Source organism: Sprattus sprattus (genome assembly GCF_963457725.1).
Source record: "Sprattus sprattus genome assembly, chromosome: 10".
Lineage (NCBI taxonomy): Eukaryota > Metazoa > Chordata > Actinopteri > Clupeiformes > Clupeidae > Sprattus > Sprattus sprattus.
The window spans coordinates 21,039,224-21,183,402 of record NC_137908.1 but is presented as its reverse complement, the minus strand read 5'-3'; the positions used below and the strand labels follow the sequence as shown (position 1 = coordinate 21,183,402).

The following is a 144,179-nucleotide window of genomic DNA, read 5'->3' as shown; positions in this document are numbered from 1 at the left end:
GGACGTGCTTGTAGCGATTTGAGCGACAACTACAACAACAACAGAACAGGAGACAGGTGGTACGTACATTTACTAGATTTTCCGCTAAATCAAGCGTTAGCGTATTCACAATAACTCTCAAAAGTGTGCTGCTAATGTAGCTAGCCTCGCTGCTAATAAGTACAACGTTATCGTGCCGATTATGCTCTCACACGCCACCCTCCTTGAGGCAAAAGTAATGTTTGACTCAAATGTCTTTCACTGCCGTTTTATGTAAAGTCAGTCATTCTAAATAGGTTCTACACATACATGAAATACATTTCCTATTTAATAGATGCAAAGTAATGCTGCCAGCATTACTCCGTAGCAAATTACGTTAGATGTCAGTTGAAGCTGGTTGGAGAAGGCACTTTCAACACCGAGCCACCAGCCAAGAGACCAATAGTGGTCGGGAGAAATGTACTTTTCGAGGGTTTATATAAAATACGGTAGCCTAATGCTGCATGCTGTGCAGCTTTGTAGTTTACCAAAGTCGTACTAAAACATTTTGACAGAAAACAGGAAATGTGAGGTCCTGACATGTGTGATTCCGGAAATGATGTTGTTTGGAAATGATGTCGTAAACTGGCCAATCACAGCCAAGGGGGTCTCCGATTCTCTCCGTCTCTTTAAGAAAAGTTAGAAAAAAGCGTTTGTCTCCGACCAGCTCTCCGACGGGTCGGATGGGCGGCAACACCTGGGTGAAGGTGTTACCAAGGCGTGCCAAGGCGTGCCAAAGTGTCCCTCTACGACCAAATCAGAGAGAATCGTAGAAGTGTAAAAATGCCTTAACTGACCTCTCCGTTTTTACCCTCTGGTTGCCGTGTATGCTTGTATTCCAGTAAACAAAGATATGTGTACTTTTATCACAATACTCATTTTAATGAAATTACAATGAAAATGTAACTGAGTAAAGAGTAGAATTCTAGTTCAAATATTTACTCGAGTAAGAGTAAAAGTGCAGACTTTATAAAGGAACGCAAAAAGTTCTCGTTACCCGAAAAATGCTAATGCTAAAATACTAATTTGCGTTTCTTGTAACGCGTTACTACCCACCACTGCAAACTAGTTACTCAACAACTGTCCTAACACAGTCAAACATCAAGCAAGTGCAACACAAGACAAAGCAAGACGGCAAATAAGACAGTAGAAAGCCGGACGGCGTCAGGCAATCCTACAGTTATATGCCTATGGACCCTGGTATGGCAATGGCACGGAGGCTATTCTCCATATTAAAAGTCATTGTAACGCACCAATTTTTTTCAAGCTGTTATTTTAAGGTAAAACTGCTTATCATAACCCTAATCCTGAAATATAATTGTTGCATATGTTACTTTAACAACACACACACACACACACACACACACACACACACACACCACCTCAGTTACTGAAGTCACACACAGCTGATACAAGTGCACTCTGAACTATCTGGGAGTCTGGTGTTTCAACCTACTTAGGCCTTCCCATGATAAAATAGAGGCTGTGCTTTGATCTGCCTCCAGTGGACACACATACAAGATAGGACAACCATATATACACTCTAAACAGTGGTTAAAGTGGGATTTGGTAGGTGGGGGTACTCTATTTTCCGGTGTGGTGGTGGCGGCGGGGGGTATTTGGTGGATCTGGCGGCGGCCGTGGCGGTGGGTATTTGGTGGATCTGGTGGCGGCGGCGTTGAAATCACCCATTCCTATTTTTTTTTAATCACAGTGATATAAGGAGGTCTAACGAAAGACGTAACAAGGGGTGGATCATGAGCCTTTGGGCCCCTATTTGGTTCCATGAGAAAATTTTGAATTTGGTAAATACGATTTCCTGTATTCTGGTGCATTTTGGGGATGGTCAGCTGGAAATGAACAATTAGTGCTGACATTTAGATTTGAAACTCATAGCATTTAAGCGATTCACACATTTTAGAATGTTGGCCTATAGTAGATAGATGTTTATGCTGTAAACCACTTAGTTCTTTAGTAGGCATATACATATACAGTATAGTGAGGTCTTCTCTCTGAATGGTGACAGGCCTACTGCAGACATGCCGGTCACACCCATCCACCACGCAAGGTTACAGAGCTCTTTATCATTAAAAAAATGATACAAAAAATACTGATTAGGCTACATGAAATGGAGCAGAAGAAATGAGCCTAGGCTACTGTAAATCTACTACTCTTACACTTGTGTTCCCATACGTGTTTTTTTTAACAGAAAATGGAAACTTCCAGCCCCTGAGCTTGTAATTGTTTATTATGGAACCATACAGAGAAAGAAAAAAAGGAAAGTAAAATAAACTGTATATTTTAGACCATGTTTTATGTCCTGTGTATTAAACAACAACAAAATAACAATGTATGATGGTCCAAATATTGTGGCTTTTCTCACCCACTTAAAACATCTCATCTGACTGTTTAGGCACCATTTCCAGACAAATTCTTACCCTTGGAAATAATCAGTTATTTTTCGTTTACACCCTCTCTTATTTCGATCCTCCTCCATCTTTAAGAAGGAAATTATGAAGACATAACATTACCAACGTGTTTTCCAATTAGGAAACAAGTACCGGTACTCACATTTTTTGTCTATCTGACAAGCTGACGTGCTAGCTAATAACCAGCTAGTTGCAGTTAACCATTGTTAATGTTCGTCATTCTCAGTCAGGGCCAGAGTGATAGAAAACGAATAACTAAAAGCCTGGTTCTTTCTTTAAGTTGTGTTTGTTGCCCTATTTAAAATATAGACGTTAGACTTTAGCTTACTACTTGACCTTGGACTCCAACATGCACTCGCTCTGACTGGAACAGTCTAAACACTTACCGCAAAGCGTCGCAATCTCAACTGAACTGACAGGTTAACTGTTTTTTTTTCGCGTGAAGCGTGTTTGTCAGAGGGATGAACAAGGCGGGGATAGGGGATGATATTGCGGCATGAGACGCTCTGCAACTGCCAGTTCACACCGCTGCGATTGTTCTCTGCGACGTTCTAAAACTGTCTCGTCTCGTCGCAAATCTTTGGTGTGGACTGGCCTTAACATAAAACATTTTTTTTTAAGAATCTATTTATTTATTAATTTATCTGAGGTGCCGGTACTGAGTACCGGAGCGTTCCGGCCCACTTTAACCCCTGACTCTAAATCCCTTTCATATGGACCTGTTAAATACATGAATACCCGCTCCTATACAGACACAAAACCCCAGTCCCACACATACACAGACATGGGTGGCTGAAAAATAGATGACTTTGTCCTATCAGATTTTATGGCTGGCTTGTAGACCCCAGACAGAGCTGCAGTGCTTACGTGCAGAGCTGATACGACTGGGTAAATATCACGCTGGAAAAGTCTGTTGACACAGTTTGTGCCACTACCGTTGTTATCTTCCAACCAAGACCAGTACAACAATAAGCCCAGCCTTTACTTACTGAGAGAGCTCTTGGCCGCCATCCATCACATACATTGACACTATATAAATACTTTTTCAGATTATTATTCACATATCATATCGTTAACCTGTCTTGAGCCAACTAAGGCATAAAAGAACAAACACATCTATGGTTGGTGAAAAACCCAGTGCTGACATTTTCTTATTTTTAAATCACCTTTTCAACTGATCATCATTTATATCCAGTATCAACTCATTGTGAATTCTATCATTGATCTTTAATCGAACAGGTTAATCATCGTTACTTGCAATGTAATTACAGTCATACCGAGGAAAACCCTTTTTAGTCATCGTGTCATAGATAGAAAAAAAAACGATAAGATGCACTTGCACAGCAGATGTATGATGTCATGGGTCTACTTCCGTAGGCCTTCATTGAATCAATTCATTTCCCCTGGCTGCTGTGCTGTAATCCTCATTTATGAGGCTATTTCCATAACGTGTGGATGGCACTGCATCCGGCCTGCTGCTCTAAGCTGGAGGGAGGAGGCCGATTACACCATGGGTCAAAGCAGGAGAGCAATAAGGCCACATACACACAGAGCCATTAACACGCATATGTACACATACACACCATATACAGTCACCAATGCACACAGGAAATACACTGCTTCAGAGGCAAACAGATCATCAGGGAGAAGGACACAGGAAGTGTCATCAGCAAACACTTACACCGCATCACCATCACCCAAAGAAATTAAACTCATCACATGTACCTGTGTTGTAAAGGAAATGAAAATGGTTATTTTATGTGTAAACCTATTGCATGGAAAAGGGACAGGTGTCAGGGGCTGTAGTCACCTATCAGTAAATGTATCAATAATCAAGCCCAACTCTCCCCTATTACGTTGAGGTTCCTCTTGGCACATTCTAAATGATTAAGGTGATGATGGTAATGAGGTATTCACCACAGATGTTACCTCGGTGCCCTCATTGTTCAGGGGGCTTACTTACATAAGGCAGGGCTACTTACATAAGACAGACACAGCACACAAGCCTATCTCACTGGTGTCACAACACCCTCAGACTTTGGAGAGTGAATATTACACTCTCTTCATTAGTACTGCTACTCTTTCAGGGAATATGTGTTCAGGAAGAGTTGCAGACAATACATAAGGACGAGACATTGACAGGTTAAAATGACATACAATATAATCGGGTGTATTCCCTTTGTTATGTTTTTATCTTTGTGTACCAGGCCATTTGACATTTTCTGGATACTCTCTCTTGACCTCTTGTCCAACAGTGCTGGTTTAGTAGAAGTCACTGTTTGTCAGCCCTAGTTTTCCTGCTATGCATGAATTCCTTCAGTTCTATGTGACAGGACATGACTCTGAGTGTGAATGAATAGTTTACCTCACTAAGTTAATAATTCCTTTTCATGTGACTGATGAAGTATTTGAAAGGAAAAGGCTAAGGTTCGCTAGAACAGCGCAGGACGATGTTCAAGGTTTCGTAGGTAAATCTACCACATCATTTCTGTTCAGTTTCCAAGGTCAGAAGTTGTTGAAGGCTGCCAGTGATCATGCCTGGGACATTCACAAAGTACTTGGGACATGTGCCTAACCCATATTACGGAATCCTACATGTCCTCTCATGATGCTCTGGACCTAAGCAATAACTGAATAATCTTTGTTTTTGCTTAGAGCCCCCATTTTTACAGCAATAGCCTAACCCGTAAGCCAAAAACACATCAGCAAGATGTCTGGGTGATGTGTGCAAAAGATCTGTGGGGACCTAGACCTTATTTTTGTTATTGTTTCAATGTAATAAAAACTCCCCACGTAGTGTTTGCCTTTTGCTTATTATTCGCCCACCAATTAAATAATAATAATAATGATACCTTTTATTTGTAATGCGCTTTTCAATGACCCAAAGTCGCACAGTCATATCAGTGGTGTTAAGCTACGAGAGTAGCCACAGCAGCCTGGGGCAGACTGATGGAAGCGTGGCAGTGCCTACGGCCCCTCCGATCACCACCAACATTCATTCCAACATTCATACGGTGTAGTGTGATGCATGTCTTTATGATGGTGGGGGAAACCAGAGTACCCGGAGTAAACCCACCTAGTCACGGGGAGAACATGCAAACTCCACACAGAAAGGACCTGGAAGGAACAGAATACAAACCCCAGAAACAACCAGGATTCGAACCCACACCCTCAGGGCCCTCTTGCTGTGAGGCGACAGTGCTAACCACTGAGCCACCGTGCTGATGATAGAACACACATAATTGATTGTGAAACAAAATGTTTTACCTGGATATCTGCAATAATATCTGAACCATGCGATCACAATGTTAAAATACACAAAAACACATTTTAGCTAATTAACCAACACCACTGATCGATAGCTGACTTTAATAATGTCATTAGTCACAAACCATGGCAACAATTACCAACAAGTGTGTCCAGACAAGTTCATCACTTTTAAGCGTTGTCTGGAATCACCTTTGTTGTCTGGTATAATTGCAGTGCGTTTCTGTAAAGCATTGTGTCTGAATTTGCAGCATGTTTTCTAAATGGTGCACATGAGTTGTCAAATTGATAAAGATGTTTTTTTTATTTGCTTGTGTTCTGTCTATTTGCATGTGTTTTTTTAAGCTGCAGTAAGCTTTACTCTAAGGACCACTGTACAGTTTCCTAGCTTCAACATTATCATGGCGCTATACTCATTATACTGCTTATATTGTATTGTGTTTGCTGTGGATTTACATCTAGTGGCAGGTTCCATTGAAATGCATCTGTGCTCACACATATGTGAGTGACATCACAGGAACAAGCTTTACAATGATTAGCTGAGGTACTTCACATCCCAGATGCAACAAAATGAATGTAGAGGAAATCTGAAATTCAGAGCAACTGCTTGCTGGGAAGATACCTGGAGAAGTAGTGCTGATGTTTTGCACTTCTCAACACTTCTTACGGATCTCAGTTTTCTAGGCCAGACACATCAAATAGCCTTACAGGAGTTGTCAATGATTGTGGTTAATTGAGGACGTGCCCTCTCAATGGTGTGGAGCAGGGTGAACACAACTGGCAGGACACCACTATGATGACCACTTTCTGAGGTGTCTTAGGCTTCATTCCATGAAACACTGATGATGGCAGGTACCCACTCTGACAACCTCTGAGAAGAGTTAAGTATTAGTGTGGTGATGGTGACGTGCCCTGTTGTGCCATAGTGTGTAATTTAGGTTGTTTAGGTATAATTACTTGCATATGATATTGCAAAGTGTGGTTGTTGCGTGAGGTCCCTAAACATTAGCACAAAGACTTAAACATCCCATCCTGTGTATAATTGAAATTAGATGTAACACCATGAAGCTTTTTCTTTACAAAAAAATACCAAGCAATAACATTTACATGCACTATAGCATGATTGTAGTATCATGAATTTTGTGACTAAGAATGCAATAGAGTTCTTTATCTAGTACTACTCCTTGTGAGGGAGACAAATGATAAACAAACCATTTCAGAAACAGTTTAATCAACTATATTGATACTAGATGCTGCAAAAGAAAAGTGAAGCAACTATGTGCACAACTAGAATAGACGTAACTGGTAGTGATCAAGCATGGAAATGTATGTGAACTTTCTTTGAGTCCTTTTTTTAGGTGAGAAACAAAGCGAAAGGAAAGTTGTCCAGCTTCTGAGCCATAGTCTGCATGTGTGTGTGTGTGTGTGTGTGTGTGTGTGTGTGTGTGTGTGTGTGTGTGTGTCTGCATGTGTGTGTATGTGGGTAATCAGAGGGAAGGAAGTGGAGGCAGTCTTCCTGTTGGCCTCAGCAGAAGAGCTGACCGCAGCGTTTGTCAGTGCGAGGCTCAGAGGGGGACGCAGCGCCTCTGACTGCCCCACCCACCGACTTCCCCTCTTGTGTGCTCATGTCACATGCTCTTGTCATGACTGCGGCTGTGACGGACTAATGTCTGGAGAAAAGGGTTTATTTTTCTCTTCCCTCAATAGAAACAAACTTTGTAACTTCGCCTGGTGAAACGAAAGAACGAAAGTGGACTTAATCAAATTCAAATTATTTTAAATGGTTGGCTATATACAGTATTTATCTTATGTCAAATTGGATGCTCTTGCTATAAAAGTCCCTAGAACATAACTGACATTACTGAATCTGAAATTCAGCTGTTTGTGTATGGCTGAGAATAATACAGAGAGCGTCACTCTGCGCATGGCTGATTAAATCTTCAGAGTTCTGCACAATAATCCTGATCTTTTTGTCAAAGTCCAACTGTGCCAGGACCCAACAAAATTCCTTTCCTTTTTTTCTATGGAGTTTTTTTTCCCAGTTGTGAAAACAAAGAGATGGGATTGTGTGGTAATGCCACACATGAAAAGAGCCATTTATTATGTCCCATTTGTGGCCTGAGAAACTGTTCAAAAAATACAACCCATTGATAAAGAGGCTTTTATTGTCAATGCATATGCATATACACATGTAACTGCACACACATGCTGTCTCTCTGTACACTCACGTATGTACATACATGCGCATGTACACATGCACATGCACATGCACATACACGTGCACGTACACGTACGCGTACGTGCACACGCACGGGCACACGCAGACTCACACGCACTCACACACACACACACACACACACACACACACACACACACACACACACACACTCACACATACGCTTACACACAAAGCCAAAGTTTAAGCATACAATGTTTCTGAATTATTGCTCTTCCACTTCATTTCCTGTGTGTGTGTGTGTGAGGCGGGATTATGGCCCAGCACTCTAGATCAGATCTGTAGCTATTAGTGCTTCCACCCATCTTAGTAATGGAGGGGCTGTGGATGATAATGCCGGATTAGCATTAATTCCCCTCCACAGCTGGGGGAGGAAGACTGTCAGGCTCCAGCAGGGGAGATAGATCAACAGCTCTGTCAGCGCATAGAGATGTATCAAATCTAAATCATGGATGGCTCAGTTCAACACAAAACTTGGAAGAAGGAGATTTAAATTTGTGAAAATCCTAAATGAATTACTATGATCTAATTTCAAAGAGAGAACAGCAACAATACACAGAACCCTGCTGTGTCTTGGCAATTATCTTCTCATTTTGAAAGGACCTATGACTGTCCCATGAGGATTTCAGTATTGCTCAAGGGAGTTGCCATCACTCTTAACAGTAAGAACATTTTGAAGCCTAGCTTTCATGACACAATTGATTTCAACCTCCTAATGAAATGGTTCCCAGGGGGCCACAGAGTTACAGCAAAGCGGTTATAGGTTGAGGGTGAAAAAACTAAATTAGACCCTAAACAACCAAATCCTGGTCAAATGAAGTATGCTCTTGCAGCATAGTAGCCTATAACGAACCTATTTGGAGATTAGTTTATAGCCTACTCTGTACTTATATAGTATGGTCAGGGCTACCATTCAGCCTATATGTAAAAAAAGATAGCTAACTTAATTAGTAGTACAATGGCAGGGTTGGGAAAGTCACTTTTCGAAGGTAAAAGGTTAAAGGTCACTAGTTACACTGGTAAAGTGTAATATGTAACATAACTATTTAAAAGTAAAAAGTAAGCTTGAAAGGGTGTTAGTGGAAAGAGTACATTCAGGGTGTAAGCCCTTTGTAATCACCAACATTTTGATTAGTAACTGTAATTTCATTATTATGAGATTGTTTTTCTCAGTAACTGTAACGGATTACAATTACCTTTATTTTGTCATTTAATTACGAAACTCTGTTACTCGTAAAGGCTGATTGATAGATGGTATTGATATAGTATTGATAGTGATACTATGCAAAACCTATGCTGTTACTTATGCAATGGCCTATGCTGTTATGAGCATTTTAGTTGTTCGCTGGTGTGTCTACACCACCAAAACAGTAGTTGGAAAAAAATAAACAAAGATGGCGGACCAAACTGTTTGATTTGAAAAGGTGATTTGCCAGCCAACTATCTCACGTTATCTTACCTTGCAAGCTAACTACCCACAAAGTAGACAGCTTACTAGCTAAGTTAAACCCAAACAGCAAGATATTGTAGCGCCCTGATTGGCTGTTGACCTGTCAATCTCACTATAACGTCTGCTGTGTAAGAGTAGATGGACATCTTTTTTAATTATAAGTTAAATTGCATAAAATGTGCATCTCTCTGGTGGTGGTGGGCAAATGTTTTTTTTTCTTTATTATCAAAGGGGTGCCTGCCATGATAGGTTTGTGAACCACTGTCCTAATGTAATGTATTGAGTTCTACAGCGTATAATGTCCATAAACACATGTTAGTGGAGTGCAACTCCTCATTGCAACACACTAGGCCCAAATACATGTGTCAATTTAACCCACCCAAATCGCGTTTAAGCCGGTAAAAGCTCGTTATTCGCTTAAAATTGCCTCATGTAGCTCACGCCTAAATTTAACCCGGTCATTTTTCCGCGATGTCTGAGCCTTTCGAGAGAGGTGGTCTACCCCGATCAGTCAGCTCAAAAAGGGCGGGTGAAATAAGGCCGATGTAACATGGGGATGGCGGTGACAGGGAATCCACTCATAGGGAGTGTTATACCCATGCGTGCCTGCGTTGAGATGACCCAGCCGGAGTGGAGTGCCAGGGCAGGACTGGCCAGGTCTCACACATGCAACACAAGGCTCGCAGCCTGCAAGGGTCTGCTGGTCGGTTGAATACGTCCTGTCTGGATGTCTATAACCAATCGTAATGAACCAAAACCACTTGTAATGAACCGAAGTTTGTTTGAATTGTTTACTTTGATGAATATGCTATTCGCTAGCGCGGCCTCTATGGAATTTTTTCCTATACGTGAGCATTATGCTAACGTAGTTGCTTGCTATCACAGTTTAAACATGCAATGCTATGTGAAACGAATGTTACGAGATGAGATGACTAAAATGTATTCTGCATGTCTACTCAGTTTTACAGTGCTTCCCAAGTAAAGGTTTGAAAGAACTTCAAGCTTTAGACTTCCTGAGCTTGCCAGGTCTCACATATGCAACAGCGGCAGCCTCACTCACAGCGAGTGATCTCAGGGGAGTCATGGCCTCATGTGCAGGACATATTCTATGTGAATAAAGTTATCTACAAGACTTCATATACCTCTAATCGACTCGGTTTGTTGTTTACATGCTACACGAATGCCTAGAGGTCAAACGGAATAGTGTCTTAACTGGAGCTCTCGACTAGTAGTTAGCTTGCCGCTAACACTTTAACCGAAAACCATGGGAACACATAGTAGCAATGATAGCACATAGTTAAAATGATACTAAACGAAGGGAAATCTACTGTATGGAGATATTTCTGCTTAGTAGACAATGCAGATTCTAATTAGGCTGTTGGATATGTACAATGTAAGAAGTGTGAAGTTTTAATGAAATATGATTGATGCAACTCTCGTTCTTCACAACAACATGGATAAACCTCGATGGTTGGATGTAGACAGTTTCAGAACGAATGTCGGCGTGCAAAAAGATCTTCAATGGTAAGACTTGTCTGTTGTGCCTCTGTTGGTGTCTCATAAAACGTGAGTTTTATAAAAGCATAGCGTGTGTAATGTGTAGCTATTTCATTCCGTTTGTTAACATTTCCTGCTGTCTGTCTCTGAACGTAGTTGGAGATTGCAGGGGAGTAAAATGCTCCGCTGGCGAAGTAGATTACATGTTTTTAACTTCGGGGTTAATTCCCTTTCCTTTACGTCTGCTGCTGGTTAGTAAATACAGACAGCCGGAAAGGTTAACAAACGGTATGAAATAGCTACACATTACACACGCTATGCTTTAATAAAACCCACGTTACTCACATACTGGTTAACACTGTTACAGCACATAAATGTTTGTCGCTACATCCAAACTATGCGTCACCGTTGTCCCTCCCTGTACGTGCTCCAGCCGCACCATTTTACTAAATGTTCTTGCAATGTGAATCATTTAATTTAAATATGCTTATTGGCCTTTGATGTATCAACTGTCACATTTGTTGCACCTTAATCATTTTCTACAAAAATGATATGCTATGTATGGTGTAGTAGACTGAGACTTTATTCACTACTGCACAAAAACTAGACACGTTTGCAAAACTAGACGTTTGCAATGAAGTAGGTAAAACAACTTTCGCCAATATCTCCGTAAGGGAGATGGGTTATGTGCTCAAATTTCCTGGGATCAAAGAAGACGTTAGTATTCATGTGCAAACTAAAAATCACGTCTCAGGATTGCTGCGCATGCAAGTTATTTCGGGTGTATCAACTGTACCCATGTCTCAACTGTACTAATACCACTGTCATATAATTATGAGTTCAGTTTTCTACCGTTGTTGAAACACATCCACGCGTAGACTCGTTTTCTTTCCGTCTGAGAGTGGTTATTCAAAGAAAATGTTAAGAACTATCTACTGATAGAAAGAAGGGAACTTTTGCCTGTGCACGATGCGGATCCACGTTGATGTTAGTAAACAAACCAGGTGGGAGCACATCTCCGTCGTCTTTGCGCATGCCCGTGGCTAGGTAACCGGTTCAAATTTCGGTCCATGTATACACGTACTGAGAAGAGCTGTTTCCCTTAAAAATGTTCACACCTACTCGCGAATACGTTGGGTTAAATTGGGTGGGTTAAATTGACACATGTACACGGGCCTACTGTGTTCCTATTCTTTTGTGTTCTAGTGGTATCATTTCCATTGGCCTTTCTTCTGTTTTTCATTGTTATTCTACAGTGTGCCCTGTGTTCCTAACAGTCTCTTCCTCACAATCAAACCGCTCACAACTGAATCCTCAAAGAGAAAATCCATTTTCATTGCTAACATGGAAGAGAAGGAAAGAGGAAAAGAGGGGAAAGTGTCACTGCCAGTCTAGTGGTAGTGCTGCTGATGTGGGTCTGTTAAGACTGCACACACATGATAGCAACGTTAGGCTAGCATCATCACTGCTCCCAGTATCCTGGCATTTTGCTGTGCCTTGCAAGTGAATGCCGATGCTGTCTCTGCTCTGCTCAAAGGCAAGGGATCTCAATAACAATATTATGTAATCTCTGCTTTCTGGTCTCTGGAGAGTTCATTAAATATGGAAATTAAAGCAACAAATGGACAGTACCACCTCATTAATTTTGCAGAGCTGATAAGGTTTGGATCTTCTTATTATGGCCTCTTGGCAGTAATGTTCAGTATGATACCTTTTAATTCATTATGTGATTCTGGTATATATTTATATCTGTCTACGTATCTAAAAATAAGACAGAGATGTATCTGCATAAAATACATGTTCTTCCCATCATGTAATCCTCTTTTAAGCACTTTTTATATGCTCCTTTCATCTATTTGCTTTTGATTCATTTCCTGTCCTCTCCACTCACTCTTTTCTTATGCCTTACTCACCCTCTCCTAAGTACGGTCTTTGTCTGTGTCTGTCTCCCTTAGTGTTTTCATCTCTCTCTCGCTTTTCCTGTGTCTGATTAATGCTTTCACAGCTCCAGCCTCCCCTAGTCTTTCTCCTGCTCTGTCTAGCTCTCCAGTCCTCTCCCTCCCGTTCTCTCAGGAATGGTGTCTGGGATGATTTGTGAATGTTGGCTGGGGCTCATTCATGGGCACTGGCCAGTTGAGGTGAATAATTGTTCAAATCTCATGAGCAGGTGAGGGTAGTCAGCTCACATGTACGTTCATCTCACGGCCTGGGGATTTCATGACTCAGGGTGGGCTACAGCATGAGACAAACACACACACACACACACACACACACACACACACACACACACACAATTTGAAAAAATAATTTGACACATGGGCACTTCTTTAATACAAAAATCCTTTCCTGAAAATAATCGTGGAGGACGAAGGATAGGATATCTTAATATAGTAATTTTCTGTCAAGGACGAGAATGGGCTGAAACAGACCACCCTGAGAATGAAGCCACCATGACCCCAAAGAGAGGGACCCGCACCCCAATAGCCCTCTATCTCCACTCAAAAGTGGTTGGACTATACGTACAGTCATGTTTTCTTTTCTTTATATATCACTTGCTTTGACTATAGTCATTTTCGCTTTCTGTAAATACTCTGCTGATCAGAATTTGAAGCTGACACTGACTAAATGTACCCTGTAATCACTTTTTACACAGCGAAGCTCAAGAAAATGGAAACCCATCTATTTAAATGTAAAATGGTAAAAAATTGCATAATGTCCATTTATCATTACTAACATTTTCTCCTTTTTGCAATCACTAGTGTGTACATTTCCTGTCTTTCCCAGCACAAAAGCTACCAGGCTAATGATGACTTCATATTTACCCCTCAACTTTGTAACTTTCATGTTTCCCAAGTAAGCTATCTTTTACCCGCCATCATTATGTCTCTCTCTCTGTGTCTTGTAAAGTATCATTTACTTGCTCAGTACCGAGTGTAGGATGGGAATGGGCATATAGCTATATCATTTAGAATCAAGATGTCAACAGGTTATTTTCTGCCAAACATCACTTCCCCTCGCCCATTTCCGACCTTCAGTTCTAGGGTTACGACAGGCAACATGACAAGTGCACAAGGTCCTGCCCCTGCTGTTTTAATGAGCTCACTTGCAGTGCTATTCTCGATTTCATCTGGTCTGATGGCCCAACCCATGGTGTTTGTGATGTGCTCATTGATACCTGTCAACCTGTGGTTCGGCTCCACCAGGCTCTAGTTCACCACATAGTGAAGCGATGAGGCGGGCTGTAGTTGTGGAGGTGACCCTGTGGCCTCAGGGTCCAGTGCTGTGCTTTTGTGCTCCAATAATTTGAGGCAGCAGAAGCAGAAAGGACGAGGTGGGTTTGATACTCTGCAGTCGGCCTTTCCACATCTCATCTTAGTCTCAGTCTCTAATTGAGGGTCACAAACTCTGGGGTGTTAAATTGGATACTAATGGCCACACTGCCCTTGACTGTACCCACAGTCCCGCTCTTCTCTGACTTCCTGTGCAAATGGTTATGTAAAGTCTTGCTCATCTATAGTATAGTAGGTTTATGTGTGGGTGTGTGTTTGTGTTCTATGAGTGCTTTATTTTTTTCAGAAACCTATTGCTGTCTATATATTTTTTTCACTGACTTGAGAGCCACAGCCACAAGGTTGAAGGGTTTTGTATTTCAATGGATTTTTTTCTGCGGCAGATATTTTTGGAAATGGGAGCTCACAGTTTTTGGACAGAGGTAGAGTTTGAGAGGTAGGCTCAACCTGCTGCAAACGCTACACCTATTGGTGGGAATAAAGCTGTAGATCAAGAAGAGCTGTCCTATACTCCATTTTAGAACATTTTGTTTCTTACCAACAGGTATAATGGGATATAATTCTATGTGTGCTATTGAAATTAGAATAATCAGAAGGACCTAGATAGGAATTGTATTACAATGCTGTATATACAACTCTTTGAAAGGGATACATTTAATCGTTTGAACATCAATGGGTATTATAAAATTGTTATGAGTTACGACAAATCCAACGACATCAAATATGGTATTGTACATTTTTATTTTTATTTTTTTACACAGCAACTTCCCAGAACCCTCCTCAGCTGGTGTTTTTAAATCAAATGCTTTGTTTATTTGACTGGTATTTTTGATGAAAGTTCAAAACAAAAATATGTGTGTCCTCGTCTGTTCATAAGTGCCAATTATTTGCCACTGCCCCTCATCCAGAGGCCTGCATTTCAACGACAGGCCCTTAAGCTGAGACAGAGCAAGGTCTCCTTAGTGAAGAGGACAGCAGTATTTTTAGAAGCTGTGCTGCTACAACCACCCCCCCCCCCCCCAACACACACACACACACACACACACACACACACACACACACACATACACACACACAACCACACACACACATACACACATTCACATAGACATTCTGACCCTGGTGCCAACGGTGGCATGATCAGGTGGGAAGTGTCTTTGGCCAGGCTTGGCGTGTGAGTGGTTGCGGCGACAGATTCCTCAGATATCGGAGGGATCGGATTAGCGCCCCTGCTTCCTGTGTGCAGAGCCGGAGAAGGGTCGTGTTGCAACGCCGTGGCCCAAAATAGCTATCCGCTTGCATTACAATTCAGCATGTCAATGAGCCACTTCCTGCCTGTGAAACTTTGAGGCTAGGGTTACTGACACAGAATGCAAGTTCAGGACAAGCCACATTAAGTCTCTGCCCATTTGGGCAGCTATTGTTGTCTAACCGTCTTTGGTAGAGTGAAACACTAAGAACAACAGCCCCCCTTAAAACGGCTGTCTATTCTGGAGGGATGGAAGGTATCCTTGCTCTAAAACATCATTGAGTTCTTGCTACACATAGTACTCATCAGCCTGAGACCACTAGACAGCTCCGTGGAGTACAGCATACTGGAGTTTCAATCAAAATGGTTGGGATTTACATTACACTTAAATATCTCTTTAAATGGATCGCAGATAAAACCTGCGTTATTTTCAAAGCCATTTGGTCAGAACAGCAGATGAGGTTTGAAAGATCCTTTCTGACAAAAAGTAGAAATTCTGTCATTGTTCCAGCTCAGTCCTATTGCCTGTTACTATTGCAGAGTGACTTTTCTCTTCACTTGACAGTCGCTTCTCATTCATATAAGATCCTGTGGAATCAGAACAAACACAGCACCAGATGCAATGCTTTAACAAACAACAAACACCCACGTACACCCACAGACACACACCCACGTACACACACCCACGTACACACACCCACGTACACACACACCCACATACACACACACCCACGTACACACACACACACACACACACACACACACTTGGAGTATGCATGATACCAACACCTTTACATTTACTTTTTTCATCCTATTTCTGCATTATGAAATCGGAGCATGGATCCATTACCTAACAGGCGAGTGTGTGTGGGTGATGCCATCTCCAAGAAAATATGGAAAAGAGGAAGTGGAGTAATAATGTCTCACCACTCCAGACGCTGAAATGCTTTCAGCTGCAAGATGTGTGGGTGGAGTTCCATGAGTCCTTATATCACATATACGCAACATAGAGTTGATGTTAAAACAATGGAGTTTGAGTTCAGTGCTGACATAAAAGTGTTTCCACAAGTAAAAGTGTTTGGCAAGGGATTATATATTATACATAATATCGTAGGCTAAATCATGTTAGGATTCATAGGACATTTTGTGAGAATATAAAGCTATACATTTTGCTGCCCCCCAAAAAAGTGTGTTTATATCCTGTTTTGTTACATTTTGTCATTCATCCTCTCTGCTTTCACACAAGCCTTTTTTCAAGGCCCACAACACAAAAGCAAGAATAGCTATTTTGAGCTTAAAAGGTAGGCCTGTTTTTCCATTAATGTACAAACGAGAGTATCAGTGTGATTAATAACTCAAATACCCTAATGGATATTTTAATAAGTGAAAGCGCCATTCAGGCTCAGATAGAACTGGCTTGCTTTTGTAATATATATGTTAATGTAGAGGTTAGCATGCTAACCGTCTGGGGGTATACTGTACATAGTGCTATTAGACAGTAAGGACTGTAAAACATGATATGGGAATACAGACTGCAAATAATCTATTGTCAAGGATATTCAGGAATGGCAAAATTGAAGGACAGAGAACTTTCATAGATAGATGACATTATTTCTTATTCACAATATTAGTCCCATTGAAAGACCAGAAGAATTGTAAGTGCACTGGCCATTATAATTAATTAGATTATGAGCTATAACTGTCGCAAAACTGGCGTATGGCACCTCAGTTGTTATTATTAGTTTTAATATACAACAATCTGAGAGGGCTCACTTGTGAAACTGTGATTTTTGTTCGTGTATGTGTGTGTGAGAGAGGAGCTGACCTTAATTATCAGTTTCAGGATGAGTGTGTGCTAAGTACAGGAGTGTGTGAGAACAGCACCTCGTAGCTCACAGAAGCTGTAAGGGATGACTCACCCTTGCAAGCAGCCTGCCTGCAAACCAGTGAAGCTCTGCTAGACCAGCCAGACTTATCAACACCAGTCTCACTCCGCCGTCACCTGATACTGGAAGAACCAGACACACATTCCCTTTATGAATATGGTCTGGCCATGCTCCATTGCTCATTTCTTCCATTTGTGATGTCCTCATGGGCGTTGAGCTTCACTTAATTTGAAGAGATTTTTTTTTGACAACAAGGGCTATGGCACTTTAACACTTTAACTGCAAATGATCTGAAACACACTTTGGCCTTGATTTTTTTGTTCTGTCATCGCTCAATATACTAGTCAGCCATCTTTTGAGATTTATTGCACACAAAATATTATACTCACTGAGTTTTGCACACAGATTATATCATACCCACACAGCCGAAATTCTAGGGCCATATGACTATTGCTACCAATCTTGCAAATGTACACTTCAACAAAAAGATTAGCTATCATATCTGAGATAACTGTGTATCACGGCATCATACAACTCAAACAAATCCATCTGAGACCTTGGGAAAATGTGTAGTTTCTTCATGTAAATTGCATCAATCATCAATAGATTAATGCCTGTATGAATAGTTAACTAGCAGTGTTGGGCAAGTTACTTCAAAACTGGAATGCATTATTTATTACTTGTTACTGTCATTTTAAAGTAATTCGTTACATTACAATATTACTGTTTTTAAAATGTAAGGCATTACACTACTATTGTATTACTTGTAAGTTACTCGCACCAAAATCACTGGAAGTATGGATTTGGCAATCTTACTGTAATGAAGCTCAAGACGCTCAATTAGTGAATCACACATCCAGTGGAAGGTGATGTGGTATCTATACTTATGGTGAACAGTAGAACATAATAGCCACAGTGATGGCTCATGGCACAATACAAAGAACAATCATCGCAAGAACAGACAAAAGGTCAAAGTCTGGCAAATTGTGATAGAAATACTGTAACTTTAGGCCTATTCATATTAACAATAATTGGACTGTATTGTAATGTCTTAAAATATGACAGTATACAAAATTTGCATTTCTATGCCTTTATTATTTCCAACTTCACAGCATTAAGCATAGTTTATGCGTCATGAAAAATAAAAAATTGTTTGCAACTGGATAAGTGTATGGGCTGTACACCTATGGTGGGGAGGCTGTACACATAGCACCTGGGCATCCAAGTCCTTTGTGAAGGGTTTTCGGTTTTGAAGTACATGCTGAAAATAAAAGAAAATAGCCAGATTTCAAATTCAAGAGTCTAAGATATAAACACTACATATAAAGGGGCCTTACAATGTACAACCCAAATGAAACCAACTATTTTTGTAAGGTATGGCTGTGCTGAACATGAAGATTGAAATATTTGGGTGCATTAGGCTACCTGCCCCATGAGAACATTTACATTGAAAAATGAATGTGTGTCAAAATATTTTTTTCTATGGGACAGGTAGCACAGGCTAGTGCACCCCAATGTTTCAATGTTCATGTTCAGCACGCCCTTACAAAAATGCTCCACATTATATTTCAAATTTATAAAACGCATACAGTATAGGCCCTAGGCTAGATCTAAAATATTAAATAAAAATCCATATGGGACAGAAACAGGCAGTGCATCACACATTTTCAATATTAACCTTCAAATTCAAGTTCATCTTATGGTTTATTGTATTAAACATACTTCTTGTAGACTACGTTTCATCTTAATACATTGACGTGGTTCACAATTACGTTATGTATCTGTTCTGATCTAGAACTAGCATGTAGGTTAAACCAGATACATAGAAGGATTCTAGAAAGATAGAAAGATTCTATGGCTCTGGGCTAAACTAGTGTTTAATGATTTGTAGGTAAAGTGCACTTTAACAGAAAGACGCTTTATCCTACATGTACACTGTTTGGTAAAAGAGCTAAGTTAGTAACGTTACCTAGTATTTTCAGCTAACAAGCTAGCGGGTTATTCAGTGAAGAGGTGGGCTTTTAGGCGTATTTTTGATATGAAACCAAATCCCTGTGTTCAGTTAAATATGTAGCGGAACTAGAGACTGTCAATACATTTGTTTGCTTTGATAAGAGTCTTAAGTCAAACGATACAGCCACAGTGGCGGGTGAAGTAACATCACTTATTACACGGCTCTTCTTAATGCTGTAGAATGCTCCATTCACTTGAATGGGGCTTCCCAACGTTCTGCGGTCAACTATTTTCCGATAACTGACCGTTGCTATGGACTTAATGACCGCTGTCAAGGAAAGTGGCCTTTTTGCCTCTAATTCACGTCTTCCGTAGCACTCCGCAAGAAGTACGGTAACTTATCAATGGAGTTTCAGCGGAGGGTTGAGCAGCTGTGTTCTAAAGAATGTTCAACTGTCTTTGAAGTTCAACGTCTTTGGCGAACTATTTCTCTCCTTTTAAACACTACGTATAGTAACAAATGCATTGTAAAAAGACACACGGTGTTAAGTAATTTGTTTGTTTTAGTTGTAACCGTATAATAAGCGGGATAATGTATAGAACGCCGGTCATTGTCGTTAGTAAACAATGCTCAGCGTTCTAGGTTGCGCACGCATTCTGGGGGCAAAAGAAATGGCTCAAATTCATACCTGCGTTCGCTTTATCCTAATGATCTCGGAAGTTACGTTAATAAATTGACATTAAGTTATGGAATCCAACTTCCCGATCCATATTCGATCACGGATTGGATAGTTGACCCATCAAAATGGACAGATATTTATACATACTTAATAGAAAAACCCAGTGTTTACACAAAAGATACATTACGATCATTCAAGTCACTCGATGCCTATAACGTTGTCTGCGGGCATGTCCACTCCAGGGCCTCGTTTCCCGAACGCGCACTTAGCCTAAAAAGCACTTGAAATCGCTCGTAAGAGGATTCCTACGTTGCAGACGGGTTTCCCAACGCCACACTTAGCTTAAGTGTATCTTTCATTGAGAGGAATTCTACGTGTGGTCAGGACCAGTAGTAACTTCACACTTAGCGATGTAATCCACCAGGGGCGTCGTTCGACCGTCGTTCGGAAGAAACGGGAATTAAAAAAAAAAAACATGGTTACTTGAAGCGAGGAATATTTTACATGAATAAAGCTATCTACACAACTTTTTATATGTTTATAATGACTCGGTTTGATCGGAAATGTGCTACGCGACCAATGCAGAGTATTTAGGTCTTGACTGAAGCTTTCAAACAGTAGTTTGATGGCACATTTAGCGCTTATGCCACCACTCCATTGGCTTATATGGTAGCTTCTAGCTAGATGGTTGTATATTATGTAGAAGAAATCCAAACGATGTTTCTGTGTATAGCACATCATGAGAATGTCATTGTTTCACCTGCCTATTCCCATCAAAATAGAAATAAAGAATATTGAGTATTTGAAAATAAAGATTAGGCTATACAAAACTAGTGCATTGCCGGTAGGAATTATGCATTCTGTAGTGTTAGCAGACGTAGGGCTGTTGGGTAGTGTAATGGCAAGACATATTTGCACTCCACATAGGTACAGGTTACACTGAAGTATTATTGTGATGCATGTTTCCTTTTCATTAAGAAATGTGTTAATGGTAGCCTTTTTGGAGAGTTACCAACAAATAAAGTTTGAGATTATGTAGTGGATGCAGTTGAATATACTGAAGAGGTCAACGTTGCTGTCTAAACTATAAACTAAATGTCATAAAGAAAGACATTATTTAAAATGAAGTTATGGTTCAAATAGGATCACTTCTTTATTGTAAGGGTAAGTGTAGGGCAAGAATGGTCATGCAGTTGGACTCAAATGTAGGTTAATTTTATTGAATGTATGTAGCCTACTGTACTGTATGACTTTGATGATGCTAGCTTTGACAGCCCACTCTCAGACAGATCGTAATAAATGTCCTTACAATTGGAACACAGTTTAAATAGGCTTCTCTGCTGGAGATGGCGTTACTATCCCCGCCCCGAATTTAGTGCACATTGCACGTTCGATGCACGCATAGGCTAGCTAATTTCACAGCAATTAACGTAAACAGGTTAACCTGACGTAAACAGCTCCTAAGAGCTACTTAAGAACTCGTGCACGTTGCGCTCGTGCACCTGACTTTAAGTTGATGGTTGGGAAACGCACGTAAATACAAAGTGCTACTTAGTGTACGATGTCGCGAAAATCAACGTAGGCCGTTAAGATACATCGTTATCGGGAAACGAGGCCCAGGATATTAAGTACTGCGACCTCAATGATGATTTCTGCGTCCTAAAATCTAAGGTGCTACCAAGCCAATGACAAGGAACAAAGACAATAATGTATAAACCATGTGTTTTTATCAACAAACCCACCAACGCTACCGCTTCACGTTAAATTGCACATGCATGGCAGAGTAAGTCGACCTTATCATAAACGTTTCATCGTCAAGGTTTACGTGTAGGAACTACATTACCATTGCAACCAGGAGACACAACTGTAATGTTAGCGAATGAGGGGTGAGAAGCCACTTTTGGGAATGTTCTTTAAAACAGCAGTCTGACTTGGCCACTTTATAAGTGGTTTCAACACTTTAGCCATAGAAGGTAACCAGGTTCTCAAAATGCATGATATTGTGCTGTTCGATACTTTAAACCTAAATGCTATGTCAGTGTTAGTGAGACCCAATCTAAGTTTCATAAGCACAATCAGTAGGTGATCTCCCAGGGTACGTATTTCAGTAAACTTTTCTACATTGCGATCATTGTATGCATTGTATCATTGTATGAAATTAATAGATGAATGTACTATGAACTAGCTAACATTAACGGTTAGCTAACGTTAATGGTTAGATATCGTTAACGTTAAGTTAACCTAAAATTGCAAGGCTAATATAAGTTAGATATGGATAACATTAGCTATCTAGGGAGCTGTTTTGGCCAACTAAGTTATCTCAGATTTAACTAACACAATTTCAAGTCAGCTAACATAAACAAAATTCACTTGCCGGATATAAATTGTGACCCACATATGCGTGCATTTTTAATGATGTCTTCAGTCCAGTCCACTCGTTTTATAGCTTGAAGCCACAATCTACGCCTGTTTGCATTAAACAGTCTTTTCCCCGAAGGAATGCGGTAGAAATTGAGACCTTTTTCTTTTTAGTTGACCTGTTTTGGCATCCCACAACACAACAAGATGGCATTTTTTTAACGAAGAAACCGAGACGAAGAAATCCTTAGCTTTATCTCTCCAAAATCCTCTTGCACTGTCACTAACTATGGCTAAAATTGCCGCTTTTTTGCCTCCAGAATGTGTGCGCTTAACGTTTATGACGTAGGTCATAAAAGGGTCTATACATTATCCCTTACATAGCCTAGCCTAGGAGGGAGAACCTTGGTGCTAAATTAGGCTAACGTTAATTCTCTGAACTTGTCTGATCATGTTGATGGCCACATATTTAATCGTTTGTGATTAATTTTTTTAAGCTATATTCTGAGAATGGAAAAGTACATTTTCATTCATGTCTGTTAGAACCAATGAATTTGTGGCTCCAAACCACATTTAATTTAATTGTGACATGGCTTCAGAAGGAAAGTTACCTTAGCCCAGTAAGAAAAAAACATGTTGACGCAATGGTAGTGTGGGTATCATATCTGCAAGGATACCATATCTGGGCCTCGTTTCCCGATAACGACGTATCTTAACGGCCTACGTGGATTTTCGCGACATCGTACACTAAGTAACACTTTCTATGTAAGTGCGTTTCCCAACCATCAACTTAAAGTCAGGTGCACGAGCGCAACGTGCACGAGTTCTTAAGTAGCTCTTAGGAGCTGTTTACGTCAGGTTAACCTGTTTACGTTAATTGCTGTGAAATTAGCTAGCCTATGCGTGCATCGAACGTGCAATGTGCACTGAATTCGGGGCGGGGATAGTAACGCCATCTCCAGCAGAGTAGCCTATTTAAACTGTGTTCCCATTGTAAGGACATTTATTACGATCTGTCTGAGAGTGGGCTGTCAAAGCTAGCATCATCGAAGTCATACAGTACAGTAGGCTACATACATTCAATAAAATTAACCTACATTTGAGTCCAACTGCATGACCATTCTTACCCTACACTTACCCTTACAATAAAGAAGTGATCCTATTTCAACCATAACTTCATTTTAAATAATGTCTTTCTTTATGACATTTAGTTAATAGTTTAGACAGCAACGTTGACATCTACAGTATTCAACTGCATCCACTACATAATCTCAAACTGTATTTGTTGGTAACTCTCCAAAAAGGCTACCATTAACACATTTCTTAATGAAAAGGAAACATGCATCACAATAATACTTCAGTGTAACCTGTACCTATGTGGAGTGCAAATATGTCTTGCCATTACACTACCCAACAGCCCTACGTCTGCTAACACTACAGAATGCATAATTCCTACGAGCACTGCACTAGTTTTGTATAGCCTAATCTTTATTTTCAAATACTCAATATTCTTTATTTCTATTTTGATGGGAATATGCAGGTGAAACAATGACATTCTCATGATGTGCTATACACAGAAACATCGTTTGGATTTCTTCTACAATATATACAACCATCTAGCTAGAAGCTACCATATAAGCCAATGGAGTGGTGGCATAAGCGCTAAATGTGCCATCAAACTACTGTTTGAAAGCTTCAGTCAAGACCTAAATACTCTGCATTGGTCGCGTAGCACATTTCCGATCAAACCGAGTCATTATTAACATATAAAAAGTTGTGTAGATAGCTTTATTCATGTAAAATATTCCTCGCTTCAAGTAGCCATGTTTTGTTTTTTTAATTCCCGTTTCTTCCGAACGACAGTCGAACGACGCCCCTGGTGGATTAAATCGCTAAGTGTGAAGTTACTACTGGTCCTGACCACACGTAGAATTCCTCTCAATGAAAGATACACTTAAGCTAAGTGTGGCGTTGGGAAACCCGTCTGCAACGTAGGAATCCTCTTACGAGCGATTTCAAGTGCTTTTTAGGCTAAGTGCGCGTTCGGGAAACGAGGCCCTGAACGTTTTAGCCTTACCTTGTCATCATTGCTGCTAAAGGCCACACAGGGATCTTGCTGCCAATTTTTCGTAAAGCTGGCGATGTCACCGTTGAAAGCGGCATCGACTAGCCTTAAGGAAAAGGAAGTTAAACATTTTGCACCGACGTTTCACCTCTGCTGATCTCGCGGTGATTTTGGCGAATTTGGATGAAGGAAAATAAAACACTTCATTCCAGGTTAAAAATGCATTGTAACGCGCGTTACTGACATTTGTACCGAGGTAAATATTACCAAATGTTTTTCTGTAATGCCTTAAAAAAAAGCAATGCATTACAGTAATTCGTTACTTTCAGTGGCGGCTGGTGATTTTTTTTTTTTGGTGGGGCTATTTGAGCGGGGGGTCTGGGGGTTCTCCCCCTGAAATTTTTGAATTTCGTAGATATGATTTCCTGCATTCTGGTGCATTTTCGGGTGGCCAGCCGGAGATCCCAAATCATTCACAATGATAAATTTGTTGTTCGCTATTTCATGTAGGCCAATAAATTAAAAACGAGACGTGAGCTGTTGATGCAGAGAAGTGCTGCTCAGTTTTAAAACAGCCCCTTGCCTATACCAATAAAATAACTCAAACCAGTCAATACCAATGGTCTAAAGACAATATTAATATATCTGCCATGTAGAAATCAACTGTTTCACAGGTAATGATAATGAACAAGTTACGTAAGGGATAATGTATTGTCCGGAGGTCATTCTACAAAAATAATTCCCGACGGGGCGAACAACACCCCGACGCGCAGCGGAGGGTGTTGTTTTGTACCGAAGGGAATTATTTTTGTAGAATGACCGACGGACAATACATTATCCCGCTTATTATACGGGTACTTGCCAAAAACGATAGAAGACATTCCTCCAACATATCTCTTTTTAATGATTTAGGTGCCGTTTCATGTGTCCCGTTTAGAAATAAATAGTTCTTCAAGCAAATAGAACTTTGAAGTTTCAGGTGTTGCATAGCAACCCATTACTTGCTGACTTCAAATTACTCTCTACTGTTGCGTTAAAATGACTGGACTTCTGGCGGAATGATATGAAAGATGTGAATTAGAAGTACAAAACCCGTTGCCAATGACAGCGGTGATTATCTTTGGCAGAGGTCTGCTAGCAGGAATTAATGTATGGGTATGACGTAGGGATGGCCCATTCAAATCAACGGTACTTTTTGGAACGTTCTGAAGAGCCGTATAATAAATGTTTATTATGGTCCATGTCCAGATAGAAAGTGCCAACACATAACGATAAATTATACTAGGGAACAACAGTTTTTTGTTACTACAACTACTACAACAATTTCGTTTTTTTAAAGACATGTATACTGCAGCTGTATGAGTATGAGAAGAAAGATTATTTTAACTGGTATGAAACAGTAACAGCTCACAACTTAGAAACAACAAATTGCACTCTTGACCGCACATGTTTTTAAACGCGTTCTGACCAATGCTTCAGTTCTGTCATTCCTGTCTGTGTCCACGAACTGTCTATCACACGCACTTGTTTTAAACAGCAGGCAAAGAAAACAAAAGATGGCATTGACATACCCACAGCTAGCCATGCCTTTCGATCGAACCAATCTCGGGAAAAGCTTCTGGTGTATGTTTTCCCCTTTTCTCGCGTCTGTTGGGTTATTTTCACTTCTGGCTTGTCTGGTCCGAGTTGTTTAACAATTAGCTTTTCCGCAAAAGTTCTTCTTCCAAAGGGATGCAGATGTAAGGATTTGACTGAATTTGGGGCTAGCTGAGCTCCCACAACTACATCCGACGTCGCCATGCTTAACACTTCTCTGCTAGAATGGAAAATACCTGTTAACAAGCAGTGGTGCATCTTGGTAGGGGCTCTAGCCTTCAGCGCCCGTAACCCATAAAATTCCTCGACGATGATTGGCGGATGTGTATTCTTTTTTGCCTAGCAACAGGGGAGCCATTGGCTTAAATACAGCACACACGGGCTGATCGACCAGGAGCCCCGGCAAGACATCCTATTGGCTACTACACGAAAAATGATAAACGTTCACGTTTTAAACGTGGAACTTGAAAGTGAATGTAATGTAAATATAATTTTGGAGAGTTCTAAACCCATTCTAAAGCAAAATCATCAATACCATTGTATTAACACAGGTTATTTTTTCAAAATGAGAGATTATTTAAAAAAGAAAAGAAAAGAAAAACAGGCAGTCAGGTCAGCGGGGGGGCGGAGCCCCAGCGCACCCTATGGGCGAGCCGCCACTGGTTACTTTTGTAACGCGTTACTCCCAACACTGTTAACTAGTTGTCTAAAACTTGCCAATGTATAACACTATAACAATATATGGCTAGCCAATGCATGTGTAGCCCAGCTAAATATTAGTCATGTGCACTCCGCTTTTCATCAGCAGATCCGTTGAACGCCAGCCGCGAAAGCAAGCATGCACTAACTTTAGAGAACAGTTGAACTAGAATTGAATTTGATAAGATACCGATATATTTTCCTTTTTGTTTGATAAGTATTCCGTTTTACCCTGCTTTTTATGAGAAGAGAGTGAAGTTTAATTTGTTTTTTTGATGAAGAAAGAGCTTCGGTGAGTTTAAATATTTCATACTGCAGCTATTTCATACTGTACAGACAAGTTCAAACTCATTGAGCATATAAAAAACCAGTCGAAGCATTTATTTTACACTACAACCTTTTATTTCTCAAATGTATATGGTATTTTTATGTTTGGTATTTGTATAGAGGTATAACTTGTTTGAAACCGTGCATTGAAATGGTATAGCTAACGTGGTTATGGTTAAATGTTAGCTATTCATGACATTTCGTTAGGTAAGATAAAACATTCAACAGATATTCGACAGATATTCAACAGTATTGTGTATTGTATGTGTTGTGATGCATTTAACATGATTGAAAATGGGTTTATTACCGAATTATATGTATATACTGTCCATAGGGGTAAGGTTGGCCATGCAGGCTAATTGCACGTTTTTGGTTTAATTTAACTGCTGCGCGGCAGCAGAAAAGATAACTTCCTTTTAGGGCAGTTCGGTTTTCTACCTGTAGATTTAGATGATATAAGAGTAAAGCTTTACGTAGATTTTGATATAGAATATTAACTTTGAATGTATTACACTGTTGTGTAGATTGGTTTTAAGTTTGGATTGAAGAAGACTCGGAAAAGATGGCGAGCTACCCAAGAGCTTCATATCACGCATATGCAGCATGTAACCTGTGGTAGCCTGGCCAGCTACCATATGGTTTCTTCAACGTCAGTTTGAACACGAACTTTGCAACATTGCGTGGACAGATAAGTTCAACCTTTCACACTGAAAAGGCGAATCCTTTTGCATACACACACACACGGACTGTTGATGTACTGACTTTCCATACTGTTTTTCCATACTGAATTCCCTGCCAACACACCCATGTGGGGCCCATATGGTAGGTATGTTGACATAGAATGTTCGCCGCGAGCGGTTGTTGTCTCAATAACATGATCCACTCTGCGTTAATACTGTCAATATGTGCAGGCTTTTAGCTAGGCATGCGTCCGTGCGTCTTTTGGACGCACTGTTCTAAAATAATAAGAAATTGGACGCAGTACTTTTAGGCAGACGCCCTACAGACGCCTTAAGTTTTTCGTCCCTTTTTTCACTCAGTCAAACTTTTTAAAACGTGTTCACAATAACTCTCAACATTGTTCAAACGTTAATGAGCGTAATCACGTTGTAACACGTAAAACAACAGTTTACCGCTATTAGGGGTGGCGAGCCGGATGCAGCTCTTTGCCGGCTGACATGTGGCTCGGCTCCAGCGCGAGTGCTGCTCACTGACTTTTCTCTTGGTGTACAGAATTTTCATATTGTAAAATAAACATCTAAAATGCATATTTTGCACGAAATACAGACAAAAGGCTGTCCGATTTGAATGGGGTATTTATTCATGTATATTGTGTCATCACGCGATCTTGAGAGATGTCTTCAAGTAACGTTAATGTTCCAAACATGAAACATTCTAATGTGTGCACCCAGTCGCAGACTTACTAGCCAGACTAGCAGTAGCTACTGAAAGAATGCCATGGATCCAGCAAAGCGTAAAGCTAAACGAAAATATGAAGATAAACACCGCACGTTCTTGCCTGAACTGTCGCATTTTAAAGCCTCAAACTTGGAGCGCCTGACAGCGCCTTCTCTCCACACACAATGCTAACATAGCCCAGGAGTTCCTAAAGGCACAGCTGTGCAAGCACAAGGTACATACTTTGAATTGAAACGTCAGTCAGAGAAACAGACTCGGCTTTTTTTTTTTTTAATGTACGAAGTACTCTGAAACGGTCACGTTGGCATCGTATCATTTGTCATGGAATATTGCTCGAGCAAAAAAAGTCATATAGTGAGGGAGTTTGAAAATTGAACAGAGGATATCTGACATTAACTATAATTAGCACCTATCTCAGCAGATGTCTTCAATATGTTTATTTTTGTGCCATATTTTAAATCTACATTTGTTAATTTCTCTTCCTAAAACCCACTAGAGGACACTATTTAAAAGGTTATTTAAAAAAAAAATCTTATGGGGGAGCATGCCCCCAGACCCCCCTAGTTTTGCTGGGTCACCGGGGCTTCGCCGCGTTAGGTTCAATTACAAAATGGACCCCTCCTCAAAAAATCCTAGCTAAAAGCCTGAATATGTGTCATACAAAATTCACTCCTCGCCGCCTGGTGAGAGTATGTTTGTCCTGAATACGTCAGTATTTACATCGAGTACAACCACTGTAATCGTTAGACATTTCGAGCTTTCAGCCCTGAGGTGTTTTCAGTTCACCGCAACTCTCTGAAAATTTGAGTGGCTTTCAACCGGTCAGCGGACTTCATCTAAAGCCTTGGACACTGATGAAAGATAGGTGGACTTGAATATATAGTTCTTGTCTTGGTACATACGAAATTTCATCGAAATCCATGGTCGAGAAAGTATTAAACTAAATCGCGGAAAATTGTTAGTCATTGTTAGTCAATTGTGATGAGTAGATTAGCGAACGTCCTGTCAGATGCACTGCAGCAGGCGTCGTTCGTGAATATGAATGGCCGCTTATTAATTATAGTTGTTTTCAGTGAGGTACCATGGGTCTGATGCCCATTCCAACTAAATGTTCATGGTTTCACTTGAAAGAACTAACAAAAGTCTACCTTCTGTTCAAATTTCATGCAAATATCTGATAAAATGAGGAAGTTACAAGCAAAAACATGTGAATAATAAGCGTTTTCGGTCACATGACTTCCATTGTAAGTAATGTATAATATTTTGATATAATCGGTGATATTACAAATACCATAACTCTCTCAATCCTCAACTGATTTTCACAATCCAGGTGTCATTGTAAAGGGAATGTCTGGCTCTGTCTAGTCATGTGATCCATTTTGAGTTTAGGGGTGTTTGAAAATTTTGTCATCATACCTACATATGGGTTGCATGTGGGCTGGTGAGTGGGCCCCATTTGGGCTGCCCAGCTGGGCCCCAGTCAGTTTTGTCCGGGGGTTCCATGGTGGCCCCATGTGGGCATGCCCAGATGAGCTCAAGGTGGGTTTCACATGGGCCCTAGGCAAAACCCACATGGGCAACCCAGGTTTCTCCCAGCTGGGCTCATGATGGGTCCCTTATTGTACCCTTAAGGGTAATAACCATTATTATTATGGGCATACAAAATATTTTTTACTTACTTTAGTCAGCCCATAGTACAGTTCTTTACAAAACTACAATAACAAAGAGACAAGTTATACAATTCATAATTTTTTTATTGCAATTTAGAGAGGCAAGGCTATAAAGAGCACCAACTGTCAGTCTCCCCCCTAAATGATCTTGGCATTGGTTTAGTTACCAGTTTTGTGTTGGATTATATGCACCTTGTGTGCTTAGGGGCAATGCGTAAGTTGATATTTCTTTGGATGAAGGGGCCTTTGAAATGCAGGCAGTCTGTGAAGTTTTTTATTGCAATGTCCGCATATATGGTTTCTATCAGACAGTATTTACCTAGCAATTTTGCAAGGAAACCACGATCGTTGTTTGAATTCAGCACATGGAAAGCTACAGAGCTTCGCCAATTTTTACTCTACACTGGCCCTGTTGTTCTTCTCAATAATATACCCAGTAGAATGTACAGAAACTTTTTACTTCTGTCTGTATCGATGAGAGTCCTGTATCGATCCTGTATCGATGAGAGTCCTGCCTTATGTTGTCCTGACAATTGTGACTATGCTGAGGAGATTTTGAAACTCTTTGTAACAGATTTCGCTTCAATTTATGGCAGTGAATTTGTCAGCTACAACATGCATTCATTGATCCACCTAGCTCAAGATGCACGAAAATTCGGCCCATTGGATAATGTGTCAGCTTTTCCCTTTGAGACGTTTTTAGGTAAACTGAAAAAACTTGTCCGTCGGCCTCAAAACCCTGTCCAACAACTCGTCAGGTGGATCCATGAGAAGCAGAAATTGCAAACCCAAAAGACAACGTCTGTTGTAAGCCCAGTCAGACAGCTCCATTTTTCTGGACCTATGATTCATTCAGTTGCAACATGGGAACAATACAAGCGTTACAATGACAGACAGACACTGATATCCTTCTCTCGTGGTGACGACTGTTTTTAGAGTTTTTTCGATCAAAGCTGAGGGGTTGCCTGTCTGGCCTGACGGGCCCCCCGGTCCCTCGCACCAATCAGCCACTTTGAGACTGCCTTCTCTGCATCATTTCGTGTGATCTTGCTGGTCAGGCTGTCCTTCTTCAAGCCTCCTGCAAGGAACAAATATAACAGCGACTTACTTCACGTGATAACTATCAACCAGGATTGCAAAAGCAACAGTGGGTCTCAAAAGATTAGAATATTGTGGAAGCCTGTTAAAGGAGAAATCCGGTGTGAATCAATCAATAGACCTGTTGTTCAGTATCTATCAGTATCTATAAGAAAAGGGGCCAGAAAATTTGATGCAACATAAAAACGAATAACGAACCAATAACTAATGTTAATTGCACAGGGCATAACAAATTTAAACTGAAAGTTACTATGCCCTATTCACTTAAATGCATACTATGCAACGTTTTTAGGTTTATTTATCAGCTTTGTAAAGACTTAGATGTTTATATGGCTCATTCCGGGGTGAATGAAGGCTATTTTACATAGTACTGCTTTAGTGTTAGTTGCCAGTTCAATACATACTGTATGTGGTCTATGCTGTATCACACTGACAGCCTCAAACAACAGGGCTATTTATTGATTCACACCAAACTTCTCCTTGTATGTCAGTAATTCAATGTAAAAGGTGAAGCTCATACATTATATAGATTCAATAGACATTAATGGCATATTACTAGCCATTAGGCTATTTGTGTTCATTTTGATAAAGAAAACCCCCCTTCAGTATCTCACAAAATTAGGATGTTTTCTAATATTGTACAACTTAAAATATCATACACATGCACACCTACCATATATTACTTCAAATAACTTTAAGGACTTAAATTCCCTCTTCCCGTTGCGTCCCACAAAGTTGTACTGCCTGGATAGGCCATGGTCGAAGAGGAAGGCCATCATTCTTCTTGTGGCCAGCTCAACAGAGCCCTCCCCCCTATATCAGCCACAGCTGCAATCTGAGGGGGAACAAAGGCAACACAAGGCAGGTTTATCTACAGTATATTGTTCACTGGAATAAACCAGTCAACATGAAAGAACTGCCAGATGCATGGATATGAGCACTCTTGGGAAGTTTCAGATCAAATTCACTGTTAATGAGTTGAGTTGCATTACCCTAGATAATAAAGGAAAAATAAAGAGTCAATCTGTCAATCCGTTCAATCTGTTCTTTGAGGCTTCTAAGTGTTGTCAATAGGTACCAGAATGACAGAATGACAGCAATAGGTACATTGTGTACCGAATTTGCGAACTGGCAGCTAAGACTAACAGATGTGGGCGTACGAAAACAAAACTGCTATGCCCTCTTCAGTTAGTGTTAGCTGCCGTTTCGCTATTTGGTCCACTGTGCATGAAATTCAGTCGTTCTCCTAAATATCGACAGCACTTGGCAACATGTAAAAACAGAGCAACGGGTTGATTCACTCCAAATGATTTAACATACATACCACCATAAAAGTCTGGGTTTGCCAGTTTTTCTTCCATGTGTTCAACCTCACTAACTGTCATTATCACGTTCGAGAAAACCGGAGTGAACAGATAAATGCACACACACAGCAAACAGCACGACAGTTTCCTAGCATCAGAGCTTCGTCCAAAATGAGAATGGATAGAGAATGGATAGGAACCCTAGCTGCTAGCCGAGAAAACATTGCAGACATTCCCAGTCTTTAATCTGCCTTACTAACAAATACACAAACAAATCCTTCTAAACTATAAGGCAACCACGCAAAATAAGATCGAAAATAGCTTGATATTGACTTAACGATTAGCACTAGATATCTGTGTTCAACATCAACGTTTAACCAGGTTTAATTACCAAAGCTAGCTACACATGCAGCTACATTCTTACATTCGCTTAAAGATAGCTAGTTCCTGTCCTTTTGGTTAACAGAATGTCCTAGTTATTAAAGCGTATAGCTTGTTGTATTATTCAGAGATTATTCAGAGATTGATTCTTACCTGCTTTTTGTCCAGCCAAACTCGACTCTTGCACTTGTCTTGAACGTGTTTAATGAATCACTGGCACATGACAGTCAGCAGCAGCAGACGTTAACGCAACGGCGCGAAATGTTTCAACTTTGCTTGGGGGAGGGGAGGGGAGGGGGTGGAGGAGTTTCACCATCTTCTTCTTGTTAGCGGAATATACATTTTCATTGAGGTTTGATTACGACATTACATTATCTGTTATGCTCTAAAATTGCGGAATTTTGGACCCAGTCCAGCTGGAATTGTTAGCACAATCTCATGACATCATTTTGAATTGGAGACCAGCTGGAACCCACTTATTGCCTATGTTTAGTTTAGCCCATCTACGGCCCACCTATTACCCATGTGGGCTCCAACGACAAAGCCCACGCGCTGCCCATGCTTAGTTTAGCCCATGTAATGCCCACCTATTGCCCATGTGGGGCCCAACAACAAAGCCCACTCGAAGCCCATGCCCAGCCAACACCCAACTAGCCCAGATGAGGCCCATGTGGGCCCCAACTGTATGTGTTTGCAGGGTTGGTACTGACTTTCCATACTGTTTTTTCCATACTGAATTGGTACACTGTTTTTCCATACTGAATTGGTACACTGTTTTTAAAGTGTATACTGAATTTCTGAAGAGTTTCATTATAGAGTGCATTTACTTTTGATTCTTTATATCCAATTGAATGTACATTTTGGTGCATATTTACATGGTTTTGTTATTTTCTTTTCTTTGATATACATATACTACACATTTACACACACCCATTCATACACTGACTGCAACATACTCACATCTTTTCAATTTTACATCAAGGAAACTGTACAAAATAAAGTGTTAACTATTTACAACTCTAGTTTTCTAGAATCTTCGTTAGTGTAGCTTCTTTTCACTAGTCCAGACAACACACGTGCTACATAAAGTGGCGAGCTAGCCAGGAGAGTTGTGGCTTTAGTTTTGTACAGTTTCCTCACCTTTTATTGCGAGAAATTATTTTGAACTTGTTGCCCTAACATTTAAGCATTTAAAAATGGATGTTATAAGATCTGAAAACATCAAAGTGCCTAATGCTGTGTTAGTCAGTGGATTGTCTCATTCTGAGGCTGATGATTATATTTTTGAGTTACTACGTAGATATGGCACTGTAAGCAGAGTCTTGCAGGTCGATAGCCCAGATCCAGCTTTTCTGAACACTGCTGTTGTAGAGTACGACAGTGGCGCAGCTATTGAGAAACTTAAGGATGATCTACCTTTTTCCAAAATATCACCTTCTGATCCAAGTGTGATTCATCACATTAAGCTGCTGTCAACTCTATTTACCACATCTCTAGGATCTAGCCTTACCAGTAGCTATATATCAGAACTTAAAAATGTTGCAAAATTAGGTGGCATGGACTTTGAAGCATTGCTTCATGAAGAGTTAGCCAGAATCCGAGTGTCCACTAAAGGTGAATCTTCCACACAAGATGTAAGCTTAGGGAAATCCCCAAGCTGTCACTTAAACAGGGCTGATGTATCCATACGGATAGATGAGGATGAGGATGTAATTCAAGGAACTTGCTCTTTTCCAAAAGAAAACACCCAAAGCCCTTCGCCCAGAATCTTGACTTGTTCAGTGCCCACTTCTGCAACAGCCATACGCCTACCTGTTGATCAGCTAAGTACCCCTGAGGTCCAAAGATTAGTCGTCGAGCACATAGTGAAGGGTGATGATGTTTCTTCCAGGCATCGCTCTCTGAAATTAAGATCCTTCTCTGGGAAAAGTCCTGTTCCAGCAATGGAAGTCGATTATGAAACATGGCGAAGCCACATTGATTTCTATCTCAAGGATTCTTCTTTTCCTGATCTGCAGGTGGTCAGGAAAATTGTTGAAAGTCTTTTGTCTCCTGCAGCTACCATGGTGAAGCATTTAGGTCCTCAGCCGAGTTCTGCTTGTTACTTGAGTTTGTTGGATTCTGCTTATGCTGCTGTGGGCGATGGAGACGAACTCTTCACAAAGTTCTTGAACACAAATCAGAATGCTGGCGAGAAACCTTCTGCTTATTTACATAGGCTACAGATCTCTCTCTGTGCAGTAGTGAAGAGAGGTGGACTACATGCCAGTCAAATTAACCTCCAGTTGCTGAAACAATTCTGCAGAGGCTGCTGGAACAACAGCTTGATCACAAATCTCCAGCTTGAGCGAAAATTAGATAACCCACCATCTCTATCTGAGTTTATGCTTCTGTTACGGACAGAGGAGGACAAACAAGCCGCAAAGTCAAGCCGCATGAAACAGCATCTTGGCTTTCCAAAAGCAAAAGCTCAGTCCAACTTGCATGCTGTGTGTGACCCTTTTGCCACTGAGGTTGACATGTTTTCTGTTACCTCTGACCTCCCCTCAGAAACAAAGAAAATGAAAATGCAAATAGCTGATCTTCAAGCTCAGTTAGCTACTCTAAAAGTTTCAAAAGAACAAAATGTAGGGGCTAGCAGCAAAACAGAAAAATATAGGAGAACCAAACCTACTTCAAACAAGAGACACCACAGCAGTCCACACAGCAGTTTGCAGGGAAAGCGAATAGAAAGCCCAGACCCTGGTATTGCTTCAATTGCGGGCAAGATGGTCATATCTCACCATCCTGTAGCGATGAGCCTAATCCAGCACTGGTGGACACCAAGAAAAAGGAACTGAGGGAGAAGCAAAGAGCTTGGGAGGAGTTTAATGTTTCTTTCAGCACTCCACCTTTAAACTAAAGTCTGCTTCTGTTGGGGGGAAAATGGGAGCAGAAATAGGTGTTAGTAGCCCCAAGCAAAACACTGTTTGTCAGCCTATCATACAGTCTCATTGTGTGATAACCAGATCTAAACCACAGTCTAGATTAGTAGGTGAACGGTGCACTGCCATGGTTAACATTTCCGGTGTTGACTGTAGCTGCTTATTAGACACCGGATCCCAAGTTACCACAGTGTCTCTTTCTTTTTATAACAATCATCTGTCAGCACAGCCAATCAAGCCTTTAGATCACCTCATAGAGGTAAAAGGTGCCAATGGCCAGTCTGTGCCATATCTTGGCTATGTAGAGATAGGCGTGAAACTCCCAAAATAATTAATCAACAATGAGGACCCAGTTTCCACTTTAGCCCTGGTTGTTCCTGATGCATGCTCTAATAGTGAAGTAACTAGGGCTGGGGGTAAACGATTATTTTCAAAACGATTAATCTGGCGATTATTTTATCGAATAGTCGACTAATCTAACGACTAATTGGACGATTAGTCTAACGATTATTTTTCTGTTGCTCGATTAAAACCATAATGTATCTCAAATAAATACCCCAAAAAATCTTAATAATATACTTTAATGAGCACCGTTTTGCACAGCAAAAGTCCAACAATGCATTTCATGTTTATCTAGAGTTCACAGTAAAAATGTTTGGTACTCAAATGAGCCCTATCACATTTGGATGTGGTGCTCATTAATTTAAATGTTTTCAGTGCTTATAAAAACATTCATTCATTGATGAGCACTGCGCACCACCTTATGTGCAGCCCTGTCCTGGACATTGCTTGGCTGCATTAGTTGACATTGGCGATCTAACGTGGTGGTGAATCATGATTCATACTACAAGCTGGCCAACGTTAGTCTAATGTTATGTGTTTGACTCGTAAATGACCACAGCATGAGTTAGCTCTCTGTGCCGTTTGTTGGTGCTTGGTTGGCGTGTTCTGCAGCCGTAAGTTAACGTTTACCAAACTGACACAGCTGTCTAGCCGCTGCCGCTATAGTAGCTAGCTAACTTAACTACTAGCAACCAAGCACGAACAAACAGCACGGAGAGCTAAGAAGATAGTTAGCTAGCACCACCGAAGTGCGCAGAGCTCAAGCTACACAACACACTGAACAAACGTTAAATACGAGACAATAGGGTGCGTTTGAGAATGGAGATAGAAACGCACCCCATTGTCTCTCGTGAAGGGGACAATAAGTAACGTTGGTTACATTAATTTAACGTTTGTTCAGTGTGTTGTGTAGCTTGAGCTCTGCGCACTTCGGTGGTGCTAGCAAACTATAGCTCTCCGTGCAGTTTGTTCGTGCTTGGTTGCTAGTAGTTAACGTTAGCTAGCTACTAGTGTGTCAGTTTAGTTAATGTTAACTTACGGCTGCAGAACACGGCAACTAAGCATGAACAAACGGCACAGAGAGCTAAGTCATGGTGTTGGTCAGCTTATAGTATGTATCATGATTCACTACGTTAGATCGCCAATATCAACTAATGGCGCCAAGCAATTCCCTGGGTTTCTGCTCTCTCAGTCCTTGCGCAATGTTTGTTTCTGTTTGGGTCAACCACGTGTATGTGGCGAAGCGTCGACGTAAAAATATGGCGTCGACGTAATTTTGAAATCGACGCGTCGACATCATCGACGCATCGCTACAGCACTAGAAGTAACCATCCTTATTGGGACAAATCTGCTTGACACCGTCTACAGTGAATATCCTGGACACAGCGCTAAGGGTAGGCATTCTTCAGTGCATGGCTATGCACAGATCCTTAAAATTCTTGAGCTAAGGAAAAGTCAGAGTATCAGTGGACGAGTGAGACTGATGACACTTAAAGGGAGAACAAGACAAACCATACCGGCTAGTCAGAGAGTTGCGTTGGATTGTTCCATGAGAATTAATGCCATTCCCTCTGAACCATATGCTTTAGTAGAACAACCCACACTGTCTTCCTTACCTGGTGGAATTGTTGTTGATCAATGTCTTATCACCTTACCTAAGAAGTCACCCAACAAGTTTGCTGTATGGGTTCATCTAAATTGTGTCGTTGCTCAGCTTAGCGTTGCTCATCAAGTCCTGGAAAATCCTGAAATGACAGATAAGTCTGGCATGATGTGTTCAGGTTCTTACCAAAACTGTGCTCAGACAACTAGTTCCAGCTTGAGGTTCGACTTTGGAGATTCCCCTCTTCCCGAGGAGTGGAGAAAAAGAGTTGCTCAGAAGCTGAATACTTTTGCTGATGTTTTTGCGCATCATGACCTGGACTTCGGCCATGCCACCAAAGTTAAGCATCGCATTAAGCTGAAAGATGACACCCCCTTCAAGCAAAGACCCAGGCCTATCCATCCTCGTGACTTTGAAGCAGTAAAAAAACACCTTAAGACGCTTTTTGATGCTGGTGTAATCCGTGAGTCGGAATCCCCCTTCTCATCTCCTATTGTAGTAGTGAGGAAGAAGAATGGCGATGTTTGACTTTGCGTAGATTATAGGAAGCTAAATTCGCAAACCATCAAGGACGCTTATGCGTTGCCCAACTTGGAGGAGGCATTCTCTGCACTCGCTGGGTCCAAATGGTTCTCCGTTATGGACTTGAAGTCAGGGTACTACCAAATCGAAATGGAGGAAGAAGACAAACAGAAGACGGCTTTTGTGTGTCCTTTGGGTTTCTGGGAATTCAACAGGATGCCACAGGGGACCACAAATGCACCAAGCACTTTCCAACGTTTAATGGAAAAGTGCATGAAGGACATCAATTTAAAGGAAGTGCTAGTATTTCTGGACGACTTAATTGTCTTTTCTGCTACTTTAGAGGAACATGAAGCAAGGCTGATGACTGTACTTCAGCGTCTGAGAGAAAATGGTCTTAAACTGTCTCCAGAGAAATGCAAATTCTTTGTCACGTGTCCGTTATCTTGGTCATATTGTGTCTCATAATGGGATTGAGACAGACCCCGAAAAGGTCCATGCATTGAAGACTTGGCCCAAGCCTCAGACCTTGAAAGAACTGCGCTCGTTTTTAGGTTTCTCTGGATACTATCGCCGTTTTGTGCAAGACTACTCAAAGATAGTGAAGCTATTAACCAATCTGACTGCTGGGTATCCACCATCTAGTAAATGTCGCAAAAAGCCTAAGCCATTAACCAATCTGACTGCTGGGTATCCACCATCTAGTAAATGTCGCAAAAAGCCTTTGCAGAATGTAACCTACCTGAACCCCAAAGAACCCTTTTCTGACCGGTGGACGGCAGCATGCCAGCAAGCTTTCGAATGCATAATAGACAGACTAACATCAGCTCCTGTACTAGGGTTTGCTGACTCTAAGCTCCCCTACGAACTCCACACTGATGCCAGCAACACTGGTCTCGGAGCTGTGCTTTATCAAGAACAAGACGGTCAGCAGAGAGCTGTAGCTTATGCGAGTCGCGGTCTGTATAAGAGTGAGGCCCGATATCCAGCCCATAAATTAGAATTTTTGGCAATGAAGTGGGCCATAGTTGAAAAGTTTCAGGATTATTTGTATTGGAACACTTTTACCGTAGTAACTGACAATCCGTTAACATATGTACTTACTTCCGCCAAGCTTGATGCAGCTGGTTACCGCTGGCTGGCGGCATTATCCACCTTCAGCTTCAATATCAAATACAGGCCTGGAAGCAAAAATCAGGATGCGGATGCTCTTTCCAGAATGCCCCATGATGCACTAGACGACGATCCTGCTTCTACCGAAGAGAGTGCGAGGATCATGGATTTTGCATTGCAGCATCTGGCTTCGCAGGATTGTACAAACTTACCTTGCAGTGTTGTTGCTGCCGCCTGTCTCCGTCATCTGTCAGATGGAGGTAGTGATGACCTGCCTGATGTGACCTTAGTTGAATCTCTTGCCATGAGCGCTGGTGCAGTTCCAGATGTTTATGGCGATGAGCAAGCGTTTGAAAAATGTGTGTTAATACCTACTTTCACTGATGAGGACCTGATCAAGCACCAAAGAGACGACCCCATAATTGGACGTGTTATCCAGGCTCTGGAAGCTGGGTGTTCAGTGTCTGGCTATCCGGATACTCACTCACACGACCTCAAGTTGATGATCAAGGAGTGGAAGCGTTACGTTATGAGAGATGGCATCTTGTATAGGAAACGCCAGTGTGACGACCACCTTGTTTTCAGCTTGTACTTCCTGAAGCGTTGAGAACCTCCGTGCTCAAGTGTCTCCATGACGATATGGGCCACATGGGGATTGATAGGACGCTTGACTTAGTCCGTTCCCGCTTTTATTGGCCTAGAATGTCGTTCGAAGTGGAGCGCAAGGTGAAAACCTGTGGACGATGTGTCAGGAGGAAATCACAGCCTGAACGTGCTGCCCCCTTAGTAGACATCAAAACATCCAGGCCAATGGAGTTGGTTTGTATGGACTACTTGTCAATAGAGCCAGATAGTCGCAACATAAAAGATGTTTTTGTAATCACAGACCACTTTACCCGCTATGCTGTTGCTATTCCGACAAGAGACCAAAAAGCGCGAACGGTGGCAAAAAGTCTCTGGGAGCATTTCCTGGTGCACTATGCATTCCCGGAACGGCTTCATAGTGATCAAGGCAGGGACTTTGAATCTCATGTCATACATGAACTCTGTGCTGTAGCAGGTATCAGGAAAGTTCGAACAAGTCCTTACCATCCGAGAGGTAATCCTGTTGAGCGTTTTAACCGCACGCTGCTGGATATGTTGGGTACGTTAAAGGACAAAGACAAAAGTCACTGGTGTGATTTTGTGAAACCACTCGCTCATGCATACAACTGTACCAGAAATGAAGCAACTGGTTTCAGTCCGTATGAGTTGATGTTTGGTCGACACCCAAGGTTACCAGTGCACATTGCCTTTAACTTGCCAGTCAGAGAGGCCAAATCTCAGTCGCACTCCCAGTATGCCCAGAGCCTCAAGTCTCGTTTACAGGAGAGCTTCAAAACTGCTACTGCAAATGCTCAGAAGTTGGCTGACCGGAATAAGCAACGATTCGACAGGCGTGTGCGAGAATCCAAGCTTGAGGTGGGAGATCAAGTTCTGGTTAGAAACCTCCGCCTGCGAAATAAGCATAAATTAGCTGACAAGTGGGAGTCTGTTGCCTAAGATGGGAAACTTACCTGTCTACAAGGTCCAGTCAGTAGGTGGAGACGGCCCAACTCGAACCCTCCATCGCGACCTCTTGCTGCCCTGCGGGTACTTGTTTGAGGAGAATGATGAACCAGCGGAACCGAAGCCTATTCGTCGTCCTCGAACCAGAGCAAATCCTTCTCGAGACCCTGACGAGGGACGTGATGAAGATTCGGACGATGATGATGACGAATCCTTCGGCCCCTCATCGTTCACTGAGAAGAGGTTCACAAGGACCTATTACATCACCAGAGTTGCACCTGCTGCTCAACCTGTTGACAGTCAGTCATTCCCTTTGATGCTGCAAGAGCCCTGCCCAATGACTGAACCTCCGGCAGTAGAGACGACTGATGTGCCCTTGGAGAATTCATCTGAAGGACAGAACAGTGCTCTGATGCCGGTGGAAGATGTGCCTGAAGTCGATCCATTGGTAGAGGGTAATGCAGAAGAGCAAAGCACAACAGACCTCAGTGGTGAAAGCCATGAAGTTGCTGAAGAGTTGGCAGAAAATGATGATAACCACACTGAAAACCATACTGAAACCTCAGAGACTGACAGACAAGCAGCTGAAGAAAGCATGCGTAGGTCTGAACGGATGCGACGACCCCCAGGTCGTTTCCATTATCCACAACTTGGAAGACCTTTGATTTCTTTTGCACAAACTATTTTAGAAAGCTTTAACAGTGTTCTTCACTCAATTCATGATTGTGATAATTTGCCAGTGATAATCCATATCTAGTCGCTGACGCATGCAGGGACGCATGCTCATTCAGAAGGGGAGTGTGTAGCCCAGCTAAATATTAGTCATGTGCACTGCGCATGCGCAGGGAATCCTTTTCATCAGCAGATCCGTTGAACGCCAGCCGCGAAAGCAAGCAGGCACTAACTTTAGAGAACAGTTGAACTAGAATTGAATTTGATAAGATACCGATATATTTTCCTTTTTGTTTGATAAGTATTTCGTTTTACCTTGCTTTGTATGAGAAGAGAGTGAAGTTTAATTTGCTTTTTTGATGAAGAAAGAGCTTCGGTGAGTTTAAATATTTCATACTGCAGCTATTTCATACTGTACAGACAAGTTCAAACTCATTGAGCATATAAAAAACCAGTCGAAGCATTTATTTTACACTACAACCTTTTATTTCTCAAATGTATATGGTATTTTTATGTTTGGTATTTGTATTAGGGATGCACCGATCCGATATTTGTATCGGTATCGGTACCGATATTGAAGAAATTTCTAGATCGGGTATCGGTGACAATGGGCCGATCCATATTTAAAAATGTATTTTTTTTTTTTTTTAATGTTTATTTTATGTATTTACATCGAGGCTTTGTTTAATTCATATCATGCTCCGGTATCATTGTTTTAAACGGACTGTTATTATATTGAAACACGCACATTCAAAGATTTAGGGTGGCGCGATGGCGGACAATCCAGAGAACAGCCATCAAAAGCCTTCCTGCACGTTAACGTGTATGAAAAACTATCTGTTGATAGTGACGTTGCCTAGCAACGCTGTCTGCTCATTTAAGTTCGGTGAATAGTGACAAGTTCAGTTCGTCGCCCATCAGTGGCAAAGTAGTTGTGCCTTATACATTTCCCATGCTTAAATCATCATTTTTCGACATGTATGTGAGGCATTGTGTGCGTACATAATGAATGTAAGGGGTTTCATGAAGTTACGACTGTGATAAGTAGAGTATTATGAGTGCAGGTTGCTATTAGTAGCGATTAGCATGCTAAGCGGAGATTCAGTTATGTTCTGATGTTGATTCGCTGTAATAAAGATGAGTTCATCCTGTTAAGATTTTGACTGGATGAGCTATGAATGAGATTAATGTTGCCTAGTGTAATGTCCACAATTATATGTATCGAGTAATGTTAGTTGTGTAATTGTTATCGTGTAGCAATAACGCATGCTAAAGTAATTCAGTGCAGTCCCCATTCTCATTGCAGGCACACACATGTGTACGATCACATGCATCGTCATGTAATGGAAATTGATGAATGCACATTAAAGAGAGATAAAGAATACAGTTTTGGTAATTGTGGGTCTTTTAACAGAGTAGAACCAGCAAATGCATTAACAGGTCACCATGCTGAGCCTCTACAATGTAACGTAAAAGTTGACGCTAGCGGATATATGATTGCTAACTAATATGAACACTAGCCCTAGTTAGAACGTACATTATTTGTGATTATTTTTATCCTATGTTATGAATTGATAGTGATGACTAGACATGATGTTAAGTAGCAAATGAGCAAAAAATGCACCAAGATCTCATGTCATGCATTCCTCTTTTCTCCCTCTCGCACGTGTGGTCACACACATACACACAGTTACCATACTTTCGCGCTGTTTTTTTTATATCGGTATCGGATCGGTATCGGCCGATACTAAACCTCAGATATCGGTATCGGTATCGGAGGTGAAAAAAGCGGATCGGTGCATCCCTAATTTGTATAGAGGTATAACTTGTTTGAAACCGTGCATTGAAATGGTATAGTTAACGTGGTTATGGTTAAATGTTAGCTATTCATGACATTTCGTTAGGTAAGATAAAACATTCAACAGATATTCGACAGATATTCAACAGTATTGTGTATTGTATGTGTTGTTATGCATTTAACATGATTGAAAATGGGTTTATTACCGAATTATATGTATATACTGTCCATAGGGGTAAGGTTGGCCATGCAGGCTAATTGCACGTTTTTGGTTTAATTTAACTGCTGCGCGGCAGCAGAAAAGATAACTACCTTTTAGGGCAGTTCGGTTTTCTACCTGTAGATTTAGATGATATAAGAGTAAAGCTTTACGTAGATTTTGATATAGAATATTAACTTTGAATTTATTACACTGTTGTGTAGATTGGTTTTAAGTTTGGATTGAAGAAGACTCGGAAAAGATGGCGAGCTACCCAAGAGCTTCATATCACGCACATGCAGCATGTAACCTGTGGTAGCCTGGCCAGCTACCATATGGTTTCTTCAACGTCAGTTTGAACACAAACTTTGCAACATTGCGTGGACAGATAAGTTCAACCTTTCACACTGAAAAGGCGAATCCTTTTGCATACACACACACACGGACTGTTGATGTACTGACTTTCCATACTGTTTTTCCATACTGAATTGGTACTGACTTTCCATACTGTTTTTTCCATACTGAATTGGTACACTGTTTTTCCATACTGAATTGGTACACTGTTTTTAAAGTGTATACTGAATTTCTGAAGAGTTTCATTATAGAGTGCATTTACTTTTGATTCTTTATATCCAATTGAATGTACATTTTGGTGCATATTTACATGGTTTTGTTATTTTCTTTTCTTTGATATACATATACTACACATTTACACACACCCATTCATACACTGACTGCAACATACTCACATCTTTTCAATTTTACATCAAGGAAACTGTACAAAATAAAGTGTTAACTATTTACAACTCTAGTTTTCTAGAATCTTCGTGAGTGTAGCTTCTTTTCACTAGTCCAGACAACACACGTGCTACACATGCATTACTTTTCTGTATCTCTTAAATTGGCAGATTTAATTTTGTCAGCAAAGAGCTAAATATCGCCCAGGTAAAGTTTGACGAGTAGCCTCCTACATACACACAGTTGCAAAAGCAGTGTGCACAGAAAACAAAATGCATGATTCAGACAAAAGGCTGATTGCATCTCTCACTAACTCATTTTGTAACTCCATTTTGTAATTCCAAAGGCCAATATTTATACTTTTAAATGACTTTAACACTTTAACTAGAAAATGCATTTCCTGAAGGAAATACCAGTGCATGAAATGCAAAAGTTAGGAAAGGAAGAAGAAAAGAAAGAAGAGTGAAAGAAGGAAAGAAGAAAGGAAAGAAGAGTGGAAGAAGGAAAGAAGAGTGAAGAAAGGAGAGAAGAGAGGAAGAAGGAAGGAAGAGTGAAAGAAGGAAAGAAGAAAGGAGAGTGAAGAAAGGAAAGAAAAGTGAAAGAAGGAAAGAAGAGTGGAAGAAGGAAAGAAGAGTGAAAGAGAAAAAGAGAGTGAAAATATTGAAAAAAGGAGATAAAATGGAGTGAAGAAGAGAGATTGAGTGTGAGAGAAAGTAGACTGAGAGGGATAGAGAGAAAGATGGAGAGATGGAGAGAGAAAAGTAGAGAATGGAAGGTGTCTTAATGTTCCTAGTTACAGTTAAATTGAGAGGGACAGAGAAGAGGTTCCTTTGATTTGTCGCAGTTGTCAGTGAAGCACAGGTGCAAGCCAGTTTAAAGACCCTATTATGATGTCATAATGGCCCAATGTAAGTCAATGGGAAAATTTAGATTTGTTTTTATTTAATATCTTAAAAAGTATAAAGTTTAGAAAAGTGAAAAATACATAGCATAAGTGTCCTTTACAAGACCTACGCGACAGAGTTTGAATGAAGTTTCTACGTTAAGCGGTTCGGGCTGAATTAATCGCAGAAAAAGGTAACAAGAAGAAGAAGAAGAAGCCTAGGAATAACAATACAGGGCATTTCATGCACTGTAATTACTGATTCAAGAAGACACGGCTGTTGCATTGTCATTTGGAAATGTTTGCAACTGAGTTGATCTGCATGCTGTTGTCAATTTACCTGTATATCTGTGCCACAGCCTACATAGTTAGGATATTGTCACCCAGGTCCTCTTCAGCCATTCCCCACTTGTTGTTGATTGGTGCATACCTTCAAAAGTTGAAGTGGGTGGGCACTGGGCAAGGACATTTCTGGCAGAAGGTTTATTACAGCCAGAAATATTCATGTGGGTGTGCCTGTGGGATATAAGGCGTGCCAGAATCAAAGCAAAAAATTATCTGTAGCTGCACCATTTTTATACTTATTTTAAGATCTCATTAAAACATTATTCAGATTTTTTGTCTTTTATCAGTTTTATACATCGTATCAATAGCAGGCTACTGGTTTTGTTTACTGTTGCTTAGCAACATGTGACAGTTTCAAGAAATAAGGTTGTGGAGGCGAGCTGCAACATTAAATCTTCATTTAATGCTACAATGATTTCCTCAATAACATTATAGCGCAACTGTATCACATCAGATTTTCTAATAGCAATGGTAGCCGCACAACCATAAGCAACCATCAGACGGACACAAACCTAGAGGGCTCTTTTCTGACAGCCATTGTACTACTACTACTACTCGTAATACTGTCCAGCGTTCTTTTGACATCTTTGCGATTTAAATTAAATTGCTTTTAAATAGAATAGAACTTAGCTTTTGTCAAAAAAGTGCCTCGAGCCTACTGCACCTCATGGGGCACAAGCATGACGGGACACGTCCACCTAGGGACTCTTATTCTGTAAAAGCCAGGTGGGGCTACAATCATGCCAAGTTTCATGTGAAGCGGTGACGTCTAATACCCCTTTTCCACCAAAGCTGGCTCTAGGCTGGTTCTGGGCTGGTGCTTATGCGGTTCGGTGCTGGTTCTTTTCTTGGAACCGGCTTGCTTTTCCACCGACTGAGAGCCAGAGTAGGGCTAGCTACGTCTTTAAATCACGTCATATGCCTCCGTTGTCCTAACTGAAAATTTTTGAATGTTTTGACATGTTACTAGCTATTCACGAGTGGTTTTCTTCCAGGGAGAAGGAAAACAAATGTCGATAAAACTTCTATTATGTTTCATTTTTTAATACCATGCAGTACCATACAAGCTTAAGTTAATGTTCTGTTTACTTGGCAATGGGTTTTCTATATTTCCCCACGTAGATCAAACGACTGACAATGCAATTAATGACGGGAGTTGACTAGCTACTACTGATATGCTTACTAGTTGCCATAACTGTAGCAAACCTCACGGCAGCTAGCTAGCAACCTGCTACATGAACTTGCTTGGTCAAGAGCAATTTTGTTTATGTTTTCGAGTGGCACGTCTTCTTCAGTACAAACAATACAAAATCGGCACTACATTACGGGGTCAGTTAATGATACAACTACGGGTTTTCTATATTTCCTCAAGTAGATCAAACGAACAGGCAATGCAGCTCATGATGGTTGACTAGCATAACAACTGTAGCAGTACCTCAAGGCAGCTAGTGCTAACTGCTACACAAACTTGCTAGGTCAACAGCTAATTTTAAGTGTGATAACATACACAAAAAAACAAGTCCGATTGAAAGAGTTAATGTATACAAGGCAGACAAACCAAAACATTTTGATGAATGAAAGCTTTCTTTATTATTTTTAATTTGTTAATTGGTCTGTTGTCCTTGGATTTTTCATTTACGTTTTCACCGTTTTCACTCAGTTGACGGTGGGGGAAAAATGGCGGCGGAAATTTCTGTTTCTGTTGGGGTAGCTCCGCCCATAACCTAGGGACGAACCCCGACGTCACCGGTTCTTGTTTCTGGCCCACCTAAAAGTTGGTGCTGAGTTGGAACCTGTTTTTTGGAACCGGAGCCAGTTATTTTTCGGTGGAAAACCAAAGAGCCCAGAACCAGCCCGGAACCAGCCCAGAACCAGCCCAGAACCAGCTTTGGTGGAAAAAGGGTATAAGTAATATGTAGTGATGTCATCAACCAAAAAATCTGTTGAAAATAAAAAACAGAGGAAAAAAAACACCTAGCAAGCTAAATATCGTTGACAACCCAGAATTGACAAACCATTTATCTGTAGGGACAAATAAAACCATTACCACCATACTTACTTCACTCAACATAACAGATTATCACTAACCTTTGTGTTATTTTTCTACATCCCCTCCTACCATTTGCTTTTTTTTTTTTAAATAGTAGGCTTTGACAGAGAGTTATGTTTTACAACAGTGTTGCTTCTAGCAATCTAATGTTATGGGGACCCTGTTCTCACGGAACTGTCATTGCTGTGGAGTAACACAATCAGCAGTCCTCTGAGGCCCCCTTCCAGAACAGGCCTGTTGGGACACCCCGGGATGGGTGTGCCAGCTTAGGTGCTACAGGCACAGCCGTAGCTACGCCCCTGTTGTAAAGTGAAGAGCAGCTTACTACCCTCTACTTTCCTGTAACTATCTGCTAAGTATAGTGCAAGTTTAGCTTACTACCACTAGCACACCCACAGCTAGCAAAAATAAGTTCTGGACTTAGCAGTGTTAGCTAGTATGATCACATAGAAGGATGTTTTAACCACAATTTCTGGTATATTTAATCAGACATTTGAATTGATAGTCACATCTAAAACATATATGGCTGCCTACAGAGAGAGAAAAACACCTAATTATGCTCTTGGGCCTGTGAACAAACAATGACAGCTCCACAAGTTATAGGTACTGTGACTTTCACTGTGAAATTAAATAGACAATGTAAGCCTATTTCTAAGAATCCATCAATAAATTGAATGTCCACATTAATACAATTAATTGTGGAATTCATTCAGTCATTTTAATGCAATTTGTTAGTACAGAAACTATAATTTGTTGAAAGTTAAATCTATTTTGTGGCTTCCTATGTCCACAGTTCAGTTGTTAAATTTGCATTCATCACATGATTATGTTGATTACACATGATCAAAACACACACACTAACAGATGGACACAATTAAGTCATACAAATGTTGTTTAATTCACTGACTTTGAATTAGTAGATTATTGATTTCCTTTCCTGCCAAACAAAAAGCCTAGACTAGCCTAAACTACGCCTTCATTACAACAGGGGGGTATTCCAACTATGTAGGTTGGTGGCAAACCTGGGTAAGTTTGCTGTAAGTGGGAAACAACCTAATAGAAGAGCCCTATGGCTTCTTTCTTCTACAAAACAAGAGGTTAGTCGCGCTACTACGATGGCAATGGGTAATACATTACTACAACTAAAATAAACCAAATGTTAACCTAATTATCTGTACATTATAGGGGCAAAAAGACTTCTGGGTGTCCACACCAATGGACCTTATTAGCCTTAGTTTTCAATTTGATAGATCCTTTTGAACAAATGTCGGCTAATCAATGTAAATGTAGGTTAATGATCTGAATTCCTCTGTTTCATGTTCAACTATGAGGACTAAAAACAGGTTTATTGTTGTCATTTTTATTATTTTGGGGCTGTTGGTTGATAGTCCAGTTCAGAGACTATTATTTGTAGCTGTTATATTTTGTAGATCATGTAAATATCATATTTTCAAAGGCATCTTAGCTACCTGTAGCACATACTTCTCATCAATATTTCTCACCCATATCTTAAAACTCTGGTTGGACAATTTCCTGTACCTATGTCTGCATTTACAGGGAGATTTCGGTTCACTTCATAAGATTGCACATTTTTGTTTTGCCTTTATCCATTTGACCCTCTGGCAATTTCAGCAGTCCTTCTCTCCCTTGCCACCCACAAGTGACCGCTGAGAGAGAGCCACAACTGGGTGCAAATTAAACCTGGAAGCTGATGTGAATTTCTGGAGCTGTCAAGCTAAAAAGGCACCGGATGCCTAAAAGAGCCCGGGTGATGTAATGTTGACTTTCGAACGACTCTTGAGTGACAGTTGCTATGCCAACGCCAATACGTCACCCGGGTCTTTATCGCTCATAACGCGATTTACTTCAGAGCATATTGCATTGAACTTCGCTACCTGAGACCGGCTTGCTTGTATTTGACCTACAATAAACCAACCAAAACAACCATGTACTTGATGTTTGACTTTGGTAGGAAAGTTGTTGATTCGCTAGTTTATATAAATCAAATGTATGTATCAAAGTAAGCACATTCCATCAGCTAGCTAGCTCGTGCTAGTGTCTTGTTAGCTTGAAGCTATTCATCTGTTGTTGTGCTTAAATTAAGACACTCCTTAATGTGTTGTGATTTTTAGACATATCTGACGGCACCCACAGTTACATTTGAACAAAACAGGGCATTGTTTGCACAACATTTTACTAAAGAATAACGGGGGATTGCTAGCTTTGATATGCTAGCGGACATTGCTAACTTACAGAATACCATCAGGCAGGTGTAGCTAAAACTTTTTAGTCGCTTAATATTGTGCCTAAACGGACACTTTGTACCCCCGACACTTTTTGGCTATCAGTCAGAGAGTCTCAAGAGTTGTTCGAAAGCCATCAGCTACTTTTTAGTCGCTTAATATTGTCGCACAAAAGGAGGATTTGCTATTAGCAATATAGATGCGGGGTACGCGGTGACCGGCTTACGTAATGCTAACGTTGGCATAGAAACTGTCACTCAAGAATCAACATTACGTCACCAGGGCTCTTTTAGGCATCCGGTGCCTTCTTAGCTTGACAGAGCCCTTATGTTGGCTTTGACATGAGAGCAAATCACTCTAGTAAGTTTGACAGGAACGCCAGACACAGAGCATGCAAGTTGATCTTTAAAAGTATTACTATATTATCAAAGGCATGTTGTATCATGAGATCATGCCCACCAAGGCAGCTCCTGAACTGGTTATGACTGAGAACAGAGCTCATGAAACAGATGTTTCCACATCTGTAATGGGACAGGATCTTAAATTGATTTGGGGAATACTGAATCATCAATTTATAATGCATTCCTCCTCACTTCCTGCAGCTTGTTTTATGTGGTTATATCTATAGTTCTATACTTAAGCAATATAGTTGGGTAGGTAAGAGATATTCCCACGGGTGGTGTTCGGCCGTAGCCACTGAAAATCATTTCGCCATTGTTTCTCCGCAACAAAAAATTGTTCCATTGTCAAGGTATTGGTTTGGAATTAAAAGAACTTTGAATTAACGGTTATCATCAACACACTATAGAATGTTTCATCGCGGAGTGATTTATTATTAGCTGTGAAAAGTCCAGGTTTGGGTTTTTCTGAGATAATCCAACTCATGGAACGTCTCTCGTCCAATCAGAAACACCTAAATAACACGATAGAACCCAAATGATTTATAATACATTTTATGATTAATCTCTAAGATATATTGACACTGAGATACATTTAGTATACTGATAGATGGACATGTATAGATTACAAATCACAAGAAACTGGCACACTTACAATATATAATGATAGGTATTTCATGAAACCAACCAGGAATGAGTCAAGGCTGGCATTTTCAAAATGGGGGCCAGGGACTGTGGGTATCTGTTGGATTTCTGTTCTTCCAAATGAGCTCTGTACTGAGCTGGTGGGATGGTTTCCTGTGGAGCATATCATATTAGTAATGCTTCGTGGGAGCACAGAGGATGTGAGTTGGGATGAAGTATGTGTGTATGTAAGTGCGTGGAGGGGAGAGACAGGGAGACGGTGTGATTATGTGTGTGTGTATGTGTGTGTGTGTGTGTGTATCTGAAGGGGTGATCCTGAAGGTGAGAATGTGGTGTGCTGTTCCCTTTTGGTTAAATCTGGAGTGTTAGTCAGTGCTGAGTGGATGGCTACCGTCGGCAAGCTGAAACTTGAGGCCTGACTTCCCCCCTGCTCACATCTGCCTCTTCCTTGTCTGGACTTGTCACATGAGCGCCTTTTCAGCGTCTCCTTCAGGAGGGAAACACTTGACTGACACATTCCAATACGCTTTGAGTTTAAATAAATCTAGTAAGTCAAGTATTTAGAAAATGATTCTTGCTGGTTAAAATACGCTCCTTCATTAAATTCATTCATTAAATCATAATTGTATGAGACTGTTGCAGACCAAACAAAGGTATTACATACAGCAAAGAAGTTTGAAACATGAGTTTATTGCCCAGTTGTAAGGAACCAGATGAGAAATATAATTGAAATGAGACATTTTACACATGTTACGTATTTTGGTTTATGTTTATAGCTTGAACAGTGATGAATCAGTGTACAATGACAATGAAAACACTAGACCATTGCCTCTCAGAAGGCCTAGTTTAACTTAAATGGACTCCTATCTTCACCATTTGACCATTTGATTGATGGAAATTGTAAGGCAAACTCTGTACAGGTATCATTACTTTTTAAAAGTGAGCCGTTGATTGTTTATTCTTTTATTTGCTAATCATTAGAGCCAGTTTTGCAAGGGGAAAACCAAGCTGGTGGGAGCCAGACTAAAGTACCTTGTTCTAGATCTCCCAAGACACTGGAGACGAGAGGAAACATCACGTCTCAGAGGCATTGTCTGTCACACACACACACACACACACACACACAGCACAGCACATTCATCATCACACTTACAGGTATCTCTGTCAGTTGTCTGGTGGAATTTCACGTGAGAGGGGAGACAAAACATCTGTTGCCATGGAGCGACTGTTGCAAGTCCATCAAATCCAATCAGTTCTTATGTTAGAAACCAAACAGGGTATCACATACATAGATCACAGGCTAGCAGGAAACAGACCAGTATCTTCTTCTTGTGTGTGTCTCTGTAAAAGAGTATCAGAGAGAGTGAGTGGGAGGGGGTTAGAAATGAAAGAAACATCTGTGTTTTTTTGTTTCTTTTCTGCTTCCTGGATTTAATTGACCCGCACTGTAGAGGAAAATGGACACCACCTGATACGCATGTTCCTGATTCCTATCCGGAATCTATCTCTGTAAGCTGAATCTTCCCTCTCCTGCCTGGCACCATCTCAAACATCCTGTTTTTCTGTCTTTTTTTTCAGCTGTGTTTCCTTTCCTTCTGAAGTGGAAACGTCTAATGAGGTCTGCATGTCAGTGGCGCTGTCACGTGTGGGAGACTGTGACACTTTGCAGCAGGTTGGGGACCGGCTGGCTGTCATGCATGTAACAAGCACCTTCACAGAGGCCAAACCTCTTTTCCTCTCTGAGGAAAGCCAGGCTTTTTTTCACTTGCTTATTTGAGCTCAGGCATGGCTCATAAATGGCCTACTCAGACAGCATCATTATGCTGTTAACTCTGATGAATGCCATATGCTTTACAGAGAGGTGGATAGCCAGGAGTTGAGTGTTAGTGCTGCTGTCTGTGGAGAACTGTCTGTCCACCACATACTCTCACAGACGAGTGGGGGATAACATTTGTGTTCTGAGTCTGGCTGTTGAGCTATCTCCAAGTAGGAAATCTACTTCGCTCTGTTTTCTCATGTTTTGATTTAAGTCTAAATCTAGCAGAATTTTTGAAAAGGCTCAAAAGTGTTGTGTTTTCAGGTAAAAGCTCACTTGGTACAGTATTTCTATTCAATACTTGTTACTGTTACTTGTAACAAAATATATATATATTTCTGTTAAGAGTTTGTCAGATTGTGGATTACAATAATACGTCACGTTAACATTTATATATTCTTTACAGCATGATAGTCTTTATTTATTGTTTCATCATATTAGTCATGATAGTGTTCACTGTGGCAATAGTTATGTGTGTTGGTCGTTTTTCTACAGCAAGATGAAACATGAGCTCAATGCCCGTACTAACAGGGGTCGCAGACTATAAGTGGACACCAGAGATGCCACTGATGATCTAAACTAAAGACCGTGGGAGCCCAAACTCTGGAACTGTGGTGATGTCACAGAGCGGAAGCAACCTCTTGGGGCCCAGGATTGGGTCACATGTCTCAAATTCCTTGACACCAAGGACACCAAGGCCTTGGCATAGGTCATAGGATAGCTGGAACCAATTAGAGCCAAAGTATCACATTCTGTGTCATGGTCTGTTAGCAGCGCTTTAGAGAGGGGAAACAGACGAGCCATTTGCTCAACTTTCTCCCTCAATTCTCATCCTGTGAACATACCATGAGAAATTCTTCAACTTAGTCTTCATCATTTGTAATCAATTTCATGAAAAAGAAGAACAGAAAGAATCTGGCATTACAATATAAAAAAACAAGCAGGAAGTGATTGATTTGACCACAACACCATTGTCGCATTGCTCTGTACTGCATTCCCCTTCTGACATAGGTTAACGGTGATGGTCAATGTGAGAGGCCAGGTGATGGATAGGGTAGAAAATGTTTGGGTTGGTTAATTTCCAGAAAGGGAGTTCAAATAAAAGGCAGTCAATTCAAAGTAAAGCGCGATGGCTGCTTTTATGTGACACATTTTAAATGTAAAAGATGCAAATATTTGTGGCTGGCCAGAACAGTTGCTCCCTGCACCTTCAAAAAAATCGGTGTGCTGTTATCCTGTTCCCAGAGGAAACAATTTGTCATTCAGTGGGGAAACATTTTTGCTGAGGTTGTAATTACTTTCAGTAGAGGCCTAACGATAAGTTATTTAGAGCCACACAATCCTACTGAATAAGCATTCTGAACAAGCTTTTGCTGTCTTATTTTTACAGAACAGTAACCTGTGTGACCTAAATAAGGTTAACCCAGACAAGATGTGCTCAGTACTGTGGCGTTTGTCTCTGTGTTGTTACCCATTAACCACAGCTAATACACCGGAAGCAAGGTTGGTGTTTAGCCCCAAAAACTTTGTAAGGATGCAGTCAAAAGTCTGGCATAACAGGAGGTACAAGGGCACATTCACCACACTAGTATGAGATTACCGTACAGGAAATACTGTGGCAGGAATTCTACACGCCATTAAAGTTAATACAGGCCAGGGTGTCAGGTTTTCGCTGGGCTCTCCCCAGCACATGAATAAACGACACAGGGCCAGTCCAGCTCCAGGGTCCATTCATTTCCAACAAGCAGTGCAGGTGGATCAGTGGCAGTCATGGGCCAGCAGCCTCTGAATGTCTCTGGGAGCCCTTTGCTTTATGCATGAGCTGAAGCTCTTTAATGGGAGCTGCCCGGTGAGGTGCTGTTTGCTGTGCTGAGACACATTTGCGCTACTGCTGCACTTCCATGTCACGTGCTTGTAAAGCTACCCCCCAGGTGAGACAGCCCATAATGAGAGTCCACTTACCCTTGATATCAATAATTTATCCCTGCCCAGATCACTGTGTTTGTGTTCAGCCCATCAAGCCACTTTTCACTTTTACATGTTTTTCTTTCTCTTATGATTCTGCCTAGTTTGTTTACTGTTTTTGTTCACAGTAAAGGGGACATAACAATGAAGAAGGCTACAGTGCTTCAAATATATATGAATATAAATGAAGCATATTTTGTTCTCAAGGACTATACGATATGCACAGACAGTACAGTTTTTTTAATGTCTGGATTTCCAGTCTAAGTGTCTCGGCTTTATCTATTTTTTTTTTTTTTTTTTTACTTTCTCTGAACTTCTACAAGGTACACAGAGTGTGGTATAAATATCCCTTTCACCAGTTGTCTCGAGACATAGAGTGGATGTAAGAGATAAATTGTGTGTGTGCATGTGTATAAATGTCTGCATGTGTGAGTGTTCTCAGCAAGTGTTCTCTCGAAGATCTGTAGGCATTACATGTGGTGAATACGTTTCAGAAATGTCGGAATCATAGCGTAGCTGTTTAAAGCACAAACCTCTCTCAATCACAGTTAGTCATTAGAGGACAGCTAAAGTTAAGTTTTTCTGCATGAAGGAATGAGGATACTAAATACTCTTGTGTTTTCTGACATTTGGTTATTTTGCCAGTAACAACTAATGTTTGCTTAGTGATTTTGCTGATAAATCAGTGTCACAACGAATTGCCATACTGCCATATTTTATGTTTACATATGTATATCTGTATATGTATATGTGTTTTGTGTAGTGGGGACTGTGTTTCTTTCCAACACCAACACTCTCTCTCTTTTTTCTAGTTTTAGCATTTCATGTATTAGCATGTATTATGTATCAGTCCCTGTTAAAAGCCTCTTGGTAACAAAAGGAAATGGATGTCATTTTATGCCTGTATGTCATAAAAAATGTGCAGGAAGAAATTAAACAATAACAGATATTCAATGTAACTCTCCTTTTACTGTTTGTGGAAATCGTGTTTAGGCCTTACCACTGCCAACAGCGGCAAATTGAATATATCGATGGCCATTAAGTTATAATAATGTAAATGGTGCTTTCCTTATGACCCCAGGACATGTGTTTGACAGTATGGGTTTTTACAATTGCTGTATATTTTTAAATTCCTTTCAAAAATGGCTTTGAGATGACTGCATTTATTCAATAAGCTTTAAATGTTCCTGTATCACATAAAAACAGGGAGCTGATTTCAATCCCATACGCTTCTGTCTGCCCGGGAGTTGTCCTGGGTAACCAGAGTACAGCAGACATCAATGATTTAAGCGGTTTCTGGTTTCTAACACTTACTGTCAAGAAAGCCAGGCATCACATTGAATTACGGCAACAAAGTGATGATGTAATCCCCGTTGCAACAAGAGAGCAAGACACAATTGCATTTTTATCCAGCCCATGGGCGACAAAGAAAGACAAGCTGCCTTTAAAAACAATTTTGCTAATAAGTGGGTGCAATAAACTACATCATAACAAGATAATATCCAAAGAAATCGATCTATCTGGGGTGCTCTGTGTTGCTAAAAAGCATTACGCTCTGACAGGGAAGCCGAGGGAGTGTGGTTGCCACTAAAGTGCATACTGAAATCAATACAAAGGGTGCTTAAGGTGCTGGCATCCCATCAAGGCTGAGTCCCCTAAGTTGGGTTCATCTCAGCCGAAAATATCAGGTCAGCAGACAGAGAACTTGAGTAAGGAGACCCATGATAGAGATCTGTTTAGGCTAGGTGTATACTAATGGATCTAGTAATGGTGTGCTAATTTACAATTTCAAAAGAACTCTCAAGCTTACTGGTAAAGGAAGCTCTTTTTGAATAAAGCAAGGAGAAGAGAGAACACGTTGAAGCTCACTGATATCACGGGTCAAAGGTTTACAGGCTATTTTACAGCAAAAAGACATAGGTTGAGAGAGCAAGACTTTGGGTACAATGAAGTGCTAGTTCACAGGCAGGGCTGTAGTGGTAATATTAGAGGTGGGTAAACTATGAATTTTGTGATCTGAGAGACCTCGACGCGAAGCAACGCAACACAAAGCGTTGCGACTCTGTAAGGCTGTCCTGGCTATATTCCATTAAGTTATCAGTTAAAGTCATATTTAATCAATGACAGTGAATACATGTGTTTGTAGTTTATTACATTTCAAGAAAACAGTAAAGAAAAGTATGTGTAGGCCTCACAACAATGAAGGGGTGGAGGGGCAGACAAAAGAAAGGACCTCTATAGGAGCTGATCTGTGCTATAAATGTATTTTCTGCATGATTCCAATCATTGCGAGCATTTTTATAATCAGAATCGCTGGTGAGGCAGAGACAAGCTGTGCCTCATCTCAGATTGCGCAATCCCTCACAAATTGGGTTGAGCGCATGCGTAGAACCTACTTGTTGATCTGGCATAAACCGCGGTTAAAAATCACGGAGAGGAGGCAAACACTACCTCTGCCTCACCAGTCGGGTTAATGCTTGTTCTGCTGTTGCTCTTCCCTTACACTTATATTTGACCTTTACCACGAAAATGGAAGATTCTATATCTAAGCTAAAACATTTCACTTAGAAATTCACTTAGCTATGTGCAACTGGCTTGCAAAGAATCTGTCTACAATTTTCAATGAATGAGCCTAATCTACAGCGATATGCGTGAGGATAATTACTCATGCATCTTCAATTGCTGAAAGAATGTACGTTTTATTAGGCCCATTAAATGGGACCGGGAAGGCTGGCTTGTTACCTGCATCATCGTATTTGCAAGCACGTTATTAATAGAGTTTGTCCCTTGAAATGAAGGTGTTTTAAAATGACACCAAATTTATTTGTGATTATTCCAACGGTAGAATACAAGGCCCATAGAACTTTGACGCGCATAAACGCAATTGACAGGTGCGTACACGATATTTAGAGGTGCGTAAACGCTATTTCCAAAGTTCCAGAGGTGCGTAAACGGCTTTTACGTGCGTTTACCCTCAACTACAGCCCTCACAGGTACAAGAAGAGGCTGTTCTTTAAAATGGCTGCTTGTTGGAGTCATTCCGAGGACACTGTGGTAACATTCTATTTGTACCACACACGTGTGTAAACGTTTTTTAGTTTTTTTGGTCGAGGATCTCATACTTCGTCGTCACCATCCACATGAAAAAAGGCCTGATTGTAGGCCCACATGGCTGATACGGATAATACGGTTTGTGTCCCTCCGTGCTAGTGCCCCCTGAAGTGGGGTAGGCTCAATGCACTTTTTGGACAATAATTTGGAAACTGTTTTGCCAAAAATTGCAAAATGTTGTCAAACTTTTTTTTAAACTTCACTAGCCAATAACTTGTGGTATAGAGGTTCAAAGTTTGCCATGCTGCATTGATACCAAATTTTATGAATTTTATCCATATAGGGTGCTGCAACTGACACATTTAAATACCTCAAGAGTGACTTAAGCTTTGAAAGCTTTAAAAGTTTTCAAATTTGGTTACCAAAAGAAATAGCCCATCAAAATTCAGCCCAATTTCGATCCATAAGAGACACCATGTTTTCCTGTTCCTCTGACATGGATTGGTCTATTCATTTTTACTTTAAATCCTTACAGAACATTTACAAAATCATTTAAATCTTTTTTACTAAATACTTGGCAGGGACATGCACATGAATTATGAAGGGCCTTTGCTCTGCCCTGGAAAAAAAGGGCAACACGTTCATTTTTGTAACTGCCCCCGCCACGCCCCCTCCCCCTGTGCGAATATTCTGCCTTGATCAGTTAAAAAGGTGAAATTGTAAGGGTCGATCACTAACCACCGCCGTCGCCACGGTATCAGTATCGTTGTAATCACTATTTAAAATAGACCTCCATGGAAATGTGGTTCTGCTGTTTTCATGAATCTTGAGTGATCACCTCTCTGGTCACCAGGAAAATGAGTGATCACCTCTCTGGTCACAAGGAAAATGACACTGGGACAATATCATATTCATTTCACCTTGATTGTTTGACTAACTTCAACCATTTCAGTTCCACCAATTCTAGCTTCATCCCTGCCATGCAGACCTGGTTAGTTGAGAGGAAGCCTGCATGAGCATATCAGTGAACAAAGGGTTTGGCAGGTGTGGAGGCAACAGAGGCAAGCCAGTCACCCACACCCTCCATGCCATATTGCTGAAAGAGAATGTCATGTTCTCCTTCCAGAATACATTTTTATTATGCCTGTACTTATACATGTCAGTTAAAACCTTGTATAATGTGTGTTAGTTGTACCATCATAACACGCGCACTGTGTACTAGGAAGAGCTGACTTAAGCCAGTGCATAACAGATCTATTTCAGAGTAAATCCATTCATCTTGATCCTCGTCTCTGTGCTTACTGAACATGTTTTCCTGTGAACTCACTGCTCACCCTTCTTGGCCAAGAAAGGACCTGCTGCTCCAAGCTGCACAAGTGCTGGTAAACAAACAAGGTTTGAATCTCTGCAAATTATGCCTCTAGTTCTGTCAAGTCTGTAAGCATCTGTTACAAATCTGTCAAAGCTCGGATAGCATGAGATATCATGTAGTTTCATGGCATAAACTTTTCAGTTTGAACTAGTCAAGTCAGAAATGCCAGCCAAGTAGTGTGAATAGCTTTCATCTAATTTCGGTCAGACAGACAGAGAAAGAGTTGGGTAAACAAACCTAGTGAGACCCCACCCCCCCTTTCTAGCCACATGGGTTTGTTGTTGATTGTTTTCCAGAGATGGGGAGGTGGATGGATCGGAAGGGGGGGGGGGGGGGGGGGTGGTCTCATTCAGAGGCCAGAGCGTCCCTCTGGAATGCCCTCCTCGCCCACACAGAGCTGGAGAGTACACCAGTCTCCAGACGGGAACTCGACCCCCTTAAGCCACTGAATAGTATGAGAGTGAGACAATGTTTCTGAGCTGCTTAATGATACCCCACCATGGGACCTGTACAGCAAGTGGGTGGAAAAAAATATAAGTTGTTGTTTCCACTGGCCAATGAACTAAGCTCTCATGATAGCTGAATTCGGAATGAGAAGATGATAAGGTTCTGAATAACGGCAAATATTCTGAACACTACAACTACTTACTCTCTATTTGTGCCCTTTTTGTATCTGGCCCATTGATTACTTTCCCTGTCAGACAGAATTAGTTGGCTTTGGGGTCAAAGGTTACATTATTTCAGGAAGCGGAAAGTATGTCTGGTATGTCCATTCGTCCTTCCTTCCTCTCTTTCGAAGGCAAACACTAATGAACTTGTCCGAGTCTTTCCGTCCTTGCACAAGTATTTCCACAAAGAGCTAAATGAGAAATTGGTTTAATTTAATAGATCTGCATCCTGCTAATTACAGTAATTGCTGTACAACACAGCTAGCTCTGCTTAACTTAGACGATGACCGCTGGCTTTCTTCTTACCAATCTTAAGAGTACAGCCTTACCGACTGGTCTGTCCTTCTCATGTCTGCATTCACCACGGGAGCACAGAATTTTGTTAAGTAACATCTCAGTCTGAGAGGAAGAGAGAGAGAGAGGCACAGGCACCGGAAAGAACGAGCCAAATATCACGAGAGAGGGATTTTGAGAGACTTAAGTGTGTATGTGTGTGTGTGGGAGAGACCCTGAGAGAGAGAGAGAGATAGAGAAAGAGAGAAAGAGAGAGAGGGAAAGCGTAGGCTAATGAGATTTGCTTGTGTGGCTCCTGCAGCATGTTGAGTGGGTTCACACAAGCAGGGCCACACATGAGCTCCTACTGTGGCGACTCCTCCAGCAGCCACTTCCCAGGAAGCTCAAGGTGGATTCGCTGATTATCCGCACACAGCGCAACGGAGGAAGTCTGCATTTGAGATTTAACACTCGTTAGCTGGTCAGAAATTCCAGATTAGGCTGATTATGGACCTCATTCATAGGAAAAAGCTCTTATGTGGTTTATTGCAAGCTGATTTCACATCCGCTCAGTAAAGAAAAGAGCCATTCAATCTGCTAGATAATTTTTTGTCCATTCATTCATTCTTTCTATTCTTTCTATTCATTCTTATTGATTTTATTTCCTTCCTGTGGCCCATTTTTATAGCAACATTCCATACCTCCTTGCAACCAGTATACGGCTGCCAACAATATTTAAAAAAATGTGAATGTTGTCGTATGCATAACATGTACACTGTGTTCCTTATAACAACGCGCTGTTTCCCATCGCAGTCAATGCAATTACAAATGAATTTTCTTGCATGTATATCACACACGCACACACACACACACACACGCACACATACACACACGCACAAACACACATGCACACACACACACACACACACACACACACACACACACACAAACACACTCTTCCTGTTGCCACTTTTCCTTCTCGCAAAACAGGTGTAGAATGGTATGTTCTCTCTCTCTCTCTCTGACTGTGAACACACCTATAAAATATTCATCTTGTAATGGTTTGAATGGAAGCAAGTGTAACCCTTTGAGAGTCATTGTTTCCCCTTCAGTGTGAAAGCTGAGGCATTTTTGAGGTCAGGAAACAGAGCTCTTGGTAGCTGAAGGACTCCTACCAGCAGCCTCTTACCAGCCTTCATTCTGTTTGCCAAGATAAAGGGATTAAAGAGACCAATCATCAATGAAAGACAAGGAGATGTTCATGTTTTTCTATGTGTACCCACACACGCACCCCCCCCCCCCCTCCCCCCTCACACACACACACACAAACATCCATAGACACACACAAACACAAACATAATACACACATAATTAAGTACCAACTCTCCTAGTTGCACACAGACACACACATCCAATTATCCCCTCATTGTGCACTGAAAAGGACTGCTGGGCCCTCAGCTGTCTCAGGAGAGTGCTGAAAAGTACAGGTGCTTTTCTCCTTTTCTCCTTTTCTCTCGCCTTCAATCATAGCGAGGCCATGGGACCACCCACATCTCCAGGTCACATTAGTGAGATGGCGAAAGGTGTCACTGTGGCCCTGATTAGGGTCTTGTGCCCCGTCCCTCATGATAAGCAGCAGGCAGTCTGCCGAGGCTGAGAGTTCATTTCCTTTTTTATGCAGTTGTGAATAGCTAGTGTCAGCACATGCCCCAGATAAACCTTAAGTCATATTATAGAATTGTGCGTATCTAATTCCTGAATAGACCAGAGCATAAAACAATTCATATTTCTAGTTTGTGTTACAGATAAATTCATCTAGTTCGGAAGAAGATGACGCATCATCCAGCAACACAGATTCTGGTTGCCTTACTTGTTGCTGGAGAGTTACACAGCACTTTACGTTCTCTCACCACCTCCCTGTCCCTTCACTCCAAGTGCTAGGTGCTTTTCTAGCTAAACTCGTCTCAGCTTCACGCCACCACTACCAACTCTGCGGAATGCCTCGCAGGCACAAACCGGTTAGATCTAGTTCCTGTTAAGCCATCTTATCTCTAGTCGAGCAGGCTTCCTGTCAGAAATGCAGCGGCTTGATTGCTCCATAATGACACTGGGCTGGGCTCCAGGCCTGCCTTGGCGCTGCTGTGGCGAAGCCTGGTCATGTGACCTACTGCCACTGCGACACACCGTGCAGCTCCATTCATAGTAGCCCGATCAATGGGGCGGATATTGGTGTGTGTGTGAGTGAATGTGTGTGTTCGACTACATGTGACTCGCTTGCTCCCTGTGGCTGGATCAGTCTCTCTCTCTCTCTCTCTCTATTTCTCTTTGCCTGTCTCTCAACTCTCATTCTTTTACTTGGACCTTTCTCTCATCATCCTCTCTTTAGAGCTCTCTCTCTATGTCTTTTTTTCTCCGATTCTTAGACTCTCTCTCTATTTTTCCTTCATTCCCTATCTCTCTCCAGCCCTTGTCTTTTCAGCTGAATGATAAGCGGCGGTGGCGAGCTGAATGGGAGCAGGCAGCCCCCCCCCACCCCTCTCTGATGCAGCGCGGCTCTCTGCTGTACTCTGATGACTAACTCGGCTGTGCCGCAGCACAGATCAGGAGCTGCACTCGAAAAGCTTCACTTCCTGCCCAGCTCCCCAGACACCCTTTCCTGAATAATCATTCAGAAGGCATTTCGGCAGATCCTGAAGTCATTCACTGATATATATACAGTATATATTTAGTTTTTTAACATGGGGGAACATTTATGATTTATTAGAGAAACACATTATATAATTGTCCAGTAACTGACACCTGAAAGACAGAAATTCTCTTGGTAACGCTAATCCATGATCTATCGTATATTGTAATGCCGAGTGTGGTCTCCATGGAAACACAAAAGGTGCTGTGGGGGGTCAGGGTGGGGTGCACATTAGGAGGTCTGGGATGTTCATTGAGCATAAACATGGACATCTCCATTTCCAATGCAAAGTGGCTTCTTGCTGACATAATACTAAGACACCAGGGAATTTGATCAAGATAATATTTCCTGTTTCAAAACATTTTCTACCTAGGTCTTCCAACTCCACCATGCACTAAATATACTGTTATTTTTATGTAAGGATGTATATAATTTTGATCACATATAACATATTTTTAAACGTATGGCAAAGTAGTGAATTCATACAACTCTGTAGAAGGAAGATAATACATAGGGTGAGGGTCAGCATATTTGTAAGCATACTGCATACCTCTTTAAATATAGTTACTCACTTAGCTCAAGTGATCACTCTGATGCTCACTCTTTGCACTCACTCTCATGCTTTGTTTCCTTTCGCTCAGTTAAGCAGTGATTCTTGTATGACTGCAGATTAAACTGACAAGAGAGGTGATCTGATTGAACCCACCTGTTAGACTGAGTATCATCAAGTCATAATATGGTAATGGCAGGGACGTGCAGAGGAGGGGGTTAAGGTTGCCTGGGCAACTCCCCGTTTGCCCTCCTCGACTCAAGTTGCCCCTCCGAAAGAAAATTATAATTTCTTTTAAATAGTATATTGGCTGCAGAATTTCACGTATGCCTAGATTTAAAAAAATCTTGCAGAGGAGGGGGCGGCGGCGGTTAGTGATCAACCCTGCCAATTTAACAGTTTCAAGTGATTTGGCAGAATATGCGCGCAGGGGGAGGGGGCATGGCGGGGCCGGTTACAAAAATTAACGCGTTGCCCTTTCTCTCCAGGGTAGAGCAAAGGCCCTTCAAAATTCCTCTGCACGTCCCTAGGTAATGGGAAATGACTTTGGATGCTATTCTACTCAAGTGTATTTCTCTGCTTCCTGTGTAGGAGCTACAGCCCTGCACCATTCCAGGGTTCTCACTAGGTAATTACACGCATTTGCCATGGATGACAGAAGATCATTTCCTGTGTGAAAAAGAATGCAGGAAAGCTTCCTGTAACTGGGTCAGGTCTGAACCCCAGCTTGGTGTTGCCTTGGACGTTTCTTTTCAGTTGTAGTTTTTGAGCAAATCCCAGGCAGGTAGAGAATTGACTGGATTCTCTCCATCATGCTGAGATCATGGTTCATGAAGGCACCAGTGTGGGTGTTTCAAAGCTCTCTCTCTCTGGATTTGAGTCCAAAAATGCCCCTTTTTTCAACATCCCTTCATCAAGGACTGGCAAGACATGTTATTTCACAGCCATTGACTGCTGCTAAATAAGCACACGGGGAACATGGGCTCAGTCAATAATGGAGAGCTGGTGACTCATCCCTAAGCAGTGCTGTGGAGGTAGACTAAGGCATTAATGGAGCCTGGTGAAGATCTGTGGGTCAGGCCTGTGTTCAGCTGAAAGAGAGCCAAAAGGAAGCGTTCTGTCAATGACCTTTCACTTAGTAATTAGTCAGGGGGCTGTATTGATGCTCGAACCAGTTTGCATTTGGAACACACTGTATCTGTCTTGACTTGTTTAACTGGGGATTTTGAAAGAAGCTGTAAGCTGGTCATTTATAATCCCTGTCCTACACATCCATGAATGAGGCAAGGTTTATAGGCGATGAGCCAGGGACTAGTCACTCTGAATGAAGGGATGAGTGAGGATACAGTCAGTCAGTTGCACATTTCACACAGTGTCACTGACTGCTTGCTCTTAATACCATCGGACAGAGAAGATGAAAATCTCTCATGCTTGGCTTATGTGTAAAGGGACTAACACTGACTTTAGTGTAACAACACTTCCTTCTTTATTTGTATATCTTCGAGAATTAAAGGGATGTAAACAGATAAGTAAGACAGTAATTATTTGTGAAATTATTATGATAAATATGTCACTACTACAGACCATTAGTGGTTATGATGTGACATGGGTTATATACTGCCTGGCCTGTCATATAATTGTGATTCTGTTGTGTTGCTTGTTGTTGCTTGCTGTGTATACATGCAAAAAATATATTTATATAATGTGTACATTGACCTAATGGATATAGTTAGAAATGACCAAAAACAAATGACCACCGCAGAGGCCAGATTTAAAGCAGCATAATGTGATATTTTGCCTGGCTTCAAGTGGCCAAGTCAGACTGGTGAGACTTGTTCATGCTGGCATATCAAACAGCCTGTAGTACAGGACTATGTCATTTATATAGGCCTTTTTAACCACTGGGGCAGAGAACAAAGTCTAACCAAACATTACCTCACCTTTAAATGACATCCTGTATGCCAGCAAGTCTGGCACACCACTATGGAAGACCTGACACATGGAGGAGGAGTTATAAATCATGAGCCTTCTGTACCTTGAGCTGGGCTGTCACAATTAAGCCCTTCGCTTCATAAATGTATTCTTCCTTTCTCACTGAACAGGAAATAGGGGCCATTTTTAGCGCTGCCAGGGCCCACACACGCCCATGTGGGCGAGGCAGGAGGCTCATGGGAAGAGAAGTGGTGGCCTGAACTCTGTAATCTGGAGTGCCCGTCAGCAGCTTGCCTCTGACTCATCCTTCCTGCTGACAGATGAGGAACTGGGGAACTGAGGGACGCCAGAGCCTGCCTTCCTCTTCCTCCTCCTCTTCCTCTCTAGGGCCTCCCCGCTCTTTCCTGTCCCTTCTCCAGCACCCAGAATCTGCTCATGACTGCCTTGGTTTTCAAAGAAGTTTCTCATAGGGATACCATTAGGTGTCGTCATTCATCTGTTAGTTCAGACCCTGACATCTGACAAAAAAAAAAAAAAAAAAACGATATTTGGTCTTCAATGTGAACTTGATTCATTCTAAACGGACTGTTGCCTGGTTTGAGTAGTGTTGTATTTTTCTGTCAGTTGGAGCATTTTGAAACGGTTTTCAATATTGCCAAGCGATGTTCCCTCCACAGGCTTGATGGAACAGTATTCCTTTCAAATGGAGCTGCCATGGGTAAATAGAATGGTATTCTACTGTCTTAAAAACGCTCATCACAGCTTCTTGTCAGTGTCCTCACCTGATATCAACTTGACTTGAAAATAAAGTGTGCTCTTACTGTACATGTTTCATCTAAACTGTAGTGCTCTGTTCAAATAAGCTGACTGGAAAGGAGGACTCGGTCTCAACTAAACCAAAACCATTTTTGAGCCATACACTAGAAACTAAAGCAGCTTTGAGGCATTCAAGCACTAGTTGCATTCCTTGAGATAATCCAAGATTTTTGTGGCTGATGAATTAGGTTGGTTTGAAATTAGTTTTCATTCAAACTGGTGGAAGGAGGGGCCCTTGACTGGATGCATTGCACATTGCCTCTTCAAAAGGAGGTTCAATGAGCACTGTTTCGGTGTTATACTTTGAACATGCTTGCCTTTCCCATGGCTAGTTTGAACCTTAAGTAGTACCATGTAACCTCTTCCTGCACTTTGGACTGGGGTGATTACTTGTTTGCTCGAACAACAAACAGTAGATAGCATTAGCTACATTACAGCAACAGTATGCAGGTTTTTTAGTGCTTTGAGGTGTGTTTTTCTAGGTCAATAGTGATTTGATGGTATATGGTCACATGAGGACATATCACACACCTGTCCTTCTCATTAGCCGCCTAGTCCATTCACATTTTGTGCTCCAATTTGGAAACTCCACAAGAAGAGTTACCCAACTAGATAGTGTTTAACAGCACCAACTGTGCATTTGTGGCTGTTTGCAAGGCAGGCCTGTTGGCATTTAGGAAGTTAGCTTGTTAGTTTTAGATGAAAGCTCCTCAAGTCTATTGACGGTTCACTTTCAGGTGTAATTCTGGTTCTGTCCCTCCTAACTACAGGTATCTTCATATGGTTACTGTGAGGTAAATTAAGACACAACAAGCCGCCACTTATTTCATGGACACAACAATCTACGGGTCATTATAAAACAGCTTATTTGGCTATTTTGCAACTCTGTAAGGTTCCTTCTGAGGTTGACAATAAGGGAGAAGATGATTGCCAAAAAGACAGAGATACAGGCTTCAGGCAATAACATGACCGAGGTTACTATGCAGGGAAACACCTGTTATATCACGCTCTGTAAAAAAAGTTCGACTACATTAATTGAAGCTCTCGCTCTCTCTCTCTCTCTCTCTCTCTCTCTCTCTCTCTCTCACACACACACACACACACACACACACACACACACACACACACACACACACACACACACACACACACACACACACACACACACACACATACACACCCACACACATGCATGCAGAGGTATTTGGGCATGTGTGACCTGTAATTCCCTAACAGTCTTGGAGCCTACAGCTGTACTTGTGTAAGTCACCCTTCCCTCCTCTCCCCATCTCTCCTGTGTTCTTTTCTGTAACACACTCTCACTCATTGAACTCTTGAGGTGGTGGACTGGCAACATTCCAGGCACCTTCAACGACAGCTTAGTTCACACAGTGTCATTTGTGAAGCAGCCATTCATTGAGTTGATTAATGTTCCTGCACAGAAGAATGTATAAGTGCTCACATGGTGGCAGTGAAATAGTCTTGGTCTCATCAGCATTATCATAGAAAAACCTGCTCTGATAAGTGCGGTGAATGAGTGTGTTTCAGTAAATAGCCCTTTTGGCAACACAGTAAAGTAATATTAACAAAGCATCCCTCTTGACCTCTTGTTATAAGCCACTATGTTAATCTGATGCTGGAGAACTGTTATAAAACAAGAGTTTACATCCCACTATTCTTTTACGTCTTGGGTGTTCGGCATTTTACGAGGTCATTACACTATAGCAAAAGATACATTATCAGCCACAAAAAACAGCAAGCTGTCCCTGAGACACAGATTGCTCAATATGATCGTGATTAAAAATACCAATGAAGTGTATATGTCTGTGTCTCTGTGTGTGACACGAGCACAATGAGTCACCAGACAGGCCTTACATAACTTAATCACTTTTCCCATACAGTGCAATTCTCCTTCCAACCACACCCTATCTTCTCCCACTCCACACCTGATTGATAGCACTGGTGATGGCAGTGTTCTTGGGCAGGCACCACATCTGTCCTCCTAATGTATCCCTTAAATGTCCTTGGTCACATTAACACCTGCTATTTATAGCTCTGTCTTTTCATCTGACACATTCTACTGTATAGATGCTCTAGAATCTTAATTGAGGAAGTGCTATGTGTAGAGACAGGCTGGAATATATGTGTGTGCTTATGTTCATGACACCACATTAGACACACAGGGCTAGTGTGAGCTGCATCCAGCTGCTCCATGCCTGCATTGATTCATTGTGCTGTTTTGTGTGCTGCATTTCTCTCTCTTTCTCTCTCTCTCTCTCTCTCTCTCCCTCTCTCTCTCTCTCTGTCTCTCTCTCTCTCTCACTCTGTCTGTGTGTGTGTGTGTGTGTGTGTGTGTGTGTGTTTGTGTGTGTGTGTGTGTGTGTGTGTGTGTGTGTGTGTGTGTGTGTGTGAGTGTGAGTGTGAGTGTGTGAGAGAGAGCTATGACTCCGGGCAGTGCCAGCCCCAGATGAGCCGCAACAGCTGGCTCCCATTCAAATCAGCTGCCCCTCATTCAGTTTCTCTGCCAGCCAATCACAGAAGCTGATCTCATCCAGAAGGGAAGGAGCTTCCACCCCCCGCTTTGTTCCCTCCAGTCTGCTCTTCATTCTAGTATGCCAAAGTCCCGCCCATCCCTGCAGTGTGAGCAGAGACTCAACCAATCCAGTAGAGGGGCGTGTGAATGGTTGTGTGTACTGCAGTGGTGGTGGGAGCAGCTGTGGGGTGGTGCTTACGGCTCAGGGACAGAAGAGGACATAGCGCACACACACACACACTCACACACTCTCACACACACACACACACACACACACACACACACACACACACACATTTCTCTGCTTTCTACATTACACCACCCTCCCTCTGACTCTCTGTCTCTCTCTCTCTTACACAGTCCCGTCCTCTCACATCTTTTCCTTTCTTTCCAAAGGCTTTCAGGACAGAACACCACTGAACACCCCCCCTCCATCTACCCCCATCTCTTCCGCTCCTTAGCTATCCACATGACTTCATTGGAGTGGGCTGGCAGCTATTCCCACATGGAGGAGGCAAAATGTCAAACGCTCCAGGGTCCCTCGTGCAGAGCTCCCTCATTGAAAGAGAGAGAGAGAGGCATGAAAGAATAAAATAGGAGGAGGAGGAAATTAGATTGACAAGAGACCAGATACGCCCCCCTTTTTACCCCATTGGAGATGACAGGTCTATTCCATGTGTACACAGGCTGTCTGCAAAGCCAGTCACAGCACGGGGAAGTGTGTCACTGGCATGGCTCTCCTACTTCCTCAGTGCTCCCCCCTTCCTTCCCCCTTGGCACATTGGCTTTGCCAGGGCACCGGAAGATGGCTTTAACATGGATGTGGCAACACACGAATGACGTCGCTAAAAGAGGGAAAAGAGAATCCACCTCAGGGACTGATTACAGCATACTGCAGTGTAATGGCTTCCAAAGGGCCTCCCTCCATCTTTTTATCTCTCAAATGCTTTGACTCTCACTCTTCTCTATTTTTCTCCAATGGTCACCTGTCCTTTTTTTCCTAGTTTGAACTTGGCTTCATCTGAGTCTTGTTGTAATGTGAGACGCCACACAGTGTACACAGTTCCCTCTAATGTGAGCCACATGTACTTCTAGGCGTTTCTGTGGCTTTACTCTGTGCTGACTCTCCAATTCAAAGTTCTGTGACAGGTTCCAGGATGTGGGTGGGACATTTTATCCCCCTCTTTTCTCTTTCTCTCTCTCTCTTTGCTTTCACTCTCTCCTCCACACACTGGCTTTCGTTTTTCTCTCTCTCTGTCTGTCTGCTTCCTAGGATCTATCCTGTTTTGAGTGGGTGTACTTTAACTGCAGTAATTATATAGCATTGGTGAAGGGAGTTATATTTTACTAGGTTTATTTTACACTGTTGCTCTGGTGATCCCTGCCTTGAGTGGACTAAGTACCTGTACCTCATTTCCCTCACCAACAACCTGTGGTCTTGGCCCTCAAGGATGGCTCTCTGCTGCATGGAGTGGGGCCACTAGCAGACAGGCAGGGAATATGCAGAATGGCAACAGGGAAGGCCACAAGTAGACAGGCAAAAAAGAGGGCTACTGGCACCCATCAGATACAGTGGACAGAGCCCGTCAAATGAGGTGTTGTGCAGAAGAAAAGAAACCTTAAAGGAAGAGGTGTCGGAAGGCAGCTGTGAAATGCTGTTTTACTGATTCGCTGTGGTAGCGACTAGAATAAACACATAGTTTTTGTTGTTTAGGATTGTTGGAATTGTGTAAAGCTTCATTGGCAAGTGATACTGTGGTTTAAGAGTTTTTGTCAGATGTTAATGCATTTTAGTATACTGCAAAAGTACCATTACTTAATTCAACTCATATAACACGGACCTCAGGGTATCAGTAGCACCCGATCTAATCTCTATGCAATGTGCAATGCATAACTGATTACATCAGCATGACTTTGTGCTCCCTCTGACCAACCTCTCACAGAAGATGACCCCATGCGGCAAAGCCATGGAAAATGTTTATGATGAGTGCAAGACATACATGTAGTACCTGACATATGTGATTACATATAATTTTCTATTATTATTATTTCTTTTAATTATATAATTTATTATTATTATTTCTTTCTTTTATTTCCGTATCTCTCTCTCATGCCCTGCCAAGGGACAACTGATGAAAACTAGCTAACTTAGCTGATTCTGGTGCATTAACATTTTTTGGGGGAAATGTTTATCAATGTACACTATCCCTTTTCAAATAAACGCATAAACAAACAAATAAACAAACATATGTGATATAACTGCTGCAGCACTACATCCTGTAAGAAGTGTCAGCATCTCTGTACAGAGTGGAGGTTGTGCTGGATAGCACCATGAAAGGGGTCTCAGAGTCACGCACATTAAAAGTGGCATATCAAGGGTCCCTCTTGGATTCCCTTGAAATGTTGCACATCTTCAGCTGGTATTGTCTCAAAGGAGCACCTGCCTGTTTTCTTCTGTGCTTTTACAAATTTAAATCCGTTGTAATCACCTTTGGAATGTAGATTTCTTTAACCAAAATCCAGCTCAGCAACAATGCAAACACTTTTTTCGGGCTTTCAGCCTCAAGCCCTATTGCTCAACTACTGGCAATTCATTATTCACACAATTAATCAGCCATATCCCTGTGGGTCCTCATTCTCTTCGTTGCCTGGACTTAGAATGTTTTTATTTTCACAAGTGTAAGGCTCTCTCAAGTGAGAAACTGCATTCTGTTACTCAAGTGAAGATTTACCCTTGTCCTTTCAGGGTTGGTTTGTCAGCAGGGATGTCTGTGTTGATGTAGACAAGAGTTATGCGATGATGTCACACACACAGAAACACTGCTATTCTCTTGAGAATCCAAAGCAGGTACAAATGTCTTTGCCTAACAGTTAATTGTGTCTCAATTGCATTATGTATGAGTGAGGATGGCACAGTTGGATATGACTAGTTGCTCATCTGAGGACTGATGTCATTTAAAGGAGATGCGGAAGACCTTTCCTCTCCTCTGATGTAATCACACAAGCATACATAATTCAGCTAAATCAAGCCCTCTGCGTTCTGCATAAAGTAGCTTCCATAGCTGCAGTCTGTCTCTCAGCCCAAGATCTCTGGAAGTAATGAAATGTAAACATCTATGTAATATCCTGTTTCACACACACCATTCTAAACCAATAATACCATGTGATGACTTCTGTTCCAAAAGATATCTACAGTTCATTCTTCAGAAAGCTTCGACAGCATTTATTTTTCAAGACCACGCACTTGCTGAAGATGGGTGGGTGAAATAATGATTTATTTTCCTCCTCGTTTCCTCTCAGCCTCTCTCTCCACGGCTTCTTTGGAAGAAGAAGCACTTTCCCTTTCAGATAAAGACCCCCTCACCCTCTTTAACAATCCACACAGTACTGTCCAAACAGTTAGGTGAGCTCCCTGGAGGGATTTGTTCAAATCACCCAGACAACAAAGGGAGTTTTGCGAGGAGATCTCGCTGGTTCTTACAGATGAAAGACCTGGGAAGGAGCGGGGCTTAGAGATGAAGCTAGCCTAGCGCTGGGACAGACCATGTGATTCCTGCTGTGGTTCCTCCGGCTGCTGTTATGTAAGCATCATGGTTAACCTTCATGCTATGTAAGGAACTGGCAGCTGGAGGGAAATGGCTTTCCCTTTCCTGGTGGTCTTTCCTGTCTGCATTTCTGACTAGGGGAGTTGCCATCACAAGTGATATGTAATTGTAATTCTTCTCCAATTCAAATATCCAAAAAGTTTACTTGAATACGTCCAACAGATTTGCAGTTTCCTGTAAAGCTATGCCTGGCGTGTAAATGGAGGCTGGAGGCCCTGAATGCAATGCTTGTGAGAGGGGAGCCGCGGTAGCATCAGCAATGAATGAAGGGTCTAAATATAGGATGCTGCGTGATTACTTCAGCTTCAGAGGAGCTTTGCCACGCTTGAGCAGCGAGTGTTCACAGAGGAGGAGAGGAGATGAGAGAGAGAGAGAGAGTGTGTGAGAGAGAGAGAGAGACAGAGAGTGTGTGTGTGTGAGAGAGAGAGAGAGAGAGAGAGAGAGAGAGAGAGAGAGAGGAGAGAGAGAGAGAGAGAGAGAGGTGCACTGTGAGGCTTAAAGATATTCCAGGTTGTGTGATTTGTGCACGAGATCTACTCCACATCACATGGCCTTTGATGATACCACAACACACAGGAACGGCAGGAGGAGGGGTTTCCTGATGCTCTCCACTTCATACCCTCATCAACTCATCTTAAATACGTACAGTGGAGAAAACTGCACTGGCATCCTCTGTTATACTGGGATAAACTAGACATCCGCTTCCATCTGAATGGTCAGAGCAGAGTGCTGAAAAAGAATAAACAACATCCTAATTGGTCTGTTCATTTTCTGTACCCTGTGCTAGTGTATGATTGATTTGCCACACCACCAAAACACGAGCAATGTTCTCCAATCAGCAAGAAATATATCCCTGTAGTTTTGTATAAATTAATTAAGACATAATATATTATAAATCATTTCTTAAATATTCTCCTTTGGAGGCTGATGAATGTTTCAAGACATAAATCTCTGACAATCACAGTGTGGTTCATATGCATCCGTCTTCTGAAATATATACTAACAAATTTAGATAGTAAACTATGGATCCAGATTGCTTTCACATAATTACAATTGTTGTTTGCAGATGAAAAAGATTTGCTTGCAGTTGCCTCAGCTTACCAGAACACACTTCCTGGCTACTCTAAAATAGAGCAAGATTGACACCCTGTGGACAGATTCGTGGCAACACTTGAAGATATAACGGTAGGACAACATAGCCTCTTTCCATCTCTTTCGGGCACATTTAAATGGTGTCACAAATTTTAAAACCTTAATCCGTTAAACAAATAAAAAATAAAACAAATTACTTGTGATCCAATCTTCCAAGAGGTCCAAGGGTTTACGTATGTTGCATGCATTACTGACCAAATTATTTTGACATGGGCATTTCAATAAACATAATCTCGTCAGTTGTTTGGTAGACTGTCTTATGTGTATGAAGTCATGTTACAAGTCCCAGTGGACAGAAAGTTCCAGTCCCAGAATTCCCTAAAAATTCAGAATTCATAGTTCTGTCGATGATGACACATTCTCCCGGTCCTGAGACAGCTTTTGTTCTTAGCAATTCAGCTCAACATCACAGGCTATCTTTAATTTAGTTCATAAGTTTTTATCCCATAGACCATATTATAGTCTGTTAAGGTGCTACACTATTAGGCCTACCACTTGTTGTCTTGTAGTTCATGGAAAGTTCTTATGAACATGTGAATGGTTATAAAATCATTAAAAGGTATTTAAGGCGAAATCTGCTATTGTAATTCTGGCTGCTCTCTAGGTTCAGTGTCTGGCTGTTGAGGCGAAATATCAACAGCCTTTCACCAGAATCGCGGGCCGTATTTACCAAAAAAACTCGTCGGTCAGTCATTCCTATAGGGGGCAGCACTGTTCTTAGAGTGGAGTTACATGCTTGAGCAGAGAACGGTTCTTTCAAATTTCCCACAATTCCTTCATGTGTCCTCTTCCGGTGTAGAATCACTACGTGTGGCAGGTATTAGATTTTTCTCACTGACAGTGTTCTTAATCTAAAGCAATCCTACATGTATAAAAACTTATTTTCAAGTTATTGTTCTTACGAAGTGAATAATCACTAGTCTGCTAGTTAGATGTCATTTTATTTCACAACCTTGTTACAATATGATCTTAAAAATAGTAACTGTTCTTTCACTCATCGCGGGTTTGAGTTGCTTACATGCTAAAATTGCTTAAAGCTGGCTAACTTTCGAGTTCTAGTTTACTACACTGTATGTTATCACTGATAGCCCCTAACTTACATGGTTTGCTATTATACTGGCATCTCCCTCGAATGGCTAATGAATACAGTAAACGGGAATTTGAGTGCCTAACCATTTAGGCTGGCTGATGTTTGTTGGCTAATTGCATGGTCTCCCCACCCCTCTCTTTGTGGCAGAATCAGCTACCGAAATGGCAAAGTCAAAGAATCACACCACCCACAACCAGTGTAAGTATGCTTTGTTTGTCCGTTTGAGTAATTTATCTGGAGAACCTGAGGGTACTTAAGTTGTATAATTAGATAGCAGGGTTAGCTAGCACAATCGTGCAAACGTCAAGTTGACGGTTTGATTCAGTAGAAAGTATGCTACCTGTGTGTGTCGTGTGTGTATATATCTCAATACATTTTCTTCTGAATCTTCAGCTCGCAAATGGCACAGAAATGGCATCAAGAAGCCAAAGTCTGATCGTTACGAGTCATTGAAGGGGGTAAGTTTGAATTGGCTCTTGTTGCAACATGGATGAGATACTGGTCGAATTGATACCATACGTTCTTGGACAAAAAAAAAATACGTTCGATTTCATGGTAGATACGTTTAGTGAGCCTTGCAGATTATGTTTCAAAAATCACCATGACTTCTATGTAACATGTGTACAAGCCCTATGGTGACCCTGTATCGAAAGTGGTCGTGGCATGATTGTTGCCAGATCATTGATAATGCAGGAAGAGTGAACTGAAAGTCTTTCCCGTGTTTGCTGGATCCTATATTCCTGACAAACCCTGTTTCTTTCAGACATTATTTTACTGCTCTGCACTCCAGCATAGCGTTAATATTTATCTGTTCTAGATTGTTAGAATACATAGTATTTGACAAATTGGCACATTAGTGTTGTTTCTGTGCTGTAGCCACTGATTGATTGACACCATTTAAAGAAAGGAAAAAAAACAAGCTGCTGATGCTTACCTCTAACTCCTTGTGTGTCCTGAGATTTAGTAATACTGCCTTTTTAATCATTCCTATACTGCTAAGGCTACATAACCTTTGGTTTAGCGGTATTCTAATAGTTGTGGAATAGGCACTGGAATTGCATTTGATGAAGCCAGTTGTGGCTCTTGCATATTGCTGATGGTACATCAGAACTAATACAAAAATAAATTCTAGCAGGCCATTAGAATGTTGGTTTTCTCTTTGTCTTTACTGGGCTGATGAGAAACCCATTTAAATGATTGGAGAGGATGGAACAAACAGCTGTTCATAAGTCTCAGTGGCTGAAGGCAAGCATCTGAAGCACCTGTTACTCATTTTTGGTTCAGTTTCCTTTGACTTGGGATGACCAGATTGTGTATCTTAAGTGTTTGTATGTCTATGAAAACGCAATTGATTGACTGTCATGATGCTTACACAACCCTGTGACATTAATGTAACATTGACCGCTAATCAGTTTTGCTACTCTTAACATTGATGCACTGCCACCCTGAGAAGTTTTAATCTGTTATCTGTTAAAGTGGTGCTGGTTTTCACTGTCTGTCTGTTCCTGCAGGTTTGCCCTAAGTTCCTGAGGAACATGCGCTTTGCCAAGAAACACAACAAGAAGGGGGCACCCAAGGCTGTTAAACCATGAACAGCAGACATATTCCAGAGGCACCACATATACCATCTTTCCGAAAGGACTGTGTACTACCACAACAATAAAGCCATGGTTTGTTAAGGACACTGTTGGCAACTCTCTATTTTTTTTGTAAGAAGTTAAGGTATTTTTCATGCTCATACTGTATTGGACATGACTTATTGTGACCAGATAAGCCGCCTTTTGGACAGATTAATTTGACGTTAAAACATTCCTTGGGTGTGTCCATAAAACGTTTGAGAATCTGCTTCTTGTGTGTGTGCTTTAATTTTGGTAATAACCTCTGGATTTATATGCTATGAGAAGGTAGTGCGACGTTCTGCCCTTCCAGTAGCTACACATTTGTCCATTTACCTTGCTAATGGAATGATTTTAGTCATACTGGGGAAATCTCGTTAGCTTTGTTGCTTGGCATTCCGTTTGTCCATCATAGTCAGTTTGATATAAATAGCTGTGGTCAACATGGTTAATTGTTGAAGAGGTTTACACTTTGGCATTCATTAGCTCATCCTCAGGGGCGTACTTTAGTAGTGTCAAAGTTGTAGATATCTTAGGCACGGCTTTGAGCTTGGGGTTTTGCTGGTCTTGATGAAGAGTTGTCACTTATGACAATTTTTTGTAAGCGTGTCCGCTAATGATACTCGAACATTGCTGTTGGATTGTGAAGTCGCAGCATAAGAATCCATGTGTTTTATTAAAGTATAGAAGTGCAAACTAGTTCACTCTCTTCTGGTAGTGATGCGTCATTCAATGAACTCTCTTCTGCCTTCGGCTTGTTTTGAGGCAGCCTGTGCCCCAACTAGGTTGGTAGTTGGTCCTATTTTCACGTGTTGGCAAGAAGTGAGGCAGAGGCTTCTAACAACTTTCACGCTATGGGTACTAGAAGTGGCACTGAACAGACTTATGGACCTACTATAGCATTTCTGTCAGTACGCTGATTTACCCAAATCCTTCTTTACACTTAGAGGAGTCAGTCATATCCATTACATTTTGGCCTATATAAGCTGGTGATCTAAAGAAGTTACATTTCTACTTGGTTTCAAAGTTGGATGGTCAATAGCCCAGATGTGTAATTAAAATTAATTTTGAGGATAAAATGGTTGATCTTCAAAATTGGTGGTAACCTGCATATTGTGCTGTTAACTTACCTGTCTGTTTATTAAAACAAACACTACAGCAGCATCCTTGGAGAGTTTTAAATATAGGAAATCATAAAAAAGCAAATCTTTCTTGCATAATCTTATTTTAAGCAGGCTCGCTTTGGTATGTATGGGTCATTATCATTTCTGTCATGACCCTGGCATGAGGCCAGGTCTTGTCATTGGCTTGTTTCCCCCCCTCCAAACAACTCTGACAACTGTAGTAAGCACAGATGAGGTCATGACGGACAGATGAGGGTATTCCTCTGCAGTGCACAGAGGGGTCAGACGCTCAAGTTTGGGGGATGTTGCAGCTGCCCCTCAAAGTTCACCTTAGTACTTTTGAGTTCTCGTGGTATGGTGAAAATGTTGCCGTTTGAAATATCACATGGTATGGTGGGAAACAAAAGAATGTCGGACCATCATTTAAAACAAGTAGTTTATAGCATTCCTTAACATTGATAAGTTCTAGGGGTAAAAATATATTAGTCAAGCTGATATTGAACTTATATGTTAGTTTTCTCAAGTATTTAAATCTGAGATGGCTTTCAACATTTATTATTATACTTAAAGCTGCAATTTTAATTGTGCACATACAGAAGTGATGAGACTAAAGGTACAGAATGGAAAAAAACCCTATAGTTTTTGTTTGGATAAACACGAAATCTGAACGGTATTCATGACTATAGTGAGAGATGATCCACATTTTCTACTCCACTCCTTTCATGAATTCCAGAAATTCTGAGGAGAGAATATATATTGTTCTTAGTACAAGGTCATAGAAAAACAATGTTCAAACAAACCTTAACATCATTAAAATATTCAATCATAGCATTCAGTTAAATATTTAACTAATTTAACAAAAACGGTAATAGAATTTTAAAATCCCATTTTCCATGCCTGGAAAAGTCATGAAATTCAGTAAATAACTTTTAGGTATTGGAAAAGTAATGAAATTGGTCTTTGTGTAGGTCTAATGAAAGTAATTGTACTGTTCTTGTACTCTGAAATGATGTATAACTAATCTATTACAAAAGCAAAGGAAAAGGTTATTTCAATAATTCATTAATTAGGCCCAACATGTGGCGCAAAGTACACAATCTTGTACTTGTGGGTTGTAAAATGTCCTGGAAATTTCATCAAAGGTCCTTGAAAAGTAAAAGTTTTGAATGGCAGAAATAATGGGTGGGAACCCCATAAACAGTATCTTACCATCATAATCAATTTTCCCGTCATTATTCCGGTCTCCATCTTTCATCAGTTCTTCTATGTCATCCTCTGTGATGGCTTCCCCGGTGGCGTCCAGCATCTTCTTCAACTCCTCCACATCAATGTATCCATCTCCATTTCTGGAGGACAGCATTCATTTTAAATTAGAGAAGTTGATTAAGTAGTGTGACTGAATTAAGGGGACACTGAACAGCTGTGTGTGAAAACATTTGACTCACTTGTCAAACATTCTGAAAATGTCTGCCAGCTCCTCCTCAGATTTGTTTTTGCTGTCATCCTTCATGCACCTCACCATCATAACCAGGAACTCATCGAAGTCCACAGTGCCACTCCCTGAAATGTGTCACCCAGCACATAAACACTATTGTGACAAATACATGTGGCTGTTCTAGAGCATGGATGGTATAGGAATACCCCTGAAATTGTATAAACAATTGTCCATTGAAATTATTATTATTTTCCTGGCGAGCAAACCAAGTTTCTAACCATTTAAAATAATGTCACTATCCCATTCTCTAAAAAGCACAATTCACATACAGCATTTTAATATGTGTACATGCCGACCGGCATCATAGAGATCTTTGATATGACATGTAACAAGCGGAATACAGAAGGATAAGAGTTCAACATTACCATCCTCATCCACCTCATCAATTATTTCTTGGAGTTCCTCTGGAGTAGGGTTTTGTCCTAGCATCCTCATCACTTTCCCAAGTTCTTTTGTACTAATGCAGCCATCTTCAGCATCTTGTACAAATATGTCAAAGGCAGCTTTGAACTCTATTTCATCACAGAGATAACAGTCGGATTAAAGAACACTTCTCACTCTATCAGGGAAGCAAAGACAACAACTGGTTCCAAGTCATTATCCGGGCAATGTACCAGTTGGTACTGTTGTATGAAGACATTTTTTTATGCCTAATGTGGGGTGTAGTCCAAGAATGTTCCAGGTATAACCTCAACATCCGGCTTCAATAGCCTTTGCCTTATTGATGTTAGTAGAAACTGAAACACTGAGCTGAATGGGCATATGGTATCTCATGCTGATTTGTTGTTTATTCAACAGAAATAGCATACAGGCAACTCCCTTTGAGATGGGACACACTATCTCTTAATGGTCCTGTTTATATTTTCATGACTGATTTATGCCTATGGCCCTTAGCATATCATTTGCCTGAGCCTTTTCTCCCAGGAGTGACAGGGTTATTTTCTGCTGTTAAATATTACAAGAGGTATGTACACTAGCATAAACACAGCTGTTTTACAATCTCCTCACGCAATCAAACAGACACACACTCAATAGCATAGCAGATCATACAGCATAGACTACATGCTTCGCACCATTTTTCTGCTCCTCTGTTAGTTGTTCCACCTGTATAAGGGAGATAAATTCATTTTAACAATCTGTAAAGCTTTCCTGCAGCACAAATGGTACAGGTGGTTGAGACAGACACATAATGCAAATACCATCGTTAGTGTAGAGGACAGTAAATTGGAATGGGTGGATGTGTTTTTTTATTTGAATTCTACTTTCTGAATGATTATAACATTTTTGAATTCTAACTTCAGGTGTTTTTGTCTACTTGGTATAAGGTAGTGAAAATATTGTTCAGGGATACATGCTTCAATCACGCTGCAGTCAACATTTGTTCAACGTATTTGTTTTTTTCTGGTTGCTGTGATAAAATATAATACTTTCCTATTAAAGAGGAAATATTTTATGGAAAGTTTGACTTTTCCTCTCAAGAATTATACAATTTACGTATGGTAATTATGACTCAGACATTATTTTACATTCGAAATAAATAAATAAGAACGAGATGAAGAACCAGGCTTTCACTTAGACTAAATAACGTACCGCTGCCTTGTAGATGTCATCCATGATGTTTGAGAGATGTCTTGTTAAGAGCTCCAACCCTTACTCCTCAAGTGGAAAGACCTTGTGCAGAGAAAGACTGGCAACTGTGGGTTCTAGTACTAATTTGAGAAAGGGTCCTCCTCCAAGCCCAGACTATAATCAATGTATTTGTCCCATGTGAATTGTCTGAGATTCCTGTCATTCTTTTAACTTGTTCAGTAGCAGTAAACTACAGGGGATCCAGTCTTTTTTTGTCTGTAAATAATTTGGGGAAAAAACAAAGACGAGGAAGAAGAAGGGGATGATGGAAGACACTGAGGGAGATTCACAGGCAAGGTTTAGACCTGATGATGTTGTGTTGTTTATCACATAGAGGAATGACAGACTTCATCCAAACCTGGATAAAAAGATTAACATTTGAGTTCATGTAGCCTTCTTCTTCTCTGTTTTGCTTTATCCATCAGCTCATACACCAGCCATGTAAACCATATATAAACAGTCCGTATAATCACATTACAACGTAACTGTGCTGTAGCTGGAAATGTGTTGATTAAAAAGAGAGACGCAACTTTGTTGGAACAGTTGCGTGGGCAGAACGGCACAATGAAAGAGTGACCTCTGCTGGCCATGAGAACAGTTTACTTTTTTATTGTGAATCACTTTGACACTTAAACTTGATTTGGGTCGTTTTAATACCGTTTGAATGTAATAAACCAACAAGTACTTGCATATTAATAAAAAATCCTGTCACTATTTTTATGCCGTTCTATCGATGGTTAAATACAGTTGTGACATTTCCGGTTCCGCTCACGCTTTCAGCTCAAGCCTAAATAAACCTAAATCAGACATCCGTTTTTGGCAATGGCCCCCGACAACATGTTAAAATAATAGTCTGGTATCACATTGGTATTAAAAGACGCTCTTTACGAACGGTGAGGGTTGAAAATAAACTTAATTAAAAATCCAATCATTATTTGCATGTCTGACTGTCGTATTTATGGTGACGTAGATTTTAATGTATTTCACTGTTAATGTGGTTATCATCTGGTTAACATAGCATGTAGGACTACATAGGCAAGAAAAATACACTAAAGCATAGAAATTAAACCTAGACTAACAACATTGTTGCAATGGGGCGATGTGTTAGGCTTACATGTGTTTTTAGAACATTGAATGTTAAAATGCTTTACCGCTATATTATGCATGAAACTTAACCAAGATCATTTTGTTCGTGCTGTTATACTGCAGTATCCTTGAGCTTTTACTTTGAATTTACCGTCTCCCATCCGGAAGCGACCGGCATTATTTAGGTTAGCTTCATGCTGCTCAGGCTTTCAGAGCAGTTGCATCATTTCCCTATCACCTCCCCTTTCTGCTCACCGGCGAAGCCAACATGTGAGTAAACTATAGAATTGCAAAATGATGAAATATATTTTCCTACAACAATCAGTTGCGTCCAATAAGACACAATTAGTAAGAGCATCTGTTTAAAGCTACGTATCATATGAAGAAAACTCCATTTGGTTTGGACGTGTATGTAATCAGTTGATGTTAGCCAAACTTGTAAGAGAAATCATGCTAGCTAACGATATCGGTAGGCTACGTCATTTCATTGACAGGTCGTTGTTCAGTTGTTATGTACAATAGGTACCTTAACTTCTAATTCAGAAATTAGACCTGTAGACATGTAGTGTGGAGAGGACCAATCCAGAACACTTCCATTGACAGTTTGCATTTAGTTTATACATTTAAAAGAAACTGCCAGTCAAAACACTTGAGTATTAGTTGGCAATGTTTAGATGTGAATAGAGTGGAAATATTCTTGCTGTTGTATGTATGTATGTATGTATGTATGTATGTATGTATGTATGTAGGTAATGCGTTGAAAATTACAGTAGTAGCACTTAGAAAACTTATGTACACATGAAACATGGTCATGTTTGCTTGGTAGATGCCATGGTGGAACCAGTGCCTGAATCCATCCACTTTCCCTCTGAGGAAGAACGCATCCTCCAGTTGTGGAAGGATAAGGACTGTTTCCAGGAATGTCTCAAACAATCCAAGAACCGACCTAAGTATGACGGCGTTGTAAAAATAGAGTTTTAACTTGAGACTGTATGTCTGGTGCTGAAGACTGTTGAGTGTCTTACCATAAAGAAGAGTATGAAGTATCAGAAATAAACATTATTACAGTCATACATTTTTAATCAAGACAGATAAACAATTTAATCAACTCTCTGACATTTATTTCTGAACATTTATCAAACTGTAGTGTGGTGTGCGTGTGTGTTATGGTGTCTAACGCCTACTCTTCATTGGCCAATATAAAAAGAACACAAACAAAATGGAATGTTGCATCACTGGTTTAAACTAGTCTCCAAAAGTGGTTCCTGAATATTTTGTCACCGCAGTCAGTGATGTCAGTTTAAAAGCATAATTAAGTGTTGTTTCACTTGTAGGTACACATTCTATGATGGGCCACCATTTGCCACTGGCCTGCCTCATTATGGTCACATTCTGGCTGGTACCATCAAAGACATTGTCACCAGGTTCTCCCATCAGAGTGGCTTTCATGTAGACAGGAGATTTGGCTGGGATTGCCATGGACTGCCTGTGGTATGAACTCTTTTGTTTCACTTTCGACTTCAATGTGTTTGTCTTGACTGTAATAGTCAGTTAAAGGTGTTTGTCTTGACTTTAATAGCCGTTTCAATGTGTTTGTCTTGACTGTAATAGTCAGTTTAAGGTGTTTGTCTTGAATGTAATAGCTGTTTTGATGCTGGTGTCTCAAGCGATTGTAGCACTTACTGTAGTCTTACATATTTTCATTTAGCTCTACTTTGGTTAATGTTTCTTTCCTCTTCCTGCCCCTCTCAGGAATATGAAATTGATAAAACCCTTGGCATTAAAGGGCCAGATGATGTGGCCAAGATGGGAATCGCAGAATACAACAAGCAGTGCAGGAACATTGTTATGAGATACTCAAATGAATGGGAGGTAGGTGTGCTTTGACTCATATACTCAATATATGGTACTTTAAAACCTTTCAGTCTTTTCCCAGTACTAGAGCCTTCAATGACACACTATTCATTTGTCTGACTTAATTGTGGTGAGCACCTGTGTATTTCTTGATCCCACGCAAGTCTAACACATTTCAGGGTGAGGGTAGTCACCCATTGGTTCTTGTCTGTAGACAGGCTAAATCCAGGTCTCAGATTTGGCCTGAGAAGAAGATATTGAAATGATCATTCAAATCCAGACAGTTGACCTCAAAATCATGATTATTTTGCCCCAGGCATCTATTACCCGAATGGGACGATGGATTGATTTCAAGAATGACTACAAGACTCTTTATCCATGGTTTATGGAGACTGTTTGGTAAGTTAATTTGGCTTCATCATAAAGAGTACCATAAGTAAACAAACAGGCAAAACAACAATAACAAGCCACCTGTCAGCTGTAATATTTAGGTAAAATTGGATTCATGGCAGCTGTACATCAGCAACTTCATCATCTGGTACTTGCAAACAGTTCACCAAAATACAAAGTCAGTCTTTAACCGTCCCGGCCAGTACCAAATTAACAAAATATTAAAGCCCTGCAAAATGGTCAGTCTAACTCATTTCTGTTTCTGCAATTATATTTAAGTATACAACAACTAACACTTAACCAATCCAGCTAAGCAACACTTTGCTTCAGGAGCACAGAATGAAGGAGTGTACAGTCGTGGCCAAAAGTTTTGAGAATGACACAAATGTACATTTTCACAAAGTTTGCTGCTTCAGTGTCTTTAGATACATAGATTGCATAATGGTCAATCCTTAAGAGGCGGGTGGACAAACAAAAACGCACAAATTCTGACAAACTCCAAGCATTGATTATGCAAGAATGGGCTGCCATCAGTCAGGATGTGGCCCAGAAGTTAAATGACAGCATGCCAGGGCGGATTGAGGTCTTGAAAAAGAAGGGTCAACACCGCAAATATTGACTTTTTGCATCCACTTCATGTAATTTTCAATACAAGCCTTTGCACTTATTAAATGCTTGCAATTATACTTTAGTCTTCCGTATAGTAACATCTGACAAAAATATCTAAAGACACTGAAGCAGCAAACTTTGTGAAAATGTATATTTGTGTCATTCTCAAAACTTTTGGCCACGACTGTAAATTGATTGGTTGTCAAATATCAACAACCTTTCACCACAATTGCAGACTGCACCTTTAATATCCCTCTCCCCTTTATCTGGAGATTGACTTATTGAGTGTAATGCAGTAGACTGCAGTTTTTATACATGTCATAAATCTCTCAAATCGCTTTCACTCCTGTGTAACAATTGAACATTTGCTTGTTGCCTCTTCATGATGTTCTTGTTCTAAAACATTTAGAGACTGTTCAGGCAATACAAATCTGTTAACCTTGCATAACTCTTTATGCAGGCCCTCATATGGGGTAGATGTTGTCTGAGAGTCAATAGAATTAGGACTGTGTTGACCTGGAAAGCTAGTCATTTGTTTGAAGATTACTGAATTTCTTGTTGGACGTCTTGTCACGATACCCCCATGAACCAGCTTAAAAAAAAAAATACCAGTGCTAAGATGGCAGAATGGAAGTTGTAAAAGTTGGCCACAGAGCATTCAGTGTAAGAACTATGGAAATTAGTGGCTGTAAGGAGTTTTGGTCTAAAACTTGGGAGCTAACTACCTAAAAAGGTGGCAGAAACCTTACACCATAAGCAGTCCAGTAGGCACAAATGAAAGCTTGCTAACATGGTTAGTAGCATCTCTTAGGCCCGTTTTTACACTGGCTGCGTTGCACCTGCGTTACCTGTTTTATTTCGGCGTCCATGTTAACAGGTTAGTGCATGCACACTGCCTATGTACTACATGTAGAGTTTCGACTTGGAGCCCTGGAGGTAGGCGGGAGGAAAACGGTTCTCAGCAAATAGACCGTAAAAAGATGTTTTAATAGTCATATTGACATCATACCAGCAAAATTACATACACTGATATGTTTCACTGCAGTTTCAATGTCTGGGCTATATGTCACTGACACAACAGAAGTTTTATTTTATTTATTATATTACATTTTTTAACCATTTTAGCAATTGCATGTGTCACATGCCGGCTCTCTGCATGTAACATGAACGGGAGTCCCACACGCAAGGTTGTATAAAAACAATGACATTTATAAAAGTATAATACAAAAGTCAGTGTTATTGTCAAATAAATGTGTGGTGCAAGCGGGTGTCTCAGTAGTGTACACATGTCCACAAACAAACATAAATGAGGCGTCGAGGAGAGGGAGCCTATTGCACTCTGTGCCAAGGCCTTCTTATGGTGCAGCTCATCAAGGCCTCATTCCTCACACCTGCACAGACTCTGCTACTCAGCTGTCGAAAATAGAGAGCACTGATAGCAGGGGGCGGGGCACACCAGGCTGGGTCGTGACACATGTCGACAATATTGAAATCCAATGAAGGCTATAATTACATTATATCGATAAGTAGTATCCTGTTGCGCTATCTCGCTCTCGCTATTGCTCTGAATAAGGGTAATAAAAGTAAACTGTAATAAATAATAAATAAATGTACAACTTGTCAACTTCCTGGTCCTCTCTTTTTAGACCATTCATCAACGATGGATGATGCCAAACTGATTGTGTATTGACGGCCAATATCAAAGGCAAACTCAGTGCAGGTAGATAGGGCTGGCAGTAGCAGCAGTTCTGCACTGCAGAATACATTTTAGCGATGTCACACAAGTGAGACGCAGGCAGTGTGAAACGGGCCTTAGTGATACACTGAACTACTTAGTGCATATCCTCGATGACTAATGGGAACAATGGCTGTGGGAACAATGGCTCTTTATCTGTCTTTCACATGGATGTATGCCATCAAAATGAAAATTAAGATGATAAAAAACCTAGATGCCTAAAAATATCATCCCTTAAAAAGTTGCAAATTGTTGCATAGTGTTGCTTTAAGGTTTAGCTTCAGTCAGAATATAGCCAAGACCCAAAGGTACCTTGAGGAGGTTAGAAGAGCAACTAGACAGACTTGACACCCTGAGACAGTTATTTCTACCTCTAAAACAAATATACAAAAATGCTGCCCATCCTGTTTATACGGTACGAACCATATTCATACTTAGTGATAACTATGTTAAGCTAGGTAACACAAACATTAGCAATTTTTCAAAACATTTGATACATGTTCCTCTCCAGTGTTGAGATATAGAATAAACCAAAATCGTATCTTTTATCATCTGAAAACATCCTTCTAGAACAACTTAAACTACAACTGGGCACATATGTGACGGCTGAGAGGGATCGGGTATTGCGTGCTTTTATGTTATAACAACAATTCGAACAACAAAAAGTCAGACAGTCAAAGTCAAGGTCGACAAAAAGATTCTTGCTTAAGTAAGCTCTAGCTACACTTACATCACTGGTGATCAGGCCCATAATTCAAGGAGTACACACAGACACATGGTGTATAGTAACAGTACATTCTGATTGAATGCTCATAAAATGATTCATATATAAATTTAGAGAAATTATGCAATAAAAGGAGTCACTCAAAGTTGTGTGAAATTAGGCCTATGCTTTGGAAATGTACCTTCAGACCTTTTTTTTAGTTGCTTATGACCTTGTCAATAAGTTATAAGAGTACTCTGCTGGCCTATTTTAATACATCTGACTGGCTGAAAAGGTGATGCCAAATAGTTTTCTGTGGTAGCCAGTTATTTTTAAGTTTTACTTGATGGCGCTGACAAGCAATCTTTTTTTTTCGATGACCACTGTCATTAGATTAAATAGCTGATGATGGATCACCCTAAAACTTAAACCTTTATCTCTTCAACATCATTATGATACTGAATAAAAAAATTAAATAAAAAAACTGACCTTAACTGTTTTTCATTAATATGCTAAGCTAAACATTCTGCTGAAATGGGAAAGATTAGGTTTTTGCCATGAATCTGCTTTGACACACACATGAGCTGAATATGTGGCATTGTCGTTTTTTAACACATTGGTTGATATGCTGTGGTATTAGATGTCCTAGTTCCTTACCATCATGTCATTTCTTAATCATGCCTGTGTGTTTCCCCTGCTTTATGCGTTCATCTGTGCCTCTGTCTCATCTCTTTGTCTTAGGTGGGTGTTCAAGCAACTCTATGACAAAGGCTTAGTCTACAGAGGAGTGAAAGTCATGCCATTCTCCACTGCCTGCAATACTCCGCTTTCCAATTTTGAATCCAACCAGAACTACAAGGTACGCTGCCGGCTTGCCTGCTATACCACCTACATACACTCACGCTCACAGTGAAGGAACTGGCAGTTTGGTGTGGTCCAACAGATCAAACATGGAACAGCTCGTACATTTCTTCAGATATGCCCCCACAAGGATCAGATGTTGGTGGACAAATAAAGGATTGGACCAATGCCTATTGTGACAGGGGCTGTTTTTGCACGGCTAACACACGTTACTTCTGAGAGTTCAGATGGTCTAGCACTGAAATGTGAGAACAAGCAAATGCACTGAAATGTTATGAAATGTGAAAATAATTGGATTGCCTTGACTCAGGGCTGTAACTTGCAGAATAGATGGATCATAGATCAAGAGTCACATTTATTCCTCTAGAATTAAAATTAAATAATCATAATAACCAGAGTAAAGTGCAAGCATGCACACAGAAATAATATGACTACAAGGAGTAAGCATGTAAAACTAGACCGCTATTCAGCTAACCATAGCCAATATACACAACTAGCCAACATACTTGCCTTGTAAACACAATAAGCAACAGTTTTTTAAGCTGCTAACTGGTGTATTTTGGTGATAATTGGTGACATCCCTCTATAAAAGCTGTTGTTGCATTTTTTTTGGGGGGGGGTTCTGCTACTGCTAGCATAGTGAAGAACATATAACATGTGGAGAGATCCTTGGCAGCTAGCAGGATAGACAGGCGTGTACTGGATTGCAGGGCAACAATTTTAAGTAAAGTATTCCACTCTGATACTGTTATCGAGTAATATTTGAGCTGTCTTTTCCCTCTTGATCTGATCAGTTGTAGCTTGTCTCCCTCTGTAGGATGTCCAGGACCCATCTGTCATTGTGAGCTTCCCTTTATTGGAGGACGAGGCTGTGAGTCTGATTGCCTGGACCACCACCCCCTGGACCCTGCCCAGTAACTTGGCTCTCTGTGTCAATCCTGAGTTCCAGTATGTCAAGGTCCAAGGTCAGTCTGTGTCTTTATGTCTCTCCCAAAAACATACATGCAACAAAAAATGTGGCAAAGCCTTGTTCAACTTGCCCTTTCTTTAAGATTGTTAGCCCAACGTCCCGGGTTTTCCTGAAAATAAAATTCCCTCCTTTATTCGCCTTTTCTGCTCTTTTAACTATTTGGAGGGAGAACTTTGACCACCAAATGAGCAAGTTGTTAATCCTGATGGTGTGTCCGCTAGGAAGTGTACGTAGGGTTCACTTATACTCCCTAGCGAATGCTCACTGATGCAGAATGTATAACACGTGGAAAGGTACTAGTCAGGTTGTGCCATAGCATTCCATGCAAAATAGTGCACCAAAAAAGCTGAGGTCAATACTGTTAAGTGCACATAACGGACAAATGTGCACATCTCATACACCACATTTACACAACAACATGAATTTGGATTTAATCTTTTATCCATTTGTTCTTGCACAAACATATCGCCACAATCCACGGACTGAGCTATGAGTGCACACAGAGTGAGTTTACGTACTTGCGCATTTAAGCAAAGTGCTAAAGCCTGCAGAATCACTAATGTGTGTGTGAAAAACAAAATGTGACAGTGGGCAAAGGGAGATAACGAGCCAATATTTCAGGTCAACTTGACCAAAAGCAACCAGGGCCATCGCCACGTACATGCAAAAACGGATAATACGTTTAAAATTCCGTTCCTTTCTGCACATCTCTTTTGTCATGTAAATCTGTCCTTGATTCCTCCATGGTCTTTGCAGAAAACCATTTTGGATCATTGTCCTGCTGGAAGATTCAATGACAACCCAGTTTTAGTTTTCTCGGCAGAGGCAGACAGATTTTTGGAAAAACAGCCATACAACATCAGACCCTCCGCCATACCTAACACTTAGATCAGGTTCTTTCCAGTATAGTCATCCTTCTTTTTTTAATCAAACTCGCATTTTTTTTGCTACACAAAACATTAAAACATTTTACACAAAGTAATTCCGCTTAGAGACCCCAGCAGTGGCCCTAAAGAAAACAAAACAAGGGAATATAATGATATTGGAACGCAGTTAAGAAGAATTTAAGAAGAAATTTCTTCTGAACTCCATTTCCGGTGTTTTAGGAGCACATTTGGCATTCATGGAAGTTTTCTCATCTAGGATTTGTTGTGGACTTCAGAAGAATTTCAGAACGCGAAATCGCAGTCGTAAATTGCTGTTTCCGAGTTTTCTTAAATGCAATTCCTCCAAAAAAAACACAAGATGCCCCACTGGGCCGCTCCTTGTTAGAAGGGTTAAGGGCTGAATTTGTGAGAAATCATTGGTGATTGCAATCTTATCAACTCTACAGACATCCTTGGATTTAAATAATTATAATAATAATATATTTATAATTATTATCATAATAATACTAAATAATGAGAATATTTATATCATTAACAACTACGTTTCACATTTATAGTCATGATTGTACGAGGCATGGTGATGTCTTAAAATAAATAAAAGCACTACACAAACACTGCAAATGTAAGTGAATAAATAAATAAGCACTTAACTCAATTGCGCTGAGATAGCCATAGTGGAATAGAATGGACACATCTACATTCTGCAACCAGTACCTGTACCTCTGCACCGGTGAAGTTAGATCTGCCTTTACTCGACCGGTGCTTGCTTTCCGCTTGCTTTCCGCTTTGACATGACTCGCTTTCGACTTGTTTCGAAAGGTTGCGTGCCCTTATAAGGAGCTGCAGGGGCGTGTATGTATACAAATTCAGGACGCACATTCAATTTAAGAATCCTCAATCAGGGGAGCATTGGCGAGACGATTTCTGCTGCACATGAACCCATTTTCATTCGTTCATGAATCAGGTCGAGATCTTTTTCCTACGTTTTCCGAAGTCCGTAAGAAAACATTCGAAGAAACTTTCGAAAATTTAGAAAAATTATTATGATGATTTTTGCAGTCTGTGCTTGTAAAATAATTTTTTTTTTTTATTATTGCTTTTTTTATTTTACATAACAAATGGTCTTTTGCTATTTCAGAGAGTTTAATTCATTTCGGGCAACCAGAATCTGAAAAATGCCTGCCATAAGGCTAAGTGATATTTAGGAGTTTTGTGAGGCCTGCAAAGGTCTGCTGTATGCTCAGTTGATGCTGAGGGTCTTTGTTAAATGTTGTTCCTTTTACAATAAGGGCAAAATGAAATGGTCCTTCGGGTGATACATTGTTTGGAATGATGCTCCTCCAGCCTGTTATAACTGAGATGCTTTAAAGCTTTAAAGGTCTACATGTCTTCAAATCAGGTCACTCAAAAAAGCCTAGTCTTTCTTCATATTCAGAAATAGCATTGGACTCTTTTTGTAAGGTTGTTTTGTGTGGGTCTTTGTTTGTGTAGGCTTGAATGTGTATTGCTTTGGTTCTCTTCTAGAGAGTGCTGCTGGTGGTAAATGGTTGACCTACTTTTTCTTTGTGGACTGGTGCAGTAACCCCCTAATGCAAGCAGGGGGCACTGTTGTCCTTTAGTGTTGCCTGTCCTTGCCTGGGTGCTGCATGGGAGAGCTGCACAGAATACCAATCCGCTTTGCGTCGATGGCTCGGGCCCACTCGATCTGCCAGCAGCAGCAGCCGATGTGGCCTGTGCAATCATTTATTGGCCTGTACCAGAGGGACGATGTGCCATCTTTTATTGATGTGCTTCCCCCTTCCCTCACTCTCATGGTTTCTCTCCCTGCAACTCCCCCCGCCCCCCCCCCCCCCCCCCCCCCCACCCCTCTCTTTTTTTCTCGCTCTCTTTCTCTCCCTCTCCAGGCCCTGTTTTGAGTCCCATTACTCAAGTCTGGTTTGGAGCTTTGCTCTCCTCCTCTTACTACTCCTAAGTGCTCACACTAGTCTCCTGCGCCTCCATGAGTGTGTTTGACACCCACTGACCACACTGACCAGATCTTTCTAATGCAACAATTGGAGGAATCTTATTTCTTTTTACCTTCATCATTACTGTCATGCATAGTTTGTTCTTTGACATCTCCTTGTAAACGTTTGGGCAAATCCAAATTCTTTTAGGTGATGACAGCTCTGTTGCCTTTGGAGAAAATAATTCCTGAATGAATAATCAGTGCTCTTCTGTTTTCTTATTTATGCAAACGACTCTGTAGCTAAATTTTACATTTGGTAGAATTTGGAATGTGTAAGGTTCACTGCTTTGATAGATTCTTAAAAGCACACTTATATTTACTCTACGAATAGAGACAGGGCTTTTACTGAAGTAGAATTTCAGATCCACCTGAAGTAATCTAGTTAATTGGTTATTTGAAGTTGGAGATAAAATTCTCATTGCCTGGTCCTTGGGATCAGCTGGTATCCACAGCAATTCAGATGCAGCTCAGTTTATGTCTCTTATATGTGTGTTTGTGCAGGCTTGGGTAATATGGTTTGTAAAATTAAGGAGAAATTTGTCAAACAGCTGTCAACGTAATTGTTGAACCTACATTGCGGGTAAAGCAGAATTGTCAAGCTACAGTGAATTCAGAAAGTGTTTAGATCCCTTTTTCACATTTTGTTCATTTGCAGCCTTATGCTCAAATCGTTTCAATTAATTTCCCCCTCATCAATCTACACTCAATACCCTAAAATTACAAGACTCAAGTCTTCTTGGGTTTGATGCGATAAGCTTTTCACACTTGGATTTGGGGATTTTACTGCCATTCTTTTCTGCAGATCCTCTCAAGCTCTATCAGATTGAATGGGCACCGTCGGTGGACAGCCATTTTGAGGTTTCTCCAGGGATGTTCGAATGGGTTCTGTGTCTTTGGCTGGGCCACTGAAGGACATTCACAAAGTTGTCCCTAAGCTACTCCTGTGTTATCTTGACTGTATGCTTAGGGACATTGTCTTGTTGGAAGGTGAACCTTCAGCCCAGTCTGAGAACCTAGTCCAGAGCGCTCAGGACTTCATTGAGGATCTGTACTTTGCTTTCATTCAACCCTGATCAGTCGCCCAATCCCAGCCACTACATCATGATGCTGCCACCACCATGCTTCATCGTTGGGATGGATTTGGGAAGGTGATGAGTTGTACGTGGTTTCCTCCAGGCATGTCGCTTAGAATTGTGGCCAACGGTTCACTCTTGGTTTCAACAGACTTGTTTCTCACTGTCTGAGAGTCCTTTGGGTGCTTTTTTCCCAACTCCAAGCGGACTTTCCTGTGTCTTTCACTGAGGACATGATTCCATCTGGCCACTCTGCCATAAAACCTGGTTTAATAAAAAGCAAAAAGGTTTTTTGGAAATGGAATCACATAGTTGACTCGCTTTTCACCTTTCGAATTATGCACAGCACTCTTTTAAGGTGGGGCAGTTTCATCACTGAACCAGTGATGCCAACAAAGCACTTAACAATAACATCTTGGGTGAATCCTCAAACGAAAAATATATATTTTATGTGAGCCGATGTACAAACACTGTTCTCCTTTAAATGAACAGCTGTGACCTATGAGGGTTCCTCTCAAGGCCTGTCTTTATGGCTTATTACTTCTTTCTGCAATTTTCAGGTCATGTCTGATTGTGCCGCCACCTTGCCAACTTGATGCAGCAAGCAGCTCACTCTGTTCTGCTACGTCTCTCCTATCCTCAGATAACGCCACCAAGAAGGTCTACATCATGATGGAGGCACGCCTGGGAGCTCTGTTCAAGTCAGAGGCTGAGTACACCCTGCTTGACAAGTAAGTGCTGAACTTTGACCTCGTAGCTGTACCTACTTTGGACCTGTCTGACTTCTCAGATGTATTTGCTCAGCTCTTCCCCTGGCCTGTTTAACTTACACTGTCTGGGAGGCTGGAGCACAGGGCCGCACTGTAGGGAGATAGAGCAGCCGGCTCCCTGAGTGCTGAAGGGTGGAGAAGGTCCTTGACTGTTTTAACATCTTAAGCATTTGGATTATTAGGCATCACGTATCTGCTATTTTTGTAAGATGTTAGAATTTTTGCAAGGTATTACAATTTTGCACACCATTTTGTGCTTCCAAACTGTTTAAAAGTCTGTGACAATAGGCTTAAGTACTTAATGACTAGTTTGTGTCCTTTTGACTTATAGGTTGTACATTTTTACAGGAAATTGCCCCTCACGGCTATGCTAGATTTCACCTTGAAGCTCTATTCGTGACCCCTATGCCTTTCTCATTTTTCTTCGACGGCTTTAGCTGTTGAGCTTTCTTTTGCTCTTGCCGCAGTCAACCATAGGCTGAGCCAAACTTTGAGAGATATGAGTAAAAGGGAGCACAGAGGACAAAGGAGAGACAGAAGTCATTACACAGCTCAGTGGCTGTCCTCAGAGCTGCAGAAAGCAGCATAAGAGGGTGAGGTGAGACAGGATGAGTAGAGACAGGATGAGTAGAGAGACAGGCAGACAAGACAGATCCCGCTCCACAGAGCTGCCTACGCCGGGCAGACTACTGGCTCCTGTGGAGGCAGACAGGCCAATAAATGTACTGTGTCAGGAAAGATTGAGCCGCTGTCTTCACCGCTCGCATCTCCCTCCCCCAGGTTCCCTGGCAAGACGCTGAAAGGCAAGAAGTACAAGCCACTCTTTGAGTACTTCAGCGGGGTAAGCGCTTGCCTGACCTCTGATGCAATCAATATGTGGGCACTTCAAGAGAGTTATATTAAGCTTTATGGTATGGCAGTCTCTGTAAAGCCACAGAAAAGCCCTAAGTTAACATTCTTTTACAGTTTCAAAGTCAGTGCCAAAATACCTGTGTGGTAAAACTTGAATGTGTAGAAAAGGCCTGGGGCAGATCAGCATGATGAGTAGCTTTGTTCAGTTCTATTGCTTTGTTGGATCTTGGGTCAGTTTAATTCTCTTGTTGTAGTCATCCTGATCTCTTTCTCCCCCCCTCCCCCCTCCTGTGCAGTGTAAGGAGAGTGGGGCCTTCCAGGTGGTGTTGGATAACTATGTCCGTGAAGAGGAGGGTACGGGAGTGGTCCACCAGGCACCATACTTTGGTGCTGTAAGTTCTACTGGAAAAGACCAAGGACCCAGACCCTTGCACCTTATTTACTGTCACTTTCTCTCACATAAGTCCCTCACATTACCATTGTGGCTTACAAGCCCTTGATGCATGACCTTAGTTCTGGATGTGGGAATTACACAAATGTGTGAAAATCAAATGGGAATGATCGAGATTGCAGATTAGTGTGCCACCGAACTCTGCCTCTGTCACCCGAGACCTGAAAAGGTATTATCGCACATCATGAATACTAGAGCACGTAGCACATCTCTCAACATAGAGAAAAATACCAAATGAATCATATGAAGATAACACTTGGTCTTGCATAACTCCTGAAGTATTGATGATACCAGCCCAATAATGAACCTCATTGTTTGGTCAAACCTTTGTTTTTGATTATGCATTGAATGAACTTGTCTCGTCAGATGATATTGTCAGCTTATCATTTTTTCTACTCTGAGGAAGAGGTATTGTGAAACTTCTAAAGCTGGGGAAAATAACTGTTTCCACTTCCACAGAAGTGAAAGATTCTAAAAAGAAAATAATAAAAAAAATAAAAAATTCGAATTCAAACCCAATCACTGCAATATGCACAGTTGTAATGATGAATGAAAAGTTAATTTACAGATAACACTTTGACGGTAGCCAAGTACAGTTGCACACGTGTACACAATGTACACAAATCTTTCCACCGTGAGTGCCATTGATATCTGTGAATTAAAGTTAACTTACAGATACTGGCAATACATACTCCATGTACCCAATCCATTGATCTTGTGATGCTAGCCAGGTGCAGGTTCATGTTAGTTAGATCATATTTTAAACGCACTTTAACGTGATCAGTGACTGAACACATAGCTTTTATATAGTTGGCTACTTAGCTTAGTTAAATGCTAGTAGCCTACTTGCTACTACTTCCTATGGTATCATTTTAGCCATATACAATCCATGGTTATTTCAATAGATTTGACATGTATTTTACACAGATAGGCCGATATAGGAATTTCTGTTTATTACCTTGTGAAATGGATAATCATAAGCCAGCTGTTTTAATGTTATATTTTTGTTTTATAGTACAGCGACTGAATTATCCTCTATACCTAATTTGTTTTAATGTGAAAACGATTACATTCTAATAGAAGTTGTATTTACTATGCAACAAAGGCTACTTAATATTTAGAATTAAGACATTGGCCTACTGCTGGGTAATTTTCTTTGAGAAGAAAACAGGGAAAATAGAGTTAAAATTGTGAGGCCTGTGAGATTCCCACCTCTCTCTCTTGCAGTGGATGTATATTTCTGAGCACAATTGAATGTTCAGCACTCTATGTGTACACTAATGTGTACACTTTTTAAAATTCTTGTCTGGTAGAGCCTGTGTGTAGGATGAGCTTTTCTGCTAATACCGTGTGTTAGTTTTACTGCACTGGCGGTGTTCATGCCTTCAGAGAGCACACGGCTGCTTTGCTGCTATGCCAACAGTGTTCCTGACTGTACCCTAAAAATATGATGCAGAAGACGAGTATTTTTTCACCCTGATCCTGTCAAACTTCAAATTGGTAGAGACAGAAACCTGGTTCTAGAGAAAGACAAGGAGTTGGCAGGTGCAAACACAGAGAGTGGAATAGAGTGGGGAGGCTGGTACCAACAGGCAGACATGATGGATTATTGTTTGGGGACAGGAACGCTTTCATTTGTTTCAAGTCCTCAACCTTTTGAAGGCAAAGTTTGTGTTCAAGTTCAAACTGTTTGAGCCATTGTGTTGTGTTCTTCCCTCAGGATGATTACCGCGTCTGTATGGAATATGACATCATCAAGAAAGACTCCCCGCCCATCTGCCCTGTGGACTCTTCCGGATGCTTCACGGCTGAAGTCACCCATTTTGTTGGCCAGTATGTGAAGGTATGGTGCTCTCCTAATACATTAAAGACCATTTAATTTCTGCCACTGGATTGTTGTTCTTAGCACACTTACTGGTGTGAAAGCTTAAGGTAAAAACACAGCAGTAAATCAGACAGTAGTTGCTGAAATACCAATGGTGTGCACACAATCCCTGCATCATTCTGTGGAAGCACCACAGACTTAGTGAAATTGCTCATCATGACATTTGGTACATATGTAATATACAATATCAGATGTTTGAAATTTGATCTGTCTGATTAGTTTGCTTGCATTGTAAGGTTTGGTCTGTATCAATTAAATGAGCTGGGCTAATTTGCATTCAATGTTTAGTTAGTAGGACTGCCAGGGCATGGATTCAAGGATGTGGTGATTTAAATTGCGCTAAACTTTGTTTTCAATCTCATTTACATGGAAATTCAATTTTCATTGTAAAGTGTCTCATTGCAAACCCTCTAAGCCACGTATTGTGAAGGCTGCTTAAGCAAGCCTTTACACATCAATGGAAAACAGTACCCAAATAAATATGAAGTTTCAATCTGCTGTGCAGTCTTCTGGCAGAATGCATTTGTCTTCCCTGGTCTTCCATGAAAAAAAGTACTGCCATTTGTCTTTTCATTTGGAGGACTTGGGATAGAGGTAATTAAAGAAGAAAAGCTCCTGACTTCTCTTGGTCACGGCCTCCGACCTGCTGGCAGCTTTTACATTTCTAGTAGTTTCAGCAGCCTGCTGCTCACAGCCTACCTCTGGACAAACACTGGGCGATAAAGGGCGAGCCGGTGAGTTAGAGGCCAGAAGAGAGGAGCTGCTGTCAGCACTATGCCCAGTGATGCTGAAGAGAGAGGAGGGAGGGAGGGAGGGTGGGGAGCACCTGCAATGCAACAGCACTGCGCTTCCCAGGGGAGGTCCTTCAAGGGGTTGGATGCTAATGATGAGCAGAGGAGTCCCTATCAGTGTGTCAGCTTCCATGGTGCCCTTTTTTTTTTTTTTTTCACAACAACCCCAGACACCCATACACACACACACACAAATACACACACACACACAAACACACACGCAAAGTCCCACAGGCTGCCAAAATGTCATTAGTCTCCCAACTGCCACCTGTGACTTCAAGTTCAGCTAGCTCACACCTTTCTGTCCTGTTTTGTGTGTCTGAATATGGGCTCTAACACCTCACGCATGACTATCAGAATCAAACTTTTATGTTTCTCCTTGTCAATTACTTGCTTTTGGCTTCTGACTGTAAGTCCGTTAGCCACATATCTGGCCTCCAGGCTATTTTGGTGGAAGACAGGATGGCTGTCAGGATGGCTGTCAGGATGCAGTATTTCTTTCCTTTCTATTGCAGTCTGTCGCGGCCAACCTATTCCATCCAGAGATATGTTGGATTTGTTGGCTCTGCAACATAAGGACAGAACTCCTTAATGTAAATGCGTTTAGTATGTACTTTCACTCAGCATAGAAGATGTACAGTGTTACGCTTTTTTCTCTTTATTTCTTAATCTCTATATTTTTCATCAACAGACTTCGGTCTGTAAACTCTCACCTACACCATATTTTATGGCTAAAACACTCACCTATCAAGTTATAAACAGTCTGAATAGGAATGGTTTGGGCATCATAGTATGAACAAGCTAGGCATCTCGGTTTCTCCTGACATTTCAGTTCCTTCATGCAAATGATATGTTTTTAATGACATTGTTTGCACATTGAATTAATTTGCATTTCAATGTTGGCTCATAAACAGAACTACACCAGTGTTTTCCTTATATGTTCTCTTTAATTAGGTGACCGCATGGTGCAAAATATTTCTTATTTTTCCCTTTCTGAAAAATCTTGAAAAATGGGAAATAGCCTGTATGTAATAAATACAAAATAGAGAAAAGTTCTGCATTCTTTCACACACATTTGAATAGACTTTGAGTTATGCCTCGTGCTTTCGTCCAGGGAATTCCCGCCCATGTGAATTGCTTCATGTTTATGTCGGTGGAGAATACCATACAGTAATACTTATAGATCTCAATAAGGTGAATCAGTCCAGTGCTTCCACTGGATATGGAAGGTGCTATTACTGCTCAGCTTTGCAGGGTAAAAAATCGGTATGGGAAGATTTAGCAGAAGCCTGGTTTAGCGTTGTAGGTTAAGAAAAGGTTTCCGAAAAATCAATTATGCATGAGATGCCATGCCCATACAGTGGTATTCGGCTACAAGGACACAGTGGACGTGTCTCCATTAAGTGAATTAATCAGATTTTTTGTGGCAAGGCAATTTGCTGAGAAGTACAACAAGCTCAAATGGTCACATTTTTACAGCAGGCGTGAAAACATCATAATGTGACATAAATCAAAAGGGGAAAATGCTCCCTCGACTCGGAACAGGCAGAGCGTAACTCTCAGCCTCTGCATGTATTAGAGAAGCATTGGCAGTGTTTCGAGTGGATGGAGTGCATTCTGCGTCTCCATGCCCTTGTTTCTGTCTGGCAAAACTGTTGTGTGATCTTAGTTAAATAGGTAAGGTTGGGCAAAGGTTTGTTTTGACCTACACAATGTCTTAAAGAAAGTTTAGTATGTGTTGTTTCTTCCTGCCAGATCAGGAAGTTCAGTGTGAGCTCTTCGCAACCATTAAAATTTTGCCCTCAAAGAAGTATGAATAGTAGGAGGAGGAGTATGTGTACTAGGAGGAGGAGTATGAGTAGTAGTTGGAGGAGGAGTATGAGTAGAAGTTGGAGGAGGAGTATGAGTAGTAGTTGGAGGAGGAGGAGTATGAGTATTAGTAGTAGTAGGAAGAGTGTGAGTAGTAGGAGGAGGAGTATGAGTAGTAGTAGTAGTAGGAAGAGTGTGAGTAGTAGGAGGAGGAGTATGAGTAGTAGTAGGAGGAGAAATATGAGTAGTAGTAGTAGAAGGAGGAGTATGAGTAGTAGTAGTAGAAGGAGGAGTATGAGTAGTAGGAGGAGGAGTATGAGAAGTAAGAGGAGGAGTAGAAGGAGGAGTATGAGTAGTAGGAGGAGGAGTATGAGTAGTAGGAGGAGGAGTATGAGTAGTAGGAGGAGGATTATGAGTAGTAGTTGGAGGAGGAGTATGAGTAGTAGTTGGAGGAGGAGGAGTATGAGTATTATTAGTAGTAGTAGGAAGAGTGTGAGTAGTAGGAGGAGGAGTATGAGTAGTATTAGGAGGAGAAGTATGAGTAGTAGTATGATGAAATGTTGGTTTTAGTAGTAGAAGGAGGAGTATGAGTAGTAGTAGGAGGAGGAGTATGAGTAGTAGGAGGAGGAGTATGAGTAGTAGTTGGAGGAGGAGTATGATTAGTAGGAGGAGGAGTATGAGTAGTATGATGAAATGTTGGTTTTAGTGTGACCTTAGTCATGGGTGCACTGGCCGATCCAATTGACAGATGGGGGGGGGGGTTTGGTTGTTTGATTGCAAAGGAGATGGTGGCCAACGGATAAAAAAAAGAGTCAGTAAATTGGGGATGGAAAAGGTGGGAAATAGAAGTGGAGGCCAAAGGAAGATAAAAAGGTCAGTGATATAATGTACAGGACTGGGGTAAGTCAGAGGGCGATACACCTAGGGGTTAAGGGTGGGGGTGAGGTTTAGGTTATGGGGCCTGGACTGGGATCCATGATGAGTGCTAAAGTTGAGGTAAGTGCTTTTATAAAGTAAGTGCTCGGGAAAAAATTAGAAAATTGGAATATGCCAAGCAAAAAAGTGAGTGGGTGGGTGACAAACGGAAGGTAAGGAAAACAAAACAGAAAAGTGCATTGGGTGGAACCAGTCCAGAGCTAGATGGAGGTTTAGGAAGAGGGGCCAGGATGAGAATCTGTGGAAAAGATGATGTGGATTGGAGGAAAAGGATGAAGAGTTAAAATGGTGAAAACATGTAAAATGAGTCGATAATAAAGATTAGAGATGTGGTTAATTATGTGTATCATCTATAAATAATAATAAATATTAAATATTAGAATAAATTAAAAGAATGTAAAGGTTCATCAAGACAAACAAATAGAGGACCAATCTGAAAAGGAAAAACTAAGGAGAATAAAAGTGGTGAAAAAGAAGGGGGAATGGAGGAGAGGGGCCAAAGAGAAAGTTTAAAGGTTAGGGAGAGGGGGGGGCAAAGATAATTAAGATAAATTAAGCAAAATTTTAAGGATCATCAAACTGGCTGTTTGTAGAAGCACATCAGAAAAACAAGGAGGGACAGAAGAGAATGATACCAAATCTTTTTATTAAGTGTATGGGAGTCTGTGGAGAAAAATTTAATGTTAAAAATCATTAAGTCCAAGCGGGAATTTGGTGTTACGTTTATTGACCCAGATCCTTTCTGCTCTCTTTCTCTGGGCGGGAGTCCAGCCAGGGTTGTTTTCCAGACCACAAATGTTAAGGTGTAGTGTATCGTGAATCTGAAAGTGACTGACTAGGTGAGTTGTAAGGGTATTCTTGGAAATGGTGTAAAGGTGTTGCTTCAGTCTAGTGCGGATGGAATTGCCTGTTTCTCCTATATATTGCAGATGGCAGAGGTGACAAGTGATGATATACACCGCATTGGTGGTGTCCAGTGAAAGAGGAGAGTTGGGTGCTGATCTATGTGAGTGGCGGTTAGTGATGAATTTCTGCGGGTGAAAGTAAGTGTTGTGTGGCGGAGGTGTGGGTGGGGGTAGTCTAGAGAAGTGAGATTTGATAAGTAAATCCTTGAGATTTTTATTTCTACGTAGAGCTGAAATGGTGCTGTAGGATCTAAAGGGGGAACAAACTAATTGAAGTTGTGTAAAATGTTGTTTGAGGGTGCTGCGTAAGTGGCTTGTGGTGTGAGAATAGGTGGTGATGAGTGGTATGAGTGAGAGGTTGTTGGGGTCGGTGACGATGTTGAGGTTACGGTCAGGGTTGGGTGTAGGACTAGTGTGTTGAGAGTGAGAGGGAGCAAGAAGAGCCTGAGTGTCCGTTTTGATTTTCCTTAGGAACCTCTTTGAGTAACCACGGGGGCGAAGGGCAGTGAAGAGGGTGGTTATCGCTTCCTGGATATCTGTAGGGAAGGTGCATATTCTATGAAAACGGATGATTTGAGATTTGATTATACCTCTGTATGTATGTTTGGGGTGATAGCTGTGTTTATGTAGCAGTGCATGAGTGTCAGTGGGTTTGAAGAAGATCTTAGTGCTGAGGGTTTTCTGAGTATTGGATGAAGGTGTCAGGAATGTGGTGGTATCTAGGAAATTGACTGATGAAGGGTGAATTGTAGCTTTCAGTTTAATGGTTGGATGGTGTGTGTTAAGAGTATGTACAAAGTCAGTGAATTGTTCTAGTGTATGGGTCCAGGCGCCAATTATGTCGTCCAGGAAGCGATAATAAAACAGAGGTTTGAGGGGACACTTTGCAAGGGCTTCTTGCTCCCACTCACTCATGTATATGTTGGCGTATGCTGGTGCAAATCTCTGACCCATGGCAGTTCCATGAATTTGCAGGTAGTTATTATTATCAAACAAAAAATCGTTATGTGTGAGGCAAATGTGGATGAGCTGTAAAAGGATGTCGTCAGGGCGGTTGGGATCTGGGAATTTTGTGAATGTGTTACGGATTGCCTGAAGGCCAGCTGTGGTGTCGATGTTTGTGTATAAGCTATCTACATCTATGGTGAAGAGGTGGGTATGATGGGGAACTGCCATGGGTCGGATTTTGTTGATGTAATTGTATGTGTCTTTGAGATAACTGGGATGTCTAGTGGAGAGGGGGTTGATGAATTGGTCAATGAAGAAAGATATGTTGTAAGTAGCTGAGCTGCAGTCTGAAATGATTGGTCTGCCAGGGGGAACCTCGAAGGGAATAGTCCAGGATTCTGGTGGTTTGTGAATTTTGGGTAGGAGGTAGAAGTAGCGAGGTCTGGGTTGATCTGGGCCAATCAGAAAATTGGATTGTTTTTTGGAGATGAAATGCTTTAAATATAGGGACTGGACTATTCTACGGATCTTCACTTGTGTCTGGAGCTGGATGGACTGGGGGATGGGCCGGTAATGGAGTAGGTTGGAAAGTTGCCTGTTGGCTTCTGTAAGGTACTGGTGTGTGTCTAATATGACAATTTTGGATCCTTTATCTGCTGGTTTTAATTATGATATGGGGATAGTGGTGTCTGAGTTGGTGTAGGGCCTGTTTTTCAGAAGGGGATATGTTTGAGTGGCTAAGATCCAATGGATGGGTGAAAAACTGTGAGAGGGAGCAGAGGTCCTGTTTGATAAGGGTCTGGAGATTTGTGTCAATATGGAGGCTGTCTGGTTCCCAGGTGGAAGGAAAGGTGAATGGTGTGGAAGTGTGGTTATTGTTATCCCTAAAGTGGTGAATGAGTTTGAGGCGTCTATGGTAATGGTGAATGTCCCTTCGAAGCTCCTCCTGGCTCAAGGTGTTGGGTTGGGGGATGAATGTGAGGCCTTTTTCAAGGAGTGATTGTTGTGCTGGTGTAGGTTGGAAGGTAAGGGAGAGGTTCAGGATAAGGGAATTTGAATGGAGTGTGTGTGCGGGGGTTGTGTTTGAGGGGGTGTCCTGGGCTAAGGCTGGTGACAAATTAAATTTAGTTGTGTGCACCAGGAATGGAAGATGTGGCGGGCAGTAGTGGGTGTCCAATGTATATGGTCAGGGGTTGTCCGAAAGGTAAGTGCTGGGAGTGGTTGAAGGTGTGGAAGTTGGAGTAGTTGGAGGAGGAGTATGAGTAGTAGGAGGAGGAGTATGAGTAGTAGTAGGAGGAGGAGTGAGTAGTAGTTGGAGGAGGAGTATGAGTAGTAGGAGGAGGAGTATGAGATGTAGGAGGAGGAGTATGAGTAGTAGTAGTAGTAGTAGTAGTAGTAGGAAGAGTGTGAGTAGTAGGAGGAGGAGTATGAGTAGTAGTAGGAGGAGAAGTATGAGTAGTAGTAGTAGTAGAAGGAGGAGTATGAGTAGTAGGAGGAGGACGAGGAAGTCTCAGCTCAATGTGAAGCACAAGCCTGCATTGTTCTGCAAAGCTGCTGAATTTGTGTCCAAACTCAAATCTGAGTGTGATTGTGGGATTTAGTTTTTTGCAGGAAGTTTGCCTTGCAAAAATATAACAAAGCGAAAAGGGAGGAGAAGTTTAAGGCTGCGTCCAAGAGATTGGAGTTTTCCCGCATCAGTTGTGCTTAGAAGGTTAAAAGGGAGCAAAAAGGTGGCCAAAAGGTGCTTTAACCTGCAGTCACTCTTCAGCTCAATATAGCAAGCTGTGCAAACAATTGGGTCCCGAACACAGTGTGTCATACCCTGTCCACATGGGTCAGCACTGTTGACACAGTTAGAATGTGCCAGTTAACAAAAAACTGAAGTGCAAATAATTCTGTTCGTATTTGGAGTTTTGTTTTTAGGAAACTAAAATTATCAGTTGGAACAGATATTTTTCTCGCGAGTGCTAGCCTATGCTTCACAAAGTGAAAGTGATGATTTTGGTTAATCCGTTATGAGTGTAGGTGTCGGTATGTTGAATGGCTGAGCTCAGAAGGAAGTGAAAAGAGATGGGATGATGAAATATTAGAATATTAGCTACTGAGGTGGTAATTATATGACAGAATTACGAGATGAAAATAACCATTGAAAAGGCTTTTTAAAGTGTACTGCAATAGTAGTAGTATTGTAAGGCTATGGTGACATTTGAAACCTAACGGTACTAATACATGCCAATAAAGCAAGCAAAGCAAAATGCTTTATTCCATTCATTTCTGTTCAAGGCAGGTGATTGTGACGTAGTCCAGGGGTTTTCAACAGGTTTTGTCCCAGGGACCGCCATTCTGACTAGAAAGTAATTTGCGGCCCAATGATGTGCCTGCACACGCGTGCATGTTTGTAACCCCCGCCACGCCCTCTCCCCCTGCACAGATATTCTCCGTATAACACTTACATATGTGAAATGGTCAGGGTAGATCACTAACCACCGTCGCCACGCCCCCTCCCCCACGCACATATCCCGCCTGTAGCACTTGTAAGTGTAATTTCTTCGATATTTTTCACGATATTCAAGAGTAATCTGGAAATGTGTTGAAATATCAAAGAGAATTTATAAAAATAAAAAAATTCAATAGTGCACTGATCGACAAATGGATTGCCTACTAGCTGGCTAGCTAGCTTGCTAGTTCAGTCTGTTAAACTTTTTATAAACTTGCCAACTCAATAGCCTTTGAAAGTGCTATTGTTAACACTATCGAAAGGCGAATCGACATGCAAGTGGAAGGCTTTCCAATGTCTGAACTGTCTTATTTACTTGTACTATATACTAACCCTTGGTCCCCTTAAGTTTGTTGTTGAGATTTCAAATGATAACTTAAATGAATCATTGGCCAGGCTGCAGACAAAGGTGTCTGTGATATGTTGCTGCAACTGCCACAAGCCCCACTTGCGAGGGCGCCACGCCCCTCAGTTTGATATCCTGATTTAGCTTGTTCGGGATTGAACATATTTTGTTAATTTGTTACTTGTGATCTTCAGAATAAAGTGACAGTGATGCTTGGCACTGAAGCATTGTGAAGCTGCTCAGTGTTTGGGCTGTTCCCTGTCATTTACCGTTGCTCTGGCCCCTTAGGATGCTGACAAAAACATCATAAAATGGTTGAAGGAAAGTGGACGCCTGATAAACGCCAGCTCATTCAAACACAACTACCCTTTTTGCTGGAGGTGAGTACAAGCCTTGGTGATTTTGTTCCAGAATTTTGCCTTTGTCATCTTGTCCACTTTATCTGATAATGAGGGTATTCCTTGGTGCTCTGTCTATGTTTTGGCACTTGTGTGTGTAAGCAGCGCATGTGTGTATAGAAGTGTATTGAGTGTGTTAAAGTAGAGGTTGACAGGACACTTCTCTCTGCGAGAGTCAGTAAAAACATTAGCATTTTCTGTCGATACGATCTTTTGCTGGCTCAGCATCTGCTGCTGCCACCTAAGAGGATGCGACTGAGGGAAAGGTCAGTAGAGAGTGCTTTCCCCACCCCTAAACCCTCTCCCCCCTGGTGCCATACACACTGTGGTGGGAGAGCTGCTTGTTAACCTCTCATAAATGCTGCAGCCATGATGTCTTACCTTTTATCTTCTGATGTAACTTCTGCCACTCCTGATGACTTTACCGGTCTCCCATTTGCTTCATTTAGTCAGTAAGTCGAGCATTGAATGGATGAGGCATGACATCCACAGGGTGCACATGCAAGCTTTAATAGGCAGTCATGATCTGTTGATGGGAACAAGCTCACACTGACATGAATATATGAATGAAATAAAAAAAAGATCTGTAAGTTGTGGATATTACTGTAATGTTACTGGAGAGGCTAGGTAGTTCCCAACCAACAATTTTTACCCAGTATTAGTTTGTGTGGCTATTTATTTATGTGTTTATGGGTCTGTTTCTAATTGACAGGTCAGACACGCCGCTGATCTACAAGGCAGTGCCGAGCTGGTTTGTTCGCGTTGAGCACATGGTTGAGAAACTTTTGGAAAACAACAGCAAATGTTACTGGTGAGACTTAACTCCTTACATAACCTAACAGCACCTATAGCCTCTACCTCAATAACTCCACAGTAATGTTTTCTTTTCCCTTAATGCTTTTTCAATTTGTAAGGATGGACACATCCTTACGCAATACGGAAATAATAAATGGAAGCATGTTGCAGATACTGTAAAGTAAAACCAAGTTGTCATCCACATTCCCTACGCTGCACTGTTATGAGGGATTGGATTTTCATATTCAAAGAATTCAGAGTCGACCAGATGACCAGTCTCCTGAAAACAAACTCAGTTATACAACAAGTGGAATTTGAAAAATGCACCTTCAAGCGTGCACCTAAATGCACCTTGAGGCGTGTAGGGTGTTACACTTTCACAATGTTAGCTCACCACCTGGTGTCTCCCTTTGTCCCCTGTTCTGGTAACAGATCTATAGGGTCAGGGTTGATCACTGATGTAGATGCATCACAGTGTGTTTAGGTTTCGGTGGGGTTCACAAGTGACCGCAGCTCTAGTGACGCTTGCCCTGAGCGTAAGACTCTTAAGAAGGCCACTATTTGTCAACAGACACGCAGACTCTGGTCTTAAGTAACGGTTTGAGGTGAATTATTTAAAGATCAGATGGAAAAAAAAGATCAAGGTCATGTGGATCAGGAAAGACGTGACCTGAAACACCATCGCATCCGGACTGGTAGCCAAAAGGCTACTCTCTGGCTTTTGGGCGGCCGTAAGGCATAGCCAATATGACTATAGGAAATCCTCCTTTGAATTCATTTCATTATTGTGTCTTCACACCAGGACATATAATCATTTCCATTACGTGGGGAAAGAGCCATTTTGATATCAAGGGAACCAAAAGTGCTGACATCTTTTACTACTGCAAGTTTCATCTACCACAGCAGTACCATGCCATCTTGTTCTTGTGGGGGATATGATGTGACATTCTTGTTCAAATTAGGGTTTCTACATTCAGCCCCAGAAATTTGAAGAGCTCATTTATAGTAAGGACATGTCCACACTCTCTTTTGTTCAATCAGGGGGAGTTGCAGATGATTTGACTGCTTTGTTAAATGAATCACTTTCTGCAAACATCTATCTTAGTGGCACACAGAACTTACTTAACATGTTTTACTTTGGGCTTCAAGTCTGACGGGATGCACTTGTTGAGGCAAGTGATTTTATTTGTACATGAAAATGGTCTTATCATTAACATTTGCCTAACCTCATGCTGAGGATACCAGTTAAATGAGAGCAGAGAATATGAAGAATTCTAGAAGAAATAAAGAGAGCTGGTGAAAAGAGAATTTGAAAAAACACCTAGGGTTTGAATTCAGCTCCACTGTTCTCACATAATATAGATCTCCTCTCCACACAATGCAGGTCCCAAAACAAGCCCACCCTGGAGAGCCAGATGGACTTTGAAAATGTGTATGCAGAGAGAAGGGCTCATGCTCATTGCTGCTAGTCCCTCTTCAAACAGCTCTTTCCTGGGCAGAGAAAGACACGCCTGCGACAATGCTGAAACTGCCCAGATGTTGTTGTGGGCACCCATTAGCTGCTGAGAATCTTACTTCACTGCCATTTAATCCTTTCATTATTTCATAAAGTGGGTACAGGGAGAAGGTGCATAAATACCCGTACTATCATTAGAGATCGCTATCCATTTATTCATGAGTACATAGCAAGCACACACGCACACATCGACATACTGATGTGCGAGATGCAGCCTCTCTGGCAACAGCATCATTTGGTGTGTACTGATTTCCAGTTATACGGTTAAATGAACACATACACATTAATTGACACAATTCTTCATGTGTAGGCATTTGTCATGTGGAATGCACACACAGCTAGTAGGTGTAAATGCTATTACCATTTATAACACTTACATTACATCTTTTTACCTCAGTAAGAAACTGTAGAAAATTACCCCATTTAGTGCCAGTAGTTGATTGGTCTACCGTGTGTTTGAGAGTGGGCATTAAAAGGTGTCATTCCTTTGATAATTAAAAAAATTATCGTTTAGTTGTCAGGCGATCAACACAATTTCTCAACGAAAAAGTAAAGGTAATGGTATTAGCCAATCAAACAGAGTAAAGTACCCACTTCCGGTTTTAATACGGATCCCATAGGAAATACGTATCCCCTACCTAGAGATACCATTGTTGGTAAGCATGAGTCCTTTAGCTTGCTAGCGGTTTTTTATTCTATTCCTGATAGCTTGCCAGCTTGCTAGTTCTCCAGATAACATATTTAACCCCAGTATTCATTATGTTTGCACAACTTGGCTAAATGAGAGAGTTTATTTTGTTCATTCATTAGCTTGCCTGACAACCCACTTACTGTAGTAGTCTGTATCCTCTATTGATGGGCAACTTTTCTATCAACCGTTATCTACTGTGGTTGTTATAATTACCATTACCAAGTTTTCAGAGCATTGATATAGAAAGGGGAATACACTTTTTTACCAGATCTACTTTATGGTTGTCCCGTTATCCAGAAATGTTGGTAGACCTGTCTGCCATCAGGAAAGAGTATTTCTCACTACTGGGTTACAGGAAACCGTAATGTCTTATATTCACCTTTTAATATGTACGATCTTCAAAATATAACCCCCCCCCCCCCCCCCCCCCCCCCCCCTTCAGATTCTGAAGGTCGAGGTTATTTTTCAGCAAAATGCATGTCCTAATCAACTCTGCTCAAATTTGTAGCTGGGCTGTATTTGTTCGCAGACTATTGTACACCCCTCTCACTCTTATAATTAGCATATGCCACTTGGTAGCTAGCGCTGGTACCTTTTTCTTTTGAATATGCTTAGTTTCGTACGTTTTTTTTCACATTGAAATCTGTCATATCAGGGTATCTTGTCGAATACAGACGCATTTATTTCGGCTTTCACTAAAAAAGTTTTCAATCTCTCCTAAAAGCGTTGTCCTTCGCTGTCAACTTTAGCAAATGACTAGTAGGCTACTTGGCTGAATAAACCAATCAGTTTGTTACTAAGGGATAAAAGTTTAATTTCTTCAATATTTTGCAGGTCTAGTTAGTGCCGCTACGTCGTGGTGGGCTTGAATAGCATATTTCGTGTCTTCACCACATGGCCTACTATGGAACTGCAGCGCTGCCAACCACCACCCACCACTCACCGACGAATTTAAAATCTGCCCCCAGGTCGCATTTGGCCCATAGGCTGGTCTTTGGACACCCTGATTTAAGATGTTTTAAAGAAAATACTTTATAGGAGAAAATAGAAGAAATAGGAGAGGCTTACTTTGAGCTGTGTGTTGTGGATAGAGGGAGGTGGTTTGATTAGCTGTGCCAAACCCTCACACTCATTCTTTGTTCTTTCTGAACAGCTATTGATTTTATCTCCCCCCTCATCTTTTATGATTAGGGTCTCAGAATCCACCCATTACCTACTGTAAAAAGAGCACTGTTTTTGGAATAACCCCATGCTGGAATGTTTTAAAGTGTAATTGCAGGGACCAAATCAATACCTGCTCATATCACTTTCCCCTTTATTATTTTCTTTTACTTTTTCATTAGAAATCTGAGATCATCCAAATCTGGCCTACATGTATTAATATATGTAACATACTGCATAGTTTTCCTGTTATGAGTGTGTTCACTGAAAACACTGAAAAAGCCTTTGTATTCATTTAGACACTTAATATGCAGCCTGTGATTCTGGCAAAAGGTTGTTGATATTTACACCCAACAGTCAATCAAATGAATGAGTCCTGTGAGGAATAATATTCTGAATTTAAAGTATATTTAATTAGAATAACGGACTGTGCCTTTAAACTGTGAGCCGGAGCCTTGGTGGTCATGGGAAGCACATACACCCACATTTGATTAATGTGCTTCACATTGTCACAAACTGGTAATACTCGGTGACTTTGTTTTATAGTATAAATGTGTGGATGGTAAATAGACCCAGCAACATAAAACAATACTCTTTAAATGCTAGATTCACATCGAAGGAGAAGGGATGGAGGAAGAGAGAGCAAGGTGGGGAAAATCATTACATTGATATATTGGGTGCCTAAATAGAAATGCCTCTCACAAATGGGAATTGATGAACTCGTTGCTCGGCTGGTAGAGCCTGCCTTCACATTTATACCTTGATGTTCTCTAAGGGTAGCGTCATGTCCCACAAAAAATGAGTTGGAAAATTGAGAGCTGTTGAACAGAGGGAAGAAGATGATGCCTTGCAGGGAGCTATAACCTTTGCAGTCCTACTTGTTAAAGAAGGTGTGCTGAGATGTATTTTTAGAAGCATAAAAGAATCAAGAAGCTGACAGAAATGGGACCGTTCGGAGAAATTACTAATTTGGAGTAAATTACACAAATGACAGCTTGTTGTGGCAGCTTGGCATGTGACTAATGCAGAGCTAGTAGTGTCAAATATACCATGGAGATGGATTCATCAACATTTATCCTTCAATAAAGACCACTACGTTTTTGACTAATATACCATTTTCGGTCTGTTTTTCTCTAAAGTGAGAAAATCCACTAAATCACATTTATGAATTTCATTTATGAAATTGAAGTCTGTTGGATTACAATTATGATCTGAACACAGTAATACTGTCCCCTATTGAAAGTCCACTCAATTCTAATCATGACTGCCTTTCAAATCACTCTTGATTTTCAGTGTTAAGGATTAAATAGGTCTCATTAAGACTAGCCTCTCAATCTTCATTACTTGTACCACAGCTGTGATGTAGACCTAAAACCAATGTGCATTGTGGGTAAAGCTGCTGACGTTCACCACTCGTTCCACCGTGTCATTTGCCCATTCTCCGTGTTTCCAACAGATGTGCTGGTTGTGAAGGGAAATTATATAATCTTCATTATATAACGCTTTTTTTCTGCTCCCGCTAGATTTATGCATCATATCTCTGTGTCCCCCCTTTCTTCAACACCCCACAGTATGCAACGCAATTTAATTTTAAATCTGTCTATTTGAGAGAATTAATTTCTTACTGCCCTGATGACTTTGAATTTAACTTCTCTTCCAGGGTACCAGAGTTTGTGGGGGAGAAGCGCTTTGGCAACTGGCTTCGTGATGCCCGCGACTGGGCCATCTCCCGGAACCGCTACTGGGGCACTCCCATCCCCCTCTGGGTCAGCGATGACTATGAGGAGGTCAGTCATGTGGGAGGGACCAGGGTCTCTGACTCTTGGTCCTCTACTAGCTTTATAGAAAACTCCCTTGTTTTCACCTTTGCATTAAGACATTAAGAATGTATGGTTATCTGTTCAATACACAGTCCTGTGAAATAGAGAAAAGTATACAAAAATGAAACCCTCAAAAAGTATTTGTAGTTGGCTGATGGCCATAAGAAGTGGGTTGTCGGGGCTCTCTACACACACGGCAAACTAATCCACTGTGGTGTGTAGAGAAAGAGGGACAGCGTCCTGCTTCCTGAAAATAGCCTAATGACTGTTTCAAGGTGGCGGTCTCTGGAGTGCCTCCTTGAACTCCCAAAGCTCAAGCCAGTCCAGGAAAAGTGGATCTCCTGCTCTTCATGCTGGCAGAGGCCTCAATCTGGGCCAGCTGCTTCAGCGGCCTGCTCTGGAATTGGAACAGGGGTCTGCGTGCTTCTCTGCTTCCATAGACAGACGCATGCAGTGCTTTATTTATTTATTTATATTTGGCTTTGGTCTGTAGTTCAGCAACCCACCTGATCAGTTTTGACCTTGGTAAGTTCAGTTTTTATGAGCGTAGGTTTGAAGGAGAAAGGAAACATTCCAATTTCTTAATATTTTGCTCATTTAGACTTAAACTTGGAGTTTAATGTTACTGGTTTAATGGAATTCAGTTGGAATTGGATGAAGAGCTTCTTCCTGTGCTTAGAGTCTGCTCTCATGGTTATTGTAGGCATCATCCTTCAAGTAAAGTGTATTTATGCACCATGACGCCCCTGAAAAGTGTGTCAGCAGGCAATCAGTTCAACTCACTTAGTGACAATGAGGTCACATCCATCCATCCGTCTGAAACGATGCTCTGACCTGACAAGAATGGCAACTGCTTCAGCTCTGGTTCCTTTTCTGGAAAGAGAGCCTAGGCTTAATTTAAACTCCTTTAATGAAGACGTTCACCATCCCCTCCAAGACACTCCTTACCAAAAATGCTGCAAACTTCTACATGAAAAATAGGTTAATTTTCCTGGGGGACAATGGACAGTGGCATATGTTGAGATTAGGCATATAGAAACTGAAGCTCCTTCAGGCTTTCCACAGAACCTTTTTTTTGTCTATTAGTGTAACACAGAAATGAAAGATGCAGGGCTTTATCCGGCTTCCCTCTGCTTTGTACTTCTTTTGGGGTCACTGTCATTCACCTTTTTCTGCAGGCTGAAGGTACACAGGGTTAAATCAGTTGATAGGATTTAGAGGGGAAAGAGAGGAAAATGGGAAGGTTGGAAATGGTCAGGTTTTTGTTTTTTAGAATTTCAAATAAATGGTTATCTTGGAAATTCATCATAGGATTGATGTCACGCCCTAAACAATGATTACATTAGTAGAATTTGTCAGATAATTTCATACTGATCCAGTGAAAAGGTAAAATATGTGTTAAAAAAAAAATGCTAGTTTTAGAAGTATAACCTTCAGTTTTGGCTGTTAGCTCTGATTGTCATTATTATTTAGGTTACCTTTCTTTTTTTGTTTGACTTCTGAAGGACACTTTAGGTACTATTTAGGGTACTATTTTGAAAGTAGAGCAAACCTCACAGAGTTTTTTTTTCTGTCCTCCCCTTCTGTGTCTCTCTGTCTGTTTTTTCAGGTTGTTTGTGTGGGATCCATAGCTGAGCTTGAAGAGCTGACTGGAGTGAAAGTAACCGATCTGCATCGGGAGAGGTGAGTCACTTATCGCTAGGCCCGCCATTACACCGGATTTCCAGTTTCTCTCTCTCTCTATCTCTCTCTCTCTCTCTCTCTCTCCCCTCTCCTAACCATGCGGAACAGGTAAGGGTGGCCAGAGGAGAAGGCCGGATCACTTTCACCTCTTAATTACTCTTAATTAAGCGCAGCACAAGAACTCCTCCCTTTGACTGACGAGTGAGAAGGATCACTTTTACGGGCACTGTGCCTGCTCACCCTGGTCAACCCCGTTGTGTCTGAAGTACCTTTGTGCCAGTTAGAGAGCAACAATGGCAGGTGCAGTGCAGCTTGGCAAAGGCAGAAAAACTCCTGTGAAATCACCCCAGTGGAATTCAAGATGATTAAATTAGCGCTGGCAATAGTTGAAAATATTCAGCTTGAAGAGTTAGTCATTCAAAACAATGCAAAACCATGCAAATATTACTTGATAACTAAATGAGCTGACTGTAGTGGCTGAATGTAGTATGGCAGAATTGATGCCCCGCCAGCTCCTTATAAGGGCACGCAATCATAGTGACGTGTGCTGTCAGAATCTTCCAAATTCACATGAAAGCAACTCGTAAGAGAGTAATGTCAAAGCGGAAAGCGAGCATAAGTAAACGCAGATCTAACTTAATCGGTGCAGAGGTGGAGGTACTGTTGCAGGATGTAGATGTGTCTTCTATTCCACTATGGCTATTTTAACCCGATTGAGTTTAGTGCTTATTTATTTATTCACTTACATTTGCAGTGTACGTTTACATTTACATTTAGTCATTTAGCAGACACTTTTGTTCAAAGCAACGTACAAGGGAGAGAACAGTCAAGCTAAGAGCAATAGAGACCTAGTGTAACAATAAATACTACTTTACATAAGAAAAAAAAAGAACTAGAAACAAGAACTAGAAAATAAAAAAAGAAGTGCAGGAATGTAACTGCTGTAAGTGCAAGTTAAGCACTAGTCGATGTGCCAGTTAGGAAGGGAGGTTCTCTGTGAAGAGTTGGGTCTTCAAAAGTTTCTTAAAGGTAGAGAGGAACGCCCCTGCTCTGGTAGTACTAGGCAGTTCGTCCCACCAACGTGGAACTACAAATGAGAATAGTCTGGATTGCCGTACTTGCGCAGACGGCAGTGCCAAACGACACTCACTAGACGAGCGCAGCATCCTGGTGTAGTCCTTTTATTTATTTTATGACATCACGGTGCCTCGTAGAATCATGACTATACATATGTACGTACGTTATTGTTAATGATACAAATATTCTTGTATTTATTGTTATTATAATTATTGTATTATGATGTCTGTAGAGTTGATGTGAACTCAATCACCAACAATTTCTCACAAATTCAGCCCTTAACACTTCTAACAAGATGAGTTTTCTTAAATGCGATTTTTAAGGAATCCTATTTTAGAAAGCTCTGGCCGATTTACGACTGCTATTTCGCGTTCTGAAAGTCTTCTGAAGTTCAGAACAAATCCCAGATGAGATTTTGAATGAAACATTTTGTGAATGCCAAATGTTTTCCTAAATCCACCGGAAGTGGAGTTCAGAAGAAATTCCTTCTTAAATTCTTCTCAACTGTGTTCGAGAATGAGGCCCATCCTTCTCAGCTATCTACATTGACTAGGGTAACGTTAGTCTGAGGAGGTCGTCTGGAGTTGGTTGATAGCCAGCTATTGACTCAGCCTCATCACTTACTAAACTGATCAGTTTAAGATCAATAACATGTATAGTAAAAAAACTTCATCTCTACTAGTATTTCAAATCCCTCATTTGTTTTGAGCTGTAAGCTTATGGTAACAACAGTAGCTACATTCAATAGCAAGGTCATCATTGAATATTGAAAACCTCATATTGAAATGGTATTCAGCAGATTATTCGACAGCCAACTAGTAATATGTTATGATGTTAAATTTTAAGCTTGTACAGCTTTTATGCTGTGGAAAAGCTAATCACAATGAAATCAGGACCAAGGTATAGGACATCACTACTACAAAAATCTATAGTGGATGTGATATAGCTTGTCTGTATGTACCCTATAGACATGTTTGTTTTAGTTCCCTTTTTGGGTCACTTTGTCTCATTGATGGCCCATGACTTTCATAAGCAGCAGTAATAGTGGGAAAATGTCTTCATTGACACCTACAGTACATCTATATTTTACATGTATGTACATTTCAACGCAAATGCTGTACAGCGGTAGTTGGTAGCAAGGCTGCAAAACAAACAAAACAAAGATGTAAACTAAATTCCAATCAAGATGTAAACTATATACATTTATGTAGGCTAAAAATCTGTCTTATGTCAAGTGTATAATTTAATTTGTCTGAAAATACAGCATCTCTCCATCTACAGTGATCTAAATTGTGTCTGGTTAAAAAACTAAAGTTAACTGTTTTGAACAGAGTATCTAAATATCTTGAAAAAAAAATGCTGTAGTTGCACAGCATTTTGCTGGTGGTGAACATTGACTGCATTTTTGATCTAAGCAATGGAAAAGTATCCCATTTAGTTGGTCTACTGCTGGATGTGTTAAGTGTTTTGAGAAAGAGTACATGGTATTGAACCAAGTGTGAAAATGATTGGAAAAAACTGTAATGGTCTCACTTTCGGAAGCTTGTTACCAGAGTCTGCTATCCCTGGGTTTGAACAGGGTAGGTATCTGCATAACTCCTCATACTTATTTCATGGCATTGGTGTCTGCCACATAGGACACTTGTAAGGCTGGATCAGATGAACAGTAGTCAAGAAAAGAGGGTATATGATGGATACCCAGGTGGATGTTTATCCTCACAAACACCTTCACCTCCTCCACAAATGTATTGCACCAGGATGCTTTTGAAGAGGCATAGAGTTAGGTGTTTTCCACCAAATTAGCAAAAATGATGGTAATCTGTATGGTTAAGTAGTGTTAATATTTTAATATTTATTTTACTATTTATTCATTTATTTACAAAATATATAACAAATACTAATAAAAAACATTAAGAATATATTAAATATAATAACTACATCTGCTGTACGGTTCAAAACTTATGAATTTGAACTTTAGGGTGTGTGTAATGATTTGTATTTTAATATTTGTAGAAGTCACTAATACATATTTGATATCATACTAACAAAGAATTTATGCCCTTTCAAACAAAACAAACTTGTAATTGTAATTTTTCTTTTGTTTTCTAACTGTAACTGTTTGTTTACAGAATAACAAAAAATGAAGGAATTCTCTGTTTTTCGTGGGATTTTGCTGCAGTGTTCTAGAATTCCGTTGCGGTATAGAGGGTTAAACTATTTCAATTAATTTGAATGAGTTTTATTGCCCGCAAAAGGTGGTACCTTGGAATGTAAACAAGCAGCAGTGTGTCATAGCCATGTAAAATATGTTTGTATTGAATGAATGCTAAAGTTCTCTTGTATCAAATGGCAAAGCTGGTATAGTTGTTTGTTAGATTTTCAAGACGGTTTTTAAAAAATGGTAAAATGTATATTATGCTTCGGGTCACAGCATTAGTGTGAGTTTCAATAGAAAACTCAAGACAAAGTAGTGGACCACTGGCAGATTTTAAATGACCAGCGTTTTGTTATTACTGAACCGTTACACTTGATCTTGGCATAATTTTTTTTTTTTTTTAAGCTAATTCTATTTGGCATTCAACCAAGTTGAAAATGTTGTTCACATCCCTACTAATGCTACCATAATAAAAATAACTATCTATTGAAAATCTGAAAAATCAGTACCACTTTACAATAAGGCTCCTTTATAAATGGTTTATATATAGGCTATTAATTAGGTTCTAAACCCTTTGTAAGTCACTCATAAGCCCTTATAAATGAGTTATAAACAGAGGTTTTATACATCGATGCGGGCTCACTATTTGGGAAGATCCCCATCTTGGCAACCCACTGTCTATCCTTTAACTTGCTCTACTAGCCTAATTGCACACTCCCTACAATTCTTGTATCTGTTACTAGAGATTACCCCCCCCCCCCCCCCCCAAATAAATAAATAAATACATAAAAAACAATAAGGCTCCATTTTGCCAGTTATAAATGTTTGTAACTGATTACTAGATGATGATGTATTTCACACTGTACAATAAGGCTGCGTTTTGCCAGTTATAAATGTTAGTAACTGATCAATAAAGGGTGATTTGTTGTGTAATGAGTAGTAAGCAGTAACTTGATCTTGGATGGATGGATACTTTATAAATCCAGAGGGAAATTTTAGGACATACATCCACAAATCACATCCACATAGGGAAAACACGTTCAAAAAGAGTGGGAACGGAACTGAAAAAACAAAGCCCCCCCCCCCATATAGGCAAGATATAAAACTCAAGCTCCCTATTTGCTGTGGGTGCGCTGGTCTGTGACCTGACCTATGTCGTCACGTCACTAAATGAAAAAGAAAGCACAATTAGAAATATTTTGTGTTCTATATCAGCTCTGGAAAACCAGATAAGACCATAGTGTGCATCCAATGTAATTCAAATTCAAATTGACAAAAAAAATGGATGTTGTGTCTGGATGCTACTGGATGTCCTGAAATTTCCCTCTGGATTAATAAAGTATCCATCCATCCAAGATCAAGTTACTGCTTACTACTCATTACACAACAAATCACCCTTTATTAATCAGTTACTAACATTTATAACTGGCAAAATGGAGCCTTATTGTAAAGTTTTAGTTTTTTGTGAGCCCCCCCCCCCTCCTGGGGTTTAATCTCTAGTAACAGATACAAGAATGGTAGGGAGTGTGCAATTGGGCTAGTAGAGCAAGTTAAGGGTTAGACAGTGGGTTGCCAAGATGGGGATCTTCCCAAATAGTGAGCCCGAATTGATGTATAAAAAACGTGTTTATAACTCATTTATAAGGACTTATTAATGACTTACAAAGGGTTTACAACCTAATTAATAACGTATTTATAATGGAGCCTTATTGTAAAGTGGTACCGAAAAATCTTTAGAAAAATTGGGCTTAACACTCAGCATCATAGTTGCAATGTGTTCTCATATCTTAAGTAAAGACAAAGACCGGACAGATTTGGCTCAAGTCAACACAAGGAATCCGGGAATAAATACAGCTGCAGTGAACCAATAGTACTGCAGTTTAGCCTACAGCATAGCAGGTTCCACACCTTACAGATGTTTAAAAACTTAAAAATGAAGCTGCTGTTACATCATACACATACATCTTTCATTTAAAAGAGTCAAATCTGTCCAGAAATCCAGTTCATTTCTACTAACTGAAAGCTGTCTTTTATCCCATTAATATTTACATAATTCATATATTTTGACAACAATTTTTTTTTTTTATTATCATCTCCTGGCAAATCAATAATATATCCATGGTATAGCTGTTAGCATTTAAGTAAGTATTTGCCTATTTAACTTCTTAGACTCTTTATGATGTTTTAGGAGATTTTTCTAGTCTCCTTTTTTGAGTCATGTCTTTGTCAGATGATGTATTGGTTTTTGCAGCATTGATGGCCTGACCATCCCATCTCGCTGTGGAAAGGGCCAGCTGAAGCGGGTCTCCGAGGTGTTTGACTGTTGGTTTGAGAGTGGCAGCATGCCCTACGCCCAGGCTCACTATCCCTTCGAGAACCGCAAGGAGTTCGAAGACACCTTCCCTGCTGACTTCATTGCAGAGGGCATTGACCAGACCAGAGGATGGTAAGAAGCATTGACCGAGATCTCTTAATACCACATATACCGACTACAAAGAAGCCACTGTGGGTCATATAATTCAAAGCAATATTTTTGTTTTTCAATTCTTATTATTTTATTATACATGAACTCTTCCAGGTTTTACACGCTCCTGGTGCTGTCTACTGCCCTCTTTGGTAGACCTCCCTTCAAAAATGTGATCGTCAATGGACTGGTACTGGCCAGGTTTGTGCTCCTTCACTCATGGACCATATGCAGTGATGCTGTGTGACATTCAGCCAGTGGGCTTATCATATGCTGTGCACGGGTTTCTAGTCTTCAGGCAAAAATACACACATACACACACACACACACACACACACACTCTCACACACACACACACACACACATGCATACAATAACATACATACTTACTATACATTTTAATAACTTAGTGACCTGGAAAACTGGTAGAATTTATTTGGTGGATATAATTTTCTCTATGCAGTGATGGCCAGAAGATGAGCAAAAGGAAGAAGAACTACCCAGACCCAAGCATTATTGTGCAGAACTATGGTGCTGATGCCTTGAGGTAAGACACTTAGTGCATTTAAACACATGGGGAAACAAAAAAACATTATTTTGTAAACAAAATGATCCTGTATGTATGCCTCAGTATGTGAGCTAGATATTACGAGGCAAAGTGATTCAATTCTCTGTTTCCCTTTTTTCTCTTTGCTCTATTTTAATCAAATTGCTTTAGGCAATCAAGTGACATTGCCATATGGCCAGTGAGTGACGCATTATTGAATCCATCCATATGTTCAAGACCGTTCCAAGAAATGTCAGAGTAGCCATTGTTTGCCCTGGAGCTTATGATTTGACATGCTGTTAGGTTTGCTCTCCTGTCTGTTTCTGCTTTTTTTTTTAAGTTATTAGCATCCGGCTCACATTGATCTGTATCCTCAAAGGAACAAATGCAGCCATTATTGACCTCCAGCTAAATTAGCTTCTAAATTATCTAAATATTTTCTCTCTAATGAGACTCCTAGGTAATTATCTGCATGGGTGCTGATCCTTGTGGCAGAGTCAGTGGCTGCCTGTCTGTTTACTGTGCACCTCTGAGTTGTGTGACTCTCCTGTGAACTATAAATTCCCACAGGAAATCATGTTGCATTTAGACAGTTGAGTGCAGTAGTCCCAGAGCATCGGTGAAACCCATAATCAATGTCAGTAAACAGCATTACCACAGAACTTCTTTAGATGCTAAAGTTATTTTACGGTGGCATTTCCAAAAGAGCACATGTACGCATGGTGTAATTGTACACCAGAACACTGCATGCACCATGTTTTAATGTGCCCTCTGAAAGCATTTGTTTTTAGTGAGGCGGTTGTTTTTATCTGCTGTTGGAACGCCATTTGTTCAGACTTCCATATGTCAGCTTAGACCATGCCAGGGCTGCAATTGGTGCGTGTCTGGCCTGATTTACACTTTTATATCCCTAATGATCAGACATGGCAGAGATGGGCTAGTCTCAGCGTATTATCTCTCTCTCCTGGATGGGGAACCCTGTGATCAATGCTTGGAGGAATGACTTCATGTGTCTTCCAGACAATCCCCTGGAAACTGGAAAAAAAACTAAAAAACGTTTCTTCCTTATTCACTCACTGCTCTCTTGCAATCTGCCTGATTTGTGTCTCCTGCTCTCTTCCCCTCTCTCCCCCTTCCCCTTTCTGCTTAGTGCTTGATCTCATTTCTGGGCAGTGTGGCCCAATGATCATTACATCAGGGTGATTCATGGTCCCTGCAGCCAGGAAATTCTCATCCGTCCACACATTTGTGACCCGCTGACTTGCAAATTGATGGTCGCCATTGACCAACTGCTCCTACAAATCATCTGCATTCTAGGAAAAGAGCAATTGAATGCCCTGTTTAGGAGAAGAGAGAAGGGGGATTGGGAGTGGCAAGAATATGGATGGTTAGGATCTGGGGTCCAGTTGAGAGAGAGAGAGAGAGAGAGAGACAGAGAGAGAGTGAAAGAGAGAAAGAAAGAAAGAGAGAAAGGAGATCAGATCAGATGTGGTCTAAAGACAGGCCAATTGGAGGAAGGGAGAATTGAATGGTGACAGCCAGTTCTTGTCTGTTGATGTCCGGTTCCCCAGGCTCTACCTTATCAACTCCCCGGTGGTGCGAGCTGAGAACCTGCGCTTCAAGGAGGAGGGTGTGAGAGACGTGCTGAAGGATGTCTTTCTGCCCTGGTACAATGCCTACCGCTTCCTGGTGCAAAATGTGCATAGGCTGCAAAAGGTAGCTGATTCCCTAACACACACACCAAAAATGCAGACCAATCAGAAACATAATGTGCATATTTTGAGAGACTGCACTGTAAGTCTAAACGCGTGAGAACAGATAAAGTGATGAATAGCTTGAATGAACATGTGTCGTAGAATCCACACACTTCTAAATTTGTATGTGGATCTAAAATATGTTCTCTCTACCGCCTACACTGTCAAAAACAGTGGAATACTCACAGAAATGAAAACATTTCCCTTCTCAAGGAATAAAACGACAGATTCCACTATCGGCAAGTAACCCTCGATATCTTCACTCTTCCTTACAGGATGAACGTATCCATTTCCTGTACAATGAGGGCACTGCCAAGCCTAGTGACAACATCATGGACAAGTGGATCCAGTCCTTCACTCAGTCACTCATCCAGTTCTTCAAGGCTGAGATGGATGGTAGGCATCAATTCAAAAACATTCACTCTAATCTGATGATACTGATGTCAGTCAGCAAGCAGAGACAGTTATGCCTAGAGTATAAATGCTCCGCACTGTGAAGTCACATGTATATGCTCCAAATGAAACTCCGTTATTATGACTTCACGCCCTTAAAATATGAATAGGATAATAAATCATACATACTGCCATGTCCTTTTCAGCTCCAAATTGTTTTAAATGATGGTCCAGTTGTTACTAAGTACTACTACAAAGATGATTTCGATTCAGTGAAATAACTAACCAAGACCTGAAAAAAGGGCACTACTGAAATCTTGCCCATTCCAAGCCTACTTAAGCACTTTGAGCTGCATTGGTTTGCATTTAAGGTACTATATAAATAAAGTTTATTATTATTATTACTTCTCCATCCACAAAGCTCTCTCTTGTGCCCTCAGCTTACAGGCTCTACACTGTGGTTCCCAGGCTGGTCAAATTTGTGGACATGCTAACCAACTGGTATGTGAGGACTAACCGCAGGCGTCTAAAGGTATGGTCATAATGTTTCACCTGTACATTCACCCTAAGCAGCCCAGCAATAGCACAGACACTGTTTTCTGTTCGTATTTTGGTGTTTGTGTCGTAAAAGAAGGTTGTGGACATAGTAAAGCTTCATGGAAGGCATTTTACCACAAATCAGAACTTATAAAAAAAACAGTGAACTAAACTCGACCACAACTCAAATAACACTTTGAGGTTGACTCTGATTCAGAGGTTTTGCACTCTCAATGAGTTTGTGCCATGTGGTTGATTTTTCAGCGTCCCTGTGATGATCAAGTGATGAACAGAGAAGCTGCTTGTGTTCTTAGAATTATTGGTCATGTGATGAAACGGAAGGGAGCCATGGAGCTAAAGAGGAGCTAATTAATTAGCACATTGTGTTTTCTCTAGGGTCGTGTCTCATACCGCCTACTTGCACACTTCAAACACTGACTTTTAGTGCTTAAGGCGTTCATACTGACAGAACTAGACGAATTTAGGGCACTGAAAGCTCCCGGATTGCGCACTGAAAACGGTCAAAAAATGCAGTGTGAAACGATGGACTCTTCTCGCCCTAAATGGCCGCCATCCTAGCTACGTAGCGGAAGAGGAGGAGCCCTTTCAGCAGCTTTTTTTTTTTAGAAAGTTGGCTGACTGACGCCTCGCAAATCACGTCAATCATTTTTGCTGGTAACAAGTGTTATCTGATAGTAGTGTATATGTCTCGGTAACTTTTGAAAAATTGAAGCGAGAAAACGGCAAAAGATGTACATACATTACATACAAAACACGGTCGTCAGCGGAGTTTGGTCCGACATCTTTATTTCAAATTTCCAGTTGGCCGAAGGAAGCTGGTGCACAGATTTATGGGTAAAAGGCTCGCATTTTTGTGTCCGTCAGTGTTACATTTGAGACAACACTATCAACGACAGAAGGCACTACAGATGTAAGGGCTTAATGAATACTAGGAACGGTATTGCAGTGTACTTCATAAAGTAGACGGTGTGAGTCACGGATCAGGTATAGCAAACAAAATGCATTTTTCAGCTTCCCATCCATTTTGTAAAGCAAACAATACTAACATTCCTTCATGTTTTAAATCAATTGAAAGATATACAGAACTTTACATATCTTTACATGTCCAACAAACAATCTGCAAATATTCCCCAGATTTGCATAGGTGGCAAAAAGGCAAAAATCCCAGCATAAATATTTAGTAATAAATATACAGAACTTTACATATCTTTGCATGTCCAAATATTCTCATAGATTTACAAAGAAAACCCCCTGAAAACACATCTTCCTGAAACCTTTTATTTCAATCGTCCCCCTCTTTAAAATCAACATAGTTAAAAAGATACGGCCTGACCACATGAAAATACCAATTTTGCCCAGAAGAATGGTCTTGTATTTGTATGGGACCCAAATACACTTACAAGATCCTGCCGGCTACAGAGAATCAATTTTTTGGACAGTAATGAGTTTATTAGGATGGCTAGTTGCAGAAGTATGTGGGTCTGTTGGGTAGCCTGCGTGCGTGCGTGCGTGCTTGCGTGCGTGCGTGCGTGCGTGCTTGCGTGCTTGCGTGCTTGCGTGCTTGCGTGCGTGCGTGAGTGCGGCTAGCTGGCTGCAGTACTACAGCTGTCCCTGAAGGCTCAGTGTTTTACTGAGATGCTATGTTTTGACAGTGTGGTGACTAGTGTGTTCACTTGTGGACTGCAAACCCAGGACCTGCAGTGATATGATGTGTGTGTGTGTGTGTGTGTGTGTGTGTGTGTGTGACCTGCAGGGCGAGAGTGGAACGGAGGATTGCCTGTGGGCGCTGGAGACCCTCTTCAGTGTGCTGTTTACCATGTGCCGGCTGATGGTGAGTAATTTTTGTGTGTGTGTGTGTGTGTGGTTTTCTGTGTGAAAATACTTGTGCTTTAGTGTGGGATTAGGCCTATGTTTGAGAATGTCCGTGTGAATGTGTTTTTATGGATGACGACCCACGGTTTGTGTGTTTGTGTGTATGTGTTCTGAAGTGGAGGGGAGATTGCGTGTGTCTGCATAGGAGTGGGGGTGTATCATGGCTGAGTAGGAGCTGAATTTGTGTGTGTGTGTGTGTGTGTGTTTTCCTGTGAACTCCTTAGCGTGATGGAGTGTTTGTATGTGTGTAGCCATTTATGTCTTTGACCTGGTTACATCAGAGCAGTCGTGTGTTATGCTTATGTGGGGATTTCTGTGTGGCATGTTTTTCCCCTGCTTTTTTCCCTTCATGGGTCTCCTTGTGTGTTTGTTTCAATTATACCGTATTCTCCAATCTCCCAACTTCTAATTCTAATTGAATCTGTGATTGAGAGGAAATTAGAGAAGGCACTTGGTCTCAGTGCTAATCTGTGTTTTTAACTTACTCCTGGAGAAGAAGGTAAATGAACAGCATATTAAATGAGTAAATCCAGAATCTATGAGGATATGGATGACAGTTCTCTGAAGGTGGCTAGTGATGATTTTGCGGTAATAGATTTCCCTGAGGACAGAGTCCTAATGCAAGCCTGGTGTACAAGCACTCACTTTAGTATCTTAGCAGTTAATTCAGGACATTAAATACATTTTCAGATTCATCAAACTACCTAATTTTCCCCCTGAATGATTCCCTGAATGGTACCATGCTAAGTGTTGATTAATCATCAGATTGCAGCGGATAAGAGACCAGAATATCGGCTGATGGCTGTGCACATTCATTTGGGTAACTCTTGGTTCTTTAGAAAATGGTGTCTGTTCAGGAGACTGCTGAAAGGACTTTATTTTTAAATGGTGCAGTCTTGAGCATTCAAATGAACAATCAAGTGTGCAATGGCAAGTATCAGCTTGAGCCAACTGTTACAACTCCAGCCAGTGGAGAACTATTATTTCAGCTATATCAGAGTACACAGAAGAAGGCCTATCCAGGTGTCCACAGCCATCTTGTTACCTCCTCCAGGTAGTTTCTTCAGTAAGGCCCCGTCTCCTGGATGGTATAATTTCAATTCTGATAGCCAAACTAATGCTTCAGCAACATTTTAAAACACTTGCGCAGTTGGGAGATGATCTATTTATCTACGCAAATGAGGCCTAATGTATGTTTGTCTTTTTCTACCCCATATACTTCTTGTATCTATTCTATCTCAATGAAGGGTGGGGGCTGTCTGTGGTTATCAGGTCAGACAGAGACTGTTGGCCAGGTGTAATTTGTTATCTCTCTCTCTCTCCGAAGGCTCCCTTCACCCCCTTCATCACGGAGATAATGTACCAGAACCTCCGACACCTGATTGATCCATCGTCTGTGGAGGAGAAGGACAACAGCAGCATCCACTACCTTATGGTGCCTCAAGTTAGGTACGTCAGATCACATCACCTCCCATACCTTATGATCCATCCTCTGATTCTTCTCTTTCCTCCTCTTCTATTAAGCTCTGGGGGGGATACACACCATTTGTTTGTATAGGGTCTTCCCCTGCAGCTCATGAAAACATTAGCTAGGTTTGGGCTTTGGAGCATATTTTAGGGTAAAATTAATAATTCTATGATGATGGATATATTATATGATTTTAACATGTGTAAAGAAATTGTTGCACGAGAATTATGCTTTGTCTTCTTTTGGTCACGCCATGACTGACTGTGGTCTCAGCGTAACACATTTGCTTTTGATGAAAGCAAAACATTTTCTATGCCAAGTATCTTTGCCTGGATATTTCCAGTTGTTTTGAAGATCCTGAATGCTGTCATTGAAAGAGCTTGCAGATTTAACTTAGCAAAACTCTCCCCTTAACTTAACTCTGTAACTTTTGTACTTCTGTACATTTCTTGTGTAGACAAGCCTAGTCCCATACTGGACTTGAAATTACAACCTCTAACATGGGAGGTGGGTGGGCTAGCAAGGAGGCTAAGGCCCATGGGTGCTAGCACGTCTCTTAAGCTGTTGGGGAGGTAGGTTTAGTCACTGCCCAGCACTGTATTCGCTGGCTACCATTACACTCACCCCCCCTAAACCTCACTCCTAGAGCACAGTCCCACACCGGACTCATACTAACAACCTCAGACATGGGAAGTGGGCGTACTAGCAAGGATGCTAACACCCATCGATGCTAGTGTCTGTTGCTAGCTGGCTACCATTACATGTACAAAAACGTACTTGTGCGGGCACCACCATGATATTAAACATTCACAAGTCACTAAACGACCGGTTTATTGCTGTTTTTTGGGCATAGGCCTCTTACTCTACTATTACTTTTAATGTGAGACTAGGGCTTGTTTGTTTGTACAAAATGCAGCCATTCTGGCTGGTACTGAGACAAACCTGGAGCTCCTCATCCACGGCTCTCAATCTTTCTCTTTTTGCTTCTAATGATCAAATGGCTTGAAAAGCTGAGTATGGTCTAGAAAAGTGGAGCAATATTGCAACTACTCGCGATGATTGGATACCCCTTGGTGCCACTATTGAAGGGGCTGTCATTGGAGAGCATTGTCATAGTGCAGCCCTCTTTTATTGAGCTGTTCTTGCATTTGCAACGATAAGCTTCTTGTTGTGGTGGAGTCTTTGAATGGGTCACGGGAAATAGAAGGCAAATTCTTCTTCAAGAGTAATTAAATGCTGAGAGATGACCTCACCCAAACTATTCAGAGGCCCACTGTTAGCATGACCTGTGTCACAAGGGGAAACCTTTCTGGTCTCCCCTTTGCAACATGCTAATCAGCTAGGTTCGGAACGGAATCCTCAGGGAATTTCAGTGCTTGTTTGGATGTTTCATTTCGACCCTACTTGCGCACGGTTGACTCAGTTGGAGGAAGACATTGGCCATTTAGCACATCGTTCTCCATTAGCAAACAACTATGTGTAGTTTTAGTGTAGTCATGCTTCTCGTGTGTGCATGAGAAAATAACTTGTTCCCACCAACTCGATAGCTAACCGCTAAAGCTTTTTCAGAAATGGCAGGGCTTTTCATAAAAAAAAATGTGCTTGTTTTTAAAGTTATACTTCCCAAACAAATTGAATATTCAACATTCTTGTTGCCAGGTGATGGATGTTTTGTTGTGAGAAGTTTACTGGGTAGCTTTTCCCCCGCAAATGAGTCATGATGGAATCTCAGCAGAGGAATCTACTGTGAACGTGAACCCACAGTTCAAGTATTGATTATTGTATTGTTTGTATTGCTCACCACTTTAATGATCTTTTCTGTTCAGTGCTACAAGAGGGGATTGGTCCTTTTTAGGTATTTCTTCCAATACCCTTTCAATGCCCTTTGGCTATACAGCATGACAGTTATTAGCCGACAATAATAGGCTATAGTTGCTACTTTTAAATGCAGCTATGTTGTTGTGCTGTGTGTGAGGTGAGATTGGCTGCCCTTGGCTGTGTTACACCTGGGCTAGCTCTTACAGCACACAGTTTGGGAAACAGTCCCTTCATTAACTTTCATCCCTAACTTTACTTTTTCTCTGCAGTGATCTTTGTCTCTTTTCAATTTGAGTGTACCCTATGCTGTCGTAATGCTTTCTCTCGTCAGTCTCAGGTACACCTCTGCTCCATATGGAAATGGTTGTGGGGAAATCACAATGGCTTCCTGTCAAATTAAATCAGCCGTTGTCCGTTTACCAAAAGGCCCCCACTAGATCCGTTCCCTCACTACAGTACCAGAGCTGAGCTCAGATCAATCTCAGCTCGCTTGGCAAATGAGGCTGGATGCATTGAGTTCCTTCCCCCTCCTCACCTATCTCCGGCATTTTAATTTGATTGTTTTGCTCCTCAGGTAAACAGACTCAGGCATTACCGTGAGTGACGCATCTCCGTCCATCTAGGCTGCCTAATGAGAAGTGCAGTTGTATTGTCGTGGATTTTTTTGTGTGGCACCCCTGCAACACGTAACAGCAGAACTGGCGAGCCAGAACAGAGTTCATTAGAGAGCAGTGAGCCGCCAGAAAGCGGCAGCGCTGAGGCTGTCAATCCTGGGATGGGAACCCACATCAAACTGCTCTCCCCCTCGGTGCTGCTCGGTGCAGTACAAAAACTATGGGACTGGGTCTTGCTGAAAAGTACAGCTTGAGGCACTGTTAAAGGATGATTAAGATCTCTAGAAAGAAATCTGAAGTCACAGGGTATGGTTAACCTCAGAGAGAGGTCATGACCCAGGAGAACATGTGGGATTACTCAGAACGAGCCCACAGGTTGAGCAGAGGCATTATATAAAACACAACTCTGGACAGACAATATCCTGTTCTGTCCTTGTAATGAAAAAAACCAAAAACATTAAATATGACTGAATATTGAATACAGAATTTTGATTTCACCTTAAAGAGGATTAAATGTTTCTGAAAGATTTCGTAAAGAGTTTTATATAGAATATATATTATGTCACACTTATTTTATGTCAGTTGTGCTCCCATGTTCCTCTGTTGTTTACATGGGTTAAAGCACATCCCATGTAGTTAGTGTGCTGTTCAAGAGAGACGTTCACTAAACGTCTAAACGACAAAACTAAACGTCCTCCGCTCTCATGGGCGCCTGTTTGGGCACCCTGACCGCAGAGCATTACATCTCACCGGTAATTTGGTAGCCAGTTATGTGTTATGCCATCCCTGATGACCTTTTGGCAGAATGGAGTGTAATTAACAGCAATGCATCTCTGTCGTGTCTCTGCCGAAGAGGCAGTCCATTCAAAGTAATTGATGTATTTTTGCTGTGTCAGTCATTTACTGACTTTTTTAATTTATATGATTTCTTCAGTCCCACTTCTGCTGTTGAAAGTGAAGAGCTCATGTATTGTTCATCTGGTCATAAAGGACAAATTAAATGGAGGCACTCTGCATAAAAGAGCATAACTGGGTCATGTTAAAAAATATCGTGCCGTTTCCTAGGTTGCAGTAAGTTAACTGCACCCTTTTTTAGTGGTGGTAAGTTGAAAGACGACCCACCAACTCAACTCTATAGTGTCTAACTGTCTGATGTGTGAAGTTCTCTTCCTCTGCTGTCTGAATAACCTTCTCCCTGCCCCCACTTTCCACTCCTATCTCACTGACTGTCCTCTAATGCAGGGAGTCATTGATTGACAAGCGCATCGAGAGCGCCGTGTCCCAGATGCAGTCTGTCATTGAGCTGGGCCGCGTCATCCGGGATAGGAAGACCATGCCTGTGAAGGTTCGGCTGCTGCCATCTTTTTTTTTGCTTTGAAGAATCTCATAAAAAACGCCTGTCTTGAAAAATGTACAGGAAGAAGCTGTTCTCTCTGAGAGCTGTCAGGCCAAGGAGGCGTCCGCCCCACTATGTCATATTATTTCTCCCAAACATCTGGCACACATTTATTTATTTATGCCTCTTCTATTTGGCTATGAATCTTTCATTTTTATCCCACGTTGGTCTGACTCACACTGACATGTTAGGTGCCTTTTCTACTTTTGCAACCTGCTTCTTGCTAGAGAGTATTTATATAAGGTGTCATACAAATAGAGATGAAAATACACACACAGACACACATACGTACCCATACAGATAAACACATACGTACATACACATACGTATGGCTCTAGGCTGCCTTCTAAGTGTTTATGAGTGTGTGTTTTTGTGTTAAGACTTGTTTTGGGTTGTATTTTTAGTATCCCCTGAAGGAGGTGGTGGTGATCCATCAGGACCCTGAAGCCCTGCAAGATATCACGTCCCTGCAGAAGTACATTCTGGAGGTGGGTCTGTCTGTCTCTTTGTCTGTAACTGCCTTTTCTGTCCTGATTTTTTCTATTTAATCCACCCCTCTTCCATCACTCCAGTTTCACTCTCTCTTTCTTGCCTGCCTTTCTTGCTCCCCTTGGTTATATCACTTGGTTGGTCTACTCTCGTTCACTTCTTTAAAAAAAATCTATTTCATGTTCTCTCGCTGTCTTTCTGTCAACATTTTTTTAAACTCTCTGTGTTCCTGGAGTCTGGGTTATCTCCAATGGCGAGGTCTGTGTAAGCAAGAATGTGTCAGAAGTAATATAACATTCATTTGCTATAAGACCAGTATCAGCCACTATGCAGACAGCCAATATGCATGAACTACAGGCAGCCTTGATTTGTTGAAGGAGAACCACATTTTAAAATGTCTGAAGACCTCATTTTGTGATACATTTTTCTTACTGAAAATTAGTTTCAGTTTGGTGTTGGATGGATGGTGATGGTTTAAGGCCTATGGGCCTGACATTGTCATGTACGTATGGCTTTATCATGATACATGTCCAAGTTACCCAATTGTTTTATACTAACCCTAGATGGAAACTGGATTTAGGAAGACATAATAATTTAGGAGACTTTTAATACAACCTCTGCATTATAGGAAGCCAAGGACGGCCTTGATGATTGCAGTAATTCCACTCCATTATATATCTGGCTGTGGCAAGCACCTTGGGACATAAACAACTTTATCTCTGTCAGTGCAACTCGACCTTATCAGCCTCTTTTTATTACATGGGAAATGTACGTTTGACCCTTAACCTTGCTGTCCATGGCTCCATTATGTAAATATTTGTATCATCTTATTTCTTTTCCACAAAAATAGCCAGTAGTTTCTTCATTCACAAACCACCTTTTGTGAGGTGTACTACTTTATAGGGTAATGGCATGATTTGTGTCCAAGTCCAGGTAGAGAAAAGCATTGTACAAACTTGAAATCCCTCTTCAAGTTGAAATTCAAAACTAAGATGCCCTCTTAGTTATTGCTTTAAGAACAGTCTTGTTCATTATCCAAACTTTAATACAACACTATATTTTAATTCTGCTGTAGCAGTCCACCTCCTAAACAGCACATGGAAGATGTCATGGCAGTACAAAGGTACATGCTGCTTGTAGAAGACACCAGTGCGTCTGGTGGTTCAGCCTGTCCTTCATCCCCCACCTCTCTGTCAGGACAGCCTGATTGATGGGAAGGCCCTGGTGCACACCTAAATTTAGCCGCCCCTTTGCTGTGTCTGACACGGACGATTTTGTGGCAATGCTGAGAGGGGGCTCTGCAAAGTCACGCTGCTGCACCAAGGATTGATAGGCCCCCTCAGCCTCCAAAGCACGGGTCTGCTTCGGCACTCCCTTCAATAACGCTTTCATACTGTACCTCACAAATACCAGGGCAAATCATGATATTGTACTGCATAATATTGAGGGCTATTATTCATTCACCTTTAAAGCCCCCAACCGATTTTAAACCGTTAACAAGAGCAATCGGAGATTTCTGACCTCCAGAAAGTTTAACCTTAATTTAAAAACAAATCACCTGATATTTGCAGTTACAACCCATAAGCAGAAGCTTTTCGCTAGTGTACAGAAAGGGCATTCGGGTAGCTTTTCTCCAGTGCACAGACAGGGAATTCTGGTAGCTTTTCTCCAGTGCACAGACGGGGCATTCGGGTAGCTGTAGCGAGCCAAGCAGTGCAGAACTGGGTTAACCTGAAGACAACCAGAAGAGATTTCCCCAGCCGTTAAAGGCAATGTATGTTTAGATATGTGTTGTTTTATATTTAATTCCTTCAGAGACAGCTAGAGCTAAAAGTGCTAAATTGATGGGTGAGTGAGATAGGGATTTGAAATTGCTCTCTGCCTTTCCTCACTCTGACTCTCATCGTAAGGTGGGCTTATTAGTCACAATGTTTTACTCCGATGGCTCTGACACTGATTATGGATAAAGAAAGTAAAGTAGATAGGGTCATAGCAGTGGAGGCATGGATCTTGCCTTTAGATTAGCTTCTGATTGACCAGACCAGACCAGACTGCAGTGGGAGAAGAAGGTACCTTGTGTGTAATTCCATGTGATTTTAAGGCTGTTGACTCTTCTCGAACACCCTTTGACCAAGCTTCTTACTTATATTATATTGCAGGTGGGCGATATTAAGAGTAATACATGGGTCACAGTTGGTTGGCTGTTATTAGCAGATGAAACGATAAGGATAACACAGTTTCTCTGTCATGTAGAAATCAGTTTGTAAATGGCCAGTCACAGCTCTCACTGCTTTCTAAGTGCAGTTTGATGATTTTATGTTTCCAAGCCTCTTTGGATGCATAAAATAATAAACCACTGATGATAGTGCAGTGTTATTATGGTGTTCTCCAACTGACCATTGCTTTATTTATTTAACTTTTTGTTTTTCTGCAGACATGATCAATGAGATAAGATATCGTATTCTTTTATTTCCCAGAAGGAATGTTGTGTAACAAAATAACCAAATTTGACAGTTTAGCCACTCTGCTACATTAACTTAATTCATTAAAATTAGGGCTGTTTGATGCATCTTGACTTGCCTCTTATAGTGGAGCTGTCCTTAACTGTTTTACTTTCCCAGAAACCCTTATTTGTTATATTAGATATTGGTATCAGCATATCATATATTCTGTGCGTTAACTAATGTATCCCTTAAGCTCCCTACATTTGAATGTAAAGATCCAGTTGTTTTCTTCAATCTCCATTAAGCAGCCGAAGGCAGTGTGTGCATTTGTCAGCTCTGTTTAGAGGTCCTTTTGGTCATTGTCTTCAACCTTTTTGTATGACCGTGGCAAGGTTCCGGTAGCACCTTGGCTGTCCTTTAGCCTTTGGTTTTGGTTTTCTTGCTGTATTGTGGCATAAGTTTTATGCCTTAGGCCTACTGGTCCTTTTTTATTTCTTTAGCGCGTTACTCTTTAAGATGTGTCCTCTCTAGTGATCCAGTAGATTAACCTAACTGGTAAACCAAGGTGCTTCCAACAGTGGTCTGTAATGGACCAGGCATACTGATGAGAATATATACCTCTGCCGTACTTTGGATAGAAGTGTCTGAATAAATGTAAATACGACTGTTTCTCTGCTTTTTCTTCTTCAAGTGTCAAGTCTTTCTGTCTCCTTGTTTCCATAGTGATCCCTCACCCCTGTCTTTCCCCTCCTCCTTTCCAGGAGCTGAACGTCCGCCAGCTCACGCTGTCCACTGACAAAGACAAATACGGCATCCGTCTGCGGGCGGAGCCTGATCACATGGTGCTGGGCAAGCGCCTAAAGGGAGCCTTCAAGTCCATCACTGCCTCCATCAAGGAGCTGAAGAGTGAGCAGCTGGAGGCATTCCAGAAGACTGGTGAGCATCTTGCCCTCTCTGCCATCTATGCCAAGCATCACCGCAGAGCAAGGCTTTGTGGTGAAACACCTAGGCCACCTTCCATGCAAAGCTGTACGCTGTGACTGGGCGTTCGTGCTCATGAAGACCTTTCATTCTGTCAGTTGATGAAATTAGAAAAAAGCGGTGATTCAGAATTGAATGTAATAGGGTGGCTGCATTGAGCCTGTGAGAATGAAGCATGGTGACTCCTAAATGATTCTGCTTCATGTTACTAGTGTCTTGCGTGGAAGAAAAACAACATCTAGAGAATGTCCATCAGCCTCAGCCCCATGAAGGAGCTCATTCTGTTGCTTTTCAACATGGCTGGAGGTGCTGGCTGCTGAATCCAGCGATGACCTCATATTTATTCCTAGATGAGCAAAGGGCAAAAGGCACAGCTCCAGGGTTGAAACATGTGGGAATCTTGCCATCCAGACTTCTGATGTTTCCCTTTCCCCCTTTCACCGTCCCTCCTTCAGCATGTCTGTGTAGGAGGCTCTCTTGCCATCTAACCAGTTAACTACAACCAATTCCTCATAAGAGGTGGGCGGTAGCTTTTAATACGCGGGAGCTCAAACTGCCTGCCCCAGATGCCGCAGGGGAGAAGAAGAGTTGTGAGAGTGTGGAAATCAGGATTTAGTCTGATAGCACCGTTCCACCTTACGTGGTCATTTTAGATGTGTTTCATGGCTTTTTACATAGAATTAGCATGGAAATCTTTGGAACATCAGATAAGGGCTTTGTTTGGGAAAGAACAAGCTACATGAACAGCACTCGAGTCACCATACATCATGCTTTCTAACCAACTATCTCCAGTGGAAGTGTTTTTGTACAGCTCATATTAAATGCCGGTGCTTTCTCAGGATCCATTGTGGTGGATGGACATGAACTCCATGAAGAGGATCTGCGTTTGATGTACACCTTTGATCAGACATCTGGCTCAGCTACTCAGTATGAGGCCCACTCAGATGCTCAGGTACTGGCCTTGACAACCACTCACACCCATCACAACAAAGGTTGGTTGGCTGAACTTGACCCTCACTATAGGATGTAGCCTCTAGCCAGCCATTGCTCTTACTCGTCACAATAGTAGAATTAAATGAATTTTGGTTCATTTGAAGTCATTCATGTGCTTAATTGTCCGAAAAATGCTGTGCGTAATCTGCATTGCAGTTTACTACAGGTAGGTTAGGGAGGAGATTCATCATGTTGTCCTGTTCTTGGCTTGTCCCAGTCCAGGTTCCATAGCAGCACCATATTATCAGGAGCACAGCTTGTCCTTAATGTAAAACTGTAATCACAGTTATACATTTGGAAATTGCATAGACGTGGTCTCCAGTTCAATCACTCTGCGGGTTTACTCTATTTGAATGTTGATAAGACTTAAATGTGGCTAGGATTTTTAATCATTTTTGTTGAAATGGAAGCCTGAAATTCTTGGAGATCCCTCCTAATCAGTGTTTCTCAAACCATTCTAGCATCTCTTGGGTTAAGGTACCCTGCTCAACAACTACATTATGCATGGGCCAAATCTAATCATAACCATCACATGTGCCATTGAAGGTGCAAAGGTTAAAGTGCTTTAAGAGTTCTATAGAGGTTAAAAAACCTAGTGAATTACAGCATGTATAGTGGAAGATGCCTACCATCACTAAGGATGGCCCATCAATTTGAAAATAACTTTTTGTCTGACTGCGTCTGTACATATATGTCCCTTTAGGTGCTGGTGCTGCTTGACGTTACACCCGACCAGTCCATGGTGGATGAGGGTGTTGCCCGTGAGGTGATCAACCGCATCCAAAAATTACGCAAAAAGGTGAGCAGCTGCCGCTTTTAGTAATGGCATATATATCAATAGCGATTATTGAATCTTTTATTCCTATTGGCTAAATGCCACAGTTCAAACAAGAATTGATCGTCATCTGCTCTGAAGCAATATATAAAGGAAGGAAAATGGGGGGAAAAGAAACATTGGCAGGAAGTTGCGTGCTGTTTGCTTCCATTACCTGGTCTGAAAGAGTAAGTTAATTGACAATCTTTAAAATTCAACAACCACTTTACCACAACAACTATAATAAAAAACATGAATACTAACTGAGATCTGACCATTGCTGTCGTTTAACATTATTATTATTATTATTATTATTATTATATTAAATTGAATGAAAGAACATGTCCTTTAAATAACGTCTGGCACTGATTTAATTGGAGATCAAGTTCATTGTTGTCATGGAAAGTTGTCATTTTCAGAGTAATACTTTGTTGTACTATTTTTCTGGTGTGCTCAAACTAAAAATCCAAGTCTTTGACTAAATAACTCAAAGCTCGTCATTGAAAGCCCACTTGAAGGAATAACACGGCTTTGAAGTGTGGTTTAAGTCATGAGAAGCATTAGAGATTTCCTTCCTTTCGTGCTCTTAATAAACAAACATTGTTCAGTCCCATAGCTGTTGCTGGGGACTGTGCTGCTAAAGAAGGGGGACGGGAAGAAGGGAGTGAATATGGCACCATTGGCTGCCTGCCAGGCTTGAATTCCTGTTGTTATTGAAAATCTAAAATCTGCCGGAATTTTTCCATAGCACGGAATTAGGTTTATTTTTTTCCAAACATGTCCTGTGATGAGTACAGGGCAGGTAACCAGGGGGCATTGACTCCTGAGGGGCCTCAGATAAATCTGGAAAGGTGAGGAATGAGGTTAGCCCTTGGGGGCTGGGGATTGCACTTGGACTGGGTTTGGAGGGGAGTTGCTACATGTAGTGGGCAGAAAGGCAATAAAACGATTTCTACACTAATTGAGCCAAGTTACATATGTGTGTGTGTGTTTCTTTGCCCTTGAACCAGACTGTGATTGCTGGCTCAGTAGATTAAGGATACATCGATGTGTTTTAATTGGTTAGGGTGGGTTTAATAGCCTGGCAGCCAGAGCAATAACACTGTCTCTAAAATATGCAGAGAAAGGAAACGTCGGGGTTTCAGAATGTTGGGAAGCCCAGAGAAAGAGACCAGAAAGCAATAATGATGAGCTAGATAAGTGACAACCTGCCAACCTGCCTTGAATGTTTTTAAATCCACCATCCAGGTGATCATCACAACACATGTTCTTTCTATTAGAGCAATTAAGAAGGAATCTGCAGTCTCTGCAGAATGACTTGCTTTATTAACTACTATGAAAACAAAGCATAAAAATGTTTTAATAATATTATTGGTGTCTTACCCTCCATGTTCAGTGCAGTATTAAAAAAAAAAGTGTAATGAACACGCACAAGTTGGTTTCTTACGTAATATATTAATTCTGATTAATCCATTTCATTGGTTGTTTTGAACCAGGGCCACCTGGTTCCCTCAGATGAAATCACAGTGTACTACAGCTGCCAACCTGCAGGAGAGTATCTGGACAAAGTGATCCAGGCACACACAGACTTCATCCTAGCCACCACCAAGGCTCCTCTGAAGCCCTACCCCGTGCTGAAGACAGCCAGTGTCATCGTGCAGGAGAAAACTCAGGTAAGGCTCAGGCCTACCTGCACAGAGGATAACAAGTTCATAGCAATAGTAATACTTAACAGACTGATGATATGCCATTCCACTTCAAAAATATAGGTTATACATGTTTTAGTGAAGATGAAGATGATCAATGTTAATACACTGGCTGTCTGAAGTAAACTGAGAAATGACAAAAGTACCAATGCACTTCCACCCCTATTTCATCTGTCTACTGAATGACATGTAACTAAGAGGAAGAACATGTTAATATGCGTTACTGGTAAGAGTGATTTTAAATTAAAGAAAAAGCAAGTTTTGTGAGTCACTTTTTTGTCTTGCTATAGATAATGTATGGGAGAATATGTCAGAGAATATGCCAAATTGTCAACAGTGCAATCCACCTAAATCACTTATAGGGAATGAAGAACAGCCTCTTTGCTCTCTAATTGTTAGCTCTGGTTCATGTTCTATGTAGCTGAAGGGCTCAGACCTGGACCTGACCATTGTGAAAGGAGCTGCCGTGACCAGAGAGACCCTAAACGGCCCAGCCTGTGCCTATGTCAACCTCAAACTTCACCTCGGCAACAAGGAGCAGGGTACTGTGGACTGATTGCTGACAGTGTTTTATAGTTTAGAGTGTTTCTGGAATCACTGTTGTAGTTGTATATCTTTTAATACCTTCAATTATCTTGGCCTCTTCACGCATATAATGTATTGCAAGTGTGCAGCATTGTTTTGATCCATGAAGACATATTAACCAGGTTTTGAACAATTGTGACAGATCAAAACACAAATCCTTGTGCAATAATCCTTGTGTTTTTCTGTCGTATCTAGAAGGCGTGGTACTCCTGGAGAATCCTAAGGGAGACAACAAGCTCGATGTGGGAAGGCTGAAGGTGGTGTGCCAGAGCGTCTTTGGGCAGCAGAACTCCTCATTTGCGCTTTTCAATGGAAAAACCGGTAAGCCAGAGTCCAGCCAGTTTCAGTGTACAAAGTTCTGTACCACAAACACTGATGTCTTAGCCTGGATACCAGCCTGAACTCCGCCCACAACATTTTTGGTCTGGGAGATTCAGTCTGGACTTGAGCTAGTTGGGAGAGATTCAACGTCTCGGAAAAGTGATCTGACCAATCAAATTGTAAGGGCAGGCTTTATACGTTGATGGACAGATGACCAACCAACGCTTGAGTTGATTAGATAGATAGAATATACATCGAACAAAGATGGCGCCGTCTCGGGAGCTTAGTGGGACATATTTTATATGATTCAAGCTATCTACACGACTTTTTTTATGTCTACATTGACTCAGTTAGTTGTGTATGTGCAACACGAATGTTGCCGAGGATTGTAGGTCTTAACTGAAGCACTCTAGACCATTATTGATAGGTTTTGCTAACGCGTAGACAATAAAAACATTGAAAAAAATGGTAGCTAGCTATAGCCTTGCTGCTAATAAGTACGTGAGCAGGCATATCTCACAGATATTGATAGCGCATTCATTTTGAAAGAGGAATAGAGAAACGCGATCAAGGCATTTGTCGATCGAAAATATGTTTTTGCCGTCCTTCTTACGGGATCCGGTAAAAGTTTTAATGTATCAGATGGTCATACTATGTTGCTCTGATTAGTTGTAGGTATCCAATTGAGCGAAGAGGCATTTTTTTTCTTGGTTCGTTGAAACACGCCCCATAATCACAGCCCAATGGCTCAGCATCAGACTCATATTCTGACTAGAATTATGAGTTTGACATCGTCAGGCTACTGATGTCTGACTCAAGCTCTAAACTCTCAGGTTGGATGAAGCTTAACTGACTTTATGTTATATATCTGTTGTGTATATAAATCTGTTGTGTTTCTCTCCCTTGTAAGTCGCTTTAGACAAAAGCGTCTGCTAAATGACTAAATGTAAATGTAAATATGTATGTGTATTGTGTACTTATCATGTTGTGTTTTCATACTTCATCACATTCCCACTTTACAGTTAATGTCTGGTCTGAAATTAAATGTATTCTATTTTCCGTTGCATTTGAAGCATTCTCTGTGGTACCTTAATTGGTTGTTTTGAGCGTTTTAACTGAAATGATTCATCTACCCAAAGGATACCCTCCCTTTGATGTTGGTGTAGCTATATGTCTAAAGAAGAAATGCCCATGTTTGTATTTCTAAGTAGACAGAAATTTGAAATCTGTTCTGTAGTAGCTGTGGTCAAATTGACTTAGTTTTTTGAGGGGGGTGAATTTTCTGCAGGTCAGGTCAATGGGGGAAATCACTATGTTAACTCAACTGTGCGTGACCAAAAATGCCCCTTCTTTGCAGTGTCCGTGTAAAAAGTGTAGAGACCCATCTGTGTGCTGGCGCAGGTGCTGTACCATTCTCTTTCCTCACCTCCAGCCCCCTCACTCTTTTGCCTCTACGGTCCGTTTTTTAAGGGCCCCACTGCGGCCCTGCCTGCTGCTGCTGCGAGAGCAATGTGCCACAGGAGAGAGATAGAGAGAGAGGGAGGGAGGGATGGATGGAGAAAGAGGGGGAGAGTGTAAGAGAGGAGATTTTTTTCAGATGGTTCCCCATCTCTAGCCAGTTATTCTTCTGCTGCCCAAAAACCCCAGTTGCTCAGGAAGGACAGGGGTGGTGGTGTTTGTGGACATGAAGTTACAGTGCATTCATTTGACACACATTCCTTGTCTCTTTGCTTACTGTATGTCAGTCTCAAAACACTCATAAGTTATACGTTTTTACAGAGTTGAAATGCATAACATGTAGCATACATAAATGAGTATCATAAAGGGGAATTGCTTGTGTGGACCTCACAAAGCTGACTGGATCCTCACAGGCAGCAATAGCTCTCCTTCCTCTAAGCTAGCAGTTTCATTCTCAACACTGGGATACACAAAGCCCCGACACCAGATACATCAGACACACACTACGGACACAAACGCCACTAAAATATCATAGAGGATTCAAGCGCAGTTTAGGGATGAAAAAGAGTTGTTGAATGTGATGAATGCATATTAACCAAGTAATTTATTACAGGTGGTGTATCATTGCACAAACTCCCTCTGTGATTCATGTTCATGTATGAGATACATTCTAATGGTGTGCTGAATTGGCTCATCAGATATATTAGAAGTGGATACATTGGTACATTTGTCCATTTGGTGCTTGCTTAATGTTGGACCCTGTAAATTCTCTAAGCATTAAACAGACTCTCTAACGGTGTCCTCATATGTAACCTAGTATGTGTGCTCTGATGTTCTTCTCCAGAGCTGACTGACAAGAGTGATCTCTTTGCCCTGAGTGGGAAGACTCTGTGTGTGGCTGCAAATGGACTCTCCAGTGAGGCTTCCAGCTCCAATGCCCTGCTCTGTCCCTATGTCAACCTCCAGCTGGTCAATGCACAGCCCGCAGGTAAGTCCTCCTGCTCATTCTCTCACCTCTCACTCAATTTCACTTAGTGTATACCTTACTGTGTGTGTGTGTGTGTGTGTGTGTGTGTGTGTGTGTGTGTGTGTGTGTGTGTGTGTGTGTGTGTGTGTGTGTGAGAGAGACTGAAAGAGCGAGAGAGAACTCCAAAAATGTCTGACTATCTCTGAATTAAGCTATTGTTCATCATTGATTGTGATGGTTATGGAAACTTAAATGTTATTGCAACTTTTACTTGTTAAAGTATGCACTGCCTTAGGCTTAGGAGTTGCATTGTGTAATAAGCCATAGGCATGAACTTTACTGGAATACACGACCCACGTAGGAGAAGGTGCTGCTTGTAGCTGGCTGCTCACGCACTGACTCTTCCCTCCCATTCCTGTGCTGTAGAATGCCAAAGTGGGGATGTGGGGACACTGCTGCTGTTCAACCCGGTGGGTCAGAATGGCCTGACACACAACAGCCTCCTCACAGAGACTGGCAAGGTGTTTGGCCTCCGCAGCCGAAGACTCAAGCTATACCTGGACGAGGGCCTTACACAAGGTATGGAGTGTTTTACGAGAGTTACCCTCATGCTTTTACCACGTTTCTGTAGAGATCAGGGAGATAGTGGAATTTCAGTTCCTTCTTGCTGGAGAATTTCCCAAATGACCTCCAAGGATGATTCTTCACTGTATGTGTGATGGCCAAGGTCATCACAAGGCCATATATCATTCTCAACGGCCCAAGCTGGGTTCAGAGAGCCTTTTAACCTCCTTCTCTCATCACTTCAGCAGCAGCATGTAGCAGGTGCTTCTAGACCTGCAACAATGACCTTATTCTGAAGTATAATAAAAAAAGACGAAGTTTACCATTATTCAGTGGGCTCTGTAGAGCTTATTACTTCTTCTGTTGTTCATTATTGTTGCTCTAGAAGTGTACATTTACCGTTATTTTATATAAACATGTAGAATTCAGGCAATAAGCAAGATCATAGACCAAGATCTTTCTCCCTCTTGGTGTGTGTTGTATTATAAACAAATCGAAACTTTATTATTTATTTATCAGAAATGTTTGTGTGTCATGAGTGTCATAGTCGGAAACATGGGTCTATTTTACATCTGTCCAAATAAATGCAGGGCATGGTCTGAGGGAAAATAGTGCTTGTATCTGTGGTTCACATCTTTTAAGTATGTTGGCTAATTATTCAGTCAGTCAGGAGCTAACCTAATCATCAGATATTTCATTGTCCTTTTGTTAGGAACTGGCATCTGGCTTACTTAATAATTTGAACTATAAAACTGTAGACAGTCTCATAAAAAGTTGTGAAGTCTTTAAAGGTTTAAAGGTGACAGTTTGACAGCTACTTTAAGTGGGCTGATGGTTCTAAAAAACATTTGATCCATGCAATACTTGTAATCTCTTTTCATCTCGTCCCCCTCTACTTGTTTAGATATGTCTAATTTCTGTCTGTTGAGTGTTAGGGTTAATCCATCTTAGTGTCATTCATGTTCCCCTCAGACTAGACGGTATTAGAGTGCATTTTGAAAACCCATTACTCGGATCCCGTCACCTGAGCTATTGTGTCAGAGGTCTACTAAAAGCTATACAAAATGTGGTGTTTAGCTGCACATTTATTTAAAAAAAATGTGTGGCTGGTCAGAGTGGGAGTAAAAGTAGGTCGCTAAGTAAGTCACTTCTTCTCGTCAGACCTGTGAGAGACACTTCATTTTGTTTCACTGATAGACAGGCTGATTTCATTTTCCATCTGCAAAACACAATGAAGAAAATAAAAAGTCTGCAATGCTTTCACAATTCCCTCACACATGTCTAAATTCTATAGCCCCATGTTGTTTTGGTGGTTCATTAACTTATATTGTATTTTCTTTCAGAGCTCACAGATCAATGTCCTCTGAAGACCCTGAACACCAAAACTCTGTTTGTTCGTGCCCTGCCCACAACAGCTGAAGCTTGAACATGTGAGAACCTAAGTTGAAGACAGGAAGCAATATGTCCACCTTCAATGCTCCGAATACTGTAGAAGTTCTGTTGTTGCTAAAGTATGTGGAAACCCTCCACTATTCCTATATATAAGGTCAGAAAGGGCTCTGTTCAACACTCTGGGCTTGATCCACCCCAGGCTTTCATAAGTGGTAAGATCAGAGGGACTATGCTTGTGGCATCCTCAATTTTTAGGTGCCATGTAGATGTGAGAAGACAAACCCAAAGGTAAATGCCAACTCATCATGCGGAAAATAAAGAGAGAAAAAACTTAACACATTCTTAAAGGGAAAGGTTACATGCCAACTTCAACTGAATACATGTTATATTCACAACCCAGTGTTGATGGATAACTACTGTACATGATGTTCTACCCGAAGCAATTGTCTGGAAATCTTCCCTTTAAAAATAAAATAAAAAATGGTTTCCTCAGTGGACCCCTTGCTTTCAAAGCACATTCTCACACTAGTCTTTCTCTATGAACCTGAACACATGCTGGATACATCTTTAAAGACAACCAAATAAAGTACTTTGAAACATCATTGTTCAAAAGATGCGGGCCTCTGTCTTACCAGTGTCTTTAAATAGAATTGCATACATTTCCTGTGTTGCTGGTTAAGAGAGCGCCAACCAAGCATGCTTGCGTAAGGACGCCCCCTCGAATTGGCTATCCAGAACCACTGAAAAGAAAAAGATCTGCACCTGCTGTGAGTCGATAAGTAAGTGGACATCTGTTGGCATTTCCTTTGTGTATTTGTTTGGCAAGTGGCTGTTTCCATGAGAGTTCTGCCCAGCAGTTTGTCCTGCTCTACGGTTGGTGGTGCTGTTGCTGAGGTGACCCCAGTCATGCCATTTTTTGCACTTGTGCATCCTTGGTGCCTTCCAGAGAAATAAATCCCATCTGCCCTCACTGTAACAGACAGTCTCTCATCATAGTCTTAGAAACATGATTTAATACCTGCAACTGACACTCAAGGTGCTTGGATTCTGCCTGTCTGGCTCCACCTCACCTCCACAGTCTTGCTAAAGGTCAAGCTCAGTTCCCTACTGCCAGTGCAGACACACTGAACAAAGATGCCTGTCCGTTGTTTGAAGGGAACATCCTTGAATAGCAATGACTTGGCCTTTCCGTGCCACTCTGGCCTGTGCCGCATCGTGTGCATATTAAACACGCCTTGCCCCATCTGCTTGTGCCACACAAGCATGCATGCATACACACACACACACACTCACTGTCTATATCTCCTCTCCATCTGAAGATGCTCAGTCAGGGACAAGCCCAGGCCGGCCAACCATCTGCTGATTCACACACATACACAGCTTTCTCTGTCTCTGTCCAGAAGCAATTTTACGGGGTAATATTATTAGTGCTGTTGAATCTCAGTCCCTTTCCAAAATGAAATTTCATCATATTATTCCGAATACAATTTCAATATGCAGATCCAAATGACACAATAAACTGTAACCTGAGTTCAATACTGCCAACATGAAACCCGATGTACATGATGGTTACCTTTCACATGGATAAATTCCTTGTAATTAACGGCCACATTGAGGTTCAGTAGAACACAAAGTGGTTTGATCTTACTGTTGCACCTTCATTCACTGATGTGGAGAGACGACCATTCAATCTTATATTTGTAAGATATTTGTCTGATATTTGTAAGGATGTTGGACGGAGTTGAGATGCCTTCAACATGCCTGAAATGCTTACCTTGTACAGTAAACAGCTCAGTTTGTTTCTGTTTCTTGCAGAAAAGTATGATTTCAATTCTCTCAAGTATGCTAGGTTGAAAGTTCAGAGAGTGCGCAATTCAGAGAGGATGCAATTCTACCTCCTGGACTCCCGACAGATTTAATTAACTGTCTAACAAGAAGGTCTTCAGTGAGTAAGACTAGCAAGTGGGGCTTCTGAGGGTGAGCACAATGGGAACATCAGAACATAGCTCAGGTTCGTACCTCAATTAATGTTCAGCATGGATCCGTGTAATTAAACCTCTTGTTTTGAAGTTGATACTGTAAAGTCATTTACTACAGCATCCTTAATCTGTACGTTCAGTGTTCCTCGAGCAAAGGCACAGTCATTGTCTAACTCCCTGCTGAGCAAAACAGCCCAAATGGTCTTTTCCTTGATCCCTGAGAAATCCCTGATGTAGCAGACCTATCATGGCATTGATATAGATATGACTGATAGAAGACAGATGCCATTGTGCTCTGATGTGTATAGGGAATTCAGTTGGCTGCTCCTAAATTTCCTTTTCCATTACTTTTTGTTTAAACATGGAGGTTCTACGTTTTTTAAGGACTGTTAATTCATGAAGGTAGGAACAACCAGAAAACAACAACATTAATAATCGAAAATGAGACGCTGCATCTTTAAACGTTTAAACACACCATTATGCCTTTGTCAATGAAAACCTCACAGTGTGCGCTCCCTTTTCAACTTCCCCCAGGCCCTGCATGTGTGGTACGTAATGGAAAAATCTAAGTAACTTAAATCTACTTTCAGGCCCCCATGCCCTCTCTGACAGAATCCTTTACCCACTGGACGTTGCTCTTAGGACCACCACACGCAAATAGGAAAAGAAAAA

The 144,179-nt window shown here is 41.2% G+C and overlaps 3 protein-coding genes across 3 annotated transcripts; 2 read left to right on the top strand and 1 right to left on the bottom strand.

Annotated features, from left to right (window-relative positions):
- The first annotated feature begins 74,100 nt into the window (after positions 1 to 74,100).
- On the top strand, positions 74,101 to 76,249 carry rpl29 (ribosomal protein L29). Its single transcript, XM_080846381.1, has 4 exons — positions 74,101 to 74,131; positions 74,552 to 74,602; positions 74,798 to 74,862; positions 75,916 to 76,249. Exons 2-4 carry the CDS (start codon positions 74,566 to 74,568, stop codon positions 75,994 to 75,996), a joined length of 183 nt encoding a protein of 60 aa, XP_080702507.1. The 5' UTR covers positions 74,101 to 74,131; positions 74,552 to 74,565; the 3' UTR covers positions 75,997 to 76,249.
- A 1,601-nt stretch (positions 76,250 to 77,850) lies between these two features.
- On the bottom strand, positions 77,851 to 80,253 carry LOC308371111 (troponin C, slow skeletal and cardiac muscles; the record flags this gene model as incomplete). The annotated part of the gene is made up of 6 exons (XM_080845899.1): positions 77,851 to 77,882; positions 78,354 to 78,490; positions 78,590 to 78,704; positions 79,005 to 79,151; positions 79,713 to 79,743; positions 80,230 to 80,253. 6 exons carry the CDS (start codon positions 80,251 to 80,253, stop codon positions 77,851 to 77,853), a joined length of 486 nt encoding a protein of 161 aa, XP_080702025.1.
- A 1,331-nt stretch (positions 80,254 to 81,584) lies between these two features.
- Positions 81,585 to 142,040, top strand: iars1 (isoleucyl-tRNA synthetase 1). Its single transcript, XM_080845822.1, has 34 exons — positions 81,585 to 81,624; positions 82,181 to 82,304; positions 82,689 to 82,845; positions 83,107 to 83,226; positions 83,525 to 83,607; positions 87,387 to 87,504; positions 88,324 to 88,471; positions 93,088 to 93,175; positions 93,995 to 94,055; positions 94,363 to 94,458; positions 96,238 to 96,360; positions 104,923 to 105,014; positions 105,745 to 105,843; positions 110,856 to 110,982; positions 112,625 to 112,698; positions 118,182 to 118,376; positions 118,509 to 118,595; positions 118,858 to 118,941; positions 120,513 to 120,657; positions 120,971 to 121,091; positions 121,529 to 121,620; positions 123,400 to 123,477; positions 124,846 to 124,967; positions 128,661 to 128,763; positions 129,219 to 129,302; positions 132,509 to 132,683; positions 133,568 to 133,680; positions 134,425 to 134,520; positions 136,032 to 136,208; positions 136,663 to 136,783; positions 137,022 to 137,147; positions 139,450 to 139,593; positions 139,999 to 140,151; positions 141,480 to 142,040. The coding sequence occupies exons 2-34, from the start codon at positions 82,186 to 82,188 to the stop codon at positions 141,560 to 141,562; spliced, it is 3,804 nt and encodes a 1,267-aa protein (XP_080701948.1). The 5' UTR covers positions 81,585 to 81,624; positions 82,181 to 82,185; the 3' UTR covers positions 141,563 to 142,040.
- Positions 142,041 to 144,179: the final 2,139 nt, after the last annotated feature.

Coding starts and splice junctions, on each gene's coding strand:
- rpl29 (XM_080846381.1), top strand. CDS start 74,566: ATGGCAAAGTCAAAGAATCACACCACCCACAACCAGT. Junction 74,603..74,797: donor TCACACCACCCACAACCAGT/GTAAGTATGCTT, acceptor CTGAATCTTCAG/CTCGCAAATGGCACAGAAAT. Junction 74,863..75,915: donor GTTACGAGTCATTGAAGGGG/GTAAGTTTGAAT, acceptor CTGTTCCTGCAG/GTTTGCCCTAAGTTCCTGAG.
- iars1 (XM_080845822.1), top strand. CDS start 82,186: ATGGTGGAACCAGTGCCTGAATCCATCCACTTTCCCTCTGAGGAAGAA. Junction 128,764..129,218: donor GGAAGACCATGCCTGTGAAG/GTTCGGCTGCTG, acceptor TTGTATTTTTAG/TATCCCCTGAAGGAGGTGGT. Junction 136,209..136,662: donor TCGTGCAGGAGAAAACTCAG/GTAAGGCTCAGG, acceptor TGTTCTATGTAG/CTGAAGGGCTCAGACCTGGA.